General features: G+C 41.3%; 4 protein-coding genes across 10 annotated transcripts; 2 read left to right on the forward strand and 2 right to left on the reverse strand.

The window, feature by feature from the left end:
• Positions 1-792: 792 nt before the first annotated feature.
• ARV1 (ARV1 homolog, fatty acid homeostasis modulator) lies at positions 793-15,981 on the reverse strand. Its single transcript, XM_065631971.1, has 5 exons — positions 15,852-15,981; positions 5,605-5,724; positions 3,736-3,889; positions 2,183-2,407; positions 793-1,702 (listed from the first exon to the last, which is right to left on the reverse strand). The coding sequence occupies exons 1-5, from the start codon at positions 15,948-15,950 to the stop codon at positions 1,596-1,598; spliced, it is 705 nt and encodes a 234-aa protein (XP_065488043.1). The 5' UTR covers positions 15,951-15,981; the 3' UTR covers positions 793-1,595.
• Positions 15,982-16,205: 224 nt separating this feature from the next.
• TTC13 (tetratricopeptide repeat domain 13) lies at positions 16,206-58,192 on the forward strand. 4 transcript variants are annotated; one of them, XM_065631258.1, is made up of 23 exons: positions 16,206-16,425; positions 20,697-20,791; positions 23,565-23,640; positions 26,388-26,458; positions 28,793-28,858; positions 30,418-30,510; positions 31,601-31,717; positions 32,309-32,419; positions 34,551-34,633; positions 37,089-37,230; positions 38,619-38,793; positions 39,208-39,364; positions 40,483-40,613; positions 40,955-41,087; positions 41,586-41,678; positions 45,871-45,954; positions 47,386-47,470; positions 49,780-49,889; positions 51,323-51,458; positions 52,141-52,220; positions 53,389-53,467; positions 54,900-54,979; positions 58,049-58,192. In XM_065631258.1, the coding sequence occupies exons 1-23, from the start codon at positions 16,206-16,208 to the stop codon at positions 58,170-58,172; spliced, it is 2,541 nt and encodes an 846-aa protein (XP_065487330.1). In that variant the 3' UTR covers positions 58,173-58,192. The 4 variants fall into 4 exon arrangements, with proteins under 4 accessions (XP_065487330.1, XP_065487331.1, XP_065487332.1 ...); XM_065631259.1 differs by having other exon boundaries at positions 16,220-16,425; positions 49,783-49,889; XM_065631260.1 differs by having other exon boundaries at positions 16,220-16,425; positions 39,271-39,364.
• Positions 58,193-63,888: 5,696 nt separating this feature from the next.
• Positions 63,889-86,564, forward strand: C3H1orf198 (chromosome 3 C1orf198 homolog). The gene is made up of 4 exons (XM_065631650.1): positions 63,889-64,332; positions 72,186-72,236; positions 81,664-82,215; positions 84,123-86,564. The coding sequence occupies exons 1-4, from the start codon at positions 63,985-63,987 to the stop codon at positions 84,177-84,179; spliced, it is 1,008 nt and encodes a 335-aa protein (XP_065487722.1). The 5' UTR covers positions 63,889-63,984; the 3' UTR covers positions 84,180-86,564.
• Positions 86,565-102,020: 15,456 nt separating this feature from the next.
• Positions 102,021-129,948, reverse strand: CAPN9 (calpain 9). 4 transcript variants are annotated; one of them, XM_065630515.1, is made up of 21 exons: positions 129,908-129,948; positions 128,844-129,084; positions 123,797-123,866; positions 123,218-123,336; positions 122,466-122,599; positions 121,709-121,877; positions 120,089-120,172; positions 119,753-119,838; positions 117,870-117,947; positions 113,661-113,821; positions 112,812-112,969; positions 111,946-112,154; positions 111,258-111,294; positions 109,759-109,839; positions 109,202-109,259; positions 108,572-108,636; positions 106,192-106,260; positions 104,694-104,772; positions 103,906-104,022; positions 102,865-102,923; positions 102,021-102,047 (listed from the first exon to the last, which is right to left on the reverse strand). In XM_065630515.1, the coding sequence occupies exons 2-21, from the start codon at positions 129,054-129,056 to the stop codon at positions 102,021-102,023; spliced, it is 2,073 nt and encodes a 690-aa protein (XP_065486587.1). In that variant the 5' UTR covers positions 129,057-129,084; positions 129,908-129,948. The 4 variants fall into 4 exon arrangements, with proteins under 4 accessions (XP_065486587.1, XP_065486584.1, XP_065486585.1 ...); XM_065630512.1 differs by lacking the exon at positions 129,908-129,948 and having other exon boundaries at positions 128,844-129,056; XM_065630513.1 differs by lacking the exons at positions 117,870-117,947; positions 129,908-129,948 and having other exon boundaries at positions 128,844-129,056.
• Positions 129,949-143,150: the final 13,202 nt, after the last annotated feature.

Consider the following 143,150-nt stretch of genomic DNA (forward strand, 5'->3'; position numbering starts at 1 on the left):
GCAGAGTATCTCCCAAATCTAATTATGTAAAGCAAAGCATGTACTAGGTACCGTGTTGCCAAAGCTGCTGCTGAGCGAGTGAGCAACTGCACACCTACACTCAATTGTCTGGCCACTGATTCATACCAGTAACAAGGTGGATCCCTCATACGCCTTCACAACTATGTGCTTGGTGGGGCAGTTGCAGTGTTAAACTGTCTCATGCACTTAAAAAGGTTGACATTTGGGGTTTTTTGTCTTCTCTACATGCTCAGAAAGAGGTGAAGTGTAACACAAATGGCAACCATTTGCTTTTCTGACTGAATAACTTACCGTGGCCCAGGCAGCTGAATCACGCAAATGTGTCTGATGTTATCTGTGGTCATAAGTTAGACTTACTCTAAACTTGTTTGGAATTTACCTGAAGATGTTGCAAAACTTTATTTGATGCATTTTGCAAAACACAGATAGGAGACTGCATTCTGAGCAACCTGAAGAAAGGAAGTGGTACCTATAAATAGTACAACCTTCCAGAACTGAAGCAGGAGAATTAAATACTGGATGGAATGTCATGGAAAGTGGTCTGCACAGAAGAAGTAGGTTCGTGTCCTGATTACTGTCTTGCAGAAACTGATTTCTGCTGGTTGCTTTGTGGGCCATCTGGTCCTCACTTTGCCTACTGGGGAAAAAGGTTTAGAACTTCTATAAATGGTTCTTCACTAATCTAGGCCTAAACATATTGTGGTTTTTGTTTGTTTATTTTGTTGTATTTGTTTTTTAACAAGAACTACTCTATTGCTAAGCAGCCTCATACTTCACTTTTTGCTTCCACTAAACCTGCTGCCAGATGAGGGCTGGGTGCGGGGGATGTCACTTAACATTAAATGTACAAGAAGTGCTGTCCCAACCAACCTTGTATGCTGGGGATCAGAGTCCTTTCACTCTCTTTTCAGCTTTCAGAACAAAGCAGCAGCATTTATGAGATCATGTAAAATTTCAAGCCAGTTAAAACTATAGTTCCTACAGATTACTCTAGAACTAGTATTTTATTATTTTGTGTTGTCACATAAACATTTCAGAGAATGCAAATTAGTTTTCCCACTGTAGATTTACTCTACAATACTTACATTTTCTCTAATAAACTGTTTACACATGTTCACTTCTTTGAAAATCTGTTTTTGAAGAAATATCAATTTTGGCTTTTACATTTTTCCACTGACTCCCTCTTAAGGGAACAATTCATCCTCCTCTTTCTGACAAAATGCAGTGATTGGTAGAAGTGCTGAAATTTTTCAGTGTACCTTTTTTGTTACAGCCATAGCTATGCAGCCAGATTTATAAAGCTCATAAGACAGTGACATATTCATATTTTTAATGAGAAAATAAACAAGCCAAGGCTGAAGTCTTATAGCTCACGATATTAAATAGCCAAACTTCTGAAGTTTCTTATTTTAACTCACCCTAAAACCGTCTACACTCACCGCTAATGCAAGTTTTTGTTCTCTAGCACCTTCTTTATCACTATGAAAATAGTGTCTTTGGAGCCTGCTGGCAGAGATCATTCTTAGAAAATGATCATCGTGTTGTTGGTATTTCTTCAGATCTGGGCTGCTGTTTCAAACATCCCATCCCATTTTCTGGAACAAGCAGACCACACCATTTTCCAAAATTAATCCAAAGAAGATGGCCAGCCAAGGGAGCATTCGGTTCAAGTTCAATGTAACTGCAAAACAAAACACATTTATCACCTACCATTTGAGAAGATCATAGAAACCATGTAAGAATTCATATTAATTTGTACATATCAGATGTCACATAGATCTGTAAAAGTCTGCATTCCAAAGCAGTGCATTAAATTAACATGAAATTTTCATTTTCCAAACACACAAATAATTCTATTTTATGTTTCACTGATCTTTGATGAGTTGTCTCAAATTCTAACTGATGGATCTGATGGATATAATACAGCACATACACAGATAAGACAGTGAGATAAGAGGTGCTTTTCCTTTTTTTAACAAAATGGTTTGTTTTATTGTCTTTCTGTTAAAGTCTAAATAGCACAGTTTTAATCTAGAACTACTTTAGTCATGTATTTGATACTAATTAAAAAATATATCAAAAACAATGACTTCTGTAACAGCTGCATTCTCTCAAAGACATTCTGTACAAATACTGTAGTAATAAAAAAGCAAAAACTTACCTCTAATTGCCTGAGAGTTTGATATCAAAACAAACACTTTTATAAATGCAAGGCACAAAGGCGTGTAGTCATGTTCCCAAATAACAGCTGGAATTAGCAAAAGCTTTCCATAGCTGGACAACAGCAGTGCTTTGAGAAGTAAAATGAAGTCAGACTTTGTTTTCAGCATCTCAGGTCTCATCCACCATAAGGTAATGAAAATGCCAACCAAAAATGAAGTTTGTTCTAAGAGGAAATAAGAGGAGTTGGAAAGAAAGAATGAAGCACCAAAATCAAGTCCTATTTTGGATAAATTTCAGTGAAAGACATTGTCTCAAATGCAACTGAGCCACTGCTGTTTAAGACAGATGCAAATACGAACATGTTCTCCATTTCCTGTGTTCCTTTTAATAGGCAAGTAAGTATCATGACATTCAGAATAATTCTATCACACAATTTATCTGAAGGATTGTCATAATTTCTGACATCATACAGCACAGGAAGTTTAGCATAAGATCCTCTTTACTTTTCCTTTTTAAAAAAAAGGAGAGGGTTTTTCCAACTGTCTGCTAGTCTGTAAAATAAAAATCAATACTTGTCATCTTTGAAAAGGTCACTAGCAATGAACCCTTTCCATCCAGCATGAGAAAGAACACCAGGGTGAAAATATCATTGAGCTATTGGACTTTTTTTGACACTGCATCCCTGTGTAACACTGGAATTAATGCATATGTCAAAGCAACTCTCACAACAATCGTAACTGATGAATTACTTCTGAAAAATGAGTTCCAGCATTTTTACTGACATGTTATGAAAACCTACTTAGAGTAACATTAAACAATAAGTGACTTAAGTTAAACTCCGAATGTCTAAGGGAAATAACTCATTGTAGTCTGCAGGCTTGATTTAAACACCATCACCGGAAAAAGCACGGGAACAAAAGTACTAACCAAAATACAACAAAAACCCCTCCCTGCTTTCAAATGTAGTCTTAGAGCGCTGAAGTATTTACTCTTTACCAGTGATGACACTGCTCTGTATTTTTATGTATTCATTTAAAAACAAAACAAACCCACCCCCCCCTCCCAAAAAAAACCAAACCAAAAAACCCACACACACAAAAAAACCCAAAACAAAACAAAGCACACCACCACAAAACAAACGACAGATACGGCTTTTCCCAATTATTTACTTCTGTAAGGATTATCCTTAATGTTGTATCACCTTAATGGATAATAAACCTTGAAGTCAACGTGAAATATGGAATAAGGCTGAGCTCTACACTGGTCTTCGAACTATGTAAATGGATTCAGATGAAGATTTCTGAATATTGCCACTTTTCAGTGTTTTGATATCTAATGCTGATCATAGTTTGAACTGTAATCAGGATCAAAATATGCATTTGCATTAAATGAAGGCAAATTAGAGAGAATGTGTATAATCATTTAACCATACAGGGTTGGATATGACATCCATTCTGGATTAATTTTTGCAGTACAGGCTTATTGAAAGACTCATTAAGTTATTCAATGCTTAAAGAGTAGATAGTGACAGGAATTAATTATCGATCTTACCTAAGGAAGCTATACCAAACATTCTATAAAAATCCCATTCCTTGGCATATCTGATTAAGTCATCTGGATCTGTATTTTGGCTTGAATCCTGTAGTTGCAACCACCTGAGATAAGCTTCACAGAGCAAACAAAATATGCAGAGCTTCCCATGAATCTGGTAAATGAAAGAATAATAAAAGCATCAGGATTAAATCAGCATAAATTAAAGCATTAGTATGAAACTGGTATTTAAAATACATTTCAACATCTCTACACAAACAAGCTCTGTATGTTTGTTATTTTTGTTTAGAAATATAAGCAAATTACTTCTGTTGAGCCACTAGTTTAGCACATGATCCTTTTAATATCAATTAACATGACAGGCAAATTAGAGGGTGTAGAAAATTGCACGAACAGTTCCATACAGAAGAAGGTTTGTAATTGGGTCTCTAAAGCCTGCTCTATACCTTTTAAAAATTGGGAAGGCTGTTTCAGTTAGGAAGATAAAAACAATATTGTGCCATAGCTAGTAGAATTATACTATCAAAATTTTCAGTTTAAGGGCAACTACTCCATTCAGTGAACTGGTTTAAATAGCCTTATTTTTCTTTTTCCCCTGGGACAATATCCATTATAAGAAACTGGTGGTGTAGTTACACCAAAAACATTTCTTAGTTCAGATAACGGTGATGAACCAAAAATACATGGAGCAATATAACCAAATAAAACTTCAAAATATCCTCTGAAGTGACTGCAAAAATGACCTCATGAGGCTCCATAGTTGCATGCTTCCACATTTAACAGCCCATAAGCCCATGTGTATGTGTGGTGAATTCTGATTTTATACAGACTTAAATAAATCAATGCAATTTCTGCGTGTGGATTCTACTTTATCCATCAGAGACTACTTGTGCCAATTGCACATACATGCACAGGCTAAGTCAGTTTAAAATTCAGCTCAATTTATTTGAATACATGAAATTTCCAGAGATGGAACAGTTCTTCCAGAAGCATCATGTAAAACATCATTAGCAGTCTCTAGAAGCACTGAATTAATTAAAAATCTTTAGTCAGGTTTATGCTTGAAATACAAGGCAAGTATATTTATCTACATTGCTTAACACTGGGCTGGCCAAGAGGTATCAACATGAACACAGCATAAGCTTATGCATGGATAGTTTGCTCTAGATTAGCTTCCCTTTCCTGGGAAATCAATCCTTAAAGCAAAAATATGCAACTCTGTCAGAAAAGCTACACCTCCACACTCTAGCCACACCAGCACAACTAAGTTGACTATGTAACTCTGCATCAACAACGCTTCGCGCGAAAGCCACTGTCTTTTGCTATAGTTTTGAGGGGAGGGTTATTTACTCAGGAAGAAACTCATGAGAAATTAGTACAGTAGGTTTAATTGGCATCGTATTGTTAATATGGTATGTTATACTACTGTAGCTCATTTCAGAAATAATTGTTTCCAACAGAAATTTAATTTTAAAATTAATTTCAAATAAGATCTTTCTCTTCCAATGTAGTTTAGCACATCATCCTTTTAACAGCAATTAATATGACAGGCAAATTACAGGGTGTAGAAAACTGCATGAACAGTTCCATACAGATCCTTCTCTTTTTTTTTAACATGTAAGATGATGGCTGCATTTGCTGCTGTTGTGGCATCACTACTGTGGAGACAGTAAGTTTCTTAGTAACAGCTGGAGTTTGAGATTTCATGTGTTCTATTCATGCTGTAACTGCTTCAACTTGCTGGAACCCGTGGAAGGGCATGAGAACATTCTCTAAAATTTTACAACTATTACAATCAATTTACCAAAAAATATTTTAACCAAATTTTTTAACCAAAAAATATCACAGGGTAGGGGTGTAGCAACTTACATTTATCTTTGTATTGAAAAGAATGTGCCTGTATGCTTGTGCTTTACATAAAATAGCATTAATTAAGATGATAACAGGATCATACTCAATGTATTTATCCACAGGTTTCTGGCAGGATTTCTGAAAGTCACAAAATAACAAGAATTAGAATTAAAAAAAAGCAAGAGTTTATGAAATGTTCCTCTAATCTTAGCACAACTGCATAAATCCAAACTAGCTATTCAATTCTTATTAGTCTTTCCTTAATGTAATCTTCATTTTCAAAAGGTTTTTAATCCACCCAGAAAAATTGCTTCCCCTCAGTTGACACATACTTCCCTTATCAAACATAAAGATACATTATTGATTTTTTACGGGCTTCAGATTGACACAGATAACAAACTATGGAAACTTTGTGCCCTACAGATGCAAAAACCCCCAAACAAACAAAACACCAAAACACACCACAAAACAAAAACCAAACCAAACAAACAACCTACCTTCCCAAGACTCAAGAAATGCACCAGTATTTTGCTAAAGGTTAAATGATCATGGCTCATCTACTGGGTATTTTTTGGAAACAAAATTCATTTGCTTTATCCCTTCTTTTCAGAGGTGCTTTATCCTCCTATCCTACCTTTTCCTTCCTTTCAAGAAGACAGAGAATGTCTTTTTGCTGTTGTGTTTTTCTTTGGTACTGGTAAATTGTCCAGATGTTTAAAATGATTTTCCATTATTGGACAAACACCAATATATTAAGAATACTGATAATGCAGTTTTCACACACAGAGATACAGCCAAAGAGTCAAAAGTTGCTACTAAACAGTGATAAGACTAGACCATTACTTCTCCAAGACATCTGATGGTTCCCACTGTGCCTGCTACAGAGGTTATTTCACCCAGACTGCTGAGGACTGCTTGTCATCAGCCACCTTCAGATTTATCGACTTACCTGCAGGGGTGATCCCTTGTTGACTTGAGTTAAATGAGAAGGGCTAAAAAAGGCTATAATAGTAAGTGTGAACAGGATGGTTAGATAACAGTCTTACAAAAGGCTCATGTGGAAGACCTGAGGGGGAAAAAACTTTTAGCAGAGAGCTGAGGGGCAGCACTAGTTGATCACAGCAACCACTTGAGCTCAAACAAGTGCACTGGCAAAAGGATGCTCTTCGGTGGGCCAGCTTTCTCCTGCTGCTGATCCTCCAATTCAGATGCTTGTTTCCTCCCACCTGCCCTCAGCTAATCCTGCACCCCTGGGCCTTCACGTCAGCTGCATGTGCAGGGACAGGAGTTGGACTCCTTGTGGGTCCCTTCCAACTCAGGACATTCTATGATTCTGTGATTCTAGTACAACCGTCACAGAAACAATCTTTATTTCCATCTTAAAGACTGCATGGCTGTGCACTGCCCGAAGATAAATCTATGCACACAGCTTTCTGAAATGCTGTACCAATAAAAAATGCAGCATTAGACCACACACACCCACAGACAAACTCCCACCAAAGAACAAAAAAGATTTTTTTCAATTTTATAGAGATTTTTTGTGTCCAAAGTTCATCTTGCCATGCTATTTACCAGAATTATTATTGGAGAATTTAAGACTGCTAAATTTCACTAGGAAATTGACTCAAAAGTCCAACATCTATACCAAGAAAAACATCCAAACAAATGCATAGGTTGAATAGAATGTCTAAGGAATGTTGCTACCACTAATCAATATTTCTCACTCTAGCTAAAAACAAACAAACAACAAAAACCAAACAAACCACACCAACCCCCCACCCCAACAAACTCATTTGGATTAGAAAATACTGTGTGTGACAGTACAGAAGTTAAAGGTAATGAATTCAAAAATTCACTCAATTAACCAACAGTTTGATAGGTTTAAAATTAAAGTAATTAAAGTGAGTGAGATGGAAGAAAGGACATAATTAACAGAAGACCACAGCTACAGGATTTAATAGAGTGAAAAAGAAATTGCAACTATAATTAAAGGCAGTGTCTTACTTCATTTCTATCTAGAGGGAAATCATGAACAGATAGTCTTATAGGTGGTAATTTACATATGTCAAATTAATTTTTTTTAGGCTTATTCACACAAGCACTGAACAAGCACATAGAAAAGAAGATTATTCTTGAACAAAATCGGTGTCATAAAGGTTAGGTGAAGGATATCCTACATACCCCAGGATTTATTATGCTCTCAAATTTCCCTAGAACGGAACATTTTTGACCAGTACCAAAAGTCTTTCTGAGAAGAGTAAAGAACAATCTTTTCAAGCAGAGGGTCCCAACCAAACACTGATCAAAAAACTTGCAGTTAAGAGGTACTGAAAAATTTTCAATGACAGCTGACATGAATTTTAGACAACCAAAATATTAATATATCAGACCAAGCCTCCAAGCAAAACCAACAATACAGAAATTCTACTGCAGATATACGAGGAGATTGCTACACATGAATACACAAATAGTAGTGTTACCCATACGAATGGGTCTTCTGCTCCATAGCTTCTGGCAGCCTCAACCAAATCTGCAGATGTGAGAATTATGTTTAATTCAGTATTTCAGCATACCACCACCAATCATTTAAGGATCCTATTTCTCTTGGGTTACTTCAACAGAAAATCTGCCATATCACAAAAGAGCAGCCATCTTCAAGGACTTTTCCCACACAGACACACACATTAATATCTGCCTGTCTTGCAGAGGCAGATGAGAGCCCTATTCTTAATGTATTTGTTTTCTATTTGAGTCTCAACTGTATGAAGGAGAAGTCCTCCGTGCTTATCCAGCCAGTGACCTAGCCAGCAAGAGTTCATTCAGGGACTTGTGAGACCTACAAACCACCTTACTGCAAAAGACCCATGTGTGCACTGCCATAGACTAATTGGAGAAAATGAAGATGACACTTGCTATATCATGAGAACATTACAGAATGAATAGACCCTCTAGGATGAAATTTTCTCCATACCTGTTTTTTTTTTTTTTTCAGCAGTACTACCAAAACGTCTGACACTAACCTTAAATGCCTAGGAAGGAAACTTGTGACTAGAGCCTGACTTCAGCAAAATCACTGCAAGCAAGGATCAAGGCAGTTTAAGTGCACATAGGTTTAACCAGATAGCTTTCCCTAGTTACAGTGATGTAACTTTACAGACATCGATAATCACTAACGCTTTCAGAGAAGGTCAGTATGAGCAGCTCAGCTATGGAAAACCGCTTGCACACTTACCTATAAGATTTTAGTCAGGCAGTTTAGGGTGAACTACAATACTGGTGCTCATGTCTGATTCCCCACTGCAGTTGTGCACAGCTGCAGCCAAGGGCCTGTTTGGTGTGACTGAAAAAGGCACCTTCGACAAACTCCAGCTTCTTCAATCTTCTTTGGGCTTTCTCAAATATGTGTCTCATTTATCATAACCAGTTCTAAAATCACAGAAATAAGTAACTGGATTTCTCTATGTTTTTAACCAGTCCTTAATTTCTTCCTTAAATATGTAACTGACATCAGAAACAGGAAACAGCTGGTATCTTTCCTTGAAAAAATAGATGTTACTTTAATTAAAAGGTACTTTCAGATTATGTTGCAGAAGACAAATGTCAATCTTGACACCATAAATTCTCTTAATGCACCTTCTTCTAAATTCGTAAATTTAAGGAAAATTAGGAATGTTTGATACTGACACACAAAAGTCCAACAGATACTGTGCTTTCCTAAAAAAGGGTGCCAAACGTATTTCAATAGTCTAAAGAATTTAAATGGATATTAGTTTAGGAATTGACTAATCAAATGTTTAGGAATATTTGACTATGCTTGTCTGTTGTTTCCAAAAAAATAAACAAAACCAACCTTCAGCTTTCATAACTTAGAAATTACCTTAGTTATCTTAAAACAATGAGCAAAGGTAGTTTTAAGGAAAAAAAAAATCTTCAAAAGCAAGTACAACCATGGTCTTCATAGTGTAGTGTATCAGATTCTGTCTGATCAAAGCAATCCAAAACAGTTAAGGAAAGTAACATGTTTTAACATCACAGTTGCATTAAATAAGACAAAAGAAGTACTGAAATGTTAATTCTGACTGCATGTTTATCAGCCTTTCATAAAACACTACTCAAAAGACATACCTCTTCTTCGTTCATCAAAGATGCTCAACTGTGAACAGAGTTCACAAACACATGCCAAATACAATACAGTGCACGAATATTTGAGGAAATACCTACTGTCACTGAAGGGCAAAATTCCTAAAGTATACGAACATGACTTGTTTAGAGTGCTCTCTCCAACATTAAAACATAACTGAATTTTAAAGTAAAAGTATTTTGAGATGGGGGTGGTGGAAGGGAAAAAAGTGCTTTAAGAGGAAGCCATAGGACACAACAAAAAATTAAAATATACATTCAATAACCAAGCTTCATCCTGAACTAAAAATACTATGAAAACCGCACCAGGAATACATTTGCAAAAGTCTGGACTTTAGAAACACTAGTGAAACAGTCTCATTTTAGTACTCCTTTCTCCAGGGTTTGGAGTTTGGCAAAATTAAGCTACAATTTTTTTGCTGGACTACGTATACAGTAAATTTTAATAACATTTACATAGCTTCAGCACGAACACAGGTCCATTTACATAGGTTCATAGGGCAAACTAACACAAACCCCTCATCTTGCAAGAGTGCCCTTAATCCCAGTTGCACCCTTAAACAATAAAATGTAATTAGCTGTGCTTTCAGGAATGGGTTCTTTATTAGGAGTGTGGCCAAGTATCACAATAAGCTGAAAACCAAAACATCCCAGTTTCAGATGCATTCAATTTCATAAAATTGAAATTAAAAATACTGCTTTATAATTTTTCCTATATGATATGTTTTCCAGTAGTGAGTTAGTCTGTAGATTGAGTTATATAAATAAGAAAAATAACATACTCTGTTTTCCAGGATTATTTTTGTACTCTTGGCAGATTAATTACCTCACCACATAAATGCTTTGCATTCAAAGCATTTACAGTATCTCTGCCTTGCTGCAATAAAAGAGCTTTTCAATTACTTTTTAATTGCAGAAAAGCTAAATGAAGTGTGCACTGCTCAGGCAATTTGGCTTTCTTATTACAAAACACAAGGGGTATCCTGACTACGTTCTACATATTGCAACGAATAATTTATTTCCCTTTGTTAAGGTCTGGAATGATTAACACAACAACATATATGCCATTTAAAACCAAATTTAAAACAATTTGCATGTTTTTCCTTCTATTTTTGAATAAGCCAGATTTGCTGATACCTTTTATATTCATTGCACTTCGCAGAATTTATTTCAGGTTAGCTGAATGTGGGTTGTTTTTCACCAATAGCATGAATACTACAGTGGCAATGTTATCTGAACAAAATTTTTGGTTATTGTTGTTAATGGCTGGTTTGTAATATATTCAGTGAAGATTTTCTGTATTATTTAAAGATCATGTAAGTTTTAAGGATCTTAAAATAATTATCTCCTCTATAAAGATCCACCTAGGCTTACTTTCACCATCACTTCTGGTTCAGAATAGGAAAAATATCAGGATGTTCACAGCACAGGGCAAAAACCAGACCCAGGATTTGCAAAGCAAACACCAGAAGTCACCTTCGTTGGAGGCAATTCTAACACACCTGCACACCCCCCACAATTATCCTGCCACCCCCAAGGTGTCATGCTGAAGGAAAAGCATATTGAACAAGTATCTCTGAGTAGGTGAGTTTTCTCAGAATTTTATTACCCGTTCTTAAGTATCTTTAAGTTCTTTTAAAGGAGGAACACTCCACCTGTCTCTTGTCATGGCACTTCCACAGCAAAATACATGCAGGATGAGAAATAGGTTCATTCACCAAATGCAAATCTGGGGCAAGAAGGAATGCACAATACCAGAGGACTGGGTTAGGCTTCTGCTGAAACCGGCCTTGATTAAGCAAAACAGATTAAAAAAAAGTTACAGAACTCAAAGAATTTGTGGCACTTAGCCACCTTGCAGAGCTCTTAACAAAAGACATGACCTTTCCATCCTGAGTTTCATGGTATTGAGCGGACTTCTATGTTTGATAGAAAAAAGTTTCTTTAGCTTCTTCAGTATCCATTCCAAATTCATTTCCAGAGAGGATGTCAACACTTGTGAAATCTTTAATACTTGTCTGCACTAAAATTAAAATATGGACCTCAAAGAAACTTTTAATTAGCTTAAGAGCAATAACAAATGCTGCAGGAACTAAGCTGAAGCAGCACCATGAATATTAGGCTGAATTTCCAAAACTGTATTCTAATATTGTGGGCTGGAAAAAGATGCTCCCTCAAGGAAGCTTTTAGTATTTGCCTCTGGCAAAAAATCCATTCTTCTCTTCAACAGATTAATAACACGATATAAAATCATGGTATTTTGCTTAGGCATTCAAATTTAAATCTTCCACCTGAAAATCAGGCCCAGATGAGGTTTAAAAATAAATGTAGAACCAGATAAAAGATGCTGTTAGGAGAACTTAGCTTCTTCAACCTCAATATGATGTTCTGAAAGGTTTTGAATGACAGGAACATCCTGAGAATGGCAAAGACCTTTTAGATGCAGACTGATTAATTTTTCAAGGATAACTTTAAACTAGGACTGGGGCAAGTCTGTAGGTCAGTATAAAGCAGTGATGACCTTGGCAATATTCTGCTTGTTCTTAATTTTCAGTGGCTGAAATAAGAAACCATTTTTGTTAGATATCATATGGAACAAATGTTGGGCTGTTTTTTTTTTTTTCCCTTGATTTGTCAATATTTTTATGTACTACTTGAAAATGAGAATGAAACACAAGTATTCCAAAGCTTCAACAACAAAATATTTAGATGATGTACATTGGCCTCACTTTCAGTATCACTATACAAACTTTCTATGTACTTTTCACTTTTTCTCCCTTAAGCTACAGAGGAGTTGCAGTACTCAATGCTCTAATTCCACAAAGACAGATGTAAACTGTTCTCAGGCCGACTGATCACACCTTCTAATCTCACCTCAGACCTCCAATTTTTCTTAAATACCTTCAGCTCTTCATAAGTTTTTAGAGGCCTACACTCAAAGTTTTGTAAATAACCTGATTAAATGATGTTTCACATTGATAAGCGGGATCTTTGTAGTTTCTAAAGTGGAGAAAATTTCTACACTGTCATTATTTTCAGGTTAAGATGACTCATAACACCGACGAACTCACTATAACACTGCTCGTGAAAGTTTGTTGTCGTGATTGGGACAGACAAACGACATAGGCAAAGTTCTTCTTATGTACAAACAGCAGTCTCCATTTATTGCCACAAACGCCTTTTTATATAGTCTTTACCAGTTCATGTGTCCTTTTGCTATTGGTTACAGGCTGCGATAGTAACATATCATTGGCTAATTTCGCTATCGTCAATGTTACTCTTTTACTCCCTTCTTTCTCACAAGTACACCTTAATATCTCTCGATACTCGTTTACTCCCATCTTACTCATGGGTAGGCCTTAACATCTTCAAGGCTAATTTCTGTTCCCATACCCTCTGTCAGGGAATCCACGGACCCGCCATAGTTTCCCACAGTTTGTGAAGGATATCGAATGACATTCTGTACTTGACTATTTTCTGTTGTCAGTAGAGTGATGCTGACCAACTTTGCAGATCTCTGGCCAGAGCGCAGCTCTACCTGCACGGAGTAGGACGCTTGCCGAAGGTCAGTGCAGCAACAAAACTATTCTTCCAGATTAAAAGGAAAAAGTAAAACTAGAATTGCCTTATCAGAAACCATCAGCTCTTGGTAGCTGGAGATGACAGCAGTGCTTTCTGCAATACGCAGATAAAGCTGAGTTCAGATCAGTTCAACTGAAAGAATCTTTTCACCTTGGCAATCTTTTAACATGCTCATCTCCACTTTATAACATGTGAGCTAATGCATTTCTTACTAACGTGCTTAGTAAGAAACTTTTGCTATTGCCTGTTCCTCACGTGGAGTGCTCCTACTCTCAGCACTTCCTGGATGGCCAGAAACAGAGAGAAAGGGTTAGAGATGATAGGACATGGCACCACATAACAGCAAGTAGGACTAAGGCTGAAACTGAACCACGATAACCCACAATGTAGAGGAAACAGATTGGCAGAAGTTAAGTGAAAAATGGTATCAATCTGGACCTGCATGAAGAAAGGTGGACAGAATTCCAATTTGCTAGGAAAATGTGATTCTTTGCTCTTTCTTTTACTCTGTTCTTTACTCTTTTTGTAAGAGTTTGGTGTTTGTGATGAACACAGCAACTGGGACATAAGTCTTTGATTCTACATGGGATGCCACAGCTACAGAAGACCAGGATCTTCAGTCTTCAAATGGTTAAACGCTAAGAGGAACGAGTGCCATCTACTGGCTCCCAGCTTCCCTTAGAGATTATCAAAGCCAAATTAAAAACCATAATTGATGACCTGGGCTTACAAGATGTGCTAAATCTTATGAGATATGGCTGCAGTCATAAGCTTTATACTTGTCCTTTTGTATCCAGCTTATCCTTGATTTCAAAGACAAGATTGAAGCTCCACATGAAAGAGCTCCACAGAAAACCATTTACATTTTTATCATGTACCAGTGACGAATTTTGACAACGTGATTTGACTACTGGGGATTTGATGTAGTTCATATCCACTATTGAACACGATACATTATACCACCATGAAAAAGCAACTAAAAATCAATTTTTCCTTGCAGTATGCATATCTAAAGCCAACAGAAATCAATCTCTATTGCTTTGTCTTTTACCTAAGAAAACTGCTGACCTCTCCAGTTTTAGAAATGTCTGCAGAGTTTTTTGTGTACATTTTTAGTTGGTTTATGTTCTACAGCAACAAGCCATTTTAACTGACTGCTGGGCTCAAAAAAGAGAAGGATATGAATGAGCTCTTTCTACTATCACCAGTAATTTGTACAACATTGTGTTTTCACAGCCTCTTGTTGATAACAGAAGCTGAGATCTAACATGTACACCTTTCAGCTTGAGCTAACCACTATTTCCCCAAATATAACTGGCCATAGACCTCTAAGGTCTGGTTGCCTACTATCTCTATTTTTGGCCTAAGAAATGCTTGAATGACTCAGAGCTATAAAGCCATAAAGGAATTCACCACAGGTTTCATACAAAGCTTTCTGGTCATGTTACATTTATAGCTTCATGGTTTAGTAAACTAATCCATCTTCTATCAGCATTCTAAAAATGCCAAGGGCTACAAAACTGGGGGAAACAACCACAGAGGGAGTTTGAATGATATACAACTAATTCCTTATAAAATATTCAATAATTGGTTCCAGCACAAGGTTTCCCAATTTTATACGGACCAGAGACAGGATGTTGTGAAACAATCACAGATAAAAATCAAACACTCGGTCAAGATGTATTTGCAGATCCCTCTGTTCCAAAATTCTTATTTTTTCCCCATGTTGAAATACAGGGTGCTAGGTGATCCAACTTTTTTTTTTTTTTTAATGAACTACAAAAAAAAAGTCAAAAATAACCACTGGGGACAAGTCTTCATAAACCCTACTAAAACTTGAAAAGAGTAATTCAGAAATAGTTGAAAAGACAGCTTTAAAAGGTTTTAAAAGCTTTTTTTTTTTCCTGCAGCAGCAAAGTTTCCAAGAATATGTATGAGACACTAAAAGAAAGAAAGTTATAGGGAAAAAAAATGAACTCTGGACAGCATGGGAAGGGAGAGCAGCGAACAGCCCAGAACGCACAAGTACTATTTCTGAAAGTGCAACCACTGTAGCTGGGTAGGGAACACAGAAGTCCTCACGTGTACGCTGAACAACCACCAGCCAAAACCTGTCATTTCGATCTGGCCGTTTCCCGCCTTCACTGACGCCGCCTAACCGCAGAGCCGCCCTCGGCTCTGCCTGCCAGCGAGTACAAGCCCCGCAGCGCAGCCACCGGCCACCCGGGACAGCGCCGCCACGCAGGTGCCCTCGAGGGGCCGGAGGGAAGCACGAGCAACGGCACCCGCCGCGCGGGCCCAGGGCAGCGGCCGGGCCGCGGAGGGCCCAGGGCAGCGGCCGGGCCGCGGAGGGCCCAGGGCAGCGGCCGGGCCGCGGAGGGCCCAGGGCGCAGCCCCCGCCGCGCGCGGCCCGCGTGCCGGCGGGCACGCCCCCACGTGCAGCGCGCCGCCGCCTGCTGACGCCGAAGCCTCCCGCTTGCAGCCCCAGCTCCGGCCCCTCTCGCCCACTACCCCGGCTTCCCGCCCCCGCCGCCCCGACTCACGCAGATGGAGATACGGAGCACCCCGCGCTGGTAGTCCCGGTACAGCTCCGCCGCCTCCCTGTTGCACTCGATGCAGCGGTAGGCGCCAAGCTCCGCCATGGCGCGCGAGAGCACGCCCCGGCCTGTCAGCGCTTCGAACCGCCTCGCTTCCGCGTTTGGGGGCGGAGCCTTGCCGGGCGCGCGCCGCGGTGCATCCCGGGAGTTGTGGTTTTCTGCTGCCGCTGCCGGCCAGGCCGCTCCGGGGCGGAACTCCATGTCCCAGGGGGCAGCGCGGCCGCGCCCTCCTCCCTGCCGGTCCCATGGGAGGGGCGGCGGAGGCGCCCTCTGTCCCCGGCCGACGCGGAAGCGGTGCGCATGCGCTCTGGGAAGATGGCACCTGTCCGCGGCTTCGGGGCCGTGAGGGGGCTGTGGGTGCCGCTGGCCGTCCTGGCCCTGACCCGGGCCGCGCTGGCCTTGACCGAGCAGTACCCGGCCTTGTCCCTGCTGAAGCAAGAGCTGCACCGGCAGCGCCAGGGCCCGGCGGGGGGCTGCGCCTCGGCGGGGGACTGGGCAGAGCAGTACTCGGCCGAGTGCGGTGAGTCGGGGGGCGTTGCCGCGGTGACCGCCCCAGCCCCGGGGCGGGGGGGAGGAGGCCGTTAGCTCTGCGGTACCGCGGCGCCCGGCCGGCCCCGGGCAGCCCTGAGGCCGGGGGGGTGATGGGGGCGCCGGGGTGGTCGTCCCCTCCCCTCGCCCCTGCGGAGGGCGGCGGGAACGCAAGAGGGAAGCGCGGCCGGGCCTCGTCTCACACTGAGGCGCCGCGGGTGGGCGAGGGGACGCCCGCCCGGGCCGGTGCGGGGTCTCGGCGGCGGGAGGGCGGCTGTACGTGTTGCTGCCGTTCAGCTGACTCATAGCGAGGTGTCTGCTGTGTGAGCTGCGCTCCCCAGCAGCGCTGTGCCGTGCAGTGCGGAGCAGGGACCGCGGTTCTGGCTCTGAACCGGGCAACAGCTCTCGCCTCTTGGACGGGTAAACCCTGGGGCCCGTAGTGTCACCCGGCAGGATTCCTGGTGTCCCGCTTGCCAACCTGCCAAGTCTAGCGGCTGGGCTCTGCGCGCTTTTTAACCCCTGACCTCGGTAGTACACGGACATGCCAACCTCTTGTACTCATATTATTGAGTTGAATATGGCTTGATTCATTTTCAGCTACACTTTTATGTATTTTGCTGGTGAACCGAGTGCTTTTCTTTCAGAGTCCAAGTTCAGGTAGCAGATCATCTGGTCTTTTTCAAGTTAATCGATGGCTTGGAATACAGGCACAGTTAAAACTATATTTATGTGCTGAAATATTTGTTGCATCAGGATCATGTGGCCTAAGTAATCTGTTATGATCATTTATCATGAGCATAGTGTGCATGTGCTATACAAAAATGACAGCCTGAATCACAGTGTACATGTAATACTGATGAAGAAAAAGATTTTATCGGTTCAGTGCACTATAGACAATTATTTATATGAGAATAACCAGTGATATGTCATGACTGTTTAGCTGCCTGCAGGGTTGTATTTTTTTTTCTCCTTATTTCATAAAGTCTGTGCTCATATGAAGAGTTGCTGTGGTCTTTAAGGACAATATACAACTAGTGTGTAATCCACTCAAAGTTACAGACCTTCTAGAAATACCTTGTGAGTTTCCTACATCTGGGGGGGCGAGTGTGTTTTGTTTGGGGTTTTTTCTGTGTGTTTTTGTTATCACAGCTTAACATTCTTTGTTTAGTTTGTATATTAGCTGTGTTAAGTAGGCATTTTACATCAGCTGCTTTTTTTTTGAGGGGGGTGGGAAGAGAGGTGGTTACAGTAGCCAAGAGCCATAGTACATAAACACTAAACCAGATTGTGAAAGCTATCTCAGGTGACCGTTGCTCCAAATCATTCAAGCTTAACCATAAACCAAAAAGACTTTCACACAGTATTGAGATAAAATCTATATATCATACAAGTTAATAAATGGCAAAGAATTTGAATACATCTCTCCTCTTACTAAGACATGAATGATTGACTCAGGATACTCCTTCAGAGGTGTGTTTAGAAGATTAGATTTTGATTTAATGGTGGATATTGTTTTAAAGAGACCAGTGTAACTGGGATTGATATAAGGAATTCTGCTTAAATCATTAGGTACCTCAGGTACTTTGCATACACTGATAATAAGGTAGCCCTTAGTTACAGAACAGCATACTCACCCTGAAATAGCTGTATACCAGTTCACTCCTTGCTGTTTAAATCCTGTGGCTAAATAAATTGCCAGTTGAAAAAATCCCTTAAGCTCTCAGTCTTTGTTTTAGTACAACTTTCCCAGAAGCTAAGAATCTTTTTATCTCAAGTAGTTTCTTTTGTAGCCTACTACAAGGTCCAGGGTAATTTATCTGGTTGGTGTTTTTCCTTTTTTGTGAAGTTGCTAATGAGGCAGTATGGTGAGGGTTTGACTGCATCTGACTTGCAAAGGCAGATCCATTCTTCCTTATGAGTAAAGCAGTTTGTTGCCCCAAGAACTGCAACATTTGAAGGGTCCTTCTCCTCCTATCACTTGTAACAGGCTGTTCTTGTTCCCTTCCACCTTAAGAAATTCCTTTGCTGAATTCTTCCTGTTTTGTAGAAAATTATTCTGAAGGTAGTGTTGTGCTTGCACCTCTTTGTTTTGGTTTGTGAAGCAAAAATTGCTGAGTGAGTCTACAGAGATCTCTTAACTGTTACTGACTTAGGAGCACCAACACAGAACAAGTTGTGTTCACAATGCTGCCATAGCACAGGAGGGTTTAGCCAATGTGAAGAACAAAGGGCAGTGCTGAAACATCTTACTGGCAACCTCTTACTGTGCTGCCATCCAGCGAGATCTGGACAGGCTAGAGAGTTGGGCAGGGAAAAATTTAATGAAATATAACAAGGGAAAATGTAGAGTCTTGCATCTGGGCAGGAACAACCCCAGGTTCCAGTACAGGTTGGGGAATGACCTATTAGAGAGCAGTGTAGGGGAAAGGGACCTGAGGGTCCTGGTGGACAGGAGGATGACCATGAGCCAGCACTGTGCCCTTGTGGCCAAGAAGGCCAATGGCATCCTGGGGTGTATTAGAAGGGGGGTGGTTAGTAGGTCCAGAGAGGTTCTCCTTCCCCTCTACTCTGCCCTGGTGAGACCTCATCTGGAATATTGTGTCCAGTTCTGGGCCCCTCAGTTCAAGAAGGACAGGGAACTGCTGGAGAGAGTCCAGCGCAGGGCCACAAAGATGATGAAGGGAGTGGAGCATCTCCCTTATGAGGAAAGGCTGAGGGAGCTGGGTCTCTTTAGCTTGGAGAAGAGGAGACTGAGGGGTGACCTCATCAATGTTTATAAATATATAAAGGGTGGGTGTCACGAGGATGGAGCCAGGCTCTTCTCAGTGACAACCAACAGTAAGACAAGGGGTAATGGGTTCAAGCTGGAACACAAGAGGTTCCACTTAAATGTGAGAAGAAACTTCTTCTCAGTGAGGGTGACAGAACACTGGAACAGGCTGCCCAGGGAGGTTGTGGATTCTCCTTCTCTGGAGACATTCAAAACCCGCCTGGACGCCTTCCTGTGTAACCTCACCTAGGTGTTCCTGCTCTGGCAGGGGGATTGGACTAGATGATCTTTCGAGGTCCCTTCCAATCCCTACATTCTGTGATTCTGTGAACTCTTTTTCTGGGAACTATGGGTGGTGACCCACTGTTCTTACAGGACTTTCTGACTTTAAACTTTGACCTTCTGCTTTTCACCACTCTTGCTTCTCTTGTAAAACTTCTCTCACCAGTTATCATTTATGGCTCAGCTTAGTTCCAAGTTTCTATTTACAGGGAATTATTTTAGATGCTATTTTGACTTCTCTTTATAAAAGACTGTTTCTTCTTCTCTTTTAGCACTGTCCTTGTGAAAAATGGGGAGTCAACTAACTGCAACCCTTGTGTAATCAAAATATAAAAATAACACTGCCTGTAAAAGTGAATTAGAAACACACACTGCTTCCCAGCCTTTCAAACTTAGCATCAAGCTTGTATTTACAAACATTAGGGGAAATGATAAAATTTAGTATTTGTGCCATGGAACCAAAGAGATAATATTGTTTATTTGCTTTTTCTTGTTTAGTCTTGAAATATTTCAAGTTAATAAAAGTATTAAGATCTGAAGATTTAAAAGCTAGCAGTTCTGTTAGGATATCAGTTAAAGCACCATGCAGATGAACTAGTGACTTCTATGGTCTATCAGTCTGGGATGTTTTGTTGATTATTGTTGTTACTTGTTTATTTTTCATTTGTTAAACTTTTTCTCTGCTGTGCCAACACACTGTGTTTGACTTTTCGTAGGTTGCCTTCTTAGTAATATACCTGTGGGGACCTTTGTATGTGTTCAGTCAATTACATTTTACTATTCTGCCTGCTTTTTACAGTCTTTATACATCTGTTTTCTGGCCTCCCAGCAGCAGCTCTTTCCCTACCTCTGTATGGTCCATTCCATTTATTTTCCTCTCTGGGACTGGAATGATAATTTGGTCTTTAATTTCTTGGGCCAGAGAATGGAATCATAATGCCAAATGGGGACATGTCAACCCAATGTATTTTTAGCCAAAAGCATAAGCAGAAGTAGTGATAAAACTAATTTTATAAAAGCCGTCATGTCAGCTGTTGCTTTCCTGGCTGTGTGGATGTAGTGCTATATGCAGAAAGCACTTAATGAAACTTCTGCCCTGTGGAGTGCCTAGTGGGGGTATTCAGATGAACATGAGTAAATGCAAGATGTGATAAGAGAAGATATATGTAACTCTTTGACTTCTTAAAGGTATTTTCTCTCTTTTCCCCCAGATTCACCATTTTTGCACTTCCATGAATCGGATTGTGACATAGGAGGGTCTTCATCTTGTGAACCTGTGCTTTCTCTCCAGACAGAAAAAATTCTGGTACGTTATCCAAAATATAATGGTACAGATCGCTTTAGCTGCATAACCAATTAGAGTGAACTTCAGGCAAATAGCTACAAGTAGAATCTCTTCATCAGTAGGCATAGGTCCCCAAAAGGCTGAAGTGAGAATGAACTCAAGTCGCTCATGAAAGTATGATTTCGTAGTACTCCATTGTGAGTCTCTAGGGCTGTCAGCAGTTTCAACTACTTAGTCTACCAATTTTGTTTTGTTTTTAGGGGTGCAGAGGCTATGGCTGAAAAAGGGAAAGGTGCACTAGTTTTTACCGAGATTAACTGCCTGAGGAGGTTTACCAGGAAATGTGTGTACGAGTAGGAGTGATAACTTGCAATTGCTACAGAAATAACATGTGCACAGATGATAGAGTTGGAGACTTCAGACCATATTTCACTAAATGTAATACAGACATGGTATATGGAGAATATTTTAATGGAAGAGAAGTATCTCTTGGTAGACTTCAAGAGCATTATTTTGGAATTTGGGTTTACTCGCAACAGTAGTGTTTATCTGTTGGTCTTGAATAAATGTAATCTTTAGTCTGCCTCAGAACACATGTTTGATGTTACTTTTTCAGTCCAGTAGTCACAGATATGGAAAATCTTCAAATAATTCTCATGTGAATATACAAAGAAGCCTCGGCAAATTTGTAGAAATTATTGGCTATTGGGGAGCATGGAAACAATATTCTAATTTGGAGCAACTTCTCCAAAGGTGCCATTTGGAAATAAAACTACTCTACCGCAAATCCACCAGGCCAATTATTTGACCTGAATATTCTCCTTAGATATTACTTCATCAGATATTGGTCAGATCTTCTGTCTGATCTAGTGGTACCAGCGATTCTTTCGAAGGCAGTGAAACATAAATTATTTTGTTAGAAATTTCTCTGTTTCAAAAAATGTTTTGAAGAGAGCAACATCTCAGCCTATTGGAGCTGGTGCTGTGATGAAAATTCTTGTCTCGTTTCATGAAGGCAGAATGACTCACAGTTTTTGCATGTTGAGCTCCAGGAAATCTAACCTATAACTGGATTCGGAGTCTGTTGAAGTATGAATCTTCATCCTCCCCAGTCCCAAGAACCAAACATTATTCTATTTTTCTATGGTAACAAAACAGACAAGCGAGCTGAGGACAGGGTAAACTGTGTGGTACTTCTCTTGCCAAGTGCCATGTGCAGCTCTGTAATTCAGAGGATGTTAATGTAATGCCAAATTCTTCTATTTGTAGTTTATTTTTCAATACCCAGCGTGGCATCTTGCTATATCATATCTTTTGTCTGCAGACAAAGAAGTGTAGGCCTTTTTTTAAATCTACCAAGGAAGAGATTCTACTTTAGTAAAAAATATTTTCTCCTAGTGTTAAGACAATTATAGAAGAGTAATGTTTTGCAGCATATAGATTTTGTTTTCTAGTTGGTATACCTGTTGAACTCTGCTCATTGTGCTGGTTTTTAATGACTTTTTTTCTTATGAGGAAAGGAACTTTTCTATTCTGTTACTGTTGGTGCAGCAGTAGGTGGAGTAATATAAACATTATAGTGTAATGTAGGGCTCAGACATGATCTCTAATTTCAGTAAAAACAAGATTTGTAAAATCTTATTTGCTAATCTTTCATACCCTCTGAAATAATTACGTTTGTAGAGCAGACCAAACTTTCTGCCCTGTTCATCTAATAATCTTAGAAATGAGAAGAAACTGTGCAGCGGGATTTAGCCAGTTAGTTTTGTGCTTTGTAGATCATTGAAATGTCTGTGTCATGGACACAAGTAGCAAGGCTACTTTTGATGGAACAAGCCAAAAAAACTGGAAGGGAGGAGGACAAAATACAGTCCTCTCAGTAGAGAACACTATGAATTAAGCATGTTCTTTGAAGTTTAAGGTGTTTAATTGTCATATCTGAAGTTAAAGATGTACATATGTGTTGTTTAGCTGAAACAAAAGAGCAGAACTGAGCAGTGAAAGAAGTTATTTTTTTCTTCTTGCTTCCTAAAACAGTTTGGAAGGCCCCTTAACTAAGAGAGCATTTCATGTTTTTATTTATTTATTTATTTTTCCCCTAACATAAACTGCTCTGGTAGGCTTACAGCCGTCTATGGAAAATACTTGTGAAAATAGAGTAGAGTATTTCTATATTTCTGAGGGGTTGTCTTTGGTTGTCTTTGGCAGTGTTGGTTTCTGTAGGCACATTATTTGGGAAACAGAAAACTTAGAAAAGGCTACAATTAGCTGAACAAAATCTATAAGGGATAGAAAGTTCTTGTTAAAAGGACAGTCTTTTTACTGTAGTATGGCACTGGTGAGTTAAACTTGTTTTTATTGCTGAAGTGATATTCCTTTCAATGTCTAGTTTTCATTGTTACACTCTTCTGTAATACCCTTCTCTTTGAAGAAGGAAACAAAGGAGTATAAACCTTCCTATGAAGTAGCATGCATCTTAGAAAAACTTCCAAAACTTCATGTTAAGCAGATGTAATATAAAAACATCAGCCACTGATAAAATGCTGACAATATCCTTCCATCTGAAAGGTTTGATTAGCCTTATGTTAGAGAGAATAACAGTAGCACCTGACTGAAAAGTAATTTCTCTCCCTGTGGAAGATTAGGAATTAATTTGTTTTCAGTTACCTTAAAGCAATCATATTAGTCTTAACTTTTTGATTTAAGGCATTCACTTAAGGATTTAAGACATGGATTTTCTATTAAATTCTTTCCTGTTGTTTGCTCAATGCTTAAAAAACGTGATGTTTTACAGAATCAAGCGAAGTTGCTTGCAGAGCAAAAACGATTTCCATTTGCTACTGATAATGACAACACAAATGAAGAATTGGGTAAGATGCTTTATCTACAGTTTGTGCAGGTGAACTATGTACAAATTATTAGCAGTGAATGTTTTGAAACTAATGTATCACTAAGAAATCATCAGTTTAATGCGATCCTAATAAGCCTGAAAATACAGTGCTTTTTCTCTGGTCATACACAGAAAACATGTGTATCTTCCTAAAAATCTTTTCTGCTTTGCTCACTAGAATTCTTCACCATGTGTGTTGAATCAGGTGTTCAAAACCCATTTGATTAAATCCAGTTAAACAGTCTCAGCTACTTCCTGCTTCCCTTTTCTGTCATTATTGATGACTAAAACTATTCAAACATCCAGAACATTTTACCAATGGAATATACTTCCTATCCAGCATAGACTTTGGATCTGTCTTCCCCTCCCCACACACTCTTCCCATCAACACTTACAGGCATCAGGAAGGCTTTTCAAATCCTGTTGTTTTACAGGCTGCTACTTGATCTATTTTTCAAAGCACACTCAGCGCAGAAAATGGAGGCATTTCAAATAAAGCAACAGAAAATACTTTTCTCAAAGGACTTGAGGAAAGAGTTGCTTGTACTGCTTCTCCAAACTGGTATCCTCTATAGGAAGCAGAGGTATTATGAGGCAGCAAAGAGATTGTTGAGGATGTACATCAAGGAAGGCAGCAGACTATCTTTTCTGTAAGAAAAAAGGGAGACTTTACTCTTAAGTTGTCTAATGAAATTAAAACAATTGAGTAGTTTTTTTGTTGGCATAACTTCTGCCTTCACAAATTTATCCAGAAAATTTGAGGCTTTAATATTTTTTCGTATTTCTAGCATACCTCACTGTGTTCATAGAATCCTGCAGGGAATACTGGAATTCCATCCAGCAGAAAATATTTGATGCTGTTAGTATTGGCTCTGTAGACTTGGAAGACTGTGCCAGAAGGTCCCTGTCCTCGTATTTAGCCTGTAGGCTTGCACCTACCTACTGCCTGTATTTCACCTATGTCATGGTGTGAGAAGCCTGGATCCTTCTTGTTTGTGCGTGTTACTTTTAATTGTTCTGAGGAAAAGCAGCGTGAAATGTGTGAGGCATTCTGAAGCAATGTTGGTACACAGATGCTTGGGCTAACGGACCATTGGTAGCCCTTAGTTTTTTCATAATAAAGTACTTGTATTTTTGTAGTATTTAATTAAAGATTAAAAGATTAATCAAGGAGATACAATTTAAAAATAAGCTGATACTGTATCAGCTACGAGTTGCCGATCACTTGCCATAGTTTTACAGACATTGTCTACAACGTCCTGCATTTTGTCTCGTATAAACAAAACAAACTCATTAGCAGCAAGACAATGAATCTTCATTGTCTTGCTTCCTTTTATCTTACGTGCCAACTGTGTTGTTCTGGGTTTGGAACCATAAAAATGATACTAAGAGCTGTGTAGTCTTGAGGGAAAATGGAATGAGGAAAATTCAAGAGCTCTTCAACCTGTCCTTCACTCTGCCAATTTTCTTTGGTATTTTTTTGGCAATTCTATGTATCTGTACCAAGTGAAGCTTTTTATGTATTGAGGAAAAAGCTTATATTGCACACAAATACTTCCTTCTGCATAACAGAACTGCTCCAAGAATGAGGCTAGCTCTGGACTAAACACATTTCTTATTTCTCTTTCATTTTACTTTTTCCCTTCTTTAATGAACAGTGCTTAGTGACACTGCCAAAACAATGTGGCTCTGCCTGCATGAAAGATAAGTGCCTGTGTCCTATTAAAAATACCTTAGTTCTAATTGGCTTGTTTGTCTTTTCTCACGTTTGACTAAATGATTAAGCTGATAGGTGCCCTTTCCATTCTGTTTGGGTGACTGCAAAAACTCATTAGAAGTATGGAGAAAGGTGAGTTCCTGCTCTTAGCTCCCCTGTCATTAGAACTGCCTGTTGTATTTTACCTTTTATAGCTCTGATCTGCAAGATACTTGGTTACTTAGTCTGGAGTTAAAAACTGTGGGAGATTAAAACATGCAAAATTAAACAATCTTGAGATATTCAGCTGTCAATACTCAACTTCAGACATGCAAGCACAACCACAGCTTTCCAGTCTTATGTCTTCACTTTATTTTTGTATCTTTTGGAGGTTACAGGAACATGTTTTTGAAACAGCAGTCTGTTTCTTTTTCAAACGCTTGACTTCTGCTCCAAAACGGGGGGATATGCAAGAACTTTTAACAAGGGTAAAGATTCTGTAGTTTTTCAATCTCATTTTTGTAAACAATGGAATCGCTTTAGCTGTAGTTTTTCTAGTTAATTCAAGTGAAGGAAAAACTTATTGTGAGCTAGTAAAGTTTAGCAAAATGTGTACAAACAGGTACCCTCAGATGTTCTCTAATGGAATTATGAAAAAAGTTAGCCAGTGTTATCCAGGCTCACTTACAACTGAGAAAGCATCAAGGGCTATTAAGTGGGATCATGGTACCTTTCCTGGTCCTAAGTACTTTAGAAGTAAGACCCTTTCCTGAACAACTTGCAAAAAGGAGAGACAAAAACCTAAACAAATCACAAAACTCAAAACAATTCTGATGAGCACAGTATGAATTGAATAATGAACAAATGCTCTGTACTGGTTGAGGGAAGTTCACTGGCAGTTCAGAAAATATTTGACTACTTAAATCTTCAGTGCAGCGTAGGAACTTAGATTAAATACAACCGAATTGTAAAATGTATTTTAAAAATCAAATGGTTTTTGCTGTTTTATTTACATTTTTAATTTTTTTTAGCAATTGCTTACGTGTTGATTGGCAACGGCTTGTACGATGAAGCCATACGACATTTTTCAACAATGCTGCAGGTAAGTTTTCTGTTTGGACCCCTAAAAATGACTTTATGAAATTATCCATTAAAACATATGACTTTTACTAAAATGAATGTTCAATTAAGGATTTTTAAATGAGAGCAATTATTCCATTATTTGTTCTTTTTTTTTCCCATCCAAACATAAGTGTACTCTTAAAATCAGGTGGTTCTATATCTTGGTTAGTTGTTGAGTATTTTTCTCATCTATAGGAATAAACTTCTAATGGTACTTTGACCAGGAAAAAAACCCAAACAAACAAAAACAAAACAAAAAAAACAACAAACCACCACCAAAAAAAACCAACCCCACAACAACCAAAAAAACAACACGAAAAAACAAAAAAAAAACCCAAACAAACCATCTTTGGAAACCTGACCTGTGCAAAATTGAACTTCCTTTAACTGTCCTCTTAATGTGTAGGCTGAGATAGTTTAATCTGGGGTTTTTGGGGTTACAGTTAGCATGTTGTCAATAACATCAGAAAAAAACCTGACAGAGATCACTTATTGCTCGTGACAAGTACTGCATTGTTTTCATGATGATAAATGATTTTATATCCTGGGTTTATCCTTCTTTTTCAGCAGCAAGTATTTGAGTTTAATATTAAAGTAAAACATAACTAATACTTCAAGATTTCTTTTTTCTGACCAAGGTAAAGATTTCAGAATCTTCTTCTATGAAGTAGAAGATATCAACTCTTAATACAAAAACAACCCCAACAGTTTAAAAGCTTCAACTAAAGCTCATTTAAAAAAAAAAATATTTTTATGGCTATCTGGACTACCAGAATTACAGACCTGCTTTTTGATCTAAACTGGTTGTGGTACACAAATGCAAGCTGAAAGTAATACTGCAAATACTAGTATGTTTGGGGTTTTTTTAACTCGAATGTCATATGTTTCATACTGAAATTGAGTGAAATTGTGGCAATTTAATGGAATTATTCCAGGCAACATATCAGAGGACCAGACTTTTGTGTGTGGTTTTTGTTGTTGTGTTTGGGGTTTTTTTTAGGTGCTTAGTGATCTCTGATTTGTTTTTAAAGTGAGGAATTTTTTTTTTAACCCTAATGAGAAATCCTGCTTCAAAACCCACTGAGCTTATATAATGTTTCCTGCCTTCTCTTTGTTTAGAAGGAAACTTAATATAAATGAAGATAAGCAAGATCCACTGACTGCAGAAAGATATTGTGAGAAGTGTGTATAGAGTACCTTTGCAATGCACACATCTCAGCTGAAATTAATATGCTTATTGTATGTCTGAAAGGCTGGAAAGTGGTTATGATTGTTCACTCTGTCTTCCATAAGGCAATTTTAAATACATATAAAGTGAGTACTAAAACATTTAGCAGAACAAACCAGCCTTGCTTAGCCGCTGTATTAAAAGTAGTGAAGTTACCTGAAGCTGATGTTGTCAAGTGTACACTCAGAATCAGCTCAGGTCTGGCAAGCTGCCAGCATTGTTGTGCCACCTTTCTGTTGTTTTGTCAATGAAAGAATTTGTTTCTTGGCAGTTGTCCCAGTTAAATGAGAGCGAGTTTATGCTACAAACTTCTGTAGCACAGCTGTGTTGGTTGCAGGTGTGAAAATGCCTGATTCCTGACTGGTTTTCAGGGAAACTGACTGCACAGGTGTTGTGCCAAGAAAATCAATTTCACTGTTGTTGTTCTTCAAATTTGGATGGGAAACCTTGTCTGGAGTAAATAACACTGAACAAGAAGTATATTCACTTTGTAAGATGCATCCCCTTAAGTGCCCAAGTTGGAAAGCCGGGGAATTAAATCTAACCTAAGGAAGGTTTGTTTGAATTTTGCGTAATTTTTTTGGCAGAATGCCTCTAGTTGTAGTTGCTGCCTGAATACAAATTTCATCAGAATGTCACGATTTCTTGCTTAACTTTAAATCCTAAATTTAAATTGCAAACAAAACAAGCTTTGAATGGCTGAATTATGTCTTATTATCGCTTCAGTGACATTAGACAAAAGAAGTCATGTGATTACCAATAAGGTTGCAAGTAATTAAGTCTGGACAACAAACTATACTAATGTGTACATAGCTTCTGATAGGTGGTCACTGCCACTGTAACTGCACTTTAGCTCATTTTCCAGACAAATACTCTGGAACAATTCAAGGATATTGAATTGGAAGTTGTGAGCATATGGAAGTATGGAATGTAATATAATCAATTAATTTTTCTGACAACTATAATTGTTCATTGCTTACTACTTAGGATCTACAAGAATGAAATACATGTTGAATAAATATATCTTTTATAAAAAATAAAAAAGCAAACATAACTGATTATTGTGTTAATTTTTAATCTTAACAGGAAGAACCAGAGCTGGTTAGTGCAATTTATGGACGAGGGATAGCATATGGAAAAAAAGGACTACATGTGAGTAGATAATTATCTAAATTAATATCTGACTGACTTATTTGAATCCAATCTATTAGAAGGCCTGTAACAGGAGGAGCTAGACTAATTAGAGCTTGATGGGTACATCCCAAAGGCTTTGTGCTGTCCTACTATAATGATGTGTCCATCCCTGGGTAGGTGCTCCATAATCTAGAGGGATCTAGGGGATCATACTGCTCAAGCCATGGGTACATTTGCTTTGTGGGACTGTGGGAGTAAAGCACCATGAAGTGAGGGTGCCTAAGGAGAATATAGGTACAGTTGTGAGTGGTGAATAGTAAGGCTGGGAGCCACAGGCACTTAAGAGTTACCGCATTAGATAACAGGCAGTACTTTGGCTCTGAGGAGCAGGTTTATGAAGTCCCATTGAATTTGTCTCCACATCTAGTCCGTATTTGGAAAAGTCTTTTATTGTGACTTGGAAACACTGTCAACTCTTGCAGTCTAGTAGGCTTTATATTGCTTCTTGGTTGCTTATGCCTCTTGATATGTATGCCACCTTCAATTTGTTAAAAAAACAATTGTGGTGTGGTTTAACCGCAGCCAGCAACTAAGCCCCACACAGCCATTCACTTCCTTCCTCCAGCAGTCGGATGGGGGAGAGAATCGGAAGAGTAAAAGTGAGAAAACTCGTGGGTTGAGGTAAAGACAGTTTGATAAATGAAGTAAAAGTCGAGCACACAAGCAAAGCAAAACACAAATTCATTCACTACTTCCCATGGGCAGGCAGGTGTTCAGCCATCTCCAGGTCAGCCAGGCTCCTTCACAGATAACAGTTACTTGGGAAGACAAACGCCATCTCTCAAAATGTCCACCCTCTTTCCCCTATGTGTTTAACACCAGTATGAGTTTTTCTCAGTTTGTCTGGATCTTGAGACAGCTTCACTTCATAAAAGTTTCCATGAGTGGCACTTTCAAGACACACAGATGATGTTAATCACATGTAAAACTTCTTTGTCTTGAAAAAGATCAATGAAATCTAATACAGAACTTGTTATTTAATCAGTTTGGATTTTTTTTTTTCAATTAGGTAACTGCTTCGATCCTACAATTTATTGAGAACATTATAAAGATTTAGATAGGCAAGATGCTGATGGCATCAAACCATTCACCAATACTATTAATACTTGGCTTAAGTTACAGACGGTACTGACGAAAACACTAGTGGGCGAGAGTATGTGTGAATTGGAGGTCACGGGAGAGCTTTAGCCAGCTTTGCTGCCAGTAAAAGTAGCTGTGGAACCACAAACCTAATGTTTATTCACAGATTTATATTAATACATTTTTAGAGATACAGCACAAAGATGATGTGTACAAGTAAAATTTATTTTTCTTGTTTATAACAGATAAGTGGGAATTTTTTCAGCTATTTGTAGAATACTGCTGCTTAATATTATTAGTAAAGGTGTGAAGGGCTATTTCACTAGCACTTTATGCTAGTTTTTGAAATGTAGCCAATCTGGTTTTCTTTCAGTCTTCAGAGTATATTACTCTAAGTATGCACAGTTATTTACCTTTTTTATTTTTCTCCTTTTCAGGATATGAAAAATGCTGAACTTGCTCTGTTTGAGCTCAGTAGGGTGATTAGTCTAGAACCAGATCATCCTGAAGTATTTGAGCAGCGAGCAGAAGTGAGCATTTTTTTCTCTCTCTTCAGATTTTTGGAGAATTTGCAATTATACAGTGTTTTCAAGTATTTCTTCACTGATTTAATGAATAAACCTCTTTTCTGAGAACATTCCTCCTTTCTTTTAAAACACACATATTTGCTCTCAAACAGTGTAATTTGTAGAATATTTATTTTTAAAATAAGACATACACCATACGGAGTTACTGTTGCCAATAGAATAGCATATATTATGTCTCAGTGTTTGGTTTTTGAGATACTATATAGCAAGATGATGTGTGTTGTGGTTGGTTTTTTTGTTTGTTTTTAATTAAATGAATCAAAATATCACTTGAACCTGTCTGCACTTAGTGCCACTTGAGTAAATGTATTGTTAGGACTAGTTGGTAAAATGCCAGACTTGTGAAGAATGAGTTTTTAATCAAATATTTTAGTTTTATATTCATGCATATAAGTTAGATATCATTCAGATACACAGATAATTTTCATTTTGAAAATTGTGTTTTGTTTGCTAATTAAGTTACAGAAAATGGATTTCAAGAAGCAGCTTTGTAAACAAAACAAAAGCATAAATATTTATTAAAGTCAGCGTACTGTATAATTATAGCTGCCATAGTATGATACTGTAATTCACAATTTTCATGTTTTTAATGATTTGTTAATTGTCCTGATCTAAAAATGTGAAAGGCATTCAAATAATTGGAAAATAACCCATTTTCCATTGGGGGAGTATTTTGTCAAAAAGGCTTATGAGAATACTTCAGTTACATTTTCAGTTGAATGTGTTGAAATAACTTGAAATAGAGTATTCTGATTTGTCTGACTTGTTTTTATTTGGAATATTGGGTTTCTGCAAATGTTATTTGTGATGTTCATATCCACTGATATTATTTGGATAAAAATGCCTTCAGATTTTCCTTGATAGGGATTTAAAAGCAATAAGTACTGAAATTTGTAGTAGAACTTTACAGCCTATTCTAGCAAATACAGTTACTCTCTTACAGCTGAACATGAGAAATAATAGCCTTCATATTTGTAAAACAAACCTATTGAACCTGTTTGCTCCAAACCATGTTTTTGTTTTATACTCTTAGATATTGTCCCCACTAGGACGAATCAGTGAAGCATTATCTGATCTCACCAAAGCTATTCAGCTACAACCATCAGCACGACTCTACAGACACAGAGGTACCCTTTACTTCATATCTGAGGTTAGTGGATTTGGGGTATTCTGTTTGGTTTGGGGTGTGTGGATGTTGTTGATTACATTGTTGTTTATGCCAGTTGTTACTTTCGTTCAAGAGCTTCTTTCCTATTTAAATTTAACAACAAAAACCCAAACAAACAAAAAAACCCCCCAAACAAAATAACAACATAGGCCTGATTTTCCTGCAGTTGACTTTCTCACAAAAAGGCAAACATCCTATTTTGCTATGTAGTCTGTGTGTGTTGTTCTTATACTTTAATATAAAACAAGCAACTTTACCTTCAAAGATTGTGTGAATACTAAATAGCTGATTTATCACTTTATTCTTCTGTTTTCACTCTATTTGTTTCCAGGTATTTTTTTTCCCCTTACTTTCCTACATTTGTCTGGCGCTTACTGTAAAATGTGGAAGTATATTGTGCATTCCTTATTCTTTGGTATTCTGGGTGGCAGTTGACAATCGTGGCTGCTTAGCGCCGAGATTGACTTCATATAATTCAACAAAATTCTGTAGTTTACTTTTATGAAAATAAAAGTGTGTATTCCTCTGTATTTATGTTATTTCCTCTGTCATCTAAAATCTGCTTTATCACAGGATTATGCAACAGCCCATGAAGATTTTCAGCACTCATTGGAACTGAAGAAAAATCAGCCTATAGCTATGCTTTATAAAGGCTTAACCTTCTTTCACAGAGGACTTTTGAAGGTAAAGCTGTGTTAAATAATAGTTCATGCAGAACAATGCCCTCTATTTGAAGTTACTTCTATAAAATAGTAGAAATATCATAGGTGTTGATACACGTATTTTCTCTCGCATAAGGAAGAATTTTTAAGGCAAAAGAGTGCAAGCAAAATGAAAAGATACCATTGCTGACTAATACTTCATGGTATGACATGTAAATACTGCTGGTCTTGCTAGATTTTGGTAAATCAGTGATAACTGACATGTTTATGGAGTTCTTTAAAAGATGTTTGTATTTGGCACGTTTGTTAATATCTGTATGGTTATATTCAAAATTTCTTTACATGAAATGGAGACTCCCTAGCTTTTGTGAAGGGGAAAGGGATGAAGAGGAAAATAATTTGAAATTCCTCCCTGAATGAGCTAGAAGGTAATCAAGGAAACTGCTGATAGAGAGCCCTGCATCTGTGCTTGTCTATTTCAGTTATATGTTGATTCTGAAATGTTCGAACATTGTTGCTCTCTCAGATTCTAAAACCAGCAGGGAAGTAAGTTCTTCCTATGCTTTTTTTAATGTTTCACCATTTTCTGACTCAAAACTTTTCTATGTTTTAGATGTAGTATTATTGCACCTGTTTCTTGCTTGTAAAGTATTTAGAGATACTGCTGCAGGTTTTTTTGAGGGGGGAATAATTAGACAAGTTATCTGAAATCCTCAGTTTGAAAAGTGAGGATGCAACTATGTGATTCCTAAGATCCGGCAGAGTCAAAGCCTTCTTTCAGCCTCTGCTAACAGCTTGGGATTCATTATGAGTTGTATGAAGAAATCCTGATAGAACCTGGAGATAACCCAGGAGTCCTGAGTTTCAGCCCAGTATCTTTCATAGGCAATCACTGTACTTTTTTTTTTTCTTATTTTATTAAACAGGCTACTTCTCCATTTTCATAGTACCCAAGCTGGTGAGGTTTTTTTGGCGCTCTAGTGTATGCCATGAGAACTTCTGGCTGTCATTGAACTTACTGTCTGTATCTTATTGCAGTCAAATGACTTACTTGCAAATAATAGTCTGATTGAATTACTGGTTTTTGGTGTAGGCAGCAGAAAGTGATGGTGGAAATATAACTGACAAGGATAAATAATGTCTCAATTTGCAACGCTTGCTTTCTTCTGACAGCAGATCATCACACTTCTGCATCTCCACCTCCTTCCCCCCAAATTATTTTTCCCAAAGAAAGTTTCTTCCCTTTCTAATGTTCAGGTTTGGAGAGATTTTGTTGTTGTTGTTGTTCAATACGTATTTTTGTGAACGTTGTAGTGCTCAGAATATGTTTGATAGTTTTTCTGAATAACAATATCTAAATTGACTGATGATACTAATGATTCTTGCCTTACAGTGTTTAGTTTCATGCACTATAGAGTTCAAGATACTTTTCAGGCATTGCTTCCAGATATAAAGTAGTTGATTATTCCATCCTTAGTTCCAAGTCTTAGTACTTTGTTTGCCAATTTATTCAGCCAGTCCAAACCTGAGTTCTTCATCAAATCCTTTGAAGAGGATGATTTGTTTGAATGTATGCATGTAATTATTTTTAGCTATTTTTTTTATTGCATTGTATTCCTTACAGTAGCAGCAGTACATACTATTGTGTGAAGATGATCCCTTACTCCATAATCCCTCAAGAGAGTGTTTGTTAACTGTGCAACTAACACAGAACACAATAAAACAAAGAAAGGCAGAGCACAGATTTGAAGGAGTCTTTTGGACTGCAAAAACTAAGGTGTATTACGAATGAAGAGGGAAGACTGTAAGGAGAGACTGCTTTTCCTTAGGGACCAGACTGAGCTTAGAAAGCAAACTCTGAAGGGATTTCATCTCTGAATTCTATTAAAATGCTAAAAGAATCACTCATTCCCATAGCTGGAATTCCTTTGTCTAATATGTGAAATCTGTCATTACTGTAAAGAATGTTGCAATATTTCATTTTTTATATGATTATTATAACTCTGTAGATTTTGTAATAAATTCATACCTTATTTGTTCCTTCGAAAGGTTTTGGTGAATAACTGCACATCCATGGCTAGTAACTACTGAGGATACTAAAATTAAATTTAATGCAGTAAGTGACAAATTTTTCTGTTTGTGCGTTTCTGTAGGAAGCCATTGAATCATTCAAAGAAGCTCTGAAGCAGAAAGCAGACTTCATAGATGCATATAAAAGTCTGGGACAAGCCTACAGGTAATTGCATTCAGAAATAGTTTTAGAGTCTGTTGTATATCTGATTGTGTTCTTTAAAATGCACTTTTATACATTTGTTACAAAACTGTGCTGAATCTTATGTGGATTTGGTAGCTCCTACAGCCAGTATGGCTCGGGCAGGATATATTTGATATAAATAATTTCTAGATTTGCTTTGTATTTTTAGTGCAGTCTCCAGTAGCTCTTTGAGTCTCCCAGGCACAAAGGTTAGGTAATTGATGAGGTTCAGTAAGATGTGTTTTAGGCATGCTAAATGTTTTTTAAATGATGGAAATGTTTAGTATAAACTGCTGATTAATATGCTCATTAGTTGTCATCTGAGACTATTGTGCCACTTAAAATTTATGAAAAACTCATTGTATAGTGCATATCATTTTATAGAACTGCTGGACCATGTATCAATTTATCTCTCAACAAAGAGATTTACAGTTCTGACAATTTAGCTAATTTCCTGTTTAGGATATTTTTAATAGAGACATGTAGTTTCTTACCTATTAATCAAATAATTAAAACAAACAAACAAAACCCCAGCAGTCTCTATTTAGTAAGGTAACTAGTCACTTTTTTCGCTTTTTAATTTACATTAAAGATAAAATAATTTAATTTATAGTTGAATAAAATGTTTTACTTTAAAGGTGATCTGCAGATAATTACTAAGGAGAAAAGTACATATAGCTTGTCTATAACAAGAAACATAAAATAGTCAGCAACTGAATATCTCTGCCTGTTGTAGTTGTTTTCCCAACCTGCTGTGTCTTGACAGCTTTTTATTTCCTGTTTTACATTTTTATTTTTGGAAAGCACTGATCTAGAGCATAGATGCTGCTGCAACATAAAAGGCTTTTGTGTAACAAGGGTTAAGTCAGGTAGGGCTGGTGGGCAAGCATTACATGATCATGTGCTGTTTTTCTTCAGGCTTTATGCTTCCTTCAGCTTACAGAACATGCAGTATTCACTGAAGGCAGTGTCAATTTTGTTGTTATTGTTTTTTCCTTTGTGGACTTTGACCTTATTTACCACAGTATCTAAATTCTGAACTCATTGTAGAATCACTTCCTCATGAGTTTTTCTGTGGTACTTCTTATTGTGGTGTATAAGTTCATTTGAAGTGTTAAATAACAGTAATTTAGACTGGAAGAAGAGCAGTTGCCTTCTTACATTTCCAATAAATGCTTTAACTTTTTAAATTTGTATTTGGATATGGGACTAACTCTCTAGTTCATCAGCTGTTCCACCCTTTGTACAAAGCACAATTACTGTAGAGTCTTCTAAATGCTCATCAGTTAGAGAAGGCCAGAAGCTGAACAGTATTTTGTTTAATAACTGAGGACACCATAACTAGTGACCAACTATGAAAAGTCTGATTTACTTTCCCATGAACAGTCAGGTCTTAAAACAGGCAGAAATAGTAATCTCATTTCTCCAGGGCACTGTTAACTTCAGCTGTCAAATTCTTCTTTCTTTCTAAAATCTTGTGTTTCAAGTTCATACTTTCTTCTGCATCAAATAAGTTTCAAATACAGTGCTTAAAAATACCTTTAAAAGAATTATTTTTATTGTGGAAGTATACAGTTCTGAGTCTGATTTATCCTTCTTTACAACATGAATTATAGCATTTTACCTATTAATTCCTGCTTCAAATCTGGTGACTGCATTTCTTTGAAACTGGAGCACTCTGGTTAATCACTGTTCTGTCTAAAAATTCTTTTTGGCAAATGTGTTTAAAACTACTAAATCTTGTTTATTTTGCGTTGCTCCTGTTTGGATTAATTTAATCTAATTTGATGTGGGAAGAATTTCATGATCTTAAACTTAAAAAAATAATCTGTATTTGGGGTAAAAAAAAAAAAAAATTGAAGAAAAATTAAGTTGTGTACTAATACTATTTTCATTTTTTTCATGATAGTAAAAATAGCCACAGAGAAACTAAAAGTTGTTCTGCAGATGGGAGTAATTCCAGTCAATACATTTTTATTTAGTTTCGGCTTTCGAACACCAGATGCTTTCTTCTTATTCAGCATTTAAATAGTTAGTGAGTTTTTTAAAATGCGTTTATATTTAATAGTTTAAAAGGTCTGCCATAGATAATGTTTTCCAAGAACGCTTTCTGTGGACGTTTTGTTGCTTTTTGTTTCTGAAGAAATACCACAGGTTATGTGTTTTTATGGTTTATGTCCGCTGAGAATTGTGAAGATTTGTGGTCTTGTGGGGTTGTGTTTCAGAGTACACATTTCTGGGAGTGAACAAACTCTGTGCAGCTGTTCTGTTCTTACCACTGAAGAACAGTTGCAAAATTACTGCTTTTGTTAAAGAAAATTTCCATTAGTACTGTGGTGGTCTGTAATGACATACCCTTTGGATGCATTAAAGCAACTTTTAAACAAATAATTTAAGTGTCTATATTTTTCACTTTCCGCTTTATGGAATCGACTAGAGAACTTGGCAACTTCGATGCTGCTACAGAGAACTTCCAGAAGGCTTTGCTGCTGAATCAAAATCATGTTCAGACATTACAGCTTAAAGGAATGATGCTTTATCATCATGGTAGCTTAGATGAAGCACTTAAGAATTTTAAGGTAAGCAAGGTCCTAAGTAAATACAAACTTAAAATGTTTTAACAAGGACTAGTATTCAACAAGTGCAATGAAATGGACAAGCATTGAAGTTTTTAATTGCAAATGTGTATGTTGATTTGAACTAAAGTTGGTTTTTTGTGAAGTCTGTCTTAACAATAGGTATAAAACCTTACGGTTTTTAATTAAAAATAGAATTTTGCTAAAACAAAGATACATCCTCTACTGGTTTTATTAATTTCTAAAACCAAGCTTTTGTTGAAATGTTTGATCTGGTTTTTGGTGTGTAGTGGGTTTTTTTGTTTTGGTGTGGGTTTTTGTTTGTGTGGTTTTGGGTTTTTTTCTTTTGGTTAAACTGGTAGTTGTGTTCTTGATAATATTTTTGTTTGGGTTGAAACATAAGGTTTCTTTTCATACTTGACAGAAGAGGGAATGTAGTCTGCTTTGTAACTTTAAAGGTTAAAATAAGCCTACAAAGTTCCAATATTTGTATAATTTTTCTGAGGTATTTTATTTGTTTTGAAAAACCCAGAATTTGTTGTGATTCATTTGCCCTGTAAAAATGTGTGTGTTTCCACAGGTAAACAAAATCTTACCTCTCTCCATTGGCATTAAATAATGGCCTCGTTTTTTCAGACAGAACAATAGAGACATAAGTTAATTATATATCCATATCCTTAAAATAATGAATGAAATACGATGTGGAAGTTATTGCATCCCTTTCTGAATGAATGTTTGTCTCAAGGAGAACACTTCATGTGCATTATTACGTATTCACCTTCTAGAGCACAATTTATAGATACTGGTGTAATTGGAAAGATATTTCAACTTTTAAGATGGAGATGCTCTTCTAAAGGCATGCAATTGCTAGAAGAATCAGAGCATTAAGTTTGAATAAATATGAATTTGCTTTGTGTTTAACATAGAGTAAATATTTGACCAACGTAATGAAGTGTACTAATGTACAAACTAGCGAAGATATGCATGGAAGAAATGGTATGGTATGTGTTGAACTAGCCAAAAATGACTTGTTACTAATATTGTCAGGAGTGTGTTTTGTCTAACTTCATTCAACTAGTGTTGAAACTTCTGTAGTGCTAATATCATTAGAACAAACATGATCTATTTTCATAACAATTAAAGTGTGATTGAAAGTATATTTGAACTCACAGTTCCTTTCCTTTTTTAATGAAGCTGAAAACATGTATTTTTTTTTACATTCGCTAGCCATTGAAGTGCTCAGCATCATTTGAAAGAAAATTGTGATGGAAGTAGATCTTAATAATCAGTAAATATTTTCATGAGAGTCTTCTGAACAAACAGATTTGTTTATTTGAAGATACTAATTTTATCTCTTGGTTTATGGGTGCTTTGTTCCTTTAATCTCCTAGAGATGTCTACAGCTAGAACCATACAATGAAGTGTGCCAGTACATGAAAGGTCTCAGTCACGTTGCAATGGGACAGTTCTATGAAGGCATAAAAGCTCAGACTAAAGTTATGTTAAATGATCCACTACCAGGTCAGAAGGCTAGCCCAGAATATCTGAAAGTGAAATACCTCCGGGGTAAGTTGGAATTTCTTCTTTTTTCCAATTTTCTTAAATCCTTCAAGAACCCTAAAAGTGCAAGCATGCTTGTAGCTGTGGCCATTTTAAAGAAACTGTCGTACATTCTCACAAGCACTGTTGAGTCTGTTTAAAACAAAATATACACTGATTCTTATTTGTTCATACAGTTAAAAACTAGGACCACAAATGAAACATAAATTTCTGTATAATGGTAAAGAGTGTGATACTTAGATGGAATAGCCTTATTTTTGTGTTGGAAATTAGCTAATAGCAAAATTAAGTTATCTAAGAGTAATGCCTTATTAAAGTCATGTTGGATAACTGACAAACATAATCCGGTGGTTGTTTTTATGTAATTACGTAAGTAGGCTGACTGTGCAAACAGTATTTAATTTTATTTCTTTCCTCCAGAGTATTCTAGATATTTGCATGCGCATTTGGATACCCCTCTTACAGAGTATAATATTGATATAGATCTTCCCGGAAATTTCAAGGACCACTGGGCCAAAAATCTTCCTTTTCTTATAGAAAATTATGAAGAACAGCCAGGATTACAGCCACATATAAAGTGAGTAATTTTTTTTAAAGACTACTCCAAATTTTTTTTTGTTTGGCTTTTTAAAGTGCTGTTCTTAAAGGCATTATAACAGCATTAATATATATGAACGTCAAATTCCACTGAGTGCATAAATCCTTTTCAAAATCAAAAGGATTGGAGTTGGTTTAGCTCATAAAAGAGGAAGAATGACACTTAGGATGATCTTCTTCACTTCTGTCTTCACATAATCAATAATATTCACATAATGTTGTTTCATATCCTATGGCCTTATTGATTAACTGTTCTATTTCTTTTTTTTTTTTTTTTTTGCAATTAATGTGAAGGAGTTGAAGTGTTTGAGATGCTCAGTGTTGTGTTATGTAGCACCTTTATTACAGTTTCTTGTTGCGTGCTGAATTTTTATTTTGTCGTAGGTGTAATTTTCTAGATACCTAATAGATTTTTAATGGCACCTGGGTTTCACTGGATAAAAATATTCTCCAGAGTAATTTAGATAACCAGTATTTTAGAAGGAGAGTGATTTCAGTCAACAAAGCAGAGGATTTATTAGAGTAGGCTTCCAAAATATGTAGCTAAAGGAAAGATAGCAATTTCTCCTGCTGTAAACTAGTTTCTAGATACATTTTCATGTATTCACTTTACCTTTGTAAAAAAATTGCTGAGTTAAAAATTTATGGCTTTTGTGTATATTGAGTAGAATCAATCTTTTTAGCAGAAGCTTTTACAGAATTACAAGAGAAGTTACAGAATAAGGCTTCTAGTTTTTGTACAAATTCTTTTCTTACTTAGTGTTAAGGTTCCTCAGGATGAGTGTAACACTGAAGGATAATATATTATACATTAACTTTATTTAGTGTCTTTTATAATGAGCAAGTCTGAAGGTGAAATCATGGTTATGACAGTAATAATATCTTCCATTGAATTCAGTAAGACCAGGATTTCATTTGAGATTTTGAGTTTAACTACCATGTATGTGCAGTGAGGTGGGAGGAGGAATGAGTGTTCTTTATACTGGTTTTAAGTATTTCTCACACAAAGGGTTTGATTATCAGACAAATCTGTATTTTACAACTTGAAGGTCTTTTGTTGCCAAGTTATGTCTGATGCATGTTTTTCTCTTCTGTAAGAGATGTGTTATTTCAGAATTTTGAAAGCTATAAGCCTGATGTGCAAGAACTCATATGTGTAGCTGATCATCTGGGTTCCATGATGCAGTATGAGACACCAGGATTTCTTCCAAATAAAAGAATACATAGAGGTATACTGAAAATGCTCTGTAAATTTGAGTGGGAGGGAAAAAAAAATCAGTGGTGATAATTTCATGCTACACCTTTGTTATCTGCAAATTAGTTTTATGCTCTGTTCCTTTCAAATCAGATTAAAAGTTTAAAGTAATCATTATGTCAGCAGTGTCTTGACCTAATTTGGAACTGGAAATAATGATCTCCCAGATTTTATTGATGTTGGCGATTCTTTTCCTGTAAATACCTCACTTTCCTGCTTCAGTTTTCCTATCTGTACAAAAGCGAGTGTTTGGCTCTAATTGTTTTTCTCTTTCTGCTGGTTTTTTGTCCCTCTCTTCTCCTCCTCCACCCCCAGCAATGGGGTTGGCCACTTTAGAAGTAATGCAAGCTGTGCAGCGGACCTGGGCAAACTCAAAAGTTCGGATGAATGGGAAAACCAGACTGATGCAGTGGAGAGATATGTTTGATATTGCTGTGAAGTGGCGAAGGTAATGGTAAAAGAAGAGAGAACAAGCCTTATGTTGGTTGTGATAATGATTCGTGCTTCAGTTAACCGAAGGGCTGGTGTCACAGAGGAGAAAATGACACTTGCTACTACTCGGTAATACTATAAAGTGTTCTGATAAAAGAGAGGAATGCTTTAGGTGCAAGGAGTGTGCTTCTGAAAATACTCATTTTTCTTCCTTTTAAAAGAGGGAAAGAGTTGGGAATAGCATTTTCTGGTTGAGGCAAAGCTGTGAAAGACCATGGGATACATTGCAGCATAGGCTAACAAAAACTAACAGCTTCAAACTCCAGCAACGTAAAATAATTATGAGTTGAGTTTTTTTCTTATGAAAGTCATACATGCATTTCAATTAAAATTTATTTTTTGTCATCTCTGAATTCTGGCTTTTGCCTAAAGTTATTATGTGTGAACAAAGCTCGATTAGAAATATTACATGGAGTGAAATGTGTGCCAATATGAATATCCATTGTCTTTGTAGGATAGCTGACCCTGACCAGCCTGTGCTTTGGCTGGACCAAATGCCAGCCCGAAGTCTTAGCAGAGGTTTCAATAATCACATTAACTTAATCAGGTATGAGAGTTTTACCAAACAGCCTTCCCCCACCCACTAAGGGACTGTACCAAAACTTACCAGCTGCTCATGAAACAGCAGATTACAGTATTGAATGTATATGTGCTTATTGTTTTGCTTGAATATTTATTCTGTATTTTCTAATGAAGAATGTGGGTTTTGTGCACCTCATTCTACCTCATATTTCTTCTTTTTCCTGAGTTTTAATTGTACAACTGAGTTATAGCAAGATCTAACCAAGATCCAGAAGATGCGTATTTTTACATGCTGGTTTTAGTTCCCAAATAATCTAATTTTTACATTTAAGGTAAAGGTCATCGCAGTTGTAATTTTTGCAAATGCTGCTTCTCTAACATAGTGGCAGCAGTTTTGAAACAATGCTGTTCTTTCAGCTTTAATACCAATTTACAATAGAGAGGAAAAGCATAGTTCTTTTAGTTGTTTTCAAAGCAGGCCAAAGTAAAGCAAAAATTATAAAATAAGTAAACTGTGAAAGGTAATAGTTGCACTTTCAAACAAAGGTCACATTTTAAAAAATTCAACCACTGTTGTACGTTCCATCTTCTCCCATGCTGCAAGACTCAGTATTGGAGTCATGACAGTGCTGCTTCCCATGAAGTGGTGGAAGTGTGAGACTCTCAATGTGGCAACATCACTGTCAATCACAGGAGCAGAGTGTGTTTGTGTAAATAAATATGTATCCAGATGTCATCTTATTTCCCTTTTTTTCCTTCCTCTCCCATGGCAAGTATTGAATTTTTCATCTGTCATTCTGCTTTTATATCTATCTTTTTTCTTTTTTTTTGAGAAGCTGCCTGGAAAAAGGAAGATAAGGGAAGCGAAGCCTTCTCAGGAATTATTTCAGGCAGAGAAAAACAGTGATATTCTAGTGTTCACAGGCAGAGGCTAATGAGAATTTGTCCACTGTCTTGCACTCTAGGGAAGGGACCCCACCAGCCCAGGTGTTACTTTAGGGAGTGGTTACCATGTGGTGTTACACTCCAATGCAGATCAGTAGTTGCCTTGCAGGATGTGCTGCTGCTTGAACAGTCTTAAGCTCAGGCTTCTGTCTTCCCTCAAGCCAAGTGTCACAGTTGGGCTCCAAGCTCTGTCTGTCTTTGCTGTTGCTGCAGTTCTCTCTTCTCACACATATCTCACAGCAGAAACCACAACCATCTGTTCTTTAAGACAAGGATGCATTCTGTACTTCAGCTGTTTCTTCTTGTTTTTATTTTAAATGGGAGAGTAAAAAATTCTAGGTGATCAGTGCTGGCAGAAAGGCATTCATATAACAACACTTGATTACCATGCTGAAAATAACTTTGACCATTTAATCTGGGGAAATGTGTCCCTGCGTAGGATCTCTGTGTCAGCAGCTCTGTTTTTCACTGGCTGAAGTACTTCGCTTGTTTTTCTCTCATCAGAGATTGCTAGCAAAACTCATGATTTACTGTTCCAGCTATTTTGGTAATTTCATAGAAATCTGAAATAAGCCTCATGAACATTCAGAATGGTAGGCACACGGTGAATCTAATTCTAACCTTTTGGTTTTGGCTCAGCCTTGACTTTTGGGGTTCTCGTCAGCACTCATCTTGGTTGTACTTTTTTTAACAGCTAGGTAGTTCTCTGAAAACTATTAGTTGGGCACTTCTTCTGGAAGGAACAATAGATTTGAAGCAGCCTAGATACCACAGCCTTAGGAGTTGATTGGACTTTAGTACTGGATGGTGACTGCATCCTTTTTTATTCTGGAAACCCGTACTTGTTTGATCATCCAGAGTAATAGGTGTTTTCATTGGTCAGCTTTCTGTAGTGATTTGTTTCTGCTTTTGGATTCCCTCCCGATTATGTCACATGAGATGAGGGATAAACTAATATATTAAGTGGTATTTATATATTTTATTTTACTTTTGTAGCATGTTCTAGTCCATTATGATTTCAAAATGACAATTTACTCTTAATGGATTATACAGATCTGTATAATTTCAGTCTTGCATTACTCAACTGTAAAATGGTTGCTGATTGAAAATATCAATAGGCTAACACCTTTTTGCTGATAATTGAGATCAGTTTATAGTCTTTTGACTGTTTTTCAGGAAGACATACATTGCTTTGTATTTGCTATGATTTGAAAGTTATTCTGATAACCATATGACTAAGGCTGAATTCTTTCTGTAGCAAGGCTACCTGAAAACCAGGTGTAACAGTACATTATTTAGGCTGACAAATGGCAACCTTCATGGTTATTAAAGATAAAAAATATAAGCTGTTCAGTCAAATAAGAAGTGTAACAATGGCAGTTGGGTGTTCTTTTAGTATTTGTAACAGGTCTAGTCATGCTGAACTCAGACTGTCTCTAGGTTTTGCTTGGCCTAAGTTGTACACCAGTAATTTCCGTGTGCAAAAATATTTGGATTAGATATCTGTTAACCTCTTTCTTTACTTGGAATTCTTTGCATTTAAAGTCCATTATTGTTCAGCAATTCCTGTCACGTGAGTCTTGGGATGGATGCACTAGCATTCAGTGAATGCTGAATTAAAAATTCTTTTTCAGAGTGGCAAAATGTTTGGAGAGTGTCGGAACACAAACACTTTTTTGTATGTTTGTTTGGAGTCCATGTGGGGACCTTTTGTTAAACGTATATGAGAAATATCTTGCACTTCACAATGTTTGATAGGCTTCCAGATCTTAACGTACTCAAGGCGCAAGTATATTGGCTGTCACTACTCCTCCATGGGTCTATAGACAAGTGCAAATTTGGCTTATCTCCTTTCTGGCTTAAATGACCAAGTTTCATTTGAAGTAGAGAAAATGATCCTGAAAGTTTAAATTGTTTTCATAGGCAAAACAAGGATTTGGGATCAGCTGAACATTAATGATATATTCAATATGCTTATAAAAATGTGAAGACACTCTCTGGATCACTGCTACTTTTGAATTCTTGGTGGTAGTGTTTATTAAATAAGGAGAAAGAGTGGAAATACAAAGCACTTCTGACCACCCACTAAAAGTCTTTTTTTTTGGTACTACTGCTTCTAGATGGCCTTACAGAATGATATGTCTGGTTTAGACGTATTTTCCAAGGTGCCACTGAAGGAAAATCCAGTTCCTTATACTGACACACTTCTGCTTGTTGTACAGAGATTTGTTAAAACAGATGGAAAAGGATGGGACGTACAACAAGGGCATATTATGTATATAGATTTGTCTTCATCTTTCTGCTTTCTCTACCTCCCTTTCTGATGTGCAGGCATATATGTGTTCTAATCCCATTCAGTTTTTAAAGACTGATTCTGCCATTATTTTGAGACTAGGCTTACTAAATGTGAGACTGTTGAGTGAGACATTAGGCAGGGTCTTAAGCTGCCAAAATCACTTGGAGTGGGAAAAAAGATAGATGTGCACACCTTCCTGTGGTTGACAGTGGTTTTGCTTGCTCAGAGAGCGGTAATGTTTGCTTTATAAAATCTTGTTTTGTAGACTGGGAGAAGAGGAAGGACTCCTACAAATGCAATAATGGTATGTAATATTTCCTCTCAGAGTGGTTGTAATCCTAGCAGGTTTCTACCAAATTTGTAATGTATATATTTTTCTGTAGTGGTCCAAGGGATAAAACAACACCCTTTTGGTGTTTTAGTGTAACAGTTGCTACTTGTACCTGTTAGGAGTCAAAGTAAAATTACTTCAATATAGAGGAGTGTAGGTGAAGAAAAAAATGTATGTGGCCTGTCAAAGCAGATCAGCATATATAATGGCAAATATATAAACTGGAGTCTGTTGGTTCTCAAAGTAAATCAATGTGCAGATTGAGAATTCTCTCCTAGTTCTGCAATATCTACGAGTGTAAATAACTAAGATTATATCCTTATACAAATTGATAATTATCACATAGATAAGGTTTACTGGATATGGGCATACTGGAAATGGGAAGATATTTATGAAACATTTTACGAGAGGACAACAACACTAATCATACATGAGCTTTTGCAAGTTCACTAGGGAATTTATATTCAAAATGGGGGATGGACAACTCACCATTTCAGACAAACTTCTAGTTATTTACTTTAATTTACTAAGCATCTGTGGATAAAATTCTGTCAAATATTAATGAGTAATATTTGTGTCTTAGCCCTGGAATGCTGGGTTGAAAAAGAAGACTTAAAAAAAAAAAACTTTTTCTTTTCTTTTTAGGGGACAGGTCATTAACATGCGATACCTGGAATATTTTGAGAAAATTCTTCAGTTTATTAAAGATAGGATCCTTGTTTATCATGGGTAAACTACTCATATTTTTTTCCATGCTTCATTCCCCTGGTAATACTGATTTGAAATTTACATAATATTCATTTCAGAAAGTCTGAGGGATATTTTCTTAATTTAGTATGTTCTAGTTTTCTTACAATCTATAATTGTCTTATTTCCTACTGGAAATGCAAAATCCTGTTCATAGCCACACAAAGAAACTTAAACTAATAGGAAGAAACGTTGCAAATTACAGTATACCTAGAAACTAATAATGGTGTTGAATTCGTACCCACGGTTTTGGCATCAGTTGGATTTCAATTATTTCTAAAAAATATGATTTATTGAAGATGGTGTGTTTCTTCCTGGTAGAATACAGTTTATCTGAATAGTGAGATTAATAAATAGTAGGAATGAGGAAAAAAGAGAGAAGACGACATGGAAGGTAATTTTAATTGAAACAAGTGGTTTTAAAGGAGCAGAGAATCTTTGCTGCCTGTTACATAGACAAATTGGTAGACAGTTTGCTGGAACAGAAGACAGTTGTAGAATCTCGAATGAAAGAATATGACTAAAGGTAATCTGAAAATTGAAGTTGACATCTATTTCAAACTTTGATCATTTTTTTAATGAGTAAAATGTCTTCCCCACCTGCGGCTCATTTGTGGCAACATTGTTCTGATAAGGTCAAAATTTAAGAAACTCTTGTAGCTTTAAACCCTCTAATTTTTCTTTGACTTGCTAACTTTTATTAAATCTTGAGTTCTGGTTTTCAATCTCATTATGCTACTTAAATATAAAAAAATTAAAGTGCAGAAAATCCTTATAACAGTTGAAAATATTTAAGTTTGGGAAAATCTATGCTAGTTGCTGAAGATACATAAGTTCTGTAGTAACTGTGAAGTCTGTCCTCTATTGGGAGGAAATTTGTTCAAAGTGAGCCAACAGCATTTGACCTTAAACCAGAGCAATTTGTGCTGTGAGATTTTTTTTTAATTGTTCTTAAAATCTGGGTACAGTAATTAATAAATATTAGAGCACTAGTTCAACAGGTTTCCTCACGGTCCAGCTGTGCCTGCATTTGTAGTATTTACACACCTTTAAGGCTACACAGATGTGTATATTTTGAGAAGAATCTTTCTAACATTACCTCCATTCTTCTTCCATCTTTCCTGATCAACAACCCCCTGCCCACATGCGCTCATTCAAACACATAAGTAAGATAAACTTGAAGTTGAGTTTTGAAGCTGAAAAAAAATAAGCAGAGCTCATATAGAAGGAAATGACTGTTTGAAGAATAGGAGATCATGTTGGCCAACTATTGAAGGAACTAATTTTCAGAAGAGAAATCATTAAATGACTTTCAAGAATTTATTCTACTATGGCTGATTAGGCTAAACCTAGATGGATTTCCAGAAGTGCTACATGTGTTCAACCATTATGATTCCATATTTTTTTTTCCAGTGCTAATAATCCAAAAGGACTATTAGAGGTTCGAGAAGCTTTGGAAAAGGTACATAAAGTAGAAGATCTTCTTCCCATAATGAAGGTAAATTAAAGGGAAACTTCAAAATGTGATGAAAACAATAAAAACATATTCGGGGACATATCCAGTTCCTCAGAATATAACCGTTGTCTTAAGAGGAATACCTGGAAACACTAACTCAAGTTATTTCAAATGTGCATATGTAGGGTATTACCTTCCTTTTGATAAATGCAGATGTGTGATGTATATTTGAAAGGCTTGGCCTAACTGTGAACTGGTGAAGAAATGATGGTAAAACAAAATGTTGAATGTAATTCTTTGAAGTCAGCCTTATCTACCGGGAGGGTTTCTGGTCAGATCCACCATAATGGCCTCACTTTATGCCTGTGCAGTATGGAGGAAAAAATTAAAGATGTGTGTCTGAAGGATTAGGAACATAGAAGCTCTTTCTACCAGAGGTTCATTGGTGCAGGGCAGTATGTGGTGGGACTGGCAGGAGGAAGTGGGGGAATAGTTGCCCTTAGTGACTGATAGCTAATCTGAAATGAAATCTTGGTTTACATTCTTGTGCTTTGGAAGACTGTCAGAAAAGGAGTGGGGAAACCTGCAGGTTTTCTTCTTGCCGGTAATGGTCTTCTTAGAAAGGCTTTAGATATATGATGTGCAAAATGATTTGTACTCTTAAGTAATAAGGCTTGACCTGAGTTTAAGTAAAAGGTCCTTCTGTTTTTCCACTCCCTCAAATTAATCTAGGATGAGCAGTATGTGATTATTTGGGTTTGGGGAAACACTGTTACAAAGTGTCTTGTCTAAAAGATTTGACGGTATTTTATTAAGAATAAAATAAAATTTGGGAAGAAACATTCATTCTAGAGACAAACTCATTGATTTCCTGTTGGGTGTGTCCACATTTGCAATTCCATAGCTGAGCAGAGCTGATGGATTGCCATAGAACAGAGCTCTCTGAAGACAGGTTGCTGCTACTACTAATAGACTGTCGGGTCTGGATTTGCTCATGGTGGTAGCACTCACTCACTCACTCACTTGTGCACTACTGCTATTTTTACAGAAGCTACACAGCTCCAGCACAAACTTTTTTCTATGGGTTTTTTTTAGTATGCATGACTAATGTAAGTGTCTTCAAAGAACATCCCATAATTCCGGAGGTCTTTTTTATATTACTGTCTTGCTCTTGGCCTTGAAAGATGAAGCCAAGTGCATACTAAGTGAAGCTAAACAAAAACTTGTGACTAAGAGGTAGTAGATGTTAGGGTGGATAGAAAATTAAGTGTTCCCTACTGGCGCAAATGTGCAAATAGGGCCCTGTGGAGCACCTGATATGACTACTCTTGAATTGTAGGCCAGAAAAATTGCACTTTGTGGAGTTAAAAATACACGTTGTTTCAAGAGGATGATGAAAATGTATAAACATAGTGGACTATACATGACTTATTTCAAAATAAATGTCTGAACTGGCAGCAAATATTCTTCCTGGTTTTTGTAACCTGTGTATTTTGCTCTGGTTCGAATCTCCTGTAGCCCATTCCAAATTGTATTGAAGTGGAATGCTGTTTCTCATTAGAGACTTTTAGATTTGTTTCTTTAAAATAAATGCAGATTATCTTCAAATAAAACATCCTGGATCACGAGTTCTATTTTAAAATAAATAATTGCCTGAGTAATTCATTCAATACTATTGCATGATAGTCATTAATAGTGCCTGTATAAAATGAATGTCTGCTAATATTGATGCCGTTCTCTTATTTGGGTAGCTGGGGAATGTTGTATGTCAAAAGCTGGCCTTTTGGCTTTACTTAAATACAGTTTTTCCTGGTTTATACAACTCTTTGGCTACAGTATTGCACTTAGATAATATAGCTTTTTAAAATTCTTTGTGATATTTTTCCTTCTGATGAAGATAAACATTAATTGGAACTGGATCACAGTTAAGAAATTGCTGCTGTGAGATGTATTCTGGGGTCCACACATAGACTAATGCACCTCCTTCTTGGTGTAAACACAAAACAGGCTCTCAATTTCTGGTTTTGCATTTACATTGTTACGCCAAAGCATTACTATCAACATACAATTTGGGAGAAATCTGTACAATTGCTTTATACAGTTGCTTCTCCTAAATAGTGCCACTTTAATTAAGTAGTTATAAAGTTGAATGTCAATATGCCTCATTCAATATTTGTCATTTCCATTCAGTAGGAAATAAAGGATAGATGAAATAATGTAGTTGACACTAATTCTTTGTCCTGTTCTCTCAGTTTGTCCATTTTCATTTCTGCTCCACATATTTTAGATGTTTCTAAACAATAGCTGGGCATTCTATGTTCGTTCTAATACCACTTTTTTTCTTTTGCAAGCAGTTTAACAGTAAAACAAGAGATGGTTTTACTGTGAACACTAAAGTCCCCAGCCTCAAGGATCAAGGGAAAGAATATGATGGATTCACAATTACGATAACAGGAGATAAGTACGTTTGCTATTTTCAGGGGTTCACGTACATTAAGTAATGATGAAGCATTAGCAATTAATTTTTTCAAATGCCATTTCTACTTGCATAAAGTAGGTTTTTTTTTTCACTAGTGACATTTTTGTAAATAACTAAAAAATGTGTTCATTTGAGGACTTCTGATTCCTGTTGTGTTCCCTAACAAAGAGGGAATATGGATAACATTGACGGAGTAGGCCCAGTTGAGATGATTCCCTAACATACAGCACAAAAGTGAAGAGAGACCTTGTTATTCATCTTAGAGCACAAAATGCCTAAAGGGGAAAAATCTCAGAAATCTCAGTCTTTATCCATGACAACATACATTTCTTGTTGTATGACCTTGTTCATTAGGGTGACTGAAAAGTCCTGACTGGAAACTTCTGTGATCTAAGAATGGAAGAGACTCTCTTCTGTTTGGAGTTTTGGCTTTTTTAATGTTTATTTTTGAGATGTTTGCAGACCTTCTATCTGCAAATGCCAACTTAGATAGTACCTGAATGTATGAGGTTACAAACAGGAGGCTTTAGGCCACTCATTGGGTGAGGTAGTAAATTTCTCACTTCATGGATACTGGCTTCTTGTTCTCCTGAAGAATGAGCAATAATCTGAGGCTCAGAAGCTCTGTCTTACTACTAACTGAAAATTTGACTTATATGTTTTAAAATTCTATGCATTGGAAATTTTTCCCAAAACTTGTATGCTTCCAATGAGTGGCATGGAAGCCAAACTTCTCTTTTATAATAGAATGTTAATGTATCTCTTGGTTTTTAATTTTGCATTCTAAATCATATGCCTGTACACAGTGAAATGGCATTCAATATATGGCCTCACTGTTTGGGGGAAAATATTTTGGTGTCAGTAAAATGATCTAACATTGTTCTGCACAAACTTTGTTCTGTATCAGTCAGTCTGTTTTGATCCATAGTTTGTAACTATCCTTTTATACCAAAACATTTTGGTAGTTTAAAAGTTAACAAAACTACACTTTACAGTCCATAGAAAAATCTCAAGCCCATGAAGATATTTACTTTTTTTTTTTTTTACCTACACTTTGAGTGAAACACTAATGCTTGTCAGGTATTCTTCAATTGAAATACTTCATCTGTGTTTAGACAGCAATCTTTACGTATTTTTTTCAGACACACAACAGGACAAAATGTTTTTAACTCAGTGGGGGTTTTTTGTGTGTGTGTGGGGGGGGTTTTTTTGGTTGATGTTTTTTGTTGGTTTTTTTTTTTTCCTAAAAGGGAGGCAGTGCACATTATATCCAGTTTAAGGAAAAATTATAGGGAAAAGGTTATGATGTGCTGTTTAACTGTAGTACATCTGTAACTCACTCTGGATATTAGATTATGTATCAAGTTCTGTTCAAAAAAATTCTTACCTCCTTTTTTGTTTCATCTACTTGATAGGGTGGGGAACATACTATTTTCAGTAGAAACTCAGACAACAGAAGAGAGAACACAGCTGTATCATGCAGAAATAGATGCACTATATAAGGATCTAACAGCTAAAGGAAAAGTTCTAATTCTGTCTGCAGAGCTGGGGGTAAGGCTGTTTTAATGGAAATTAGGGATTCCTTGATAAAATTTGATTATGTTTTTATACCTTCTGTTTAATAGTCCTTGTTCTAATAACTTTTGAAAGGGATCTTAAGTAATAAAATCGAGTTCGTTTAAACCCAATTACAACAAATACCATAAGCAGTTGCCATAATTCTGTTACTTCAAAATTTGATATGCTTTGCTGCAGTTATAGAGAGTCCAGACAAGATCTCAATATCAGTGTGTTCCTTTTTCTTTTTCATCCCCTCCCTATTTTATTTATTTTTGTCACGGGTCTGTGTTCACTGTTTCATCATCCTTATAAGCTCTGCTTAGGATTTGGCTCATGGTGGCTACATAGAAGATGGGAAGCAACACAAATTCATGACAAGCACTAGAATTGTGTTTGTGTTGATTATTAGTATTGCAATGAGAGTCTGACTACATTTGAGCTTGTGCTTTCCATTTCTCAACCTTTAACAATGTATCTGAAGTAAGTTTCAGCTAAATTATAAAGATATAACAAAACAATTTGCTTAACCATCTTTTGATCAGACTTCAACTTCTCAGCTTGACATTTTTCGCATTTGAAATGGTTCTGTAAGACTTTCCAATATGTATTCCTTTATATGGTATTACCTGGCTATTAAATTTTCTTTAATTCACTTTTTTTTCCCCTTGCTTAGGAAGTAGATGCTGTTTGCAACTTGATCCTATCATTGGTTTATTACTTCTATAATTTAATGCCACTTTCCAGAGGATCTAGGTTAGTGATTGTCTTTATTATGTCTTGTTATTTTGGATGCACGCTGTAAATGTCCATTTGTTGCAGTATCTTAATATATTTTAAATATTAAAAAAGCTAAAAAAAGCTCTGGGTTGAGCTGTGTGTCCTGCACAGTCTCTCATTTTGTGCTGTCTTGATGGGTACTGACTTCATACTGTTTTGAAAGCTAGTTTGTAATTGCTGATGGTAACTATTCATAGCTGCATGTATTTTTAAATTTATGAGTAGTTGGTATTTATAGACTTTAGCTCACAGATTGAAAAGTGTCATTTTTAAATTATAATGCTGGAGTTCTTAATCCATATTATGCCACTGTAATGTCATTCAAGAAGGTTTATCAAAACACGTTTGAGATTAAATGTACTTTGAGATAAGTTATTTTAAGAAAATACACTAAAATATTATTTTAGTAAATTATTGCAACTGTTAGGGTCACCAAATGAAACCCTAGAATAAAGTCCTATATGTTGCAGATCTCTTCAACTGAAATTCTAGTTTAATTCAAACCTGGCTACATCTAAGTCTATTATGAATCTCTGTTCCACAAAGCACTTAAGGTCTTTAAACTTATTATTAAATACAGTTCAGTAGAAAATAAAACGTTTAAAAATCCTGATACTTCATTTTTATAATCAGACTTTGATCTTATAGAATGTAAAAATTAACAGATCTGTCTTGAGTTTCACAATTTAAAAAAATTAAGTTAGATTTTTTTAAAAAGTTAAGTGACTGAACAGCTTTACCGTGCCTGTAGCTCTGTATCACTAGAGTTCATAAACTCTTGTGGGCTACAGCTAAGCTGCTTGGGAACAGGAGTTTGCTTTGTGTTTAGCTCTGTGGAGTCTTAAGAACTTGTAAGTCTGAAATTATGATTCTGACTACTGTAGAAACAGTGCTCTTCAGTATTCAGACTCCATAGGATCATAGCTTCATTCCAGTGGTGTTGGAAGGTAACAGTGGTTGCACTTTTTAAGTGTTTCATGCTTGGTTTTACTTCTAAAATAAAGTAACTAGCACTGTAATTTCTACTAACCTTCTGTGAAACAATACTATATCCTGTTTGTTTTGTAGACTAAAATAGCATTATGGAAAGACTTACTGTACTTCGTTTGTTTGATTTTTTTTTTTTTTTTTTTTTTTTCCTTAGTGTGATAGCTTATTCAGTGATCATGGGAGCACTAATGGCAAGTGGAAAAGAAGTATCAGGAAAAATCCCTAAAGGAAAGGTAAGTATCAGAATACACTGGTTCAGCCTTGATGGAGGAAGCAATACTTGTAAATGCAAGGAAGGAGCTGTAAGAATGAAGAGAAGTTGCACACATGTTTACTGAAGATGAGTTAGCTGCATCCTAGGGTGTTCACTGAAGAAAGAGCAACTTTCCCTTTTGTTCTAGAAAGCCCTGACAATAAGTTTGTCCTTTCAGTATAATAAACTCCTAGCAGCTTTTAAGAGCAAACTGCCGTTGCTTAGTAGCAAGAAAGCTCCTTTTCAGTATGCCGTTAAGCCAGTATCTTCACCTTTCTGTGGGAGTTCAAGCTAAGGTGAAAGACTTAGGTGAGTTTTCTTATGCATCTTCTTAGGTCTCAATAGGGTAGTGCATTTTGCTGACTGATTTTATGCAGGCAAGCAGAGTTTTGGCATTACTAACAAGGAGGATTTCTGACTTGAAGGAGGCTTTGGGGACATTTTTATATTTGAGGATTTTTCCTGAAACAGAGTTGCATGAATTGGAACAAACCATTTTTTAGAGAAGTTTTCACCATCGGGAAGAAATTTTTTTCCCCAGTTGAATGAAACTGGGATTTTGGTTTGGTTTGTGTTTTTGCCAGATTCCTTAGAAGGGTATTTCTGGTCCCAAGCATATGACAGCATGCGTTATCAGACTACTTTGAAGACAAAGGTGCCCAGCAGTCAAGAGTCCTGTTACTGCCTGGCAGGTCAGTCAGTAGCCATGGCCAGTGTAGCTTCCAGTATCAGTTTTGGTGGGGTGTGCAGACCCACAGAGAGTTTCAGTGCCTTCTATGCATGCTGACTTCCAAACCGGTGATGAGGGACAAAGTAGTCTGGGCACATACTAGTTAGTAAGCTTACTCCTGTCTTACCAAGAACCACAGTTAGCATGCTCTCAGAATCCTTCCTTGAATGCAGCCAAAGTTCACTGAACCACAGACTCGTCAGCTTAAATGTTTCAGTACTAGTGAACCAACTGTTTTTGACTGAATGTCATTCTGCCGAAAACTTATTTTCATCTGTAGACATGAATTTGCACAGAGTTCTTGGCTATATGTCGTCAAGCTTATCTGAAAACCCACTGTGGAAAGAAGTAATACAGAGTCTGGGAAGTCCAATATCTATCTAGCAATCATGTGACACAATATTTTGCAGAATACAGTCTATAGAAATGAGAAATATCCCAATTTTATTTGGATATTGTAATAAAGGGCTGAAGACAGTCAATATTTTCTGGCACTGACCCATTAGTATAAACATCTTGTAAAAAGATAAAAAAAATTAAATAACTGGATTTTGTTACAAAAGGATATGTTTTTAAAGTTGAATTTATGTGTTAAGAATATTTAAGGATTAGCTTCCTGAAATTAGAGAACTTAAAACTTCTCTAATTTCATAAGATCTTTTTTATTTTGTTGCATTTTCAGCTGGTTGATTTTGAAGCAATGACAGCACCAGGGTCTGAAGCTTTCAGCAAAATAGCAAGGAGCTGGATGAATCTAAAAAGGTAAATCTTTTTGTTCAGATGAGGGTGAGGAAATAAAATATGAAAGACTTTATATGAAAAATTTAAACCTATACTAAAAAATGCTACTTAAAAGTTAAGAGTTTAGTAAGTGATCCAATCTATTTTTTAACACTGTTTAGTGTTTACTTATTCTTTAGTGCTATTTTAATTTGAAGAATAAGTATATTCAAAGTAGATGGAAGTTTTGAATATACAGAACTTAATATAACTGCATGACTTTGTATGAAGCTTTAAAATTTTTATTTTCATATAAGTTGATTTTTTTTAATACTGAGCACATTAATTCCTTGTCAATATTATGAATCTGCTGCATTTGATGTGTCCCTTATTGGTTATTCTGCATACAAAATCTAAAAATTCGGTCAGAGACAAAACCAGTTTCAGCCTCCTTCAAGTCAGGGTCAAGACACTTAAAGGGTACTGAGAGAACTGGCCGATGCTCTTACAAGGTTGTCTATAATCTGTGAAAGGTTGTGCACATCTGGGGACATTCTTGGTGAATGCAGGAAAAGAAATCTTGCAACCACCTTCAAGAAGGCCAGAAGGACTAGTAGGTCGAGAGAGGTTCTCCTTCCCCTCTACTCTGCCCTGGTGAGACGTCATCTGGAATATTGTGTCCAGTTCTGGGCCCCTCAGTTCAAGAAGGACAGGGAACTGCTGGAGAGAGTCCAGCGCAGGGCCACAAAGATGATGGAGTGGAGCATCCCCCTTATGAGGAAAGGCTGAGGGAGCTGGGTCTCTTTAGCTTGGAGAAGAGGAGACTGAGGGGTGACCTCATCAATGTTTATAAATATATAAAGGGTGGGTGTCACGAGGATGGAGCCAGGCTCTTCTCGGTGACAACCAACAGTAAGACAAGGGGTAATGGGTTCAAGCTGGAACACAAGAGGTTCCACTTAAATGTGAGAAGAAACTTCTTCTCAGTGAGGGTGACGGAACACTGGAACAGGCTGCCCAGGGAGGTTGTGGATTCTCCTTCTCTGGAGACATTCAAAACCCGCCTGGACGCCTTCCTGTGTAACCTCACCTAGGTGTTCCTGCTCTGGCAGGGGGATTGGACTAGATGATCTTTCGAGGTCCCTTCCAATCCCTAACATTCTGTGATTCTGTGAAGGACAACCCAGGGAAACTATAGGCTGGTCAGCCTCACTTTGGTCCCTGGTAAAGCCATGAAGTGAGTCCTCTAGGAAAGTATTTCAGGGTATGTGAAGGACAAGGTGACTAGGGGCAGCCAACATGGCTTTACCAAATGTTGTGTGACCTAGTATGATTGCTTTCTGTGATAAAACAACGAGATTTGGTGATGAGAGGAGAGCAGTTGATGTTGCTTATTTTTACTTCAGCAGGTACTCCCTCAATACCTCATACCGAGACAGCACATTATGGTCTAGATGAGTGGACAAGGTAGATGGGTAAAAAGCTGTTTGGATAATCACATTTAGGGGGTCATCAGCACTTTAGACCACACCTAGAATACTGCGTCCTCTTTGGGGGAGGCTGCAGTGAAGACTGATAAACTGGAGCAAATTCAGAAGGGAGCCACCGTGATAGTCAGGGAGCTGGAGCACATGCCTTAACAGGAGTTAGCTGGGCTTGTTCAGCCTGGAGAAGGCTTTGACCTAACAGCAGCTTAGTGGTACCTGTGAGTAGTGAGAAATAGAGCTGGGCAGTGCTTGGTGGGATGGCAAAAGGCAACATGTGTGAGTTGAAACGAGGTTCAAACTGAGCATCATCTTTTCACCCTGAGGGCAGTCAAGCAGTGAAGCTGCCCAGAGAGGCTGTGCAGTCTCCATCCCTGAAGGTTTTCGAGACCTGACAGGATAAAGCCCTGACACCCTGGTCTGATTTACAGTTGACCTTGCTTTGAGCAGGATGTTAGATCGTGGACCTCCTGAGGTCTGGTACCACCTGAGTTACTCTGAGAGCCTGAGGAATTCTGCAGCTGCTGTTAGTGCTGAATATCTCACACCAGTTAGTGGTGTTTAACTTCATTATCGGTGGTTCTCAGCCTAGTGAATTTCACTAGACTATGAAATCTTTCTAAATGAAGAAGGCCATTAAGAAGACTCAAGGACATCTTTGTCAGACTCAGGTTAAAAATCTAAATGTAAATGTAGGAAAATTCAACTTTTGTTAAGGAGTGACATTTTTAAACTACAGTGTAGTAAGTTGTGTTTTTTTATTAAAAGTAGTCTGCACAAATGTTGTGACTTGGTTGTCTTTGAAACATAAAATATTTATGGTACACACAATTTTTTACTGTAAATCTAATTTATATACACTACTTCTTTCTTAATCCTCTGGGGTTTTTTGTATTTTTGGTTTGGTTTGGTTTTGGTTGGTTGGTTTTTTCCTCTCTAAAGACACATCTTTACCAAAGGGGAGCTTCTCTTTTGGAAGCAAAGTCAACTTAAGCCATTTCAACTCTACCTGTGAATTTGCGACCCTCTCAGATGTACTGTTGAAACTTTTGAGAATCCATAGCAAACCAGATCAGGGAACTGATTTGTGTTAAAAGTAACCTTGCCAAAACCAAAATTTATTTTTAACAGAGACCATTTCATAGCATAGTCCCACAGATAGTATTGCTGGCTCAAATGAGAGATGTATAATGGGTGAGGAATGAGCCAGAGTGGAGAAAATGCTAAAGTTGACTTTGCTTGATGCTGAGAAAAATATCTATAGAACCACAGCCCAAAAGACATGAAGTAATAATGTGAAGATAATTAACCTGAATGGCTAATTTGTCTGTGGTAGAAGAATAATAGTGGGAAAGGTAAGTAAGACTTGAAGCATTAAAGCAATAAAATTTTGTGTTAACTTCTGATACTTCCAAAGGCTTTTTCATGTAGTCATTATTTTTATACTGTATAATGAGTGAGAAGTCGTGAGAAGTAAGAGCTGGTTGTGGGCAACAGATTCTTGACTTCAGGTCCTAAATTTGTTGGAGAAGGGGATGAAGTGAAGTATAAGCTAATGTGTTAACTTCCAGGTAAATCATAAAACTCAGCGAAAGATAATTTTCTTTTTTTTTTCCTCGTTTTTCAGTATTTCACCTTCTTACAAGAGCCTACCATCAGTATCAGAGACTTTTCCAACCCTGAGAACGATGATTGAAGTACTAAATACAGATTCGTCTCATTGTCTAAAAAAAACTATAGTTGTTGTATAATTTATACGAATAAAAGGTGAAGAGGTACTGCTTCTTACATTATTTTGAAGAGGAAATTATGGTAAAAATGTTTGGGGTTTTGGTTTTTTTGTTTTGTTTTGGGTTTTTTGTTTGGTTTTGTTTTTTAATAGAGTAAACTTACTTGATCAGTTATCACTAGATTAACAGGAATCCTTCTGTGACCAAAAGGAAAGAAAGGAAAAAAGAAAAAAGAAGTAAAACAGCTGATTTATTGTATTGAGGTATACAGGAAATACAGTTGTTCAGAGGTGAAACCAAAGAGTAATAAAACTTCCCTCACAGTTATGATTGGAACATACTGCAGGTGAAAATTTATTTGGAAAAAAAAAAGTAATCTGCATTGGAGATACCACTATACTACTTCCTATTTGGTTTTTTGTTTGGTGGGTTTTTTTGTTTGTTTTTTTTTTCAAAGCTTCTGCCTTCTGCCTGGAAAACTTTGTGAGCCGTACATGTGTAAGTAATTGGTAAATGCACAGCCATTTCATATAATGCAATCCAGTGAAGGAACAGATGTCAGCTTAAAAGAATGGGTTTCAGGAAAACATCACTTGGAAACATAAACAAACAAATGACATTTTTGGAGTTAAGACTCTTGGTGAGTAAATGTCAGAAACATGGCAACTGTACATCAGTCTCCCTTCCCAAGTGTTCCTCGGTGGTGGTTGGCAGTAGGTACCATGGCATTGACAGTGTGTTGGGACAGCAGCTGGGGCTTCCTGAGGTGTTTTCGTCGGAAGGGCCCGGCAGTGCTCTGGAAATACAGGCTTCCTGCAAGGCAGGCCTAATGCAGCTCAAACAACATGGGCAGTACTGTGAACCAATTTCTGATTGTAATAGTGATGATATTTCTAGTGTGTCCTAACTGAATTATATTCATTTTAGCTTGAGCTCTGTGACTTTAGAGCTCTAGATCAGGTTAAGTGATTTCAGAACCAGCAAGAAACGGTGAGGCAAATGTCTGGTTTCCTCAGTGGTTTTGATCAACTTTTTTTTTTTTTTTCCTGCTTGAATATGCAGCATTTCAGAAAGTGTACAAGACTGTTCTGTTTTGGGTACAGCTTTTGGCTTGTTTAATACTGATGGTCTAAACTGAGATTATGTCGCTGTCGTCTTTTACACAAGTACTCTATTCTTTACTTTGCTTCCTTCCAGTTTTCCAGAGGTTAGGGCTTTGTTGGGCAATTGCAAATATCTGTCTTAACCATGTAATGTAAGATATGCTAAAGAATAAGTTACTTACCAAGGGAGAGGAGAGAGCACTCTGCATACCCCCTGTGTACCAATAGCAGTGGTGTGGTTGCTTTCTTCTGCCTACAGCACAGGGCAGTCTCAATCCCCTCTTTAATGAAGAAAGAAATGCAGGAAAGCATCAGGAATGCTGATATAGGTGACCTGCTTTAATAGTGGGACTGAAAACAGGGTGGATTTATTAAATGGAGGGTCTTCTTGATTATCCACACAAGTAATATCAAATTCAAAGTGGATTCTCTATATATGTGTGTGTATTTAAGTTTAGGGGGTGGGAAGTGTCACAAGGTTAGTTAGAAGCCGCAGTCAATACTGACATCCATTATAGGAAAAGCCCTGTTGATTTAAAGTTAGGTTTCTCTACTTGTTACCTTGATCACTGGCAGAATAGGACAGCCATGGGTAGCTAAAGACCTGAGTGTTTACACTTTTGAAAGATTTTCATTGAGATAGAAAATGAGTCCTGGAAAGTGGGTGCATACTACATCTACATGAGCAACCAATGCATCCCACCCAGTATGAGCAGCTCACTTGCCACACTATTTGCATTTCAGAGCTTTTACTTCTCTCTGCTTGTCTAGTTCGTGAACTGGCCGCTCATTGCTTTTGGAGTGCATGTGAGCAAATGCATCTTCCAGGTTGGATGTCTTTTGGATGAAACAATGTGTATTTTGAAACCTCTGCACTGTGAACGGAAACATGGTAAGTGGAGAAAATGAGAATCGCTTCGAAACTGTGCTCACGATTCAAATTAAACCAGTGGTGCACATATACCCTTGGGAAATATTTTTCATGCACTCTTAGACTATAAGATTGTATGTTGAAAATACAAGGGTAGGGAATGAATGTGCCTTCCTTGCACTTAATGCTTTTTATCATCTATTGCTGAAACAAATGTTGCTGTCTGTGTAGTAACTCTTCCTCCCTAAGAACAAGTGCTGTTACTTTATTAACTTTCTCCATGCTGAGGTGGAGTACTGTTAACCAGACTTGTAAGCACAGCAGAAACAATGTTGTACAAAGGCAGGGGATAGAATAGGAAGCAGATTTTTTTGTTAGATGTTTTTAATCCTGATTCTCGTATGTCTGACAGTAGGTCTAGAATCTATTTCAAAATTTGCACGAACTGTACTGGAGCTACAGTGATAACATGGTAGATTTGATTAAAAAATAGTGACCCAACTCCCAGCCAAGGGAAGAATATCTAATGTGAAATATCTTGAACTGTAGAAATCAACATTTGTTTTGCAAATATCAGAAAACAAGTGCTGTGCCCGTTTTTCCTAAAGCCTATTTTTCTCTTCACCTGTTTGTTTGCAGGGGAAATTATTAAGTAAGTTTAGGTACATATATCTGATCAGGGGATGCATTAGAGATGGGTGCCCAAAATGCAAGGAGATCTAGAAAACTGGGAAAACATCTGTTTGGAATCCAAGTTCTTAGTTATTAGTCAGCACTAATGCACTTGTAATGTTACTAAGCATTTGGAAGTATAGGTATAATTTTGAGTAAGTAATTCATCAGAAAAAAAAAATATAGAAGCAGAATTTCTTACGCAGACCTAAGGTTCATTAACCAAACCATGATAAAGGCAAATTTGACCACCTGTTTGGCTGGTACTAATGAGCATGCATTTTAGACTTTATTGATCAGAATTTGTGTAAAGGATGAAAGTAGGTGTTTCTTTCCATGTAAGAGGCTTGTGCATTTTCATTGAAAGCTGTTCAATTGTGACAAAGGTGTTTTCCCACCATTCTTTTGCTTGAATACCTTCCCTTTGCACACTGGAAATAAGCATGGTTTGCTCCTCTGGTGCCTTCTGTTTAAAGGTCTAGAAGTTTCAGAAACCTGTGGTAGCTTTCATTATGGAGGAAAGGAATTGTTGTTTTCTGCCTGCCTAATGGACAACCGGGAAGAGATGCCTAACTTTATGCCTTGATTGTATTCTAATAGTACAAACTTTCTTTTAAACCTGAAAGTTTTCTTTTACCTTGTATTATTAATTGAGAAAGGGGAAATCTGTGTTGGCAGCTAGAAAATAAGAGAAGAGGTTTCTTGTTTTAGGGATTAGACAAGAGGTGGAGGAAGAAGAAAATTCCCTGGACAAACAAACTGTGTACAGCTGTCCAGGTTTCCTTCTCATTTTCTGTACTCCTGTGATTGACTTCATACCCATCTTCCTGCTGACGGACAAAAAGATGATATTAATGGGCAATCAGGGAGGGTAAGGTGTAACATGTATTACACCTCTGTGAGTGTGTGTGTGCGTGTATGCATGTTTCAAAGGCTTGTTTTTCTGGGCATGATACAGATGACTAAGAAAGAAAACGAGCTCAAGTCAAATGCTCTCAAACAAGTTTAACAAACGGAACAGGATTATATAACTGGGCTGGTATGTGATGACTTGGAGAGCTCTTAATTACCGAAGAACCAATATGTGGAGAAATCTAATTATCATTTTCCATCCTCTTCTGTGTCATCGTAGACAGCTGGTCTAGCAATATCATTTGAACTCTTAAATGGGAACATTAATGTATTGCAGCCCCAACCATTTATCTGTTAAGAATAATATTAAATAAAGCAGAATGAGGAAAAAATAGGCTAAACAATGAAAACCCATTAATCTGAACCTCAATATTTTGTGACTTCATAATATATTTTGAAGATAATAAAAATCCCCCGTGCACCTACCTAGGACAAAAGGCAAAATAGATTTAGTTTCAAGATAAATCTTCTGAGATATTTACCTGTTTTGGCCACACTTGGTTTGATTTTTTTTTTTTTGGAAAGGAACTAAGCTTCCTCACCAAGGAGAGCTTGGGGGTCTTCTGGGAGTTTGGCAAAGCATTTGTTGAGGTACTACACAATAAGTTAGGATTTGGTACAGGAAAGGAGAGCACTTGTACAGGGCAGAGGAGCTGTCTGAAAGGGAGAAACAAGGTGGTGGGCTTCCAGGCAAGCTGAGGTTAGTAGTGTGGTTTGTTAATAAGGTTTGCAAGTTATGGAAAGTTTGGGTGTGTTAATAAAATGAAGCACAGAATAGCAGGAAAGGAGAACTCAACATTTGAAAGTACCTGAAATGATTTTATTGGATACAATTTCACCGAATTATTTTGTAATTTCCAGATACTGAGTTCCAAGTTTGTGTAATTGAAGTTGCAACTAATAAAATTCGCTATGATCAGACAGCTGTGGAAAAGACATATAGAAACCCTCGCACATGCTAGGAAAGATAGTCAAGGTTTTTTAAAAAGATGTTACACAGCTCTGATGGGGTGTCTGCTGCAATACTGATGTACTGGGGAGTTCTGGTGGACAACTCCAGTCACCCGTGGTCAATAAAGATGACTTCAGACAGCACCAAGCAGGGAGGAGGGCCAACAGAACGAGCAAGGTGCTGGAGCAAAGGCTGACTTAATGCAGGATCTCCCTGGAAGTACATTAGTCGGAAAAATAGATTCAGAGAAAAGAGTTAAGGCTAAACAGAACCCTGCTCTTGACACAAGCTGGTCCTAATGCTTGCAACTAGATTTCAGAAAGTTGGAACAGTTTAGCAATGAAACATTTTTTTAAGATGTTGGTGTTTTGCTGCAATTATTCTTCACCAACTACTTTCTACCCCCCGTTCTCCCCATTTGGAAGAAAGCCTCCTTTTGCAGCACACCTAAGACAAAAAAAACCCAAAACAAACCTGTTATTTCAGCTTATAGGAATTCTATTTTACCAATACAACTAATGCCACTGCATGAGTTCTTACACTTGGCCGGCGTGCTTTTTTTTTTTTTTTTTTAATTTTACAAAAATAATACAGAGGCTTTGGATTGAGTAGCTGCTGAACTTGTTGAGTTGGACGAAGTAGTCCATCCCAGGCACGATGGCTCTTCTGACAGGAGCTGCTGGACCTTCTACCGTGTCAAGAAACACGTAAGCCTCATTTGGGAGTCGGTTAAGGCGGGTTCTTGGCTCCGGCGCTGCTCCGCCAAGCTGAGCCAAGTCATTTCCTGGTGCTCCCGGCCCCGCAGTGTAGGAACGCTCCTGCTTGCCCCCTCTGGAAAGGATGGGAAGGGCTGTGGGAACCGAGTGCTACGGGCTGGGGCACAGCGGGGCCGGGCGGGCATGGCCGGGGCTGTAGCCGGGGACTCGGCTCTGGCTCCCTCCGCTTCCCGGGCCGGAGGAGCCTGCCCTCACCCAGCGCGCTGCCGACGGCGATGACCCCGCAGCCAGCTCAGGGGCGGCATCCCCTCCTTCCTCCCCCGCCAGCTGCGAGGCGGAGGGAGGAAAAGCCGCCTCCCCCTCCCGGGAGCGCCGGGCGGGTGATGCCGCCAGCGGCTGCCGCGGGCGCTGGGCGTGCGGGAGGCGGGGTGTGCGGGGCGGCGGCCGGCCTTTATAGGGAGCGAGGGGAGGCGGCGATTGCAGGCGGGGAGCGGAGCAGGGAAGGCAAAGGGAGGAGGAGGGCGGGGGAGGCGGTTCCCATTCCCATTCCCGCCGTGCGAGTGCGCTCGGCTCGGTGCGTGCGGGGCTGGCGGCCGGCGGGGTGGCCATGGCCTCCATGGCGGCGGCGATCGCCGCGTCCCGCACGGCGGTGATGAACGGCAACCGGCCGCTGGACGAGCGGGAGCGCAAGCGGTTCAGCTACTTCTCCTCGCTGAGCCCCATGGCGCGCAAGATCATGGCGGAGAAGGAGCGGATCCGCGAGCGCTACGGGCCCGAGTGGGAGCGGCTGCCGCCCCGCCAGCAGGACGAGATCATCGACAAGTGCCTGGTGGAGCCGCACGTCCAGGCCCGCTACGCCGCCCACCGCGGCGCCGCCCGGCCCGCCGCGCCGCCCGCCTCCTACCCCAGCCTCCGCCTCAACACGGGCCAGAAGGTGGTGCACTTCGGCGACGAGGTACCGCAGGGGCGGGGGGACGGGGCCCGCCCCGCCCCGCTCCGCTCTCCTCAGGGCCGCTGGCGATGCCGGGCTGCCGGGGGGGGGTCCGCCGTGGCGGGGCTGGGGGAGAGGGGCGCGCCCCGCCGGGGTGGCCGCAGCCTCGCTCCGGCTGCACGGCCGCCTCTGCCCGGCTGCGCCGCCGCCCGGGCGGCGCTCGGCTGTGGGGAGGAGCGGGCGGTTCTAGTCGTCGGCAACGCGGGGAGTCGCCCTGGAGATGAACGGGAGAGGGATTTATTTATTTTTCCCCTCTCCGTGTCTGTGCAGGAGGGCGGGATGTTAGTACTGTAAGCGAGGGGACTTGCTCAGCCCGTAAAAGCAGGAGAGGCACCAAATCGGAGTTTGTCTGGGACAAGCAGCAGTAACTCTGAAGTGGGTTTTGCAAAACGCAGGCTTAGAGCTGAGGCCGGTACCAGCTGCCCCTGCAAGCCGAGCATGGCCGCGGCCGGCCCTGGAAACAGTCCCTTGCTGAAAATGGGCTGTAGGGAATGTTTACACTGAGTTAAATCTCTTCCTTTTTGTTTCTAATTTTAGACACAGTTAAAAATACAGCACTGAAAACATTCCAGCTCTCGATATTTTTGACACCTTAAAAAATGCAGCCTGTTCCATGTCGCATGCCGGGAAAAACAAGGGTGTGGAAAAATAGATGACAAAAAATATGGATTTTGAAGGTTCTAAGAGCCATCTATTTAATGGGGAAGCATGGTAGCCTTTCTGGAAATGCATAGGTATAAGGCTACAAGGTCCAGAAGAGTAGATCATATTAGCGAGTGTGATCCCTTGAAGAGGAAGGTCTAAGAATCCTTGCAAAGCCCTGATGGTGATCTTCAGATACTGGATCTCTCTTATGCTCCATATGAGACTTTCTTTGTTTTGTTTTCTGTTACATTTTGGTACGATTATAGAGCTGACATCTTCCACTCTGTTCATATAATATCTTAAAGTAACCTATTGTTAATTAACTGTGTGGCTTCTACCAGAAAAAAAAGAATCTGCTTCTGCACTTGTAATTATCAATCCAATTTAAAGAGAACCGTGCTACTTTTAGCCTCCTTGCCAGTATCACTTGCAATGGTATTTGTAAAAAGTGTTTGAAGCCCTTTTAGATTCTTGGCATCATGGTTCCCAAACAGCTTTGTGTTAGAAGAGACTGCTGCTTGTGTTTCACCTGTCAGGAAAGTGTGACAATATGCCATGCACACATGGTATCTGGAGTTAGAGATCATATGGTCAAGCTCAATTTTGTTTAGTCTATGATACCAGAAATTCTGGAAAAATATTTGCTAGTAGCAGACCATAACTCTTGGTGAAAAAGAGGTATAGAAGGACACAAGGCAGCAAACTGGGTTGTGCAGTCTTCGAAAGGAAACCTAAACCTGAAGTTAGTTGCAAAAGGATTTAGGTTAATGACTGTGGAAAGTGAGTATGTTCAGCTTTCCCAGTCTCAGACAGCTTTGCTATGCTTTCTGCTTTGAATTATATGGATTTGGAAGGAAAGCAAGCATGTTTAGGTTGTTGTGCTGCACTGTAGGGAAACCTAGTCATTTCCTGCTTGACAAAACTACAGCTAGGGAGTCCACCTGAAATTTGGCAAGTTGTTTTCTTTCCCCTCTTCCCTCGAAATACAGCTATGATACAACTAATGTTATTAGTGTTTGTGTAGCCATCAACTAAAGAAAGCATGGTTCATCGAAACACTTGATGCCAAGTGTGTAATTTTGGAAGCATCTGCCTCAGCTGACTTCCTCCTTGACTTCCAAGCTGGAGTTAATATAAATCGTATTTCTGAAGAAAAGAGATTCCACTCATTTTGGCATCCTCCATTTCCATTTTAGTTCTTCCAATTGCACTTTTGAGCCTTGGAGCTTTTCCTGGCTCGTCACCTGATAGCTTCCTCTCCTCCCGCTCCCTTGCTGGCATTCGACCTGATTCTTGGACATTTGCCCTAGCCCGGTAATTGTTCCTCCTTGTCCTGCTGTTACAGAGCCACTCTGGCTCGTCTCTTGCCATTTTGGTTCAGCTTCCCAGGCTTGCAAGTGCTTTGCTTACAGAGCTTTATTTTCTTATTGTCTTCTGGTCTGACAGCTTACTGAGCTGTACTACTGCTGTCTTTCTAAGTTGTAACTGCTGCACATGCTGTGGCCACCCAGCCCTCGCTCAGGGGGCAATTAGATTGGTCCTGGCTGCTGTCCCTGTCCCATTGTGTACAGTGTCCCGTGGCAAGGACATGGAGAATAGCCTGCCTACCTCCAAATCACTTGTCGATGCTGCAGCTGTTTCAGTGTGTTCTGATCTGACGATGTTCTTGCTGACACCAGCTCCAAAGGCTTCATGTTTCCAGCCACAGCTCATCTTCCCTGTTAACTGATGTTGAAATCTGTAGCGATCTACTTGTGCTTGCTTAAGCACGGCAAGTTGATCTCTTTCACCTCATGTTCTTTGGAGAACTTGGGAGAAAGCAAAACAAGGATGAAAGCTAAAGATACTGATTTACCTGTCCAGGACTCTCACCGTTTCAGTCCCACATTCTTGCATGTGACTACTTTGATAAGGTGGTCCAGAGGATATATGTAGCGGTCTTGTATCTGTGGACAATTGGTTCCCTCTTCTTGCCCCTACCGTTTCGCATGTATCTTTTCTAACGCCAAACTCATCTCCTGAACTTGTAGCCCAGGACTGTAAGTTCTCAAAGCACAAGCATGTCTTACATTTTTAAAACACCTTTCAGTATGTTGGCTGTGTGGGAAGGCTGTGACAGAAAATAGATGGGCAGTGAGAGGACCATGGCATCCTGTAGCCATGACACAGTCATTTTGTAGTGCTGGAGCGCTGCGGCACTCCTAGCAAATGCCTGGAGTCAGCTGAGCACCACGGCTCCTCTTACGTTATCTCATCCTCATTGCGGCGTTGCCTGTCATGGAGTTAATCACTGAAGCTGTACGTGCACTGTGAATGCAGTTCACAAACGGGATCAGTGACAGGATGCCAGCGATGCTTTTTTAATCTGCTGTCTTGCTGTCAAAGAGCTGAAGGTGTTTTTAAAAGTGTCAAAAAGCTTGATGAAAGAAGTAGAAATACAGGAACTGGGCTCCCTGATTCTCCAAGCAGCATTTCTCTCCAAAGCACAGAGTTGGCTTGGGTGGCACCCAACACGCTTGGCATCTGCCTGTGTGCACCACACCGTCATGGCGAGAATGCACACAACTGCTGACACCAGCCACTGTGTGTCCACCATCAGCCTCCGGATGTCAAGTCAAGGCTTCCTAGTTGAAACAGACCCTAGAATACACCAGCTCAAGAACCTTGATGGAGTTGCAAGCCTTGGTGTTTTCCAATACCTCCTCCTTATGAAACCAAACATCTCTTGCCTCTCTATCTTGTTCTGTGTTCTGGAGTCATGTGGTCTAGATCATGCACATATTTTCATCTCTTCCAGGCTAATAGGCTCATTTAACATTCCCCTGAAAGAAGCTTCGTCCTGTTTGCTGAAGATTGACTTGCTATTGCACGTGGGCCCAGCACCAGGAGTCTATTTGTTGCTTCACCATCATTGCCTGTGTCTAGACAGCCTAGGCCTTCTGGCTGAGGGCTTTTGGATGTTGCAACCTTCGAGCACAGCTTCCTCTTTTCCAACAAGCCTCCAGTTGGTGGCATTTCTCCATTTATATCCAATGCCATAAATGATGAGCCATCATGGGGGAAACAGGTGGAAAACCAGCAGTGTGTGAGAGGCTACCACCCTTTGATCACTGTAGTTGTCAGCTTGTGTTAAGCATCTGATTTGATGTCAGTTGACGCCACTGGATCCTCCTCATTTAGTTCAGTGAAAGGTAGTTAAGATATTCAGTTTACAAGAAGTTCTCACTCTTCTCTTAATACTGTCCCTCTGTATCCACAAGTGTGTGACATACACATGGATTAAAGGTCTGATTTTTTTTTTTTTTAAAGGGATATTGAGTATTTGAGTGGTACTCAGCAGCTCAAAGAATTGGACTTGAAATTATTAAATTTTTCATTGAAGAAAATGCCATGTGCTTTAGGAAGCGGTAAACATTTTATGTGGAAGAAAGACAGATAGGAGTTCAGTTGGCTTCATTCATCACCTTTTAACAGGGAAGCTTGACTTGGCAGATATGGTATTTATTTTGCTTAGCCTTAAGAGCTTTGGCACCAAGCCATAGGATCGACCCTTTTATCTCCTACTTAAAAATGCTTTAAAGCAACAAATATTCGATATAGCAATAACTTTTACGTTGGGCCTGTTATAGATTTGTGCTCTTTAAAAAATGCAAAACGCAGGGCAGCTTTTGAGTGCAGTTAAATCCCAATAACCAGCAAGTCCTGTTCTGGTAACACTTCTAAGATGCGTTTGTTGGTGGGTTTGTGACTGCCTGGTTACTCTCAGCTGCTCAGAGCAATGCTCATGTCAGATACGCTGGCAGCAGATGGTGTTTTGCAACAAGCTGCCTACATACAGCAAACGTAGTTTGTGATTCTTTTTTATGTATTCTGCAGCTGGTTGTTGAAATCAAGTGTATGACTGGATTTTTGCCTCTTTCTCTCTCTTTTCTTTTTTTTAGCTATGAAATATGTTGCATTAGGCTCCATTTCTTACAAATAGGTTCTTTAATGGTGGTGAACAAAAGTTTATTTATTTGCCTTCTTTCTGGAGAAGGCTTTGTTGTGTGCTGAAAACAAAAGCTGATCAGATATGGATCTCTTGTCATGTGTTGATTGTAAAAAGCTTTGAAGTCTTTTTCTCTAGAATTTCTACTTGAAATTTACTTTTGTGAGTATTAAAATAGTTTATGCTTTTGCTCACAATTTCTTCAAGTGTGTGAGAACTCGTTTATTCTACAGAAAGCAAAGTTATTTCTCAGATTTTGTTGGTGCTAAGTATGAATCAGGTGCATCAGATGGGAAACTGTTGAACTGCGTTGTTCTCCTGCTTCTCACTTGGTCCTCTGCATGTCCTCTGTGTGAGGGCGCAAACTTGTTTCCCTTTCCCGACAACGGACATAACTTGAGAACCATCCCCTTCATCCCAACTTTAAGTACACTTCAAATAACCACAGACATCAGCTCCTTGGAGCTTTATGTCCTCAAACCATGGCTTATGCTGTTTTGTCATTTACTAGATCCCATGGAAGAGCTCTTGAATGTGGACAAAGCTCCTCAGACTTACTAGCTCTGATGTGTGCTGGGCTGTGCGACTTGAGATAAAACAAGCCATCCTTTTAAGAAAAAAAATCTTTAGTCCTTTTCTTTCGAAGAACTTCTCCTGCCTAACAAGTGTCTACTACTTCAATCTTTTGAAGTAATCTATGAAAGTCTTAGATTTTGTCTCTTACAAGAACTTTTTAACAACTGGTACCAAAATACCATTAATTCATTTCAGGAGCTTTTTGTCTACCTAACCTGAAGGTTGAGGTTACAAGTTCAGGTGCCAACAAGTGCCATGGTGGTTGAGAAGACATCAGATTCTATGAAGTGGGAAGCTGACTTGCTCCATCCTGTAGGGAATGAAGTATCCTGGTGTACAGCAACCTCGTACCTTCACTCTGCTTTCCCTGTGCTGCTTTTCTGCCCCTCTGCAGGCAGCTTTTGTCAGCGGGGCTTGTTTGCAGCAGCAGTGTCGTTGCTGAGTTGAGGATGTGCAGGGAGTGTTGGGTGAAGAAGTGTCCCTTCCAGTGCTGTCTACACTTGCCTCAAATAGAGCAAAAATAAAGAACTGTCTGCCTCCGGTCCAGGATGAGGATAGTCTTGGCTCATTCCCAAATTTAAAACTGGTCCACAGCTGGTTTGCGTGTCCTGTAAATGGCAAGAAGTCATACTTCCTTTAAACTACTTGGGTAGGTTCCACTCACAGCTATGCCTACATGTCTGGAGCTTTAAGGTGCTGTGACAGCATGTAGGAGTGTTACACTGTTCGCTGGACTTTATTTCTGTCCTTTATTGAAGTTGAGTACTGATCTGTCCAGACCCCATGTGGACAGAAGGATTACGGTCCTACGTTGTGTGTGAGACTCAATCCAGTGGCTGGACTTGCCGACCTCGTTTCCCTCCTGGATCGTGATTCCTATCACGCATGCTTCAGAAATGAAGTGCTAACTCCACCAGTTTCAGAAGCAGAGGATACAGTCCTAAAATAATTTTGAAATAATTTGACACTCACCTGCTGCGAGGTATCCCACTGAAGTGCTGTGGCATTCCATGTGGTCAGCAGCAGTCCACAGTGCACGTACTGACAGAAGTTAGAACAGATGCTAAAAAGTAGACTTTTACTCCCTTTGTTTCCTTTAAATGTTAATAAATACGAGTATCCATTTCCTGAAATGAGAGAACTTGGTATTACACTTATGTTCTTGGCAAGAATTTCCTGTACCAAATTTATTTTTTGGACAGAATGTGTGGTCCAGCAGAGCCCAGGCCTTTCCTTTTAGGAGGTTTCCGATCAGTCCACTTATTTTTAGAAGCATGGGATCACCCTCATATATACCACAAATACTTTGCTGCTAGAAACCCGTTGTTTCACAGATGGGTAATAGTTTGAGAACAACACATTTTCATGTCTAGGAGATGGTTTCAGACACTTCTAATTGTGATTTCATAGCCCTTGGCCAGCAAAATCTGCCTAGGGTGAAAAAAGAGATGGCAGATCAGGAAAGTGCTATCAGATGTCTGAGAAATACATTTCTAGAAAGGTAGAGTTCAGAAATAAGAAGGGCAGTCATGGTAAGATGTGGAGTTCCCATGTTAGCTTAGGACATGGTCTAGATCTGTTATTCTTTGAACAGCCTGAGTGTGAAACAAGCACTCCAGGTCTTGTTCTGTCCTCTCCTTCCTTGCGCATGGTCACTCCTAGCCTTTCTCCTTCCATCCACTATTCTGACTCCTGTTCCTCCCCTGATGTTCTGGGGTGGCCAAGCAATGCTGTACTCAGTACAGAGGATGCAACTTGGTACCTCCACCAGCGTGAACATCCAACGTCCAAATTAATCTTATCCATGACTAAGAGAAGTGCGATCATCATTCTGTTGCAAGTCTTGAACGAATGCGAACAACAATTTTCTTTTTTTCACCCCTTTTTCTCAGTGTGGGTCACATGTATTTCTGGAGACCATGCTGAAAATTAAGAGATTATTTAAATTTCTCAAATTGGGATTATTTTCAGAAAAACAGCTTCTTGTAAAAAGATATTTCAGGTTGGGATTTTACTCTGGACGTCATGTGGTTCTTTCAACAGCACCAAATACTTATTTCAGACTGATCGTCATTGAAGTGGTGTAATGATGTGTCTTGTCAGGGTTGGATCCAGCTGTGGCTTGGCCTGACGGACACGCAGCTGTTTCGCTGCCACGTGACTGCCCGGTTGCACACATGCTCAGTGGTCTATGCAGAGGAGGAAATGGGACTTTATTTCCCTAAGGCCCCTACTCCTCTTGTTATTTCTGTCCCTGTGTGTTGCTAGTGTCTGCCAAAGAAAATGCCTAGTAGAAAACTGGAAATGTAATGTTTTAAAGCTATTTGTAGAGAAAACATTTCAAGAGGTTTAGACCAGGTTCAACCTTCATATATTTTCTAGGTTAAGTTGGTATACTAATTGATAATCTCTCCCCAGAGAACTTGCTTTTGATCAGTCTTCAGCTGTAATCAGTGCCATCTCGAAGTAGTGCTCTCGCTTTTTAGCTAGTTCTATGATAACGGTTGTTATGCTTCCAGCAATGCAACATAATGTCATTTGCATATGATGCTCCTGAGCAGGTAAAGCTGCTCTGCTGATTTTTAGTCATTCTTGAATTCTATTTCAGGACATAACTTGGCAAGATGAACACTCGGCTCCGTTCTCCTGGGAAACAAAGGTAAATATGCAGCAGTTTTATTTTTAAAGTTGGTTTGTCATTTAATGCTGTTGCTAGTGCTTTTATATTATCTTGATTTTGAGACTTGATAGACGGATGTCATATTAATTCTGAGAGCTGTGTAAAGTGACTGTCCTGCAAATGAAACTGGGCTGGTGTGCTTCAATTTACATCAACAGAAACACAAAATGTACTTCGTGAACTAATGTTCTGGCTTCAAGTGCAGGTGTAAAACTGATTCAGTCCAAATAATCAGATTTTCCATAGTAAACTTTCCAAACAACTTTCCATGTCTGGTGAGACCAGTGTTCTCAGGTGTTCTATGAGCACAACTCCATTTCACTTTTGAAGTCAAAAGTGAAGTAGTTAGGGAATGGGTTGAGAAAGATACAGATATCTGGTAATTTCCTTGGATTTTTTTCTTAAAGCCTGTCCTATGCTTAATCTTTACATTATGTACTACAATGTAATGGAATGTGTTAACCTGGGGCTATGCTGGAAACATTGTGTTATTTCTTCTCCAAAAGGCAGATCCTTCAAAAACAATGTTTTTCTGTGCTGGATAGGTTTTGGGGTTGTTTGTGTGTGTTTGTTTGTTTGTTTTGTGTTTTGTTTTACTCTACATCTGGTATTTTGTTAAAGTATTATTCACAATGGTATTCTCATAAGGTGAACACAGAGCCAGAGTTCCCCATCTTTCTGAACCTGTGGTGTGAAGAAACATAGTTGTACCATGTTTCTGGTTGGAAATGAAGTTTAATTCTTTTTGTTGAAGAAAATATGGGATAAAAACCCCAGTTCATTGTCTTTCTGAACCAGGTGTGGTAGGCATGTTAATTTAATCACGTTTCATACTTCGTGTTTTCTGGCTTTATCTGCCAGAGAAAGCTGCTCCTCCCTCTGTTTCTTTTATTTTTTGCCCTTGAACTGTGTAGGTAATCATGGATGAGCTTATGAATATAATCTTAGCCTAATGCAGAGTAATTATTTGGAAATGCCAGTGAATACTAAATTAATCCAGTTGACCCAACCCTAGACTTCTTGTCAGCCTTCCCCGCTCAAGGTCACTGCCTCTGGCTGGCACCCCATCTGTGCTTTGCACATGCTGATTAACTTGATGTGGCTCCTGGGTCCCTGCAGCCTGCAACGCTGCAGTTTAAGAGAAAGCATTGCCATTCCTCACTTGCCTTAAAAATCCCTTGTAAGCTGTGGTGGTTCAGGAGCCAGTGGAGAATTTCCTGTGGTGGAAGCCAGGTAGCTCAGGCAAGCCCTTCTGTCTTTCAGGACCCCTAGAAGAAGAAGCCACTGGCTTTTAGTGTAATACTCCAGAGGCATTTAGAGTGGGTGTACTCAGGTGAAGCAGCCAAGAAAAGAATAGTAGTGGACCTCATTGACAGTGAGGTGAAATAAACCTTGTGTTGGAAGCAGTGCTGTTGTCTCTCTCCTGCTTTCTAGTGCAAACCCCAAAGTTCAGGCTTGGAAGCATGGCAGTTGTAATCGTGTTTCTAGGCTCTGCCTTGATAGGATTTTGTATGTTCTTGAATACTGAAACTTTCTTGAGCTAGTGCTTTCTGTAATGAACTGGCTAGTGATCCATGATGAGATGTATCTGCACTCAAATGGATTTTCTTTGTAACTGATAGCTGTCTTTAATTTTAAATGCTTGTATGTCTAGTTAAGTGTTTTTCAACCCAACCTATTGCTTATCTCTTGCTGATTAAGATTATTTTTGCTATCCTCCTGGTGTCTCAAAATGAAGGACCACAATGGTCTAGTTTCGTGCGTTTCTGTGATGAAAGAAGGATCACAGAATGACATGGAAACACTAATGACTGCTGAAGAAAAGTGGGGTGGGGAGGAGGTTACTTTTGAATTAACTATTTGTCTCAGGTAATCATGCTGTGCTTCCCTCTTGCCCACTGCCTCCTTGCTGATCAGAGTTAAAAGCTGTGCCTCAGCTGTAGGTTGAAAAGTTGCATGACGTTTTCCTTCAGCAAAACTCTAGATAATCCATTTTATCCAGCTTTAAAGGGTGTGGGTCGGTTGGTTTGTGTGGGTTCCTCCTTTTGTTTTTGCCCCAGCGCCTCATATTGTGTCAGTCTTTCAGCCAAATCCTTCAGCTGCTGAGTCTTCCATTTCTAAAGGTGGAGATCTCGCTTCATGCTCACTCTTTGATCTCTTCCCTAACCAGTACTTTAGTGAGATAATATTGCAAAGCAATTTCTCCATGAAGTATCCTTGCCCAATCCGTCCCGTGTGGGGAAGCAGTGAAGACACCTGAATGAGCTGTTTAGTAAGGTTGACATGTTGTAATGCACATTTAGTGTCTTGTGAGCCACATCTGTTCCCACTGTTATTTTAGGCTGTCAGGCTCTTTCCATTCCATGAGCTGTACATCATGATGGGTAATTATTTCCATAATATTTTTTTCCCTGACCTCCCTTTCATGCAGAGTTTTTGTTTTGGTTTGCGGTTTTTTTGCACGTTATTTCTGTGATGACGAAATTGCTTTGTTCTTTTGCAGCTTTGCATGAATGTGCTCTGGGTTACTCGGGGAAGGGAACGTGGCGCTCACTCACTTTCTGCTTTTCCAGACAAGGAGAAAGCAGAGAGAACGCAGAGATGCAAATCAGTAAAACCAATAGGCTTGGGCTTTTTTGTTTGTTGGCTGGGTTTGTTTGTTTGTTTGTTTTGTTTTTTAACATTGAGCCTGTAAGAATCTAGAGCAGCAAAATCAATATTTGTCTGTAACTTACTTCAGGAAAACTGAGAGGGTAGTGGGAAGAGGGGAGAGCTTGTTTCCTGCAGGTTGGAGCCCCTCTCAGCTGTTACAGTGATGCCAATGGTGATTCCAGTTGATTAGGTATGGACAAATTTTTCTCATGGTAGCTGATGCAATGGATTCCGTAATATTCCATGGCTGTCAAACTTACCCAGAGAACAGTGTACTAAATTGCTGTCATTTTGGGCAGATCATCGTTGAAGGGCTTGATAACTTCACTTCTGTCAAAAGTAAACTTTCTGCGTTTTCGTTTTAAGCACAAATGTGATATATAGCTTAAGTCATTCATATCACAGCAAACACTTCCATGAATATCTCCACCATTTTTAGCTGTTTGGTGTATATTTAAAGTTAACAAGGCAAACAAAGCAGAAATACAATGTAAATTGCTGAGTTAGCTGTTAGCATTTAAAATACTAGTATTTTTAGTAGAAAAACGTAGCACTTCTCAGTAGTAAAACGACTCTGGAAGCAAACAGTTCTCGTTGCACTGCAAATTAGCTGATATTTTAAAACCAGAGATTGAACTGGAAGGAGTGATTTGGTTCATGGGTGGAGCCCTCATAAACATAACATGTCTTGAAATGTGGGTTACGTTTTTAACTGGAGCTAGGGCCAGGTTTATGAATTTAGGGCATTCTATTTATGGGTTTCAGTTTAAGTGAGATGAAAGCTGACATTTTGGCTGAGTTTGGCCTTGGAGGTTTCTTGGTTTGCTTGAAGTAAAAATTCAGTGAAACTCAGCACAGACCCCAAGATATAAATGGAAAACAAGAATCATGCCTGGGTTTGGAAATATAATTTCTCTGCAACTCTTCTCAAACTCAGAACTGTTAATGAATTTAGTAGTGGACAGGAAATACAATTTCCATCTGCCACCTCAGCCAACACATTTGCTGCACAGAGCAGCGTCTGAGTCAGTCGGAATCTATTTCTAATTCATGCTATTAAGTAATATGAGTTTCATTCCAAATGCTTAAAATTTACACATGTGCATCTAAAACTTTGTTATCCATGATACAGGTAAAATAGTTGCGAAAGTAGCTTTTAGAGTATTTTTTTGTACTTTTTTCATTTAAACTCCTGGCTTTTTCCTTCTTCAGCTCTCTTCTACTTTCAACAGGCCCTCAGATACTTGTTGAAAAGAGAAGCCTTCAAGATGTGTTTAAAAACAAACAAACAAAACTCAAAAAGAGTGTCAAGCTTAAAACCCTTCAATAATCTGGTTGCTGCCTCCCTGTCTGAATTCCCTAATTACATCGCTACAGAAGCAATCTAATCCTAGTGGTGATTTAGAAGGAAAAAAATTATGTTGCACTTCTAAGAATGTGGTTTGCAAACTGTTTTCTTTATCTAAAACTAAAAGACAGTCTTCAATATCCTTCTTTGTAAAAGTTCTAGTTGATTTTGTGTTTTGTTTTAATTGGAAGAAAGTGGCAGAAAATAATTTTTTCCCCTCCTTCCTTTAGCGGCCTGGTATTAGAATTGTTTGTTTGGAACTATACTTCGGTGTGATTATTTTTATCAAGCTGGCACAAATGGCAATGCTTCCCTGGAAGGAAAGAAGAGTAATGCCTGAGGTTTGGGGTTTTCCATTCCCTTTTTGATCTAGACTGCAGATATTTAAAACAGTGCTGTGAGACTACTGTTGACTATTAGTTTTTGAGAAAGAAAAAAACAAAAGAGCTTGCAGTAATAGTAGCTGTGTTCAAGGTTTATTTCAATCTACATGACCAGGTGTTCTCAGCTAAGGATTCAATTACCTGCATCAATCTTTAGACAGCTGATTTTGAGCCTAAAACAGCAGACACTGTCAGTATGAGTTTCTCAGGCTAGCAACTAACAGTGGCAGACCAGAATGCTGTTCTTATCGCTAAAGAGTAGATAATGAAATTTCCTCCAAAGCTCCACGCTGTGTATCTTTGGTGTTTTCTGGTGTTGTGTGGACTAAAATTACTTAGATTATTTTTGAGTGCTTTGCTCTATTTTTGCCCTTGTGTTTGGTCTCTGCTGGCCTGAAGATTTCTTTCTGACTCTGAAAAGATCCTGAAAGCACCCACTGTGTGCACAGGAAACAAAGCAAAAACTGCAACTACTTTGGGTCACATATTTATTTTGGTTTTGTCCATTCAGCAAGGCAAAGTCATTTTCCCAATCATTTTAAACTTGGCTTTCTTACCTCTGCATGTATCAGGCTGTGCTTAAAACAAGTTGCTTTTCTTTGTGCAGTCTTTGTCTCAACAATTTGGATTTTTCAGGCTGCCAAGCAAAACAATTTCTTTTGGCTGTGTTTGCTTGACTGTTTAGTGAAATACTACACATTCCTGACGAGTGAATAAGATGCTTAAAAAAATCCATCCTGGGTCCTTTGTGGTCATCTTGTTTTTAATATAGACTTAGGAACTGAGACCTGATTTTATATGGTATTACTAAATCATTACATTCTCTTTTAGAATACATTGTTTCCCATGAGTATATACAGCCAGTATTTTGATTTGCTGAATTTTCCCTGCCTTGAGACTGAAGTTATGTCTAAATTTTTTAATCCAATAAATAAAATTCCTAAATACCTTAATATAGTCTTCTTAAGGAAAGATGGTCATGCAACTTTATAAAATCTACAATTTTGAATCTTACTTATATTTATTAGACAGAAAGATGATCCAAGACCTACTCATCCGTTATTTTAATCCTGCAGTCATTTGAGACCAGAGGGATAAGACTGAAAAGAACACAGACTTCTAGGTTTGCTCTGCCTGAAAATACTACTTCATGCATCTTGCACATGCACTCTCTCTGCCCCTCTCTCTCTTAAATGTGTTGAACATGATTTGCTCTTGCAATATCTTGGAAATGCTACTGCTGTTAATAACTTTTATTTGAATTCTGAATACTTCTAGAAATTGCAGTTGGGACTATACTAGCCTGTGTGTAAACTCTTGAGGCTTTCTGGGCTTAACAGTTCCCAGAAATACAATTTGGACAAATGGTAGGAAAAATAAAGTATTTTTGGTTTATTCCTTAGATGGGTAATTGAAATCCAGAAACTGCAGCTCATTCATAGTCATAAAAAAAAAAAAAATCTATGAAAGCAGCTAGGGACTGAAACCCTGTCTCTAGAATCCCAAACTGTGCCTAAATGACAATGATTTTGATCAAATCTTAGCATAGTGTTGAGTGTTTGTAGCTGGTGGAGCACCATGGGGGTGGTTCTGCTGCTGAGCGCTCAGATGCACAAGTGACTGCAGCTCAGCCCGGCTCTGCCTCTGCCCCGGGACAGGGACACGCGGACCTTCACCGACCTGCTGCTGTCATCGCTTCGGCTGGGGCAAGGAGAGATGTGCGTTAAGATGCCCTCATGACTGGCAAACCTAAAGGAAAAAGAGATTTGGGGGGGGGGCATGTAACTGTATTTTAAATGCCGTTTCCTTCCCTTTCCTGCCAACCCAATCGATTGCCAGTTTGCAATCTGATGTAAAAAACTGAGAGCGGGACACTAATTAAACTCGCATGTCTAGCGTCCATCCGCTCACTAGAACATGCAGGAGTACTCATGGCTTAGATGTCGGCATGGCGGGTGTTACACACATGGGTCTTCTCCATCTCTACATTAAATTTTCTACTCCTGCTCTGATTCGGGGGTGGGTTATCGTATTTTATTACCAATTTTGTGGTGTGAAAGATATGGCATATTAATAGTTTTCTTTCATCAGCTGCATTTCTTAGGGGTTCAGACATTTTAAGTAACCTTGAAAGTCAAATAGAATGGAATAATTTGTGGCTGGTCCACAGCAGTTCTCAGCTTCTCGAGCTAAATGCTAGAGGCAGAATTATACATCTGACCTCTCAGGGCTATATTTACGTCACACCGAGAGACAGTGCTTTCAGAACCTGTCGAGGTAGTCTTGTCTTCTTTGCTTTTCTTTAGGGGAGAAAGCAAACTCCTGAAGAAGTCTTTTCATTCAGGTTACTCTGTGTCAGGTTATGAACTGTTCGATGTCCAAAGCATACCGTGACACAAATATGTAATCTTAAAAGCCTCGTGGTTGTGTCTTCTGGAATGGCAAGGTATGCCCCACGGTCTCTATTCTAAAAAGACAAAGAGGGCATCCTCACCAGAACGTCCATCCACAAGTGGGTTGGGAGGGGTACACCTGCCTGGAGTTGTGCCCCAGTGCCACACTCTTCTCTACACCAGAATCTGTCTGCTGCTTCCAAACCAGACTGCTGAGCTGACACTTGGACCCATACAAAAGGACGTAAAACATGACCACAGGCAGTGGCTTTTGCTCCACAGCGTAAGAACTTCTAGAGGCCTGGCTTTGCTTGTCTAGCTTGCTGATACTGAAAGGCAAAACCTTGGTTTTCGTTTTCCTAATTTTCTTTCTAACAGACCCTTGCTTCTCTTCTGTCAGTGGTTTTCCTGGGTTTTGTTTCCAACACTATTCTGGTGTTTAAGGGGCTGCGATGGCCCCTCTGCCCTCTCAGCACTGACCTTCCCTCTCTCTTGGGCCGGGGGTTAAAGGAATCGTTCTACTGAACCTGATTGCTGCCGTGGTGGCCTTGACCTACTGTCATCTCCAGTGTGAGCCCTGGGACAGGGTGCTCAGAAGAAGGAAGGCTGTTGAAGGATAGAAAGTAGCGCTGTTTTTAATTCCTACATGGCAAGGTACTTCAGTCTTCCAAGACAGTTGTTTGTTTTTTTTTCCTTGGATATTAGAGAAGTACAGGTTTATTTTATATTGTGTTGTGGGTTTTTTTAAGCTGGGATTTTATCAATTCTGGACTAGTAAAGCATCTTAACTTCAGGGTGGTTAATCTCTATTCAGTAGTGTTGCCAAATGAGCTTAGGGAAATGAATCTCTATATTTTAATATAGGGAATGGCAGTCACTGTAAATAATCCTTAACACCATTGCATCCATAGTTTGTTTATGCAGAATTTATCTAAGGAAAAATCACCTGTTTTGAACTTCATGTCATGACTTTTGTTTAAAAAAAAAAAAATAAATTGGGGTTCTAATGTTTTTCCTCTTAGTTTTTTGCAGGCAGGGTGGGGTGTTGAGCTGTTTGGTACGAGTTGCATGTATCCTTGCACTCACCTTTCTAGCTGAGCTATAATTACTTACAGCTTGTTTATGTTCTGCATCTTTTGATAACACAGTATATTCTTAATGAAAACACAGAACTTGGTGCTTCCTTGCCTATAACTTCGGAAAAATATCTAACGTATCTGATTCTTTAGGAAGTTCAGATGTTAGTCCATGAATCAAATTCTGTGTAGTCAGCTGCTGACTGTTTTAAGAAAAAAGTTTTGTAAATAATCAGTTGCTGAGTTAACGTTTGCACTTTGATGAGAAGTTTCTGAATATTAAGTACTAGGCTGGTGAGGCCTGCCAGATCTAGAGGCCCTTTGAACTTGACATGCACAATTACATAGGACTCGAGATCAAACACTTCTAGTGAAAATGATATGCAACTAGGACTTGTTTCAGAGCCAGGGCCATAAATGCTATTGTGGTTTTCTGCAGGAAAGGCCAGGTAATGAAGTAGAAGGGGGAAAACATGACAAATCTGTAACCAACTTCAAAAGTATCTATTAACCACTTGTAGCAAAAGCTAGTATTTGAAATGTCCTCTGAATTTTTTCAAAACTAATCAGGCCCATAATGACAACACTGTCACTCTAACAGTAAATGCTTTTTGTTGTTGTTGTTTGTTCCATTTTACAAACAGAAGTCTAGACATTAGGTTGTTCTTTTCTGGCACGCACTTTCGTGCTGCTCCTAAATACAGTAACACTTACGTGTCCCTCACGGTAAAAAAAAGGCTTAACTTTTATTAGCCTAAAGAATGTCCAGCTAGTTGACAATCAAGATTACAGAAGTGGTGGTAAGTAAAATGAACATTTTGAAGTACTGTTCACTTTTGGGTGCCTTTTGCAAGATCTGTATCATGCTGTAACTGTGGTCACTTGCTTCCTTGACCCAGTGTTACTTCTTAGAAATGAGTACAGCTATCTGCACTGCAAATGAAAACAAAACAAGGCTGTGGCATAAGTGAAGAACTGGTCCTGCTGGAGTTGTTTCTCTTCCTTCAGAGAGGCATTAAAATTATAAAAAGTGCTTATCTACACATACCCGTTACATCTAATCCTTTATCTTGGAAGTAGACGGAGTTGTGGCGTGTCCAGCTATTTCAAAGACTATAATGGAAGATTGCCTTTTAAACTAAACTGTAAAGCTTTTTTGCTTTGTATTTTCTTGTGGAATGTCTATGGTTTTTAAAATGCATCCACAACTGTTTTGGTCTTTCAGTGCCGCTATTTTAGTGTTTTAGTGCTGTGCATGCTATGCCCTGCTCTCTTGTGTGGCACTAACTTGAACTTGATTGCTTTGTCTGACTCGTCTGCAGCAGGTCTAGGGCTCTTAGGTTTGCTTGCAGTTCAGACTTTTAAAAAATATTATTTTTATGTAGCTGCAAAGATAGACATGTATGGAGAAAATAAGTTAGCTTTGCTGTGGTATCTACTGTCTGGGAGGGCCTAGCCATGGGCAGTTATTATCTATATGCATCAGGATCTGAAGTTCAAAACTGTGTCTTTGTGAAGAGCTTTGAAATACTGTTTGTCTTTAACCCTGAACAGAGTCAGATGGAGTTCAGCATTGAATCTCTGTCCATACAAGAACAAGGTGGTGCTCAGTTGCAAAATGAACAGAGGCAGCCCGTTAAAGCAGCACCTGGAGTCCAAGTCCCTAAATCTTCTCAGGCCAATAAGACCCCTGGCTCCGATGGCTTGATAGCATCCAGAAAGGAAGAGGAGTCCTCTTTCTGGAAGATAAATGCAGAGCGCTCAAAGTTTGAAGGAGACAAGTCTGAGTTCCAGTCCCTGACCCCCAGCCAGATCAAGTCCATGGAGAAAGGAGAGAAACCCCTTCCCTCTTTTTACAGACAAGAGTCTACTCCAAAGGAGATGGCAAAAGCCGAGAAGCCCAGCGTAACTAAGCCAGAGAAGTCTGTCGCCCCCAGCCTACCTTCTGTATCTCTTGAATGGGAGAAAGCTCGATCCACCCAGCTCCCTCCTAGTTCTCTAGATGACTTCTTTTTTCCTGACCCATCACAGGACCTGGCGTCTTCTAGGACAAACAAGGAAGATACTGATGGTACTATACTTACAGATACACAAATGCCTGGACAGGTAAGGATTGCTATATCCACTGTCCTTAGATTTTAAAACTGTATAGCACATTAAAATCTGAGAAGGTCGCTTTGGAAGATTAGGGACTCCATAAAGCATTAAGCCATACCTAAGCTTGCTGGATTTTTATCCTGCAAATTTAAAGAAGTCTATTTAACTGATGTGTTAGCCATTATTGTTTGTTTCAATAAAGTATTTTTAAATGTAGTAGAGTGCATAAGATAAGGGCATTATGTAAATAAAATACCAGAAATACTGACATGGCATCCAGTGGCTGACTAACAGCAAGCTACCTAACAGTTTGGGGTAGAGAGTTTGCTGTATCAAGTAAAAGAAGCTGGATTTTGGTGTTGTTGTTTTTTGGTTTGTTTGTTCTTGAAACAGCAAAACACTTAATGGAAAAAAGAAGGTTTTTTTAACTTGAAAAGTAGATAAAATGGAGTCTAAGACACTTTATTGGTACACACAGCATAGTCGTGAACGGCAAACTAGTTTCTCAGCTGTTTTAAGTGGTAGCCCAGCAGCCACTTTCCAGGCAGCTGGGCTGCTTTCAAATGTATTTTGTCTTAAAGTCCAAAGTGGAAATGGAATGAGCTTCCAGAATTAGCCTTCTCTATTTTTTTTTCAGTACAAAAAACCCCACTAAATAACCCAACAACAAAAAATAACCTTAAGCAGCTTGATAGCCAGTTGAAACTATTTAAAAAGCAGATGCTGATCTGTGAGAAAAGAAAGGGAGAACAGCAGGTGAGGGAAAGCAAAGGAAGAGATCTGAAACTGGAAAACTGTGAAGCAGAGGAGTGGATCTTCAAACAGAGCCGTGCAGTTCTGTACGGAATCTGTAGCATCACTGGCATATACCGGACATATTGCTGGACACCTTCAGCATGTCACATAGCATTTTCTCTACCATATTTTCCCAACAATGATTGTTAACATTCCAAACAAGGTGATGTAAGGTCAGAAAGATGCAGAATGAGGTAAATATTTGCAAGAGAAGTAAGTGGCAGCACTTAAGAGAGAACCATACTTGAGCCACTTCAGTATTTGGAGCCCTATGTTTAGTTATTTTTTTCTAAAGCTAAGACATAATGCTTCTTGAGCTGTTTTGCTACAAATGGTGACCGTCAAAGGCTTTATCATGTTTTTCTACAAATTAATGGTTTCTTACAGTTTTAATTCCTTTGTGAATGTCTTCAAGCTAAGCGGAATAGTTTGAAAAGCCTGATTTTTCTCTCTGTGGAGAAACAATCCTCCCATGTCAAAATGTGTACACAGTAGCAGAGGGGATAGGATGATAGAATTTTCTCTGTTTCCTCTTTCTGGATTATCTTCCTGGGGAAGAGAGCCATGCCCAAGGAAGAGAATACAGAGATTCAGCTGTGTCCCTTGAATAGTCTTCCTGAACGCTAAAATCACCTTAAATGTCGTGGCTGAAAGTGCAGCACTGCAGGAATCAGCATGTTCTTGATAGCCTAGTGAATAACTTGCAACAAAGTTTAAAATATCTGATTTTCTGGAAACAACTGGCTGTCCTTGCAACAGGCAGTCCATTGAATTACTGATGCTTACATTCTGTGCTTGTGTCATTCTCTGCAATTCCCACTCTAGTCTAAAAATTGATCTTTATGAGTTTTTCCATGAGGAAAAAAATAACATTTTGCCTGCAGACCACTACAAGAATATTATTTTATTTTTATCTGGAATTGCCTTTTTGATTATTGTGAGTATTTTTCCATGTCTAGCATTTTCTGGTGTAGGTTCTTAGGTATCCTAGAGCAAGGTGAATAGCTTGAAATATTGTCAGACAACATTTTAAACTTTCTTTTGTAGATAGGCACTCAAGTACTGAGTTTGTAATACCATAATTAACAACCACGTCTTATTTCTTTTTTTTTCCCTTGTAGATGAGTACAAGCAATGTTATCTTGAAGACTGGCTTTGATTTTCTAGACAACTGGTAAAAGATACTTCAAAATAGATCAAACTGATTTTGGGGAAGGAGTGGAATATCTTTCTCCTCGTATGTTAATTTGCTAGCATTTGTGTCTTTTTCTAGAAGTAACTTTCAAACTCTTTAAGTGTTGCCTTTGTATAAACTTTTGTAATACCATATGCATTTTTGGTTTTTAAACAGTGATAGAAGTGTGGTTTCATTTGGATATTTTTTTTAATACCTGTTAAAATTTTTGGTAGCTACTGTGCTGAGAGAATGGGGGAAGTTACCGTATACATGTTGAAGAAACACAATGGAGAGTCTCCATATCCTCGAAATGGAACCTACAGGACCAGGTTGCTGTTTGCAATCAAAACCCTGCTAGCATGGCTTATAAGAAATACCGTTGCACATGCAATGGTTCCAAATAAGCAAATAATTCTGTGCTTCAGATGACTAGCAAAAACATGTGAAAAATAAGCATACAGAAGAATTGCATTGATTTCTATATTTAATTTAGTTTGAAAGTAACTTTTGTACCACTTATTTAAAAAACACTTTTCTTTTGAAGAGGGCAAAGGCATTGCCAAAATGAAGGACTGTGTTAGTGCCCTACAAATCTGCTAAAATAACATGAGAGTGTTAGGAAAATGACCTGGGGAAATGAGAGGTGTTTCTGGTCTTTGGATTAAAGACTTGGGGGTGGATGGAGGGGAATGGGATGACACCTCATGATTGGGAAAACTGTCTTCAGGGAACATGAGCCTAACAATGTCACTGCCCTAGCAATGTCACTGCCTCCTTGCTAGAGCGTAACTCTTCATAGCAGAAGTGCTGGGAGTACAGCACCCGGAATTGCTGGAGCGTAGGTTACCTTTGTGTTGGGAAACCACTGGGTTTCTGCGAGGTCATAGCAGTACAAGGCTTCTTTGATTTTTTTTTTTTAAGCAGCTTATTGTCTCCAGGACTCATCAACTTTGGTGCTTTTTCCTCCTTGCGGGTACATCCTCTTCAGCATTCAGCACTGAGGTTCCCTTTGTTCCTGCGGTGCAGAGAGGCATCTCCAGGTGGCCCTTGGCAGCCTCGCCTCCAGTTCTGCTTTCAAATGATCTTTGTTTGGTGTTTAAAATGTAGAGAACAAGACTAGCTGTTGTTTCAATCTGTCGTCTCTGAAATGCAGCATGATTTACACACTGACTCTCACTGTGTTTACCTCACCTTGAAGCCTTAATTCCCCCTACGCACAGCCAGTGACTGGTCTGCTCCAATGCCAAAGGTTTGACCTTTCCCTTTACCTCAGCAATAGTCCCACAACATTTGTTTGGGGTAGAAGGCAAAACACAGGGCTCTAATGGGTCTCGTGGGTCCCAGCCAAAGCGATAAGAAGGTCGCCATCTCCTAGACCACGATTGTGCTAGGCTTCTCGTGGATTAGCACTTGACATTTGGTTCAGTGCCAGGGGCAGTTAAACGTGCAGAATTGGATGCTGCAGGATTTTCTTCTGGCTGTTACAGGAAGACTTTGAGATGTCCCAGAAGAATCCTCACCTCTAATTGGTGTGCTGCTCGCTCTGAACAAGCAGAGGATGCTGATGGAGCATTAAAAGTTACTTATTGATCAAGGAAAATGCTGCAAGCTGTCCCCTCCCCTCCCCTGCAAAAGAATAGAACCGCCAAGCCCAAAACCTCCAGTTTTTCTAGTGTTTCCTTAAAAGGTTTCTTAGCTGAAGGGGAAGATTGCCATAGAGTATAAGTCATTATGTAGTCTTATTTATAGACTTCTGAAAGCTTCTTTACATCCTTCCTGAGATGTACAAACTCCTGTAATTGTGGATATTTTCTCTGCATTCAGCAGTTCAGAAAATACTTGTTGTTTCTATCAGCCTGGACTTTACTGCTGGTTTTTTCATAGCTGACCTTTTTTAGCGTTTGCTACAAGCATCCAGCATTAGTATACTTAGAACAACTTTAGCAGAAATTCCTTAGGTGTATAATTATTATTGACTTGCACCTTCTTTTGAAAGCTGACAAATGTTAACCCTGGGGTTTACAGTTACCAATGAATCTATTTTTTGTACCTTCAGCTGCTCAAAAGTTATTGAATCCAACATGAAGATGTGTGTGCTAATCTTGCTTTGATATGGGGACATCTGAAAGCAAAGTCTCCTGCTGTTGAGGAGTGTTACTTTAAACCTCTGCTAAATACATTAAAGCTTCTTAGGGAAGAACCTGGGCTGCCTGGCTATTCCATCGGCTAACTCAACCCTCACACACATTGGGACCAGCTGGTAGAACATGCTGCAGAACTTTTTTCTTATCCTGGTAGGTTTTTCCTGTGCTTGGACAAAAGTTGATTCTCCTTCTTTCTTTAATATGTTTTTATTAAACATTCTTACAAAAAAAAATTGTACTTGGTCACATTTTATATTAACAATGTTTTAATAAAGTCACTTTAAATAGAACATTCAAGGCTTTTGTGTTTCTTCGCGTATTGTCCTTTATACTCTGCTTTCCTCTGTGCCTTTTGAGTTGTTTTGTGCATCTTGAATCTGCCTGAGAAGCAGCCAAGTATGATCTGGTCTAGAATTTAAAAACTGATTTTTTCAGATCAGAAAAGAAAAAAAAAAATCACCAATCCCTGCAGCTGTTTTGCAAGCTTTTAAGTGAGGCTATTTGGGGAAGTATCTTTGCTTTATCACTTTATCTAATATCTGGAGACAGGAGGAGATTTGGGACTTCTATAAAGGCTAAAATCTATTCGTACTTCACTGTAATAGACTTAAAGCTAACACCACCTGCCTTCCCAATGTCTTCAGGTAATCCAAATCAATATCTGGATCATTATTGCAGGAGCAATTTGAAAATTGCATGTCGTGGTTTAACCCTGGCGAGCAGCTAAACACCAGGCAGCTGCTGCTCACTTCCCCCAGGTAGGATGTGGGAGAGACTCGGAGGGGTAAAAGCACAAAAACTCGTGGGTTGAGGTAAAAGCAGTTTAACAGGTAAAGCAAAAGTTGCACACAAGCAAAGCAAAACAAGAAATTAATTCACTCTACTTCCCATTGGCGGGCTCACTGTCCTTGGTGCAAATGACCAGAAGTGGCAATGACAAACTCACGCTGGTTTCCTATCAGTGGATGGTTACATCTGGGTTTTAAAAGCCCATCATGAAAAGGAAGATACTAGCAGAGATCACTGGGCGGTCTCACTTTCTGCCTTTTGTCTTATGCAGCAAGTTCTCAAAGTATAAGAGAATCAAACATGCAGCTACAAGGATAGTTTTTTCTTCTGCCTGCCCACATCCACTTATTCCAGAAACGTATTTTGAAAAACAGCTCAAATTTGTTTTATACTTGAGCTGAATTTCTACCAACAAAAGGCATTTGAAGAAGCATTTGGTTTGGAGAGACTCGACAGCCAGCTGGTATTCCAGCTATATTTAGGATCTGGCCTACACATAGTTTGCTTCAGTCTTGTTTAAGCTCCATCTTAACTTTTAAAAGTCCTCTCTGATAAAGGCAAATCCACAGCACCTGGGCGTTGTCTCAGCATGTGGAGTCAGTGGCTCCCATGACTGAGTGGAGACTTGTACAGGCCGTGTAGAAAACTCACTGCACCTGCCTGCGAAAGGGTAGCGATCAATTTATTTACTGGTGACTTCAGCCGTAGCTGCTGAGGTTCAGGTGGCACAGAGCTGCCTTTGAGGTCACAGCTGTGGGTACAGGAGCAGCACCCAGCAGCGGTTCATCGCTCAGCAGCAGCATCCCCCAAAGCCACGTGCCTGAGATACAAACCCTGACTTTGGAGGCACAATTCACAGACAGGGCTTTGCTGTCCGAGTTTGCCTGTGACCCACTTGAATCAGCGTGTTCTTGTTACAGTGAGAACAAACCCATAATTTGGCTGTCCTACATTTACATTTGTGAGTTAAAAGAGTTAATGCCAGTGAAAACCTTTACAGAGCAGGTAAACCAGGCACACCTGATTCTTCTCAACAGGACACTGTATACGTTTCTGTTGAAAATGTCTTTTACTGTCCCCTTTTCGCAAGCAGGCTTTACACCTCAGCACGTGCTTTAACTAAATAGTTCACAATGAGGATCTACATCTTCGTAGAGGGAGCTGTGACAGCACCGTCGAGAGTCAATGAATGTCCGGTGGCAGATGATCACCAGATTTGTTTGCATCCTTAATCAGGCAGTTCCCCAGTGATAGTGAACTGCACCCAAAGGATGCTGATCTCAGACCAAGTTTAAACCATCCTAATGGAGCTCAGAAAACAAATCTCATAACTTCATCCCTCTCCTTCAGCAGACCCTTTTTCCCCGAGATCTTCCCAGGAGCATTGCTCCTTCCTGTTCTCCTCCCTGCTGTTCAAGGTGAAGATGCCAAGGGAAGTTGCCACAGCTCATCCTGCTCCTCAGCGGCAGCCTGATTTTCTTACCAGGACAAGTGCACGTGTTCAGCACACTGAAGGTACCTCCCTCAGGGCAGCAGGCTGCTGGGGTGGACAACTGCCTGTTAACGCTGAGCCAGGCTTGGCTGAAGCCTGGCAGCCGTGTCTCTACTCACCTTCAGCTCAACGCATTACTTTGAAGATTATCATTTTTTCGTTAAGTATCACTCTGGATTTTACTCTGATTGTCTTCTGGGGCAAAAGATTCCATTAGGCAACCTCTACATCACAGCATTTATCAGCTCTGCCGCCTAGTGGCTGTGAAACTTGGACCTCGTACAGGACCAAGAGACAGGGCTAAATGCCCTTGGCAGGTCGGGATTTTACCGCAATGCCAGCAAGTCAAAAAACATGTAACTGCCCTCAAAATAGTTTACTACAGTTTTCCCATAATGCTTGTCTCCAAAACAAATGAGGGAATGAAAACAAAACAAAACAAAAAAACCACACAAAAAAACGGTGGGGGAGGGAGTCTTCTGCAGTTTTTGGATGGTTCAAGGGTTTCAGTGACCAACCAGAGGTTGGGCCTGACCTCAGCCTTAGCTTCCCTCCTTACCAAAAGTGGCAAGGGTGCTGGTGATCCTGAAGTTCAGCTGGCCATTTGTCCCCTGGGTTTGTTCTCTGAAGTCCAATAACCAGAGTGAAGGCAGCCTTTTAAAATTTCCCACTTGTGGCTAGATAAAAAGTATTTTACAAGCATTTTTTTTGTTGCTGTAAAATGCCAGCTGCTAGGAAAAGATGCAGTAGCATGCAGCATCGCAGTGGAGATGGGAAAAGAAAGAAAGGTGATGGGAGAAGGAACAAAGTTCAAATGGGAGGAGAAAATTCACCGTGTGGGTCCTCTCCACACTGACATTTCCCAGCTACATGAGCTGAAGCACTGGCTCCAGTTAGCTTGGTGGCAAAACTTAGTTTGACTTGTAGGAAGCCCAGACTTTATTACAGCTCTCTGTTATTAAAGGATTGACTGAACATCGTGCTCTCCTTGCCACATTTCTTTCAGAACTTACATCTGCCAAGAAGGAAATTTCTGGTGTGTGCCTATAAGCTTATGCCTGAGAAACCCTGCTTTGGCCCATGCGTTGTACCAAACCCTTTGCCTTCCACCCCTGTTTGGCTGCAGCTCAGTTCCTCCAGAGCAGAGAATACTGCAAATGCTTGTGGCCAGTAATTACAGCTTGTTTTCACTTCTCCATCCTGGAGAAACCAAGCTGCTGCCAGTGATTCAGGGCACCTAGGAGCTCCCACCAGGCTGGCAGCAGTGCAGGCAGCCACCGGAGCTGCTGGAGGGACTGAGCTGCTGGTAACTGCTCCCCAGGGCTGTGCAGCCGCCTCTGAGCCCTTCAGCAAACCCCGTGACCTGCAATCTGAGACACACTGAGCTGCCTCTGAGTCTGGCCAAAGTCACAGCAAAAGTACCAACAGATGAGAGTTTCCTGGCCCACTGCCCTGCCAACAGTGGAGCGCTGCTGCTTGCTTGCCCTCTGTTTTGTCCTCTCTGGCTCTCCTCTCACTGGGGGAATGGTCTTGCTGTCACTGAAAGTCATGCATTGTCTTATTTAGCGAGAAGATGTAAAGTTGCAAGACGTTTTAATAACATACCCAGGTGTCAGGTACTTGCTTTCACAGGGGCACACCCAGCATATTAATTTTCATGCGGATCTTAGCTACGTTTCCTCCAGAAACCGCTAAAAGGATTTCAGAAAGGGGAAAACATCCCAGACCAAAAAATGTTGGGTGCCCCATCTTTGGTCAAGTTGTACCATATCTCTACCACCAGCCTTGACCCAAGCTTCGAGTCAACCTGCTAATTTTGGTATCAACTCAACTGATTCTGTCGAAATCCCACAACAGCCCCAGGGAAGGTCCTTGTCACTAGTACTTCACCAGTAATGTTATAGGAGCATGGATGACTAAGAAGCAGCTTAGCAAAGAGCAAAGTATGTTCCAGTATGGTCTTTCCACCAGCTGGCTCAAAACCGCCCCTGTCTGTGAAGCTTGATTGTGCCTTGGATCGATCAACTTTGACCCTGTAGCCCCACGCAGAGCCTCATCACTGATGTGTCCAGCACGTCTCTGCAAGGAGCAGAGTTTGCTCCCCTCATTCCCAGCATGGCAGGAACTCGCTCAAGCGCAAAGCCAGGTCCCCGGGGCCTACAGCCATGCTCCAGTGCCTGAGACCTCTCCCAGCCCAGGCAGTCACAGGTCTAGGTCAGTTCTGGCAGACAGCTGTCCATTTTGGGTTCTCAGGGCCCTAGGCGGGGGTTGGTGTGGACGGATGGAGCAGGAACCAGGAGCTGGCAAGCGGGGCTCTCGCTCACCCACCTCTAGCCCAACCTGCGCCAGCACAGGGCTTCCCCTTTTAGAGGAAGGTTTCCCCTCCTGGGCCGCCAGCTCGCTCCCCAGCAGCACGGTTTGTTATTGCAGAACTTTACTAGCAAAAGGCCCCGTGCCGGGATGGGACACTTCCCGTTCAAGGCATGTAGCTGTCAGTAACATTTAAGCCAGGCACCAGAGCCTGCCTGCAGCCCACCGCTGCGACCCTCAGGATCCTCAGAGCAGAAAAGCATTTCATCGTGAGCTGTTATCTGCTCCCAGATTTTCTGTCTTCCTGCCACAGCCCCTGCCCTGCAGCAAGCACCCGGCTGGCCAGGCCACAGGGAGGCCTCACCAGTTACAGCAAGGTCCCCTAAAACATTTGGTTTAAAACTCCCTGTGCAAACTTCTCACGCACGCCTGGAAAATCAGGCACAGAAGTATTTGCAAAGCATAGCCGTTATGAGACCGCTAGATTTTTGTGGTCATTCTTTAAATACATTATTTTTGTCTCTCTTAACCTCTTTTTTTTTTTTTTTTTTTCTGCCCTAACGGGTGCAGAGCCCTGAGATGTCCAGCCCTCGGCCCCCCTGCTGGCATCAGCCCAGAGGTGGGCATTGGGGACCTCAAAGTCACCAACTTCCCGCTGCCCTTTCCTCACACCGGCGCCCAGCTCTTTTCCTCACTCCAGCACTGCTCCACGAAGTCAAACAACTTTCAGTAGTGTAGAGCCAGAAGAGTAGATGAAGAAAGTGGGTTGTGATGGTAATAGAAGTTACACGATGATAAACAACAGAATCAGGGGTGGCTTCTGAACCTGGTCTCACAGGTTTTACCCAGCAGTCAGTGACTGCAGTTGCAGAGGACTTCAACTGACATGAAAAACAAAATCCAGATCGTGACTCCTTTCAGCTGTACAGATGCAGTTAAAACCCATAAAAGCAACAGCGCTGAGTCCTTCTTAGTTCATTTGCAATGAGTCCCCCTGGGCACTACTTTTGCTAGAAATGCCATTAGCATTTACTGTTAAGTTCACTGGGAGGCACTTCTGGTTTTAATTATGTAGTCTTTATAATGCTTCCTCTGGCACTCTCAGACTATGGAAAAAATGAGCATAGGATGTAGACAGATTAAAAAAAGCTATTAATTCCAGGACTAACAATGCCAGATCAGTATAGTTACAAACAGATTTGTCTCCGTAACCCAGCCCAAACAGCTGGCTTTCAGTGTTCAGATAGGAATGTACCAAATATGACAAAAATGTCTTTATCTGAGGAAGCTAATTTTAGGCATCATTTTTGCCCAGGCAGTAGAAATACTTACGGAAGAAATTATTAAACTTCCAGTTGAAATGAATGATTTTGTAGGACACATTGCACCCAGCGTTTCAGAAGCAGTGTCCCCAGTACATCCTTCACAGGGAGACCCTGGAGCAGCTGCTCAGCCATGCCGCCAGGAGCGCCCATCCCTCCTGTCCCCTCTGCGGCTGCTCCCTGTCTCTGTCACACCACCAGCCCCCAGACCACCCTGGACAGGAGCTCTGGCTCTCCAGCTGCTCCTAGGACATGCAGCCCAGCTTGACCAGCACCCAGCCGAAACACACAGGCTTTAAGGAAGCCACGTTTGCCATCAGCTCCCCCAAGGCTGGGAGAGGTGATTGCCGGCATCTGCAGCATCTCAGCCTCCAGCACCATAGCCAGCCCACAACCTCACCCACCCTGGAGAGAGGAGGGTCAGGCACTGCGAGTGGTGGGGGAACAAACCGGGTTCCTCCCCCATGAAAGGGGAAAATCACGCATTTCAGAGCTTCCCACTGCCAGAAGATGAGACTGAGGTATTTCACCGTTAAAAAAAAAAAAAAAAAAAAAAAAGACAGCAAAAGCAAGGTAGAACCCAGCAGCTCCAGCATCCTCCTGGCATACAGGCGGTACAGCTCAAATCCCTGCTCTGCTCAGGCAGCTGAGCCACCTGTGACAGTGTGAGCAGCTGCAAATCAGCCCTGGTGAGGACAGTGACTTACCTGAGGTGGGTGAGAACCAGATGCGAGCTGCCCCATTGACTTGAGAAGAGTGGGCAAGACGCGCAAGTGCATTCACCACATGCAACATTGTAAACAGAGTAATTATAACCTAATTAGAGAGAGAGGAAAAACACGTGGCACATAAACAAGTTGTTACTGGAGAGATGTACTGAAAGATTTTTAATTGCTCCAGAGCCCTACTGTTTAAAAATTCATAGGCTTCAAGTTATTTCTGCCATATTTAAAATCACTTTTGACTTCAACAGCCTCAGCACTTGCAACCAGCTACCCGCAAGATGTCCTCAGTTCAAAAGCCCTTACCTACAGCTAATCCATTTTTCTGTGATGCCCGTTTTCTTTCCACGTTGGGTCATTGCAAGAGACAACAGGACTCCGCATCAGTGGTGGTTGTAGGGAAGGGGCATTCATGGTCCTGAAGGACACCAAGTGTCAACAGGATGCAAGCAAATATATACAAACATTTTAAAATTCAAGAAATAGGGGCTTAGAAATGTTCACTCTCAATAACTGCAATCAAAATGCTGAAAACGTGCCGGCATTTCCCCTTTCAGCAAAACTCTGAGGGTCGGGGCCAGCTCCATCTGTCACGTTGTTTCCAGAGCATGTTGTGGCACAGCCAGGCTCTTTGCTGTCCCTTTTGGCAGGAGGGCTGGGCTGCCACCCTGACGTGCTTCCTCCACCTCCGGCACTGAAGGGATGACCTGGGATGGGAGCTGCGGAAAGCCAAGTTGCAGTGACCAGGGCATTGCTGTGGGATACCTTTGCTCGAGTCTGCCTGGCAGCAAACCTCAGATCACTCGCTTCTCCTCAAGATGCCCTTACAGGTTTTCCTGCGGGGGTGCTCGTCCTGCAAATGTAGAGCGCATAGGAACCTAAGGACAGTAACGCTGACATTTGTTGTCATCTTTTGAAGACCGGCTAGATAAAGGCCACAGGGGCCTGTGAATTAGCTTTTTACATATGAAATAGAAAATGAAAAGAGAAATAGAATATGAAAACTTCTTCATGAAAGTGGTCACAAGTAATTATGGCAAAGACCATGTGCTCATGCCCCTCATGGCTCTTCTCAGCCTCGGTGAGACTAGTGACAGTGGTGTTTCCCTTCACAAACTCCTCTCAGCCCACAGGTCTTTGCTGTGAAGAGCCAAAGAGGACACCCCTTCCTCAGCTGACTGTTTGAATCGTACGAACTGTCACTAATTTTGTTATTACAAGACATAATTTTGTTCCAGTGTTGAAGTTATTCTAAATAGGTTTTCTGTGCTTGAATCCTTTGGATATTCTCTTGGTAACAGAAAGTACACTGAGATTCCTGTTCAGGGATTTGTAGTGAAAGCAGGATGCTCTGATCCTGGTATCAAACGATGAATCGAAAGTTGTCTGTCAGTCAGTTTAGGGGACCATTGACCTCACTACTGGAGGTTATTACTGAAGCCTTGTATGCAAGCTGTCCTACATGTGTATAAAATACATGTATTCTTAGAAAAAAAAATCATTATTTATATTACATATTTTGTATAAAGTATGTGCACCAAGGCTAATATATATATTAATATGCATCCGAAGCAGTGGTATTCCATATCTCCCTCGCTTGTTTGTGCATCTGAGAGATGTGCAAGAAAGAGAGACTACAGGGAGAAAAAGAATACTACTCGGTTAAAAAATGCAGTATTAGAAAACTAACACTGGGTCTTCAAAGGTCTTTAAGCCACTAATTCCTACTCTTCTGGTAGTTTGGTGTTAATGCTTTTCAAGAGCTGGTTGTTAGTGATCAGAGAAACTACTAAATTAACAACTCTGGAGACTTAATTGTCCAAATGCTTTCAATCATTTATTAGAGAAGGAAATCCCAGCCTGTAAACAAAGCCAGTGTAGGGTTATTTCACACTAGGAACAGCAACAAGATATCAAAGCATTCCCAAGCCATGAGTTAGGGCCACTAAAATTATCAGCAGGGTTTAGACTTCAAAAAATATCACATCTGGGTTGATCTTTATTTGTATTCTGGTTTCTGAACCTTTAAGGCCTACTCAAATGACGCTTTCTAGATTTTCTCTGTAATCATAAAAGCTAAAACTTACAGTAAAAAAGCTGTCAATTCTCACTTCCTCAGAGGCTTCTGGAGAAGATGAATTTCTGCGGCACCAACAATGCAACTGTGAAGGTTGCCAGCAAGGAAGGCGCTGTTCTTATTGAAATTTTGAGCAGTGGTGGAGCGATTTCCACCCTGCACAAGGCACAGTCCCTCATTTCAGTGAGCCCTAATCATGGGCTGTTTCCTTCTGCCACAACCAGGACAGAAGTACCTTGTCTGGTGCCTCCTGTGCCGTCTTAGGTCCCAGGTGTTGCATGATAACAGCAACTCGCTGGAGAAATTTGCTGTGGTCTATGGCAGGAAACAAGGACAGGGCCATGTTTGCCTTACACGGGCACATTGCCCCTGTGTTTGGGTGTTGTGGGTACATCCCTGCACCACCCACAGCAGAGGGGTCCAGCCCCTCATGCCATCTTCACTGGGAAGTCTGGGATGCAACCTGCAACCTCTGTGCATACAACTCTTCCAATGGGCTTTGACACCATGAGAGGTTTTCCGGTTTTATGCAATGCAGAAGTTAGATGGCTGCCCTCTAGGATATGCCTGGAAGAGCATGATGTCTGCTTGAGTGCAAAATTTATACACAATTGGGAAAGTTTTTTTCTAATACCACCCATAGATGTTTGACTTACCAGGCTAAATGGTTTTATTGGAAGTCTTTATAGGCTAAAATAATGAAGACAAGTGTCCCTTCCCCAGAAATTGCATACAAATGGCCTCATTTTCCCGGAAGGACTTACGCCATCCACCATTCCTGATTGTCAGTGGGCTCTGTAGGACCCTCAGCTCCTCTAACAAACAGGTCTCTTCTCCTCACAGGCTTGGGGGCAGGGATGGAGCCTTTGCTTCTTTTTCACAAGGTTTGAAACCGTGACCATTGCGGCTCTTTATGGCTCATATGCTTTCATCACACTGGCAGAAGGGAGCAGCACATTTGCTGCCCAGTGGTCCAGGCGAACTGGATCACCACCCAGTTTCATCAGACTCATGGTGAAATGTTCGTGGCCCGCAGCGTGAGCTGCTGAAGGAGCCATCACTTACCTGCTCCTTGCAGGCTCACCGTGTCACACTCAACCCTGCTCTCATTTTCTTTTCCTCACACTGAGCACACGTCTTTCCCCCCGAGGGTTATGCAAACAGCACCATGACTCCTTTTCAGCTGGCCAGCCAACCATGCACCTGTTTTCAATCAAATTTTTTCTACTGTAGCTCTTGTTGGCTCAGAAAAGTACTTTGACAAGCTCGACATTTCCTGCCTCATGAAGGAATAACATCTCTGTAAAAGGGCGCCATGGGTTCTGTCAGAGAGGTATTACCCATGAGCAGAGAAAGTTGGACTTATTAAAAGGATTAGAAACTGAAACAGCCCTCATGGTGGCTGTACTGAAGATGTCCCAGAGCTCCTAGCTCCAGTATAGGACACAGCTTGGGTCACTGCCATTGTGGCATCTTCATAAAGACACTTCTCAACCTCTGTTTCTTGTGCTCAAATGTTTGCCTATTGCAGTTCAAGAAAATATTGCATATATTACATCTTCGTTAGGAATAAAGTCAGACACACTTCAGATGAGCCAGGTGGTGCAGAAAGCCGAGCTGAGGCTGCAGCTGATTGCAACTCATCCATTCCCCTTTCCCCAGTGACATGAAGAAACACTCCCTGAAGCAGAAGAAATAATTACGCTTGCTTTCGTGCCAGAGAAGAAATCTGTGGGGATGGCAGTTTTTGTACAATGGTCCCTTGAGTTTTGTCTCCACTCTCCTTGACCTGTAACCTGCTAAAACTTTCAGTAAGCTATTTATCAGGGAAATATGTAAACCAGCCATTGTCATATCAACATATGGTGACAGTGACAGAGAGCTATACTATTAATTGCTGACCCCATTTCTATTTCAGTCACTTGGCATGTCCTCTAGGAAATGGATGTGATCAGTCATGACAAATCCATTCTTTGTGGCACCAGATAATCTCTTTTCAATCTGGAGCAGATGCTGATATGCCTGTCCTGGCAGCCTGCTGCTGGATGACCAAGTGGGTTGTGGTGCAATGTAGCTGCATCCCTGAAGACTTGTGTTGGTGTCGCCCTTGTACAATATGTTTTTACTAGACGGTATTGTGTCCTAAAATGCCCTGCTGAGGTATGGCACATGCCACTCTTGCATGCTGCATAGAAAGGATGCATTTTTCTAAAGGTCCCATGAATTAATGCCTGGATGGCTGACATGCTCTGGTTTGGATATTAAACTGGTACAGAAAGGCCAAGTGTCTGACAACTGGAGGAGACTGGACAAAGGTAAATGTGAGCCCCTTCAGCAATCACATCGCTGGGCCCTGGGATGGGGGTACCAAGCAGTGAGTGCCCTCCCGGAGCAGCGCAGATGTTTTCCTTTGGAGAAGTTTGTTTTCACTGTATTTGTGTCCCTGGGTCCCAGTTGCTGAGCAACCGGATAAAATTGTCACAAAACGCTGGCAGTGCCCTGCCTGCCAGGGCAGGGGCAGGGCCGTGTCCCCGGGGGGGCTGCCTGCCAGGCAGGGTGGCCACAGGGCGCTCACTGGGGGTCTCCGTCCCCACCCCCGGCCAGCCCGCCAGGCTGGTCCGAAGCTGCACGGGAATTTGGCCCTTGTGCACAGCAAACGCTGCGCTGTGCAGCAGCAAGGCACACACGGCTTGCTGGATCTGAGTGGACAGATGCTTTTTCCTCCCTGAAAGACCAAGATGAAAAAAAAAAAAAAAGTAATTTTGGATGTTCTCCTGAAGCACCTGAAAATGAAAATATTCACCATTCCTGACTCTGGGTTAGGGGGAGACGGGTTTAAATACACTACCTTACTTTGGTTCAGGGCATTTTAAGTAAAAGCAAACAAAAATGATGATGAAGAGTTATGGCCCTGTTTGACTCCTCTGCCTCTGTGGGTGAGGCTCAAAGGATTATCCAGGCTACCCGGGAGGCCAAACCCTGCTCAGTGGAGCTGACTTTCCTTGAAGGGCTGTGCAAAGGACAAGGGTTGAAAATTAATTAGAGTTTTTATGAAAAGAGTTTATAACACAGTTACCCTTATAAGTGGCTGACGTGCAAGAGATAGTTGTTGGCAACTGCTGACAGCTTGTGTGTTTACCTCAATCAGCAAGTATTTGTAATTCATTTTAAAAATGTCGAAGTTCCAGCCTTACTGGGAACATTATAAACTGCCCTCAGCACTCTGATGTCCTTCCAAAACATATGCTGCCACGAGTCAAAAAGCAAAGAGACTAAAATATTTCAGGGGAGAGGCATGGGAGAAATGGGCAGATGATGCAGTCGAAATAAAGATTATTTAGATAACTTGGTATCCGTTCACAAATATTTAATTTTCATGATGGGAAGTAACCACAACTGTTATAAATGGGGTGGACTGCCACATCACCTCTAGCATCTCTTCTGTCTGATGCCAAAGCAACACAGCATGGAGGCTTTGCTAGCAGCGGGATGGCCAGTCTTCACTTTCTTTATTTCCTCCCCTCTCCACCCCACAATGCTTCATGCCCCACCCTGTGCTGACATATGAAGTGTTTGGGGGCCACCAAAAAACCTAGTGGAGGTTTAAACAGGCCTGTGAAAAAAAAAGTGATTTTCTGAGGCAGGTATTGCAGCCGAAGACACAGCATTGCTGAGCTGCTTCCTGGGAGCTTTTTGGAGAAGCATGGGATACTTCTGCTCCCAGTTGTGCCCAAAATATTTATTGGCAGTTTCTATCTCTGCACAGAGAAATGCCAGTATGCACTTTTCAGCTTCTTTACGTTTTTATGGCAGTTCTTTATGGCAGTGTTCGCTAACTATACCCCTTCTGGCCCCAGCAACAGGTTGGGCAGGAAGCCTTCACAACAAGAAGACGCCATTGCCAAATCTACCATCAGGGTGGTTAGGGTGGTGGAGGTGGCTGAGCTCGGCACCAACTCCAAATAAATCTCTTTCAAAAGGCTTGTGCCTTGATATCATTCCTTTAAACTCAGAAATGTGACGTGCACTGCCCAAAATCTTGGGGAGCCAAGGCTGCTGAGAGGGCACAGGGGAGCAGAGGGGAGACAACCAGTGCCAGAGCAGCAGCCAGCCCCTGCTAACATCTGGCCTGCGGCTTCAGCAGCAGGCTTTAGAGAGGGACTTTTGGTTCTGTGAGGCAGTAGATGAGCACACTCAGATTGCAACCCTGTAGCTAAGTGACTTTTAGTGCTGCTTTTTTTTCCCCCCCCAGTAGTATAATTATGAAAAATGCCTCTCATGTTCCCCATTAATGTTGCCATTAGCAGACAGGCAGGCCTCCCAGCAAAAGCCAGTTCTTGCTAACAAGATCTGTGTGTACCACATTAAGGAACGCACCACTTATGGGGCTTTCAGAGCATCGTGATTTGCCATAGGTGCTGTAATGGTACAGAGCCAAACATACCTGCATCTCATGTCAGAGAAGGCAGCAAGGTCTAGCTTTAAATTCAAAATCCTTGATTAAAACAAAAGACCAGCAAGACCAAGCCCCTGCTTCTAGGCACTAAATAGCCCTCCTGCTCAAACACCAGGTGAGTGCAGTGCTGAGAAGGACTATCATATTCAGTTGGGCTGTGAAGTTAAACGTCTCTCACTCGCCCACACGAGCAGTGTAACAGCAGACCCAAAAAAACCTTAGGGGAATTACATAATCCTCTGTCTCCACATGTGCTTAATTCCAAGGTTACTTTTCCCTTTCGAAGGTGGGCCTTTAACGCAGAAAGAAAATGGTGCAGTGCATAAGACAATGGGCAGCAGTTGCTGTTCTTCACCTTGGTTTTGGCAAGGCTTTCAGCACAGGCACCCATAAAGTCCTTATAGCCACAGTGGTGAGATAGGGACTGTGCTGCAACAGACTCAGGGTGGCCATGGGCCAGCTCAGTCGTATGCATACATTTTCTGGTGCTTGACTGTCCTTAAATGCATTTGTGCTGTGGCAATGGGTGTTTTACAGACCCCAAGGTTGGACTTGGCTCTCTGCAGTGGACTGGCTGGCCAGGAAAGAGGCTTGAATTACGAAGAGATGTTAGCTCTCAAATTCCTTGTGATAATGTCAGCAGGCAACTGCTCTGAGTGGGTAGAAAACACGTCAAGGTTTTTTTTTTTCCTCAAAATGTGTGGATTTTCTATAATGCAGAAGAGATTTTTACCTGTGCCCATTGCTCCCACCCCAATATGTATCATTTTCTTATATTAAACCTGATTCCCCCAAGACATTCCCAGTTCAATGCAGAGGAACAGAAGGCTACACTGGAGATGCCAGGCATTGAGGCATCTCTTTTCTTCTGCATAGCTTGTGAACATTGCAACAGAAAGAAAATATATTATGATAAATTTGTAACCACATCCAAGCTCACACAATGAATCAATTAAGGATCTGTGATTTTTTGTTTCAAGTATGGGGTCGAATATTTATGGGGCAGTCTAGATTTTAATACAAACCTTCACAAATTTAGACAGCTGCCTCCAGTGCTCTCAAAAGGTCATACAATCAGCACATCCGAAAATCAATACACCTCATGGGGTTGAGTACCTCGGTTAATCAAATAGTGCAACCATTAGCTTTTGCTCAGTTCCAGTTAGCTCCAGAGCATTTTCTGCATAGCTACAAGATTATAATAGTTTGAAAAAAAATAAAGTAGGTATTTTAAAAATCGTGATCCCTGTGTTTTTTCATCATTTGAACTTCACCTTTACTGCAGCTTGATTTTCCTTCCAGAATTGCTGATTAGATCTAAGTCTAGAGCAAACAAAACCCCGGCTGTATCAGTGATCCTGGACAGTAAGGAATGCAAGGCTATACTAGGACCATCTGTTTTGCTGCAAGGTTTTAGAAAACAAATCCAGGCAGTTGATTCATTATAAAACAGACATAAGTTATGAAGATAATCATGGAAACAAATCCTATGAAGACCTCTTAAGTCCCTGGCTACTATTACTGTTATTTTTTAAGCCAGCACTGGCTACCCTCATCACACGAATAATACTATGTAAGTTACAGAGGCAAAATAGCAATATTTCTAGAGATCAGGGCCTTAACAATGGTTACATTTAATTCATCTAAAATTATTATAGTTGCTCTTCCGGAGCAGAGTTGGTGTGGGACACAATCTCGGACTGCCTGGTGGAAAATGGCCCTACACAAGAGCTCACTGTCTTGGAGGTTGAGTGCTTCTCTGAAGATGAAGGCAAGTTGTGTGCAACTGCACAGAGACTGGCTTGTGAGACATTCTTTGGCCACAGAACGAAGTGTGTAGCAAAGAAACTTTGTTGGTAGCATAGGAATGACTAAGGGAAGGTGAGATGCAACAATTTTTCTCTAATTTAAATCTCTGATGAATGCCAGATGTTAGCTTAAGCACCCTTCTAAGGAAGCCTGGACCAGGGACCTCTGTCATAAATATTCAGGGATGAATTTTCATCCACACATTCCCTAGTCCACCAGACTGCAATTCATGTGGCTATGGCAGGAGACTTGTTATGTAGCCACACAGCATTCCTGGGAACAAATTCTAAACTTAATGAAGTTTTATTCAGTCTTATATTTTCAAAAGCACCTTATAGTAATCTGTAGCCAAGCAGTAATAAAGACTTTTAATCTTTGTAGTCCATGCTGTGCTGAAACTAAATACAATCCTATTTCATAAAAGCCTGTGGTCACTCAGGGACACACATTTCAACCTGCTTGAGGCATGTGTGCCCCATCCAAATGCCTCTCACAGTAACAAATCCAGTATCAGGCTTTACCAGAAATAAAACCAAAATGCAATCTGACTATTGTACTCATCAATACAACAGGGCTGGAGATCAGAAAAGGTGGGCAGCATGTGTACTCCTCTGCATGACAGCTCCTGGTAAAGTTTGCATGTGAAGGGGACCTCAGCTGTTGAAGCAGAAGTATCAGCAGCAATGTCACAAGGAAATCCCAGTATACAGGTCAGGCTTCTTCAAATGTTCATTGCCAGGTTGATGAACTAATATTGGAAGAAACATCAACTTTACGATAAGTCATTTCAGGCCCTTCCCCCTCCCTTTCCCCAAATGAAAGAGAGATGTTCAAAAGCAGTGCTTTGCTCTGAATTGATTCCATGCAGGGAAAAATACCTTTGCTTACCAGGCTTTTATGTCCTGTCACTAAGGAGACACCTCAGCCAGCATTTACTTCTCTGTTTGGAGGGACAGAGGCAGAGGTCTCCAAGCACTAGGGGCCGATAATGGCAGTGATTTTGCTTGCATCCCAGCAGCCCACACAGGTTCCCGTGTTTGTTTTGCTGGAGGATTCCTTGTGCCTTACCCCAGGAAGTTTTGGGTTAGTGTAAAATGAGAAACAGCCTATGTGTGCAACAGGGAGGCAAAGAGAGCACAAGAAAATAAGAAGCCTGTGTTGACAGTGTGGGAAGCAGATGATGGGCATGCACAGGAGAGGCTGATGTGAGCTTCTGAGAGATTCAAAGAGACTGAAAGACCCTCTGTCCCCATCTGCTTCCCCTCCTTCCCTCCATCGAGAGCTGGCACCCAAGGAAGGAAAAGGCAGAGAATCTAGAAAGGGAGATGGGAAGCTGTCAATATGCCACAGGGCAAGGAAGGAAGGAAATAGCATGGAGGAGATGTAATCAGTGCATTTGCTGTAAAATTCCAGCCCTGCTGAAACTCATGGCAGATGCCCCCTGTGGTCTCACAGACATGGATGTCACCTGAAGTGTCAGGCAGAAATACTTGGGTTCATAGAAGAGGACAAAGCTCTGGAGAAGCCCCATCATTTTGTCAGTGTTTATGAAGCTATGCTCATACCTCGCCTATATTCAGGTTAATGAACTCCTTGCTTTTCACACTCAGTGCTTGGAATACTCCTGAAATGAAAAACAGGACACCGGCACTATAAATAAACCTCATTCATATTCACACATGAGCTCGCCATCCCACCACGACGGGTGGCCGTGCCAAGGAGAGGGATGGCCTGGCACAAAGGCGGATCGCTCAGGATTGCTTGGTTAGTAGCTGCTCTGACAAAATGAAGTCCTTGCAAGAGGAAAAGTCTTGCTGACTTAAGGGCTTTGTACAAGTCTCATTTCAGGATGATACTCTGAAATGAAGCCAAGCAATCTGCATTTCTTTTTATCTCTTATTTAATTTTTCTCTCTCAGTAGGTCAATACTTCTATTGCTACAGATCAAACCAGAAAGTAAAGAGAAGAACAAAATGAAAAATATCACTCAAGAAAGTTGATTTTCTTCTCATACAGTAAGTTGAATTTAGTTCAAGTTTGGAGCAACACTAATGATCACTTCAGCATTTATCCAGCTATTTTACTTCTCTCTACTGCTTCTGTTCTGGCATGAGAGAGAACCTGTGCATGGATGAACTGAGACCCAGAGTGCCTCCATGTACAGGGAACCATATCTTCAGCCAAAAATGGACAAATTGCATAAAAGGTAAAGGAGATACCTGCCTAAGTGCATGCTAATCATTTCTTTGCATGAGGCACAAGCTATATTTGAACCTTGGACTTCTGTGATCCCAAATTAAGCTCATGGGTGAGCCACAAGAAAAGCTATAACATGGACATTGCCAGCATTCTTCACATGCCTTCTATGTTGCTGCGGAGTTTATGAAGCAGGCTCTATTCACATGGGGAAATTTTCCATTAGCAGCAGAATGTTTTTCGCTTTACAGGAGAAAAGCCATCCTAAAAGCAAATGCTAAACACATCTCCTTTCTGTTAGCCATGTACACACTTGATCTCAGACACTGTGCAATACACTCAATGGCAGCCGAAAATGGAACTTTTTTTTTTTCAAAAGGGAAGAAATTCCAGAGGAAGAAGATACTCACGACTTGCATTCTCTAAGCGAATTAAGCAGTTCAGAAAATCATCAAATTCAATCTGGAACTGTTCATCAGAGTATCGGAGGACAATCAGTTGCAGCAGGTAGTTGTTGAGTTGGTATCCTTCCCAAAGACACACGCACAAAGGAAAAGTGAGCAACCTCTTAGGCCATGGAGGAATCTGCAAATCTTTACTAGCTAATCTTGAAAAGTAGTTAGTGAGAGGGTGCTCTATGGCACACATCCATCCAGAAAGTGACCTGACCACAAAGTTCTTTAAACTTGCAAGAAATAACAAATGCTGAGCAAGAAATTTTGCAGTCACTGTAGTTTCTGGTCCATGCTCTTTTTGATGCATGAGGGACCATTCCATCTACTTGAAATTTGGAGGGATCTCTGCAAAACTAACTACTTTAGTAAAAATAATTTGTGCCAAAATACACTGACTGCTCTTCATAACGAACAGCTTACACACAGCTCCTCTGACCTTAAGTGGAGATGGGCTCTGAAGTGGTTTGTTTCAGGGTCTAACCCTGCACATGTACAGCCTTGCTGAGTTTAATAGAGCTCAGCAGAAATGTAAAGATTGCTCTGACTGACTGCCCTGCAGGGTTGGGGGTACCTGGGGCAAATTGAGTCCACTCAGTGTCTCCTCTAGGTGCACTGGTCCTCTCTGAGGTTTAGTCCTCCTCCCTGTTCAGGGTCACCCAACCTGCATGATTGGTTGCAGGTGTCTTCACCCACAGCTGCTCTGCCTGACAGACTTCCCAGATAAAACGCGATGCTTGTCTTACCTGCAGCTTTAAGAGCACTGCGAAGCTCATAGGAGGACATGGAGCCCGATTTATCAAAGTCAAATTGAAGAAAGATATTCTGTTATGAGAGGAACACATTGAAAGTTCTGTATTTGCATATGAAAGGGAGCACAGATATGGCATAGCAAGGCGAGGCATTTATCTCTAACTGCATGGCATAAGTGTTTAAGCAAGCTGACAAGACTTTAGTCTAGATCCAGTCTGATTTTGTAACTGAGAAGCAAATCTGAGTCCCACTTGTCTGTCATGTGAATAGATTGTTGTGAAACTTAAACAAGTTCTGCCAAACCCAAGCATTCGAAAATAGTGGGTTGGTCTTCATAAAATATTCCATGATTTTTTAAAGTTATTTTATCTAGGAAAGACATATTGATCTTTGCTTTTTGCCTCTTAACTGAGGCACTCTCCTGATCTCTTCTTGTGTTTTTCTCTATAATTCTGAAGGCTAGAGACAATTTGTTTAACATGAAGTTAAGATTGTCACTTACTCATTTGCTTCTAGGTCTAAAAGATCTAAACAGCCACATTCAAGGCACAACTAAGAGAACTGGTACAAATGGTTTCAATTTTGACCTAAATATTAAATAATTATTAAGTTGGAGTTAAATTCCATCCTTTTAATGAGACAACAAATACATCTCTCCTTTGGAATATGAGTTATTTAGAGCTGTTGTCACATTCAGCTTAAAATTTTCCAGCAAATATACGTGCGAATCTCCCTACAGGACACAAGGATTTCTCAAGCCCCCTTGTTAAAAAACAATGCATCCTTTGTTAAGAGAGATGTGGCATTAGTACCCAGAAAAAGTGTTTGCTATTTCTGATGGGCTAGACAAGAGGCAGAGAACTGCATATTTGGAATGCTTGGGTGAAGCATGAATTCAGAAAAAAACTATTAATGACCATGAGGAAACAATTATGATGTCTTTTTTTGAATGTTCAGCCTGTGGCCTGATTCTGCAAGCCTGTGGCCTGATTCTGCAAGCCTGCTTATTCTTACTGCCATGCACAGTGGCAGGGAGATATGTTTAAAATTAGAATCAACACTTTCCCAGACTTCAGAGACTCCTGAGAGATCAATAAGGGAAACGCAGTCACTTAGGAAATTGTTGTTTCCTCCTAGTCATGAATCATCACTTTCTTCTGTACAAGAGCAGTAATGGAAACTCCTTAAGTTTCATTTTGATTGGCTTGCTTATTAGTGCCCATTGCATTCTTTATCCCAAACATAGTTGATTTGCTTACAAAAAAAATCTCTGTTAGTTCCAGAAAACCAGTATGGTTTAGCATCATGGAAAACTGAGAATGTCTCTGGCCATCCAAAACAAGCCCCCATACTTTTAAAACATTTGGTTTGAGTTTAACTTTGTGGCTTGTAAACACTCCTGTCTCCATTTTTGTCTGCGTATACATAATAAACTATGCAGGAAATAGCTAACAAAATGGAGAAACAAATACAACTAATAATGTCACCTACTATCCATTTCTTCATTTTTTCCCAGAAAACTGTGAACTCATTAAATTCCAGTTTCCCGTTGCCACTGGTCTGGTAATCTGAATTAAGGAAAAGGATTTGTTACACAAAGGTCCAAATTCTGTCCGAATTTATGTGCACTGTTCCTTTAAGCAGAAAACATATTGCCTGGAAAGTCAATGGTGCTGCTGAAAACGATACTGAGGTTTCTGAGGAGGTGGAGGTGCAGCTCCGGCAGCTCCAGTCGTGGCTGTGGCTGTGATACTCGGGGAACATTATGTGGTATAAAAACACAGCTGAGCAATGCAGGCTCCACAGGAGAAACACAGACAGATTGTTCTGAGACAAGAACAGCTTTGGATGTGAATGGGATATAAATGATTCAGAGAATTAAGTTACCTGATTAAAACAAATTGCCACTTGAAGGACTTAGTTAACCAATGTGCTATAGAGACCAGGCTCTGTTGCAATGGCTCAACCAAAAATTAATGGTAGTTGTGTGGCGAGGCTGGCAAAATCCAGTCCACATGGTCTGAAAAAAATGTCTGCACAGCAGTTCTGAGAGGCAGTCATTAGATGTGCCTGGCCTTCCCTCTGCCTGAGGTGTGAGGGTCTTAATACTTATTTTACTGAGTTACAAATGTTGCTCAAGCACAGTTCGCTTGCAGGACGGGGCACTTGCTCCAAAATACTAAATAAGGAATTGGCCCTTTCCATCCCTTTTCCATCTTACTTGTCAGGACAAAACCCTTGCTCAGATGGACACTAGCAAGCATTCACAAAGGTCAAAATATGCCAAGCAGGGTCTAGCTAATGCCTGCTGCTATTTAAGCACCTACACTGGTGACGTTATTGAGCACACCCACAGATCGCAAGGACGTTACCACTCCTGCAAAAGTCGGTCTTTTTACCCAACCAGGTTCTTCTTCCTGGGGTCATGTAGAGCTCTGTCCTCCCTCCACACTGGCACATGGTCACTGTAGCCAAGGAATTTGGTGGCATATGACATGCAGAGGACATGGCCAGCATTGACTCGGGTTTGCATTCGTATCATTTTGCTCCTCCATTGTGCTCCAAATACCAAGATCAGAGTAGGATGATTACGTCTGTGTTGCTTGTGCCTCCAAAACAGACGAAGAGATATCTTCCCGTTTATTCAAAACTATGCAGATTTGCTTGGAAGCATTGCAAATCATGGAAACTATTTAGTTATATCCTAAATAGTAAACCTAGGACTGGTGCCATGCTCCTGGGTCGAGTGCAGACCCTGGCTCTGTCCCAATACCATGTAAGGATGAGATATGAACATGGACCAGTTCCCTACTGAAACTTGGTTTTTAAGGGAGAAAATTCAGGGCTGGTCCTCTGTTTCTCATTGCAGATGCATGGCAACTGATCTACACTGAATTTTAACATCATGGACATAGCTTTAGCGGGATAAAGTTTTGTCTCTTTTGGTTTTCTGAAATGTTTGAGAGGATGTTACCTCTGTCATGGACTGGAGTAATAAAAGCAAAAGATAAGAACTTCTTGGCTGAACAAGCAAGACATACACAAAATATTAGATACTTGCCTTATCAGGGCTGTATCTGTTTTGTCTCACATGTAACCAAATTGTCTATCAGAGAGGCATACTGCAAAAAACAATTCTACCTGCCATGCTAAGCAATCTGAACAGGCACCACAACATTGCAAAGGACCGATTTGGTGGGAAAGTACCAGGGCTGTGATTCATCTCACCTAATGTCTGAGCAATCATTTAGCATCCCTCACGGTTAGGCACATCCAGAACAAGCATAATTACACCATCCTTTTGCTGTCTACAAAGGAAGTCTGGAAAGCTAGCTTAGATGTAGACACCTACACCACAAATGCCTAAATTTGGACAGGCAAGTCTCGCCCACAAGTTTGCTTCCTGGAGTTCCAGGATCTAGCTGAAAGACCAGATTTTCCAGCTTTTTGTCTGGTTGTGAAAACACCACACAGCTTTGATACCAGTAATTTTCAGCACTCTGCTGATCCTTAATTTCTGACCCATTGCTTGCATGCACAACTGATGAATTTAACCCTCCAGAAAACAGAATTTTCTTAAGTTATCTTTTCTAGGCCTTTTAAGAGTAAATTTGAGATTTACTTCTACAAGTGCTTAGTATTAAAGCATCTTCCTCTAAGTCTGCAGTAGAAAATCATCTGTCTTGAAGCTCCTAACCCTAAATTTCTAGATTCACATAATTCACAACTTCCATGTAATTTTTAATATTTCTTTGGGTAGTGTTCTGCCGTGTCATTACCACATCCATCTCTGCTATCCATGACAGGTAATGCTATGGACAATTATACTCAGTATTCATTTAGCCCTACAAGCATTTATTTGAAAGGATACATCCATAAGAGAAATGATATTTCGGCATGAAATTATACTTAAGTTCTTGAATTTGATGTTCTTAGCTGAAAAAAGGGACAATAATAAGAAAAGCAGTCACTGGGAAAGTCTACCTTTTATAAACTGAAAGTAGAAAATAGGATTTCATAAGCAGAGGTAGCTGGCTCTTAGTCCTCATTGTGGGAGGACCTGTGCACTGGAACATTAAGACAGTCCTCACTATAGAGAAGTTGTAGTACAGACAGAGGAGGTATTTACTGAAGACATGACAGGAAATACTGTCCTTGTTTCATAAATTAGGAGATGAGGCTTGGAGAGTGACAGGTTTCCTGTTGTACAACGGGCCTGTAGCAGGGTCATGGACTATGCCCAGGTCTTACAAGTCCCAGCCCAGCGCTTGTCACTCCACAGCAGAGCAGCAGTGCAACGGAGAGCGGGCCTCATGCTGGAGGCAGGGCAAGCTCGTGGTCAGATCATGGACCAGATGGTTTCCTGCTTCTGCCTAGGTTGGCTGGAGGACACCAGGCAGGAGTTGTAATACAGCCTTTATTTTTCTATCTGTGAGTGAATTTAATGGCAGCTTTTATAAAGTTCTTTACAGTCCTTAACTTGAAGGCTTTCAGCACTTACTTTTTTTTAATACAGCATTCAGAACATATTCAAGTTCTTCTGCAGATACCTCCATGTCCTAAAGAAAAAAAAAAAAAAAAAAAGTGCAGCATCTGTTACTCAACTGTTTCTGTAATCAGACATACCAAAAACCTCAGAAAACACAAACATCACCCATCTGTACTTTATTGCAACTCAGGAAAAGAGAACCATACAAAACCCAGAAAAGGCTAAAAACTAAAGGGCTGGCAAAATAGAAGAGCGCTGCTGTGCATAAGGCTGTCTGAAGGAGATCTCAAGCAGGAACCATTGATTCAAAGAAAAAGCTGGACACTGAACTAGGTAGGGTCCCTCAGACCTTGAGTTCTAGCTTTGGTCCTCCTGCTTGCTCACCAGGGACTGCACCTTTCTCCATCTAGACATTATGCATGGTCACATCTGGTGCCCAAACAATACACTACAACTAAGTATACCCCTCCACAAACCCAGCATTTTCATTTCACCCGGCCCTGGGTGGAAGTAGAAGTGTCTCCCCTCTTTCTACATCTTGCTATGACCCACAAAGGTTTTGCACTCACCTTTCCTGCAATCTGCTCAAACAGTGCCCGGAACTGTTTTTCTTCTTCTGTTTCTTGTGGACTTGGGGTTGGGTTTGGAGGCTGTAACATCAACCACACAACTCGTTATAAGAATTGTAAAACATGACATTTCTCCTGCACACAGCCCCTCTGTGCATCAGGGGGATACATAGTTCATCTTAAAATAAGGGTACACATGCTCCTGAACATTGCTAGCCTGGAGGCCTACCAACCATTTATAATAGCTGCCCAAGGGGAGTTTCACCCCTCATTTCCTCACCTGGGTGATTGCGTAGTATGCCATTGCTTTGGCTATCTCAAAACCAAGAGCACCCATCCTGGAAAACACCTCCCCTGCACCACTCTGCTTCCTCAGTCCTTGAACAACCACTCAGCTCCGCTGAGCAACTTCCAGTGGCATCATCCAGCGACATCTTGCCCCTCTTGAGAGCAAGAACCAGAGTTGGCTGCACTTTGGTGCATTACCCAGAGCCATCCTGAGCCTTGGAAGCACTTTCAGCCAGCTGCAGGGATGCAGAGTCCAGGCTTCAGTCTGCACTGATGAGCAGAGAGATGCAGCAGTGTAGAGCCACTGCCATAGCTGGGGTGACCATGTAAAGAGGGAGGAGTTCTTGTGACAAAAAAATGGGGAAAAAGAAGGCAACGGCACAGGAAGCAAAGAGTCGGGTTTGTTTTCTCTACCCATGGAAGATAAAACATGGCTACCTCACTTCCTTCTGCTCAGGTTTGGATACAGCTCCTTAATGGTACTGGGACAGGCGGACAGATTTACTTTGCTACTGAGCATGGCCCTCAGATCCCAGAAATGGAGGCACACTTGTTAGCTGGTCCTGGTAGGAGAGTTTTACTAAAGAATGACACAACAGATCTTGGCTTAGCTTGTTTCCATGGGAAGGCACACCACAATCAACAGCTTATTTGCAGGGATACGCTTAAACAGGAGCTGGCTCAGACTCAGCTGCAAATAGTGCTCAGCAGGCAGACCACGCTGTTCAGAAAGGAAAATAATGTAATCGTTTCAGTAGGCACATGTGTGTATCAAGCATTCTCTCTCAAATCCTGCAGAAATTGATAAGTAAAATAAAGATATTTGTATGCAAAATAAATGTAGGTCTGTGGACATTCTCTTGCCTTTTATTTTTTCATAACAAATAGAATTTTAGAAGATGTGAACGGCCATGTGCCTTCCTGATGTTAACAGGTGTTCTTTCAGCACACCCGTGGCAGCTGATACCCGCCTCCGCTGCTGGCTGATGCTGACTGCCTTGAAGTGGATGCAGAAGCATAATGATTATGATTTTGATTGTTACAGCTCTTTTACCATATTCAGCAGAACTGACTATTTCAGTCACATACACAAAGCTGGCAATTGTGTAACATTCCTGTGAAATGAATGTGTTTTAGCCAAAGACAGTAAAAGCAGCATGTGCTGGCTTCTGCTTAGCTATTCTCTTGCTATTTTAACTCCGTAGACTTACCTCAGGGAGATCAATGGCAACGTTTTCATCTAGATCCCTGGAGAAAACAAAACCTCATTTGGTATCTGAAGATATTAAACATCTGCTTGGGGTGGAAACTTGCTCATTACATTTTCCAGAGGTGAATGATAAAACTGCACTTTTTACTGAATAGGTTAAGTTTAGGTAAAATTCATCAGACAATCCGATTTTTGCACTGTTTAAATTTTGGCATAAGCCCTTAAAACAGACTTTAAGCAGGACTCAGGGAGGGCACAGCTGTGCATGTTGCCTGCTAAAGAATTCATCTCATTCTTTGTTCATTGTGCACACACTTTTTCCTCAATACCCCTTTTTAAATATAAAATTGTCATTTGGACGAACTTTGAGAGGAAACAAACACTCATGCAGTCACAGAGGATAACTGGACAGTATCAGGCAGCTAGCAACTCTTCTTTGCCAAGCTTCCAGAGCATTCCCCATAGCAAGCCATATTTCCCCATCTCCTAAACTCCGCTCCAAAAAAAGTCAGGTTTAGCAAAAATGGTCAAACGCAAAAAAAACCCCTAGCCAAACCAAAAAAACTAGGCAATTCCTACGCTAGGGCTCTGTCATAGGGCTGGGGACCCCACAGCTGGATCCTCCCAGGGAGCCACTGACCCCACACGTGGGTGAACAGTGAAGGTCCTGGGACTTGCTGCTGACTTACTCAGTGATGGCCTTCTTCTCGGAGAAAATCCTCAGGCAGAAATCTGCCTCTTGGTGCGGCTCAAACGTGGTCGGAATAAGAATGTAATCGCCTGGTGGCAGCTTGAATCGGTTGGATACTTCCCTTAAATTAATGTAGGTTTTGCTCCTGGCCTTGGAGGGGTGGTACCTGAAGAAGTCTTTGCCCAGGTGTCCATCTCTGCTGGGGCTCTAAGGGTGGAAATGAAAGCAGTGCTGCACTGGTCGTGGTGTGCTGGAGCAATCCTTGCCCCTTTCCCAGTCATGCAGTCAAACCTTGCTCGGCATAAGCTTGTCCCCTGGCCGTGACCCTGAATCTCGTCCCTTTACCTGGATGCTTGCAGCAACCTAGCTCTCACCCTATGGCAAGGACCCATTACTGGTGGTGCTTTCCCACCCAGAAGGCAATCTAAGAGGACGCTGGGACATTGCCTTCCTGCTTAAACATTCCCTGCCATTAAATATCACCATCCCAGATAGGGTGTCACAGAGTGGTGACAACAGATTTGCCACCCCCAGCATCACTCAGGGACAGGCACCTCTGTGTGTGATGAGCCCCAAGAGGGTCAAAAGAATCAACATCCTATCCCCGGGAGCCAGGCCGGGGACGACAGAATCATGGGCTGAGGAGTCTGTCCTAGGAACCCATGGCCCCACAGGGACTCCTAAATCCTCCTCTGAGAGGACTCCAACCCAACCAAGTAAAAACACTCCATGGGCCTTGGTGTAACTGAGAAAATTATTTTAAAAGCAAGGGCCCTAAAAATACGTGATGACTGGCAGGGTACAGACCCAGAGAGAGATGCTGATACTGATAGTGTGGTTACTGTGCTGTAAAAGCAAGAGTACCTCATAAATAGAGTAGCCAATCGTTAGCATTTCAGCGCCAAACTTCTTGAGTTTACGGCGATCCTTTTGCATCAGTGCTGCTATGAATGTGCAGTCATCTTGCCCATCGTCTTTCTCTGTCAAATGCAGCTTGATTTGTGGATTTGTCCAGAAAGTTTCTGCCAATGTAAAGAACACCAGAGAGTTTCTTGCTTCAGGATAATTATACCACCACTACAACTACCAAAAAAAAAAAAAAGGACAAAAAAGACATTTAAGCTGAGGTTTTGCTCAAATTTAGTTTTTCCATTAGCTGTCATGGTCATGCTTCTTTCCACTAAGCTCTGCAGAAAATAAGCCAAATCCCAAAGTCCTTCATGGAACTAGGTGTAGGAAAGATTTTAGGCCTGATATTTTATTAAGTTACTATGGTTTAAATAAAGTTGTCAGATGGGATTTTGTTAAAAGTACCTAGCTACAATGATCCCATAGTGCTGGTGCCAGTCTGGAGTAACACAGTTCAGATCCATGTGCTACTTCAGAGCCACATAAACATGTTGACTGAGCTGGACTTTTGTCTCGTTTTACCCTTACTGCTGCAGTTTAAGTGACTCTTTTTTGAGCTAGTCCTGCTCGTGCAACTCTAAATTAGAAGCAAATCAGATCCAATGAACTTGAGAGCAAAGAAAGCAGCTCTTTTACTGCCAAATCTCAAGTGGGACCATATGAACTTCTGTCCCTTTGGCTGGTTCCTGCTAGCTGAGACTAAGCTGGCCTGGCCTTCACCCACAATTCTGCTACAGGGTAACAGGAGAGGGTGGGTAAGGACTTCAGTGCCTGCTTCTCATTTTCAAAGCAGTATTTATTTACCTAGAAAATTCCTGCATCCTCCTGCAGTGGATCCCCGGACCCAGCTCCCCTGGTGGATGGTCACCTCCCACTTGTGGGCAGTGCTGTCTTCCAGGGCATCTGGAGTCAAGTTGCAGATGTCAACCTTGTCAAAATGCACTTTGAAGTCTTCAAATTTCATCCTGAGTAAAAGACATGGGAAGGAACAGTCAGTCATTCACTTCAGTGACAGATGCCCTGCAGAAGTGCTTACTCACCACTGTCCCAGGGCCAGATCTCCAGCTTGTGTGGATCTTCATAACTTCAGTGACCATGGACATATGCCGATGTACACCAGGGGAGAAGCCAGCTCTTGCTCACTGTGGTGTAAACCACAGGCAACCCTATTGTCTGGGTCTGATTCTGAGATTTCTTACACTTTTCTTTTTACTCAATAACTCCATTGATTTTATTCAGTTAGATTTGAGTATAAGATGAAAAGAAGTGATGCTGGCACAAAACCTACTGTGGAAAGAGGTATTCACCTCTGTATTGCTGGAGAGCCAAAGGATGGCAGTCATCTGTGCAGGAGCCAAGTCTACCTACAAATCAGCTATCTGGTCAACACCAGCTGCATGACAGTACTACAAGGGAAACATGGTGATGGATTAGCCAAGCCATGGTGTGTCTAGCTTGTCTGCACTGTGGTTAAAGTCATATTTGGGCCTCTGCTAAGGTGCCTGGGCTCAAGCTGTTCACCCTCCCTTCCTTTGTGGGTGCTTGGGACCTTGTCCTAGCAAAAACATACACCAAACATGAGGGACGAACATGTGTTTGGACTTCAGAAGCAGATCCTATCTGCCCTTGAAGGTGGTATGAACGCAGCTGCCTGCTACTATGTCATGTAGATTGAACTATATCTATTTTATGCCCAAGGTGAACACATATATATGGCCATGAGAAGAAGGAAGCAAATGCCACAATACAGGTATTTTTTTGTTGCTGGGCTGGGCTGGTTAAACACAGCCTGCTCAGCATGCTGAGTCGCAGATAAACCATGTGATATTATCTAGCAAGTGAAAGGGCAAAAAGATACCAACACACCTGCTGGCCGAACCTGGTGTTCAGGACTGAGAAAACAGCCAAGAGAAGGGACAGCCAGAGCCAGGCACCTATCTGGGCATGGTGCGCAGCCCTGGGCAAAGGCAACAGAGTAGGGAAGCTTTTTTGACAGGAGCTTGCATAGTGGGCACTGCAAGGACAGGAGGTCCATATGCCCTAAAACTGAGGGTAGCCTCAGTAGGCTGAACCTCCCTCTGTAAAGGGGCAGAGGTGTTAGACCTTCCTGAAGGCAATTTAGCATCCAGATGTGTCCTCTGCTCTGAATAACTATCTCCTCTCTAACATTAACTTCTATATCTTTTTCCTCCAGTGGCTGACATGCCACAGCAAAATGGAGTAGAAGGAGAGTAAAAGCTCTCTGAGACCACACGTTTACCTGTGGCAGTGGCAGATAGGACCCAGCTAGCCCTCTGGAACTAGCCTGTAGCTCGCTGGAGACAGCTAGCTCCATTTTTCTGCTGCATAAGAAACAGGTGTCTGTGGTGATGTTAATTTACACTTTCTATGGGCCATTTTACAACTTGGTTTTAGTGCGTGAAGAAACAGCAGCGTTTGCTTTCCTGAGCTCTGTCCCCCTCTTTATTGGCTCTTCCCACATATTGTTAGCCCTAGGCACTGCTAATTCTCACTTTGATGCTCAGTACACTGGAGCAGAGACAGCATAGCAAAATCTGTCTTTAAGTGGCTCAGTTTCCTGGCCACACTATGCAATTTTGGGCTCTTTGGAAATGTGCTGCAAAGCAGATGAAGTTGCACTCCTAAGAGCCAACGTCTATTCTGACTGCCCTAGGACTGTCCTGGATTTGTACTGCTGAAGGCAAGAGGAGAGTCTGGCTCTCTGATTTTAGGGGAGAGGGGACTAGGTTGACATGACACTTACTTTGCTCTAACTGTTCTGTAGTTTTTGCCCTAATTTCCCTCCCTGCGCTACCCTTTCCCCTAGCCTTCCTGTTCCACCTAGGATGAAACCTAACACAATATATGAGAATAAACAGATACATTTCTTTTTCCTCCTCTTCTCCTTCATTTAACAGAAATGAGCCTGGGTGGGAGAAATGACCATTGCTCTGTGTGCAGTCAGCACATGGAATAAGCTGGGCCCAAAACCTGCAGCACAGTCACAGAAGTTGTTCATGAGAGCATAGCAGGTTTTCTGGGCTCCTTTTCAGCTTCCAGACACATTTAAAAATGATGTACAAAGAGCTGGCTGACTGTAAAACTTACTATTAATTCCACTTCAGTAGAAACCAGTTATGGTGAACAGGAGAAGAGCCCCATTGCACCTTATGTTATTTGCTAAGCCCAAAGATAATGTGTGTCACGGACAACGCATTTTGAACTCTTGAGGACCTAGTTACTTCACTACTCACTATTTCTTGCAGCAGGTTTCAAAGCACCTCATAAAGATTATCCCAGCTTTCCAGGGAGGCAAGCCAAATCACCACCAGGAGTGGTGAACAGTTGAAAGTCCTCAGTTGCAGAAGCAGGAATACAGCTCAGTTTCCATCTCCTCAGCTAAATTGCATCAGCAAGCACCACAGTAGGAGCAAACTGAAAGCTGAGGGTAGCAGCTATGTTCAACTCTTCCCTCATCTGACTGTGTTAATGTCTTTAGGCATACATCACATTCATTGCTCATGCAAAGTCTGTATACGAAGCCTGATGGGGAAACCGTCAAGGTGGGGCTTAGAGGCGGCAAAAGAGGAAACACTCCTTAGGGAAGTACACACGAGCCAAAAAGCATTAAGAAAAGTAAATCTAATGGACTGGGTTTAGCTGGTATCAAACTTGCCCATCTGGTTTTGGAAGCATTTCTTATCTTCTGCATATGATTTTTGTCCGCTTAAGTCCTTCAGCAAAAATTGCAGTCCCAGTGGCTTTTCTTTCTGCTCTGAATGGCTGAGATGCTGGATGAGGAAGGCCAACATTTGTCTGCATATGCTCAACCTCATTAATTTTTATTTGACTTCTGAGGACTTACTTAGCTATCAGCTTAGGTCTGCTGGACAGATGACCTTTTCATGAATTTCATACCTCATTTGATGACTACTTGCACACTTGTATCTCCATTACACAGTCAGGCTTTAAGTCATGCCCTGCACTGAGAGACTTGTTTGAGTACCTTGGGTTCCAGGTGAAGTCTTTGCCACCTTTTCATTCACCCCATAAGCTCCAGAATGTCACCAGGTCAAAAAGAGACAAAAAAACCCCAAACCACAAAAGCTTTTTGGAAAAGCTGGAAATGCCCTACTGCGTTTGCAATGTCAATAGCAAAATAACTCAAAATATCCTACGTAAAAATACTGAAGTACTGGATCAGCCACTGGACCTACTTCCCCCCAGAGGCATCAAAGTTTGGGACAAATCTTTTTATGTGACCTAACATGCTGCATTGTCTATTTTGAATCACTTTTCAGGCCTAAAGGTGAACTTGCAGGAAAAATCTGGAATAAACCCAGAGCATACTACTCTACATTTACCTCTGTGCAAAAGATGTGAGCATTTGGCCCTAGAAAATGTGACCACACATTGTCAGTAGCACATAGCATGGTTGATATGGGGGGGAAACGTGCAAGTCAGCCATCTGCTCTGTCTGAGATTGTGAATTTGGCAGGAAGAACACTTCACACTTCAAAAGCAATCTCCACCATATTTTTTTTTCATTTGATCTTTTCTTAAACCTTTCCACCATTTCACATGTATCTTAGTGTTCTTTTACTTTCTATAAGACATAGTATTGCTTCTCAGGGCTCCCTTCCCTTCCAGTGTATTCCTAGCATCAACCCTGAAGGCATTTCATGGGTGATAGAGTGCAATACAATGCTCCCTTCTGCAGAGCCTGCCTTTGCCCATAGTAAGGATTTAAAGGATGTTACATTCATGGCAGACACACAGTATTTGAAATATGTTAATGCCATTAACTAAGCTGACTTTTAAAAAGGTTTTTGTTATTAAAATAGATGTGTACACACAAAAAACCACAGAAAACCAAGTGAGCGTTCTGCCTGCACTGTCCTAGGAGGAAACCAAACATTTCCTCACTCAGGGATTTCTCCTTTATCACTCATTTTGGCCACTTGCACCTTGATTTCTGAGTAGAGACACACACTGCAATATCCTGCGGCTTACCAGAACTCTCCATCATCCAGTGCTGCCTGAGATAGGCGTTTCTGCTCCGATGGGCTGACCAAACGCCATTCCAGAGAGCTGCAAGAGAACAAACCCAAGCTTTACTACAAGTATGCGGCAATTAATTTTCCCTGGCTCAGAATGACTGGTTGGATACAGCAGCAGGTTGTTCTTCTTCCAGATGTGTTTCATTTGAGCAGCGCACACAAACACTAATGCCTTTAGGATGTTTCCTGAACCCTGCTGTCACTCCACGTGACAGCAGACCCAACTAATGTAGCTGGAAGCAGGACAGGGCCAAAGATCCCAAAGCTTCTCCACAACAGTCCTGCGTGACATATTCTCTGCACTCAAAGCTGGGATTGCTGTCATGTGTTGAGGCTGAGTATAATAGGGCTACCAGTAAACCTCAAGATTTTGGTAGATCACATCCCTCCTTAAATCTGTTTTTCATCTGTAGCACCATCTCCTCTTTTAGGTTTCTCAGTAATTTAGGGCCAGACACTTCTCCAAAATTGAGTCAATGGGAACCAAATAGGCTGCTTGGCCTGTACAAAGAGATTTGCTGAAGTAACTGGGATTCCAGGTAAAGTCTTTGCCTTCTTTTCATTCACCCCAACAGTTCCAGCTGTAGTAGGTAAAAGCCGAACAAAAACCTGCTAAAGCTTTTTGGTAAAGCTGGAAATGCTCTACTGCATTTCCAATCTAACACAATAAACAGGGACTAGCAGACACCTTGTGTTGAGGTTTTTAATTCCAGCAACCACCGCAAAATGTTAATGCAGATTCCTGTATTGACCTGCAAGTCCCTCTGCATCTTGAGCTCCAGAGAACCTCCCAAGAGCAGCACCAGAGCTCTGCTTTGCAAAGACAGCCTTTTCAATAAGCAGCCTGAATTGCCAGATGCCTGTCCTAATCTTAACTTCTCAACTTTTTTTTAGATTTAATCACTCATTATAAATGCCAATTATTCACATTTTTCTTTTTCAAGATAACAAAGGATCCCAGGTGACATGGAAATACTTCATTTATTTCTATGTCATGTTAAGGACAGGGGCATTCAAAGTGGTTCTACAGATGACTATGTCTCAGCAATTTTAAAGGGCCAGCCATGTTATGGCTCTATATCTGTGTGAATAAGAAAGTCTTAGTAGAAGAAAGTGAAACAAAAAACGTAGCCATGCATATATGCAAAAATATATTGAAAAGTGTAGGTTGAGGGGAAACATAGTGTTGTATTTTACTATATAATTTTTTTCTTTTTGTATTTTTTGCACTGCATTTACCTTCCTTTGGTAGTAAAACCAGACTGCTTTTCAGACCAATCCTGATGTGTTTTTATGTCCTTCCACAACTTTGGTGTATGCAATAAGAAGAGGGTCTCATCTAATGGTCATATATAACCTGCAAGGTTACTGCCTGTTCCTGATATGTTTAGAAACCCGGAAGAGTAAATGCAACTAGACACTCATAAGCTACTTAGAGGGGGTAATACAATATTTGTTTTGAACTTATCTGAAGTAGGACAAAGAATGGATGTTATGTTACAAGTTCTACAGAAACAGGCTTGCAGAAAAATTAAAAAACCACCAAATTGATAATTTTTCCAATTGGGAGTGTCTTAACATTAACTTAGCCCATTTATATAATGCATGATTTTTGCTAATGTTAGATTTTGAGGGCTAAATAACCTTGACAGTGTCCCCTTAATTGAGCAGCTTTGAAAATACTGAGGGTGACATGTAGTATGGCAGTAATACTGTTATGCATGTGTAAACCCTTGGTTTAGTGTTCTGCAGAATAGGGGGGGCTGCAGGAAGCTGTGGAGCCGCAGCTGGGATTTGGCCTTTTCAAGGCCAGCGTGCATAGGACAGAACACACACTTGTCACTCCAAGGGCCGTTCCACTCAACCTGTCCCCAAGGGTTCCTTATCCTTATGAGCCGCACTTGCTGGCCTCGATAGCGCACCTGGGGAAGAAGAAAATAGAGAAAATGCCAAGTGTCAGTAGCTGGGAAGCAGGTCTTCTCCAGGTTGCAAAGGCTGGGCAAGCTGCTGTAACAGCTGGGCAAAAGTTACGGACTGCGACAGGGGATGGGAGGGAAGGATGGGTGGGAATTTGGGTAACTTCCCCAGGATAACTCCCCGCATCACCTGAGGTTGGGGGACCCTCCCTTATCTTTTCCCCTGGTCTCCCCTTGCTTGTGCTGCTGAACATACCTCATCGATGCCAGTCACGGAGTAAGCATGGCCCTTTATAAGGCCAAAGGGGGTTCTGGCTTCTGACTCGGCAGCACTGCTGGTCTGAAATACGGGGAGAAAAATGTTAATTTCCCTCTTCAGCGAGAGATCACAAGTGGTGCCACCTGGTCCTTTCCAAGCATCAGGTGGGAGGTCAGTGGACAACCAGTACTGTGAACAGGGAACTTGATTTTTCTGCCTGATGCAGACAGTGATGGTGCAATTGTGCCCTTTTTTTTCAGCATTGTTCACTCAGAGGGAAAATAAGGCCACTCCGGGCTGAAATACCTTCTTCGCTCCTGTGATTTTGTATCAGCACCAATTACATTTCCAGGATCTCAATGTAAACTGCCATTCAAATGTGAAATGGGTGCCATTCAAATGGGAAAAGGTGCTCTCAGACTGAGATCAGATGTTGATATGGTCTCATTTCTTGTTAGAAGACACAGATGGAGCAGTGATAGCAGTGAAGGGTCCCATCGGCAAGCTGAGTATCACATTCTCTCTCTAGTTCAATAAATACTTAATTAGTCTTTGCAAGCAGCAAAGCTTCATCAGGAGAGAATGGGAAGCTCAAATCAGAAAACACTGAACCCCGAAGTTGAGGGCACAGTCTTGAATAGAAGAGAGAGCTTGTGGAAAAGCCCTGCTTGTAGTCAGGCAGGCAATGGGTTTGAGACAACAGGTCTCCTTCAGTCTGGCCAAATGTTCAACAATCAGTCTCTTGAGTAGAGGGCAAATGAAAGCCTCCCACCTTCTACCCCAGCCTGGGCACTTCTTTTGCTTTTGTTACAAACTGCCTGAAAGAGAAATAAAACATTTTGTGCTTGGTGGGATTTTTCACTTGCTCTGAAACCTTTTTCCCCAGCTGCTCATGCTGGTAGAGAAACCTGGCACACTTTTGTTTCTAAACCACCTTTCCCACTGGGCACAGTGAACAAGGAACAGCAACAGGGCTTTCACTCTTGAGCAGCTCAAGCATTTTTTCACCTGAAAGCCAAGGGCATATGGGCAGCTCCTTTCACTCTGGGTCAGACACACTGGCAGAGCAGTGTAAGTAACCTGTGCAGGTGCTACCCACTGGCAACATTTTCTCTGGGAAAGGTGGAGGTTTCAGTCTCTGGAGGGATAAACCTGACATACCCTGTGCCCCAGCCCTTGTTTGCAAACACACTGATTCTGAAAATCCTCGAGTCCCTCAAGTCCCCACAGGTGGTGTTACAAAATTCTGTGCTGAAAAAAATCGATGTTATAGTCTCTGGAACCAGTAAGTCCTCAAAAACTGTGGTAAATTTTAGTGTTAAGTGACCAAATAAGCCAGGAAATCAATTCTCTCTCACTGAGTGCTCGTACTTGTGTCATTATTGCCTTAAATACTGCGGCCATCACCTGCTGCAAGTGGTGAATCTTTTCTTTTAAACAAGTGTACTAAGGACTACATTGATATTACATATCTATTAGTTCACAGCTATTATTTGCAGAGTTAAGTGCATATCCATCTGCTTGTCATTCATTTAACCAGTCTTAAAAAGTAGGGGTTTTTTTAACACAGAAACCACAAAACTAAATTGAAAAATTCAGACCTCATTTCTTACTTACATCAATAGAGCAGCCCACCATTGAACATCTTTTCAGAGCTTTCTCTAGGATTTCACAGAAATTGTCAGGAGCCTTTTTGACCTCATACATTTCTCCTACGCCCCCAGTGAAATCCTCCATGGCTTCTATTGTACTGCCTCCTTTCAGAGCCTCGTAGCTGCCATTCAGCCTGGAAAACACATGCTGACTGTGAGACATACTTTCAAAACTTTGAAGATACCCATGTTTGATAACTTTCTCACATGTGTGTGAAATTGCAGCAATGGAACTGAACTCAAAAGAAGTATTCCGAAATGTACCCAGGATGTATTGGGTTCATTCTGCTTTCCTTGTTAATTGCATTTTAAATTCATTAATTTCTCCATATCCTTAAAGCCTGGGGCTTTTCTTTCTTTAGTGCCAGTTGTCAGGTTGGCAAGGACTGAATATCACTGCCTGTCAGTAGCTTGCTACCTGCTGAATTATTTTAAAATACACAGTTAGCCAGGACCATCAAATGAGGTCTCAGCAGAGACACAAATGGCAGGATTCAGGCTTTGATCCAACTCTGTTGCTATCAGCTAGAGTTGTATCTAACAATGTGCCGGAAGCTGGACAGAACATCTTCAGATCAGGGCAGCAGCAAATGCAAAAAACCCCACCACAAACAACAAAAATACCGGATAGAAGCTGCTTACTTGAGTTGTGAATAATGTATGTACAAATTGTGAATAATGTATGTACAAATAGCAAATCATGTATGTGCAATGAGACTTACTTGGCATAGGCTTTCTCTAGTAAAGCACTCCAGAATTCATTGCGTTCAGCTGAGTGCAGGAAAACCAACCGGCCGTTGAAGGTGGGTAATCGATCATCAATCACAACATCCAGCCACTCGTTGTGCTGCCAAAACTATTTAGAAAGGATGGGGCATGAGTTTGCTGATGGCATGTCATTTCCTGAGGGTAGGACTCTGTTGTCCCAGCACTTCTAGTTGTAAGTTAGTGACTATCATAGGCTTGATTAGAAGTCATATGTAAATCATTCATTCTCACTGTACCATGTGAAGCTGCTCTGAAGGAAGCATAGTATATCTTAAGAAAAGACTAAGATTAAAAATGTAGAGCTGTACTGTAGCTCCTTGACTGGATAATGTCACCCACATAACTACAGAAGCGGTCACCACATGGTTCAAGACACCTTTAAGACACACATGGATTACAGATCCTGGTCCAGCTCCTTTAAGGCCTTATGTCCTAAGTGGGGCTTGTGTGCTCGGGAAAATGTGAAATGATTTCTAAAGCCATATATGTCTTCACAGAGCAGAAGTGGCTATTCGTGTGCCTATAGGAGGCTAACATAATCCTCTAGATTGTTCCTCAAAACAGGAACAACGGTGTAAGCTCAGCAGTCCCTGTTTTTTCAGTGTCTCCTCTGCAATAAGCAGCAACCCCACTGCAAAATAGACCATGACATGTAATGACCAACTTCTTGGAAATGTGTTCATGGTATGTCAGATGTGCATCTTACCTGGAAGTGAAATATTCCAGCATAATCTGGCCCAAAATTTTGATCCAGTGGCACCACTCTTGCTAGTGTTTTTTCATTCAGTGTGAGAGAAGCTATGGCTGCTAATAGCCAACAGTCACCTGTGAATTGAGAAGGAGGTAAAAAAAATAATTTTCTTCCCTTCAAGAGGAGAAGAAGCTGGTGCAGAGGCCAGAAGAGATGTTACGGCAGTTAGCTGGCACCCCTCTTGAAATCCAAAAGACAGCCCGTGTGTTCCCAGGAAGTGTGTCCCTGCCTGGCCAAGGCGCACTGTGCTGCAGTTTGGAGGTGCTGGTGGACAAAAGGCTCCCTGGGTTCACAGTACCCTTGTGTGGGGATGATGCCCTGATCTTGAATCCCACTGCAACAGGATGGTCCCTGGCATGGATGGGTGGGTGCTACCAAAGTGGTGGCTGTGGGCAAGGTGAGCATGGGCACCACCTTCAGCTTCACTGCTCCTGCCAGTTCAGCAGGGACAACATCTGCTTGCACGTAGGGGTATTCCTGCTGCTCCTTGTGGGGTGTAGACGTGAATGTGTCCACCCAGGGAGAATCACTCACCAAGGTCCCCTTGGCAAATGTCAGTTCTTGTGGCTCCTCCAAGGATAAACTTGGGGTCTTTGACAATGTCCTGGGAAAGTGGGAGAGAGACACAGAAATTACTTAGAATGTGCCAGGAAAGTATCACCATCACTCTGAACTCAGACATGCAGCAAGGTGTGTGCCACGTGAACTGTATTATCCTGAAGCAGTGTAGCCATCACAAAAACTAGGTGGGGAATCTTTGCTAATTAGTTATAATGTAGAGCAATTAAAAAATCAACTATGCTCATTTTTTCATAATTAGTTGGCTGCTAATGAAAGTCTGGCATTCTTTATTCATCTGTAGGCAATTATTAAAATATTTTAGCACATCCTCATCCAGAATCTCAATGATATTAGGAGACAACCCTGGCTAAAGTTGTTTGTTTTCTTTTTCCCAATCACTGGAAAAAACTAAAATGGGCAATTTACCTTTAAATGCACTATTAAGACCTTTATTTGTCTGTAGGTAATACCTGGAACATACAGTGTCTGACAACCATGAGACCATTTCCTCCTCAAATAAGCAAACAACAAAGGTACACTGCAGCCTTATTTGTTTTACTGAGTTAGTTTTCAGGAGGAGCTAACACTACCCACCCTTGTGTGCTCAGATGTCAGAGGAACGGGTGCTCATGGTGGCATTAAAGCAATTCTCAAGCATTAATTTGATCGTTTTAGTTCAATTACTAGTAACACAGCTGGACAGAAAAATTACAGTGGTAAACCAATAAATGTGGTAGGATTTCCCTTCTTTCCCTTGAACTGTAAATCGAATGTAATTTATTGAACTGACTAGAAAAGGTAGGAAAAGGGTATCTAATATATTAGTAGAGGAATATGCCTGTAGATTAATCAGTCTGCCCTGATATTGCATGAAGCAGACCCTATGTAAGCAGCAAAAACTTGCACAAAAAAAAAGAAAAAAAAAAAAAAAGAGGGGGAAAACAGATGAACACATTCAATCATTTAATGCCTGCATTTTCCTAGAAGGAAACTGCGGTGCTTTTGGTTCATATCACCATACTTTGTGAGGCCATCAAGGCAGGCTCATGGCAGTTTTGTTCAGCTTCCTGTGCTCATCGCTGAAGCATCTGCTGTTGGCCACCGCTGGAGCCAGGACGTGGTCCCCACTGAACCCACACTGCTCATGTGAAGCTCACTCTGCAGAGGCAGTATTCAGGAGGAAGCTGGTTTGCATACTTTTTGTTTGCCTTGGCTGGGGAGGAGGTGGCAGCCAGGTCGTGCCTCAGCCACAGGTGCCCTGGGGAGGAGGTACCACGGCACCTCGTGTCCCCAGTGCGTGGAGCAAAGAGAAATCAAACAGCAGCTCCTCCTTACCTGGCCCACCTGCTTGTTAAATACACCCAGTCTCGTGGGGACTGGGTGTGAGCAATGAAAAATGCAGCTCATTGTCTTTAGACATAAAGATAACATCAGCTGATAAAATAGCTGATCTTTAATAACACACCTTTTTTCAGCATCATTGCTCTCAGGGGACATAATTCTCATGGCATAAGCTGTATTTAACTGTTACCAAGAAACTCTGTGTGTTAGCAAGGGATGAGATAAAAAACCTTTCCACTGACATGGGTCTGCACATTAGATTCATGGCTCATTGCTTGTTACACAACTCTATAACTGATGTGGAAAAATATTTTCTCCCATCTCCTATGTCTAAAGCAAACAAAACATAATTTAAAAAATCAATAAGAAGGACTTGAAAGGATTTTGACTGGACTTGTGCCACATTCTCTGCTACACAAAAGAAAATGACACTCTACAGTTTTTGAGTGGATGTTGTAAAAATATTAATTTTAAAGGGATTTTCAGACTGGATGGTGTAATCATAGAATCATTTTGGTTGGAAGAGATCCTCAAGATCATCGAGTCCAATCATAACTTAACCTTGGCACAACACCATGTCCCTAAGAACCTCATCTATATGTCTTTTAAACACCTCCAGGATTGATGACTCCACCACTTCCCTGGGCAGCCTGTTCCAATGCCTGACAACCCTTTCCATGAAGAATTTTTTCCTAATATCCAATCTAAACCTCCCCTGGTGCAACTTGAGGCCATTTCCTCTTGTCCTATCACTTGCTACTTGGGAGAAGAGACCAACACCCTCCATGCTACAACCTCGTTTCAGGTAGTTATAGACAGCAATAAGGTCTCCCCTCAGCCTCCTTTTCTCCAGGCTAAACAGCCCTCATCATACTTGTGCTCCAGACCCCTCACGAGCTTTGTTGCCCCCAGGCAAGGTGTATCAGGGCTTTTGGAGTGTTACAGGACAAAACCCTGGATGGATCTTGCATTCACAGCATATAGTAGTTGAAGAATTCTCCCGCACAAGGATATTGCCTATAAGTAGGGACATGCAATCCTCACTGAGATGAAACAAGTTGACCCATGGCTCCCCTGATGCTACATCAAACCTGTATTTCTTTAGACTCAAAGGAAAACAAATTGCATCCCCTGCACCTCTGTCTTACATTGGTAAAGGGGGTACATGGAGACCTAAGAAAGGCTGAGGGTGAAGCTGTTTAGGTGGCCTTATCTCTGTGATCGCATTTCTCTGCCTAGTTCCAGCATACAGTACCTGTCATACTGGTTGCCAGTGGCTGTTCATATCAGGAGAATTTGAGAATTTCTGTCTTACTTCCTCCTGTAGACTACTGACTCATTTGGTATTGGTAAAACACCTTTTTTTTTTCATTCTTCAACTTATATGTCTAACTTTCATAGACAGTGAGCTGTTAAATTTATCCTGGCAGCTGAATTTAAATATAAATTAAGAACGAATAAAGGGAAGGGAAGGAAAAAGGGGAAAAACAATGAGAATGTCTTCTATTCTTCAGATTATTCTAAAATTTTGATAAAGTACAGTTTCAAAGGTTCAATTTGTAATGTAGAGGGATTGCTAAACAAAATCACTAAATATCTTTCTGAATCTTAGAGTACTTAAGATTTCTGTAGAAAGCCAGATATTCTTCTGGTGCAGATCCATGTAGCTCACTGATTACAGTGGGAGATTTAAAGATCATGGCTAGCTGAGGGTCTTGCTCACGCTGTGTACAAATGTGTATACATGCACATATATGCACATCAAAATAACGAGAGAGCCTTCGCTACTTTCATTACTAAAGATTAAACTCTAACAGGGTGTGAATCTGAAGACAAACATTATTTGGCTCTGCAACTACCTGCATATATTGTGCTACACTTCATCCAAGGTACTGTAAAACACTGGTAGGAGAGGCAGTAAAAACCAGCCACTGTGAAAAGCAGTTTGAACACGGATACCCTGCAGAGGAGCCATGCTCTTGTGCTCACCCTCTCCAGCACCACGACCTCACCAGCTGAGCAATGAACCTGCTCCAAGCCTGTATCACACTTGGAGAGTAAAACGTGTTAACTTAAAATGGTGTTACGGTGTCTCTATTTTGCTGCTGTTCCTGGTAGATACCAGAGATGAAACTGATTAGCTGAGAAGCCAGAGAAGAGCATAACTAAAACCCTGTCCTTACACATCCTCTCAGCCTCCCCTGAACTTTATTTCTCACTGTGCAGCTCACAGAAGTTCACCCTTTTCCATGGTGGGAACTGGAGCATAAAGGCAGGTCCTGTTTCATGTAACTTGCTTATCCTGGAAATGTTTCCAGTTCAGCGTACAAAGATCCTGATGAAGATTGTGACAACTTCAATGGAGAGACCACTCTCTGCTGTCCCTGGGTACCGTGCACAATGACACAGAAGCTCTCAGCTGCTACTGGTCATATTTTTACAGTGAAGTCTAACTACTGTGAAGCTCCAAACGGGAAAAAAATACAAACTAGCACCTAATGGCTGGCCAAAAACTGTTATTTCTGATTAGTGTCAGAACTTATATTTTTGATGGCCCACAGCACTCCAGAGTCACCACTCCAAAAACACCTCAGCCCCATGGCTCCATCCTGTGCTGAGGGGCAGCCCCACAGCCCACCTGGCTTGTGGGGCACAGGTAGGCAAGGCAAGACAGCAGTGCCTGCAGAGGCTGCACTTACCATGTGCAGGGATCTCCTGTTTTTTCATAGCTGAAAATCGTCCAGGAGTAATAGCTTTAATGCTCTGTAGTGGCACTATGTTAACTATCAGATGCTGAGGCCAAAATTTAAACACTTCTTTAAGCTTATTTTGTTCTTTTTCTCCCTTTGGTATCAGAGTTGCCAAAGCAAAGTTTTCTACTAAGGGAGAAGCTTTCAGACTCTGAAGCAAAAGAGAATAAATGTCAGTCATTAGCAAAGCAATGAAATGTAGCCACAAATTCTTTGTGGCTATTAGTTACAGAGTTATATGGGGAGAAGGAACCTGGAGTAATGTTGCATTTGTGATCTGAGGGCATGTGACTAGTGAAGCTTCAGGCTCTCACTGTGTTATTAATGATTGTTATGCAAGATGAATTAAGAGATACTCATCAAGCCCTTGGCTACTACTGAATGGCTCAGTAACCATGGCATGTATTCATAATCTCTTGGTCTTTCATGATGGAAGTGAGTATGTAAATCTAAGAGGCTCATACTCCAGAAGTAAAAAGATTTGAATTTTTTAAGTTAAACTTTAATTATTAATTTCCTACCCTAACAACACTTGACTTTTCTGTAGTTAGAACATAATTATAATGTATTTTACTCTTAAATCCTTGCATGTCCTCTTATTTTCATCTTAACATTGCTTTTGTTTGGCAATAATGTAAGACAGAAGGCTGATTGCAAGTTGCTTATACATGTACCTAAATACACATGCATAAAGTGTGACTATACAATGAACTACACCTAAAAATGGAGTGAAGCCTTCCAGCCCTCTCATCCCATAGCTTGAGCCCTTTGTGGGCGACACCCCAACCTCGCACCGCTGCCCTGGAGGTGGGAAGGGTTTCCCCCCATACTTCGCCTCCCTGAACACGCCATGAGTTTGGCGCAATCCCAAATCACAGCAGCATCTGGCTTTTGGCAGGATGAAAGGAGAGAACACAACACATACTCACCCCGGGCCTCTTCCAGATGAAGGGAATAGGTGGCTTTTCGCTGAAGAAGAGAGAGGAGCTGCAGGCGGGGAAGTCGGGGTCCTCGAAGAGAACCCCCTTGCGCAGACACTCCTGCTTGAGCTCCTCGTAGGACTTGCCCGAGCCCTGGGTGGTCCGTGCAGCCCCGGGCAGCGCCGGCGGCCTCGGCTTCGAGTCCTGGTACAGGTGGGGCATGGCTCCCTCCTGCCTGCCAGAGAGAGATCCCAGGAGCGAGGTGGGCGGCAGAAGGAAGGGGAGCAAGAAGACAAAGGAGAGGGGGCAAAAATATCTCTAGTGCCTTGCAAAGGAAAAGGGGGAGGAAAGGAGCAGCGATGGTGTCCTCCAGCCCTCCTCGGCTGCACCTCCTTGGACTGCAGGGCGAGACGGACCGCCCAGCTGCTCTGAGCAGCGGCAGAGATGAACACCCTGAAAGCAAACAGGGAAGGAGAGCGGCCGGCCCCCGCCACGCTGGAAGCGGGAGCGGCCAGGTGGTGCCCTGTCCTCCCCCGGGGCAGAGCCGCCTGGCGGGGAGGGTGTGCGCAGGGCCGGGCACTGCTCCCCAGCGGGGATGGGCCAGCAGGCGGTTGCCACCATGCTGGGGATGACCTGGAGGCAGGCAGCACCCAGCCAGGGCCCTCTGTCACACAGTGGCGGTGAGCCCCACAAGAGAGGCCGTAGCTCCCGAGGCGGGAGAGCAGCTGGCATGGCTGGTGGCAGGGCCGTCCTGGCGAGCAGGTGCTGTCACCATCAGATGGTGTGCAGGAGGGACAGCAGGGCCAAGAGGTGGCCAGGCGCTGGGCCACTCTGCGGTGGTGGTCTGGCCACGGGGCAAGGGCTGGGTGTGCGCAGGAGGGGTGGAGGTAGCTGGTGAGGAGGGCTCAGGGCAGAACATGTGCCAAGCAGCAGGGCAAACCCAGGGAAAGTGTCAGAATATGTTACCCTGAGGGGGGCCTTTAATGGACCACAGACTGAAGGAGTTCTGTGTGCATTGCAATACTGAATACCGGATTTTAAGAACAAATACGTACATACTTGCTGATTTCCAGATTTCATGACATTGTTCATCTGTCGCTATGCTTCTTCTGCAGCCCAACCTTTACATACAGCATTGTGTCTCACAGTGGAGGGCAAAACACCGCGCGGAGAGGATGCCAGTCAATGCGCCGTGGATACTCTGAAAGAAAAATGGCAAGGTTCAGAGCCAGAGAGGTATGGATATGCCTCTCTGCTTGGAAAGGCAAGAGATGCCACCTTCTTGGAACAAATTGCAGTTCCTATAACACAAAACACAACCCTGAGTATGAGGAGCGCTCAGTTTCCCTTTGCTTTAATTGGCCCTTTGGTGGACCAGTCGAGCTTGCTGCCAAGATGTGATTTATGGACAGCAGTTAGGTGAAACAGAATTAGTTACTTTCTGTTCTGCTATTTTTCACAGCAGCGCTGTAAAGATTTCTTTTTTGGAGCACGTATTCCCATGTTTATTCCCCATAATTGCATCCATTGTTGAAGTCTGCTGGCTCCCTGCTGAGACTGAGTTTCCATTGTCCAAATGTATGGATGCTGTCCAAAAGTGTGAGAAGAGGCAGGCCTGGAGCTCCAAATGTGGCTGTCATTTGACCGAAATGTAGGTCTGCAGAACAGAATCCAAGCTACTCACCTCATCTTTTTCCACAGTTAGTGTAGAAGATTGGCATCTCCAGAAAGTGATTTATCATATTCTCATCCATAAGACTGCTCTAGAGATGACTGCATCTTTCTTTTGCCTGTAGACAGACCCTCATGGACTAGCTCAGGGTATATGCCCAGCTATATGTACAATCAAGTGAGATGAATCACAGCCAAGGAGTATTTAAGTGCCAACACAAGCCCGGGGATGTGAAGTACCCAATGTCTCTCATTCAGCCAGTGGCAAAACCAGGAATGCACTTTGTCCAAAACATCTCTGCATAGGCCAGTGCATGTTTTCCCACACCAGACTAATGTGCTACCTGGGAAAGGAGATGTTCAGCATCCTGGACACATGGCCTCCACACCTGCTATGACCCGAGGAGAGTAACCGCATGTCGCTTCAGGGAGTTCCTGCTTATCAGAGTTCGGTTGTGTATAAAAACCTGTGGGCTGAGCTCTGATGGCCACTTGTCCTGCTTGTAGGGGAACTAGTGCAGTTTCTCTCCTGTGCCAATACGCTGGTGTGTAAAAAGGGATTCTTTCATGCTGCAGCCTTTCTCCCAGAAGGCAGGGACAGCCCTTTCCTCTCCTCAGCCTGCTGCTCCATGTCACAACACTGCAGGGAAATTTCACTTCTCTCAGATCTGAGCCTTGGTGTCAAATGTGTCTGAAAGTGGACAGGAGAGATGGTGCCTAGGGAGGGAAGGTGAAAAAAGAGGAATGAGCAGAAACTGCTAATAAAATGTTTAAGTTCTCTGTGAAATGTAAAACTTTGCCAGTCGTGTTGGGAATCATGGTCTCATGCCTGAGCCCCTCTGGTTTGAAAGGGCAGAAACATACGGACATATGTACCACTTAGGTAGCTACCCCACTCAAGTATTTTACAAAGAAAGGGACTTCAAGTAGTTTTACTCTTTTACCATGAAATCCCCTTTTGAATGCAGTGAGAAGCGCATTTCTCCCCTAAGATGACCCTTGTTATTGCTCCCACTTGATGCTGTCTGCAGATTCTCAGGCACTGTTACAGGTGGCAGGAAAGTGAAACACAGGTTCTGTGATGCTCCATTATGGACAGATGTGAACAACATGCTTCTACTAGCTCAGGACAGTAGTGGGCAGGTTTTGAACCACTGACCTAGAAAATCTTTGCTCCTCAGGGGTGCTGGTCCACTGAGTAAAAGCAGATTTTAATACTCCCTAAACAGTAGGTGAACACAGATGATTAGAGTCTGTGACACCAGGCTCTGTACATTTTCATTTGGTACGCTGTTGCAATAGACATATTGTGACATTAAAGCAATACAAGGCAGCACTGAGCAATAAAGTCCTCACAATTACACTGTCTCAGGGACAGCAGGTTTCCAGCCCACCAGCCTCTCCCAGCAGCTATGACAGGGCAGGTCTGTCCTTGCTCTGCTAAATGAGTGCCTGCCAGGTTGTGAAGGCACCTCTGGCCGAAAGATAGATGTCAGATGAAATGAAATTAATTCCCAACAGGCCACCTCTGGAAACCACTAGGCTCCTGTGGTCTGCAGATACCTCTTTACAAGCCACATGACCAGGCAAGATTTCAAGGTGACAGTGTGGCAGCACAAGTGATGCACAGTCTGGCAATGCAGGTCCAGGCACTACCATTAACTGCCTGTTTCTGAAACACCAGGAGTTCTATCTGTTACCTGCAGCCATGGCTCCAAAGCATGCAGAGAGTGTAGGAAACCAGCACAACTGCGGCTGCTCACAGGCGTCGCCCTCCTGTCTAGCCACTCTGCTCGTCCTGTGACATCCACAGAGGGGTCCAGGTGGGTGCTGCACTGAGGAAGCAGTGGCTCTGGCAGAGGGTGAGCATCCTCTGCTGAGAAAAGAGCCTCAGGCACACTTGCCGATGAAAGGAACAGAAGCAGAGTAATTTCTGTCATTTCTTTTTCTATCATCAATGCTATTGGGTCAGACTTCCTCAGATGTTCTTGTTTTCATCAAGAAAGGAGAAAGTCTGATTTGATTTTCTGTGGTTTTAATGGCTTTTTATCTAAGGGAGACTCTTAATCTCTCTTTCCAGCTGTAATTCATGGAGTAGAATGTGACATAAAGGGAACTCAAAAAGCCTGATGTAGGAAACTACGATTTCCACTTCTCCTTGACCTCCTGCTTAGCATCATGCTATGGCTCTTACTTTCAGCTCCCGCTGTTCGGCATCTGGCATGTGCTTTTCTGAGTCACACTTATGTAATTCCTTTCCCATCAACATCAGGTAGACCTTGGTCATTCAGGATTTAGAGTTGGTTATTCAAATGACAGCAACCTGATTAAGTCTTTCATAATGCTGTTGTCATTAAACCTCATGCCTTGTCATCAGTTTAATGTTGGAGGGTTTATCCATAGCCTTTGATCTGACTGGTCCCACATTCTGCAGTGCTCGTTGCCTGCTGGCTAAGCCTCTTCAGTTATCTGACCTTCTCTAACGGACTGGTTTGAGAGACCTGACTGGTTTTGTCTTGGTCCCTTTATAGCTCTTCTTTATATTTACAAAGACTTAAGAGTAGATGTTATTGTGTGGGCAGAGATACCATCTGTGAAGTTCAGCAGCTTTCTGTCCTTCCTTCCTCCTCTGAATTTGTATGAAGTTATATAAAACATCTTTGTTCTGTCTCTGAGATTAGTCTCATTTCATACTGCTTGGCGTCCTCTGAACATTGCATTGATTTGAATCCAAATGCCACAGTCACGGTCACATGAAACCATGTTGCTTCTTCTACTTTCCGTTGCTTTGGCTCAATGCAGAGCATGGACTTCTGCCTGGTGGCTTGCAGCCTGGCAGGGTTTGCACATGCTCCTGCACACGTCTTTGCACATGTTATATTGCTCTAACAACAGCTGAAACCAGATGTAATTGAGCCCAGCTTGGGGCTGTTTTTTAAGGACTTTTCCTTCAGTTACCAGCAATAAGGTAGTACACACTTCCTCTGGCATTTCCAGGGTTCACTAGGCAGGGGCTTGAGTATCCTCCTCTCACTTCCAGAGGCAGAAGTGAGGCAGAGGGAGGGGATGCGAGAAAGATCATGCAGGGCTTCAGGATTTGTACAGGCACTGCAAGCCAGGCCTGAGGACTGGACTGCCCTGTGAAATGTTGTGAGCAGCCTAGTGAAAAATGCTGGAGAGTAAAGAGAAAAAGGGTACTGGAAATCAAGGGGAGGGGTTTTAAGAAGTGCCCTTTGAAAAATCCTGCTCGAAGCTGATTAAAGAAAAAAATATCTTGGAGGAACTGCAGGATATCAAAATCTCATTCAAAGGAGGATCCTAAAACCACAGTGAATGTTCATTGTCAATTTGCATAGCAATGAGAGGCCAGAGGCCACAACCTGGCTGCTTTCACTGTGCTATGTAACAGCAAAAGGTCCTTTTCTAAAAGAAGCATCGGTCCTGAATGCAGTCTTATGACTAATCCATGCTCACACCACCTGCAGCTTTGCCATCACTGCCCACTGCCATACCTGGCTATGAAATGCTGATATGGACCAGACATCTTGCAGAGCCAAGGGGAGGTGTGTGCTTATCTGTCACCCTGAGTCGGGGTGGCCTCCTGGGGCAGCTCCCCCACCGTAGCCCACCTTGCCCAGGTTACCTCAAGGCTTACAGCACCCCAGGCCTGGGAGGCATCTTTGCTCTGCCTGTCCCCTCTCTGCCCAGCATCGCCCGATGGGCTCCCTGCCCTTTCTGTGCACCCAGAAAGAAATATGAAACGTGTCTTCTTGTGTACTTTGGTAAGTAATGACAACATGATCTGTGCTGGCAGCTGAAATATCATCATTAGACAGCCATCTAAGTGCTCTACCCAGCCAAACAGGCGCAGCTTTCCAGGCTGTTGTTCCAGGCTATTGTCAGAGCTAAGCCTACACTGCTGCATTAATTCATGACTTTGGAGGAGGGGCCATTTTACAAACAAGAGAGGGCTTTTAAGATTATTTTAATTCTTTTACTTTAGACTGTGAAACACCAAGTGGCAGTGCGGGAGAGGAGCCAAGTTGCAGCATGTCTTCCATCCCCCCGAGTAAGAGGCAATTGCTACGGAGCTTAACTTTTCCTGGGAGAATAGCTGTAAGAGCACCCACTGATCTTTTTTTTGGGAGCTTACGGTTTGCAGAGGCTTTCATCAGGGTGTGTTTCAGCATCCTGACCAGGAGGCAATCTTAATTCTTTCCTCACTAGTAATATCCTAGGCTGAATTTACTGCTCTTCAGCTTTATCCCTTAAGCAGTAAGCCAAAATGTTATTTCATGTTTTTACACTTAACATTGAAAAGGTGGAAATGTAAAGCAGAGTAAAAAAAAAATAAGAACCCAAAACTGCAGCAAACACTTAAGCCTTTACTTCAAAATAACCCAGTAAAAACAAAAGAGCAGGAAATTCTGATCTGCATGAAGAGTGATTTTTGCCACTTATTGAAAACCCAGAAAATTCAATTACAAGCTCTGTCATTATTTCCTGCAAAAAAACCCACCCCTGGCTATAAATTTAACTCTTCCCTCCTCTTGCTTTCACAATTATTGGTTTAACAAAGTGCAGTAATGTAACATTTCCAAATGCGACTGGCCTTGCAGCTGCACCGTCGGGTGCCCAGCACGGCCCCTGCCGAGAGGCAATGCAGAAGCGTTCCGCACGGAGGCAGCTTCGGCTAAGGAGAGAGGGATCCGCAGCAATCCCTGCGGTTCTGCAGCTGCCTGGATTGATTAGCGCTTCTCGTCACCTTGTTCACCTTCTTTTCCAGACTTCACATGTGTGAATAGCTCCATATCGGCGCTGGCATGGGAAGTCAAGTCCTACTGCTGTGTGGAGTGGCTGGAGCTGAACCTGAAAGAGGTGATGGGTCTGCACCACAGCCCTGAGGAGAGAGACCCTGCAAGGCTCTAGCAACCTGTGCAGCCTTAGGGGAATGCTGCCTGGCTCAGTCTCTCTCTCTGCTTTCTTGCTTTCCGTCTTTCTACCAGGATCTGAAAGCAGGAGGGAGTCCACTGTGGCCAGCAATATTGTTGCCATTAGTTGTGTACACCTCAAACTAAAGCAAATCAGAAAGCCACATCTCTATATCAGGTCACAAAACTGGTCTGTCCTTTTTTAGATTATAGATTATGTTTGGAGCAGTGAAAATTGCTGCTGCCAGCCCAAAAGAGTCACAGTCTTGCCCCTGTTGCTAGCTGGCTGGGTGGGAGCTGCTTTTCAGTGGCTATGACTCCAGAAAATGGAAGTCCTGTAACCTCCGCAGCAGGGAAGGAGCCAGTGAGTTTCTCGCTAATGAACTGCATAAACCCTATATGATTAAAACCACTCCTTGAGTGAGACATTTGGTGGCAGAGCCTTTCGGAGTTGAATATTTTGGCATTTCCAAGAGAGTGCTCACCTGGCTGTTCCTTTCATCTTGGGGAACAGCTTCAAGAATTCAGTGGCTGATCTAGCTAAGAAATATTTGGACAGTGCAAAATCCCTCCTTGATACAAAGACATTTGGCAGGAGAGCATCACAAAAAGCATAACAACTGTGTTAACAAAGCTGGCCCCAGCTCTTTGAGGCAGGCATCTCGTTGTGCAGGCACTGTCATCCCTGCTCATCTGCCTTACAATTCTCACCTGAGGGATGCAGATACAGCGTGATCAAACAGGTAACACACCAGGCTGGACATTAAGAGATGTGTATGCTTGTCCTTGAGATGTTACCAACCTGCTACATGACTGAAGGTGAATCACATCACCTCTTCATGTTCACTTTCCCTGTTCAGACAGACATGCTCTGTCCTGGCTGTTTTGGTCCAGGATTGGCTCTTGCTTCTCACAAGCACAGCACCTGCCACAGGGAAGGACCCGAAATCAACCATAGATCACCAATAGAACTGTTAGACTGCGAAGTTTTTTGAGATCCTCAGGGTAGGAGACCCCTCTTGCCCACACACCGTGCACATGGCCATGCCTTTGCAACCTTTGCAAGACCTGCTGTGCTGGGCTCTTTGGATGTGGTTGATCATAGAATGCCCTGAGTTGGAAGGGACCCACAAGGATCATTGAGTCCATCTCCTGTCCCTACATATGGCAACTCCACAGTCCACATCATGTGTCTGAGACCGTTGTCCAGTCTCTTCTTGAACACTGTCAGGCTTGGGGCCATGACTGCTTCCCTGGGGAGCCTGTTCCAGTGCTCCACCACCCTCTGGGGGAAGAACCTTTTCCTAATGTCCGACCTAAACCTCCCCTGGCACGTCTTCTTCCATTCCCTTGGGTTCTGTCACTGGTCACTAAAGAGAAGAGTTTGGCGCCTGCCCCTCCTTCTCTCCTTGTGAGGAAGCTGTAGACTGCGATGAGGTCTCTTCTCAGTCTCCTCTTCTCCAGGCTGAACAAACCAAGTGACTTTAGCTGCTCCTCATATGGCTTCCTCTCCAAACCCTTCACCAACTTCGTAGCCCTCTTCTGGACACTCTCCAGCAGCTTTATATCCTTTTTATCCTGTGGTGCCCAGAACTGCACACAGAGCTCCAGGTGAGGCTGCACCAGTGCAGAGCAGAGCGGGACAATCACCTCCCTGCCTGGCTGGCAATGCTGTGCTTGGTGCACCCAGGGCACGGTTGGCCCTCTTGGCTGCCAGGGCACACTGTTGGCTCATGTTCAACTTGCCATTGACCAGAACCCCCAGGCCCTTCTCGGCAGAGCTGCTTTCCAGCATCTCGTCCCCCAGTCTGTATGTACAGCCAGGGTTGCGGTGTCCCAGGTAGAAAATCCAGCACTTGCACAGGCTGTGCACAAACTATTCTTAAAATGCTATTAAAAACTGCATCTTCCACTGGGAGGGGAAAAAAAATAAAGTTACAAAAATTCAAAGCAATCTCTACACTCAGGACCTGTGAACAGAAGCCATAACAAACCCAATGTCATTATAAGCTGGAATGAGAAGTGCTAATGCTAATATGAGCTCATTCGCATATTAAATCCTTAGAAGAGCTCCACAGATAGGGGACCATCAGCACACAGGGCTTCCTCAGGGGGAACATTCCTTGACCAGCAGAAAGAGATGGGGAGATGGTGATGCTCTCTCTTCCTTCACGGCGGGTTTGTAGCACCACCAGGGCGGTGGCTGCTGGGGCAGCCGGCACAGCCAGGTCACCTGTCCTCCTGCAAGGAGGGGGCATAGGGCCACTTGGGCCCTTTTGGGGAGACCCCGGATACCCAAGTCAGCTCTCCAGCTGCCCACCCACCATGTGCACGTTGGCATCGTCCAGGCTGGCACGCTGTGTCCCTCTGTCCCAGCACAGGGGTGGCACACGTGGTCCTTGGGGTTTGTAACAACCACATTACTGATTTTTCCATTGCTCCTTGCTGGAGAACCTGTAGCAGAAGTGGGATAATCTCTCTATTTCATCATCTGTACTTTGAATTCTATTATTGAAAAGCATTTTTGCAATCCTCTTTACACAAAAAATTGGGCAAGTTGCGTACATCCCCCATGTTCACTAGTTGCTTTTACAGAAAAGTGGTTTGGGCCGAGAAGGGCAGAGGTTATGTGTACAGAGAAACCATGGGAAAAAATCACATGCAAACCTATTCCTTATCAAAGTTTTATTAAAATGTTTAAAAAAAATTACTTTGCACAGCCTTTCCCCACCAGAGATAGCAAAAATAAACAAATACAATCAGGCCTATGGCAGCTTGCCACGGTTCTCATGGAATGGGAGGAAATTGGTTTACTAACGTATAGAAACCTTCTTGACCCATCGGCAGAGCTGTACCACCACTTCTTCCCTCCTTATTTCCTTTGGAAAAAGGCACCAAGTACTTTGTGTGCAGCTGAAGTGAGAACAGAGCCCAAAGGTCTGGTAGGAGACAGAGACAAATTTCAGATTCCAGGGCACTAACTCAACCACTGGATCGTACCTGTACCCTGACTAAGACAGAAAAAAACCTGAAAAGTGGTTAATTAATACTAAGAGCCTGCCCACAGTTTTTGAAAGTTGATCATATTTTTCAGGGCTTATACAGGGTCTTTCAAAAAGATGGACCCAATTTCAAAGCAGTCCATCTTTTTGAAAGACTCTTGTAGTGATTTTGAAGAGATGATAGCAGTGGTTCCTAAACATGCTGTGCACAGGAGCACAGCCCAGCAACACTGGGGATGAGGAATGGGTTTGCTGGGTATGACGTTTCCCTGGCATAGCTCTGCTGAAAGAGTATTTCCAAGCTGTGCTGCAAAATGAACCAGCATAAGCTGGCCTCAGCTCAGACATCTCTGTTTCCATGGCAAGTTGAAGACAAGCCTTTAGAGAGAAGCTGTTCTATGGATCCAGCTAAAATTCACAACAGCTGGTTGTCCGGGGACTTCCCAAGTTAGTGACCGCACCTGGGCCATCATGTTCTGCAGCCTCCGATGGCACTGCCCTCTGTGATTTCATTTAATCTCTTTTTATACCAGTTAAGAGTTTTGGTCTCTGCAGCATCCTACAGCAGTGCCTCCTGCAGTTTATATATGCAAAAGGGCCCTTCTTTTAATTTATATTATGTTTTTTTTATTTTTTAATATTTTTTAATATTTTAATATATAAAATTAATAATATATAATATTATATATATAATATATAAAATATATATAATTAATAATAAAAATATATTTTATATTTATATCTCCTGCTTGATAATTTTGCTGGGAACCCACTGATTCTGGCATTGTGACAAAACAGTGACCCAGGACTCTCTGTTTACCTTCATCATTTTAAGTTTATACTCCCTGCACCAGTGATTTCTCTTCCAAACTGAAGTGTCTTGATTTCCACAGGCACTTGGCTGCTCCTCAGAGTTTTTCCTGGATGTCTCACAAACGTGGTCCTTCTGCTGTCCTGATGGCCTGCCACACCTGGAGCAACCACTGCATCAGCCAGCGAAGCGATGTTCTCTGTCTTCGTTTCGTCCAAACCTCCCACATGGGCATCCTTTCCCTTTCCCTTTCTCTTTCCCTTTCCCTTTCCCTTTCTCTTTCCCTTTCCCTTCCCCTTCCCCTTCCCCTTTCCCTTTCCCTTCCCCTTTTCCTTTCCATTTCCTTTCCTTTTCCCAGTCCATGTTTGCCCTCCCAGTTGGGAGCCTTGTCCAGAATCCACACTGTCTTCCCTCACCAAAGCAGAAGAGAGAGGGAACATTAGGAATGTTGATGAGATGTAGAAGTTTATGATTACCAACATCAGCCCATGAGTTGTACAAATGAATGCATTTTGGCCTACTTCTCACTCAAGATACTTTTAGTTTTTAAAAAAAGAAGCCCTCAGATTTAGTAAAGAATGATACATGACCACATACATGCTATTATGTCTGAGTTAACCATATATTAATTCATAATCTATGTAGGTCAGACATTCCAACTCAACCTAGGAAGAGCCTATGTCTGTGGTCCGAGGCTGAGCAGACTGGTTTATCATCCCTCTTCCATGACTCCTGCCATAACCTCACAGGAGACAAGAATATCATCACAGGAGTATGTCTGACCCCTTTGAGTTCAGATCTCAGAGCAAAATTTGGCAAAACTGGAAGACAAACTCAATAAAACAGAATAAAATATTTACTATTGTCTCCAAAGAAAGTGCTGAATTTTATACAGTCTTTCCCAGAACAATCTGGATCAATGAAAACACTTTTTGACAGCATGGAGACGTGATGTTCTTCAGTGAAATAATAGCCTCCTGGCCAATCAATTGATATTCTAGCTAGGACAGAGTAATTTTCCCATTCAAGACCAAATTACTTGCTGCCAGCTGTAGGGGTAGAGCTCCTCCGCCAGGGTTAGAATTTCTGAAGCCTATTTGACAGTGTTTTACATGAAGCAGTGCTAGCTATGGGGCAGGGGAGTGCTTCCCTGTTAGCACTTCTCAATAGATATCTCAACAGAGCAAAAAGATGGGGAGAAGGGCTGTGAGGGAATCCGTAACCACAGCACTGGTGTTTTTCCACCCCTCTTTGCTCCCTCTCAGCAGTGACCATGAATAACAAGCAGGAAAAACAGAGGCAGGTTTTGAAGGGAAATGAGGGCAGTGGAGGGGAGGAGGGAGGGCCCCGCTTATGCAAGAGGGGGTATAAAAGGGGGAGCAGAGTCCCCCCCTGCCCTGAAATCAGGAAGAGTGGGGCAAAAGGAGAACGTGAACCTCTTCTCTGAAGGGCAGGTTTGAGAGGTCTATGTTTCTTTGTACCTTTATTGCGGCTGTTGCAGGGCAAGATTCGATAGGAAACGTGTGTGGGCTCTGGGCTTACTTTGCACAGGTGATGCCTTTGGGAACAGCCTTCTTCGGATCCTAGTTGCTGGAAAGCTTTTCACCCAGGTTTGGGCTGACGCAGGCTTTCTGGTACAGCTCTCTTTGGGGATCTAAATCCTCAGACGCTGGGGCCGAAGGGCAGGATAGTCTCTTCTTTCTGAAGCTGAAGCTCTATCTTTAAGGACATGCTTGTTCTTAAAACCATGGCAACCCAACAATAAAAAGCCCAACAAAAGGGTCCATATGTAGTAATTGAAATAATGCTTGTGCACTCTTGCTTAAAAATGGCTCAGAAGTAGAATGAAAAACTAGCTGTAATTAAGTCCTACTAGGATAAAATACATTCCAGGTGTAGCAGTGTGTGTTCTTCATAGTCTGAAAACTTCTCTTTTAGTAGAAACTGTGAGAAGATAAAAGACAACGATCTAAGAAGTACGCTAGTGTGTGATGCATCTTAATAGGGGAATATTAATTGAAAGAGCATATGTGACAAGCAAATTAGGGGGAGAGGGGGTGCATCTGCACTTCGTAGTAGGGCATAAACATAAGCTGAAATCAAAGGCTCTCCCTCACTACTGAGGCCAACCAAATTCCCGGTAGTCTGAAGCAGGAGGAGCACTGTGGTGAAAGCGGGTCATTGAACGTTTTCTGGTGAAACTTTTTTGTGGAGAAAGCTGGGTATTTTAATTCAATCACTTTATTGATTGAGTTGGGGGAGGGGGGTAGAGAACTGAGAACTTTCAACTAAAACCTATGTCTATGATTCTTTGAAACCTGAAATCCTTAATGTGACAGAGCCACCAGAGCTCCACACAGGAGTTATTGTTCAGCTGCCTTCTGCTCCTCTGCTTCTGCGGGGCAGCATCCCCTGCGGCCAGGGATCCCTGCCTTGGGGCTGGTGCCCACAGCTAAAGGAGACCACCAGGAGCTGCAGCTTGACTTGGTCATGTACCACGTGGAGCTGGAAGCTGGAGATACCCAAACAAGAATGTCCTCTGGGTGCTAAAGCAGCGCTTCTGAATCACACATAGGGGCATAATGATTTAAGGAAAAAAAAATACAGGGGCTGTGGGTTATGTGATTTCCTCGTCCAGCATTTATTTGTCCACAGTAAACACGTAAGTGTGACAGCTGTTATCTGTCTTATTGTCATCACGTGCAGCTTAATAGTCAAAGTCAATAATTCTTGTAAATGATACTTTTCAGAGATTTACAGAACACAAAGTGACCTTCACTGCAACAGCCTTGGTTTCTGTGTACTAGATACTGAGAGTACTGGGCTGAGTTTGTTTTTTCCCTGTGTTCAGGCTTTGCATGGGAGGACGTAGCAAACCAGCTACAGCTCACAGGCACGGCATGGTCTGGCCGCTCGTGCACATCACTGTTGCCTCCTGCCTCATGCGGACCCAAGCAGGTGGCGGTGCAGGAGACACATATTTGGGCTGCGCTGTTACACATCCCACCCGACCCTCCACTGGCCTCTAAGGGACCAACTTTCTCGCCCAGCCTGCCTCTGGGAAGGACCCTCTGGGTGAGAGGGGAAAGAAGGGGGATGCAACCCCAAAGCTAGCTCATTCTCTTTGGCACTTAGCTGAACAAAAATGCATTTTTAATGGAGGAACTACTTCTCGCATTGCCTGGATCCGTGGCTGGGCAGCATGCATTTTATAGCCATCTGGAGCTGGTACAAATGCTCTGGAACTATTCTGTTACCAGATGCGTCCTCGACTGAGATGCTCAGGCAGCAAGAGGACAAAGCACCTTAAATATTTCAAGCTGTTTGTTTAAGCCTTGTGTGCATGATTGCATGTCGTGTGGGCCTGTGCTCAGAACCGCTTTCAGACCTCATTAGAGCTAAGGTAATCAGATTGTTTAAATGAAAAGCAGGGCTGCAGAGACATAAATTTCCTATCCCCAGCAGAACACAGCTGTCCCTGTCTCCCCCTTCAGCTCCACCAGCTCTGACTGCCCAGGTGCACTGAAAACATCCCTCTCTCTCAGCTCTTTCCTTGAAGCCAACATGTAACTGGGCACTGCAGTACAAGCTGCTCCTGACTGGCCCTCTAAAATCAGGGCATGGAGGTTAAATCGGGCCTACTGCTGTTAAAGCCATGGGATTTTAACTAATCATAACAGGGGCACTGAATGAGACCCAGTCTAACCCAGCTTCATCATCCTCAGTTTGATACTCTGTTAATTTGCTGGAAAAGGAAGAAGGGGCATGACGAACTGGAGGATCATTTAAAAAGCAGCAGAAAGATCTCCGAATGGCCCCCTTTTGCCAAACAGGACTTGGGAAGCTGAAACTGGGAGGGATGATGTCTTAGTAATCTGGCTCTGGTAACCTAATCCGTCTA

The sequence above is a fragment of the Caloenas nicobarica genome, chromosome 3, assembly GCF_036013445.1.
Source record: "Caloenas nicobarica isolate bCalNic1 chromosome 3, bCalNic1.hap1, whole genome shotgun sequence".
NCBI classification, from domain to species: Eukaryota; Metazoa; Chordata; class Aves; order Columbiformes; family Columbidae; genus Caloenas; species Caloenas nicobarica.

What these genes read in the sequence shown, in the direction of transcription:
- TTC13 (XM_065631258.1), top strand. Translation starts at nt 16,206, where the DNA reads ATGCGCTCTGGGAAGATGGCACCTGTCCGCGGCTTCGGGGCCGTGAGG. An exon ending in ATTGCTGTGAAGTGGCGAAG is followed by an intron (nt 41,088 to 41,585) that starts GTAATGGTAAAA and finishes TTGTCTTTGTAG; the next exon opens with GATAGCTGACCCTGACCAGC. An exon ending in GAAAAATCCCTAAAGGAAAG is followed by an intron (nt 53,468 to 54,899) that starts GTAAGTATCAGA and finishes TTGCATTTTCAG; the next exon opens with CTGGTTGATTTTGAAGCAAT.
- ARV1 (XM_065631971.1), bottom strand. Translation starts at nt 15,950, where the DNA reads ATGGCGGAGCTTGGCGCCTACCGCTGCATCGAGTGCAACAGGGAGGCG. An exon ending in TGCTCCGTATCTCCATCTGC is followed by an intron (nt 5,725 to 15,851) that starts GTGAGTCGGGGC and finishes TGTGACTTTCAG; the next exon opens with AAATCCTGCCAGAAACCTGT. An exon ending in GTTTGGTATAGCTTCCTTAG is followed by an intron (nt 2,408 to 3,735) that starts GTAAGATCGATA and finishes ATTTCCTCTTAG; the next exon opens with AACAAACTTCATTTTTGGTT.
- CAPN9 (XM_065630515.1), bottom strand. Translation starts at nt 129,056, where the DNA reads ATGCCCCACCTGTACCAGGACTCGAAGCCGAGGCCGCCGGCGCTGCCC. An exon ending in CCGTGACTGGCATCGATGAG is followed by an intron (nt 119,839 to 120,088) that starts GTATGTTCAGCA and finishes CTTCTTCCCCAG; the next exon opens with GTGCGCTATCGAGGCCAGCA. An exon ending in TTGGCTACTCTATTTATGAG is followed by an intron (nt 112,155 to 112,811) that starts GTACTCTTGCTT and finishes TTCCACCCTTAG; the next exon opens with AGCCCCAGCAGAGATGGACA.
- C3H1orf198 (XM_065631650.1), top strand. Translation starts at nt 63,985, where the DNA reads ATGGCCTCCATGGCGGCGGCGATCGCCGCGTCCCGCACGGCGGTGATG. An exon ending in TGGTGCACTTCGGCGACGAG is followed by an intron (nt 64,333 to 72,185) that starts GTACCGCAGGGG and finishes ATTCTATTTCAG; the next exon opens with GACATAACTTGGCAAGATGA. An exon ending in ATACACAAATGCCTGGACAG is followed by an intron (nt 82,216 to 84,122) that starts GTAAGGATTGCT and finishes TTTCCCTTGTAG; the next exon opens with ATGAGTACAAGCAATGTTAT.